The 144,179-nt window shown below is 33.8% G+C and overlaps 4 protein-coding genes across 9 annotated transcripts; 1 reads left to right on the forward strand and 3 right to left on the reverse strand.

Moving 5' to 3' along the window:
- Window positions 1-923: 923 nt before the first annotated feature.
- On the reverse strand, window positions 924-25,586 carry LOC128210018 (Fanconi anemia group M protein-like). The gene is made up of 18 exons (XM_052914316.1): window positions 25,572-25,586; window positions 23,062-23,206; window positions 22,084-22,694; window positions 21,427-21,599; window positions 21,134-21,211; window positions 20,538-20,696; window positions 19,880-20,011; window positions 17,882-18,105; window positions 17,431-17,534; window positions 16,527-16,687; window positions 15,074-15,280; window positions 14,330-14,558; window positions 13,536-13,684; window positions 12,908-13,043; window positions 12,185-12,315; window positions 6,933-11,292; window positions 5,692-5,830; window positions 924-3,136 (listed from the first exon to the last, which is right to left on the reverse strand). Exons 2-18 carry the CDS (start codon window positions 23,148-23,150, stop codon window positions 1,657-1,659), a joined length of 8,562 nt encoding a protein of 2,853 aa, XP_052770276.1. The 5' UTR covers window positions 23,151-23,206; window positions 25,572-25,586; the 3' UTR covers window positions 924-1,656.
- A 2,875-nt stretch (window positions 25,587-28,461) lies between these two features.
- LOC128207419 (microtubule-associated protein 10-like) lies at window positions 28,462-33,115 on the forward strand. The gene is made up of 4 exons (XM_052910312.1): window positions 28,462-30,590; window positions 30,970-31,113; window positions 31,594-31,723; window positions 32,180-33,115. The coding sequence occupies exons 1-4, from the start codon at window positions 28,653-28,655 to the stop codon at window positions 32,914-32,916; spliced, it is 2,949 nt and encodes a 982-aa protein (XP_052766272.1). The 5' UTR covers window positions 28,462-28,652; the 3' UTR covers window positions 32,917-33,115.
- Window positions 33,116-36,964: 3,849 nt separating this feature from the next.
- LOC128207978 (uncharacterized) lies at window positions 36,965-40,528 on the reverse strand. Of its 6 annotated transcripts, XR_008256792.1 has the most exons (4): window positions 39,313-40,506; window positions 38,919-39,007; window positions 38,308-38,375; window positions 36,965-37,803 (listed from the first exon to the last, which is right to left on the reverse strand). XR_008256792.1 is itself a non-coding variant. In XM_052911222.1 (3 exons), the coding sequence occupies exons 2-3, from the start codon at window positions 40,181-40,183 to the stop codon at window positions 38,931-38,933; spliced, it is 948 nt and encodes a 315-aa protein (XP_052767182.1). In that variant the 5' UTR covers window positions 40,184-40,301; window positions 40,437-40,528; the 3' UTR covers window positions 36,965-38,930. The 6 variants fall into 6 exon arrangements, 4 of the variants coding, with proteins under 4 accessions (XP_052767182.1, XP_052767181.1, XP_052767183.1 ...); XR_008256791.1 differs by having other exon boundaries at window positions 38,308-39,007; XM_052911222.1 differs by having other exon boundaries at window positions 36,965-39,007; window positions 39,313-40,301; window positions 40,437-40,528.
- Window positions 40,529-43,673: 3,145 nt separating this feature from the next.
- Window positions 43,674-69,855, reverse strand: LOC128207980 (glutaminyl-peptide cyclotransferase-like). The gene is made up of 7 exons (XM_052911224.1): window positions 69,688-69,855; window positions 64,617-64,778; window positions 58,134-58,418; window positions 53,955-54,119; window positions 51,712-51,811; window positions 50,228-50,365; window positions 43,674-49,082 (listed from the first exon to the last, which is right to left on the reverse strand). The coding sequence occupies exons 1-7, from the start codon at window positions 69,766-69,768 to the stop codon at window positions 48,913-48,915; spliced, it is 1,101 nt and encodes a 366-aa protein (XP_052767184.1). The 5' UTR covers window positions 69,769-69,855; the 3' UTR covers window positions 43,674-48,912.
- Between the last annotated feature and the right edge of the window lie 74,324 nt (window positions 69,856-144,179).

Below are 144,179 nucleotides of genomic sequence, written 5' to 3' on the forward strand. Positions count from 1 at the left end.
CCTGGTGATAACATGTAAAATGAGACAAAAATTCATAGTAACACTGTTAATATACACTATACATGTATATGTCAATTTCGAACTTTCAAATAATCTGCAAAAAGAGAGAGTACAATTTGATAAGAAATATTGAGCAACCTTTAGTTAACAATGAGTTTGATCCGTGCTCTCCTAAATGAACGTATATATATGCAAGCTGCGTAAATATCAGGGTTGGTCACAATATATTTTTTCTCACTGAAGTGAACGAGCAGAGACCATTATTCTGTTCTAAGTAATACCAACATCTACCCAAGCTTAGAACAAAGCTTTACGTGTTCCAAATTTGATCACAATATCCCTACTGGTGACTTTCTGTTTGCAAAGACGTACCGTACTTGATTTACAAAGCAATATTATATATATGAATAGCAAACACCACATATCTTATACGGCCATATGTTTTGTGTTTCTCAATAAATCAGATTACTGGCGTATTTCAAATATTTAGATATAGATGCTTGTGAAAAAACACATCATGGTTGACTAATATGTATCAATGAAACAGTTTTAAGTGCATACAGATACAAAGAACTACAACATGTTTTGCTTTCATCCCTCGATATGGACAACATCGAACAATTTCCCTCGAGCTCGCGTATAGATAAATAGCCGTAATCATTATCACAGTCTTGTTTTACTAAATACATCGTTACTATCCTCAGTCCACTTAATAGCTATCCCCTGTGCAGTTATTTATTTGCTTCATCTATCCCCAGTACACTGCCAGGGCATCAAAAGGTATGAATATCTACGTAACAACAAAAGATATCATATTGATATTTTAAACATTACTAGATTATGTAATTAAAATGAAATAGCTCGATTCAGTTTTTATTCTTACTTTCAATTTGTTGATTTATGTTTGAAATCGTACCACATAAATGAACATTTGTGAGCGATCATGCAACTTTCGGCGAGAATTGGACTATTATACAAAAGAGGAGACACATTTCCATCATAGTCGTATATTGCACAGTATCAAGTAATTCAAAACTCGTCGATTTTGTTAAATATATCACCATAAAATACAAAAAAATGATAGAAAACTGTCCATGTCTCAAAACCAAACGCTTATCGATTGATCACTTTTTGAGCTATATCCGGTGTCCATTCGCACACAGTGAATAAGGCAAGAGCCCAAGAGACAATTGGCAAACGCAAATGCTCTTCTGTTATTTCACTTTAACAAGGGGCATAATTCAACAATTATTTAATCCAGAGTAATGGGCATTGCTAAATATTGGGCTTTTGTCTCTGACAACACGTGATCCAAGTTTCATTAGAATACCTTCAATGTTTTTTTTTAAAATATGGCCAAGCACGAAGCAGTCACACCTACAACCAATGGCTATGACAAAACTAGGACTTTTTAACTTTGAAAAAACAGACAAGCTAAAAATGACAACACTAGTTGTCAAAGAATATTTTTAGCATTTCTATTCAACTTATTTTCACACATAACAGCGTAAAAATACAAACAAGTAGTGAAACTTGCACAATATCTATCTTTCATCAAGATTGCAAGATATTTCCGAGCATTGTCATAGTCATCATAAATACGCACATTATGACAGATAAATCGACTAGAAAGCATACAAAACTTAATAAATCCTATTACTTATAGTTGACCGGCAACATATTGACATCAAACTCTCGATGGACAAAGTTGTACACCTCAATGGCCCGATTTGTGGACATTTTACCTCGCTGTTCAATAGTGGAGGCTGTACTAGCGAGAAAGTCTGACACTGACTTATATCCATGGCATAAATTTAAGGCATGGATGTAACTAATCTTTGGAAGGGACAAGAAAAACTTAACTTTATTTGTCTGGTCCTGATTAAGATCAAGAGGTACTGATATTCTCATATTTTTCCGCATCTCAAGTCTACACAAATCCGCCAACATCTGTCCCGTTTCGCCACAATTTTCAGTAAAAAGCACTCTGACATCAGATCTATAAAGCTGAGACAAGGTTCTGTCCACATATTTTGTCCAATGAATTTGCTTGGCAGATTTTTCTTCACCCGGTTTAACCCTGTCTTTCTCAATAATCAAGCAAGGCCGATCAAATAACACACTCAGATGTTGCATTCTTTCTACGAGTTTAGCCCGGTTCGCCCCGTTGCTGAATTCCGACCACGATTTTCTTTCAATTGCCATTCTGTTGCTGACAATATAATCACATCCTTGCAACTGGGCTGCAGTCACACATGCATCATGTTTAAATCTCAAATCTGATATAATGTCTTGGGAACTGCTTATCTCTCGTGAGTCTACTAAGATCACAGGTTTATTATTCAGCCTTTGATTACTAGAAATATTCATTATCACTTCAACATCATTATTATCATTAACAGCTTTTGGTTTTGCAAATTCTGAATCACTTCTACTTGCATTGTTTTCTTCAAAACTTTGTGTACTTTGTTTATCTTTTAGCTTGGTAAGTTTACTGTCCTCCGACTGTTTCAGCTTTTTTCTAAATTCTTCTTGCTTTTCTCTTTGTTTTCTCAGTCTTTCGAGCCTAGCAGATTCAGCAGCACTCACATCTGAGTTCACATTACCATCCATTTTAAACATCTTCAATCCACCCACACCGTCATCATCATTCTCACTATCGCTGCTCAGCAGAATCCGAGCTCTCTTTACCCCTTTTCCCAGCATCTGACCTGGCCCCTTCTTTACACTGTGCTCAGATTTATCCAGAAATTCATTTTCCTCCTCACTGGAAGAATCATTAAGCCTCTGTATCCGGCTTTTCTTTCCTTCTATTTTCTTTTCTACTCTTCCTTCTAGCCTCCTATTCCTCTTCCAATGCTTATTCACCTGTTCCACTGCCTCTGTTTCTTTTACCCCTTCAACCTCCTCGACCGAATCCAACCTCATCTTTCGATCTGTTTTTCCAGCGACTTTAGCTCTGATCTTATCCAGAGCGTTCATTCGGCCGACTTGTATCTCTCTCTGCCTGCTGGTCATAAACGAAGTTACTCCCCCTGCCCTTCTCTTCCTACGACCAGTATGTAACACAGAGTTGTCTCCATGCAGTAAGGTTACCTCCCTTGGCTCCTCTCCACTACTCTCTTCCTCCTCCTCTCTGAAATGAGAAACCTCATGGTTATTTTCATGCATAGGCAAACCTCATACAACAGTAACTTCCTTTGCTGAAAAGTAATCACTGTGGTGTCGTAGTATGGTAGATCATAATCATGTAACATTCTTAAATTGTCAAAATTATCTTTCATTTGAAATAACTTCTGATCTATAAACTTAAAAAGTAGGGATGGCTACGAGTAGTGAAAACGGTACTCAAGTACTCAGACAATCTTCCGATCGAGTACTCAGGTACCCCATTACTCGGAAAACTTGAATTGGTTTTTGGAGTAGACAAGTTCATGTTTGTATATATTGGCCATTTTCATCTTTCAATGTTGTAATTAACTCTAACAGAAAAATGAAAAAAAAAGGTTGTTTCTTTTAAATTGTCCTTTTTTACATTAATTTATACATTAATAAGTGACACTACAATATAGGGATTAAGTAAATACTATATATGTCAAAATATTATCACGTTATAGAAGTAGATTATGAGCTACACTCCATTATAATCAAAAAATCAAAATTACATTGAACAAATTTAAAAACATACATTAAACTTCAAAATACAAAGTACACATTTCCAAATAATAATAAAAAGCACATACGAACAAGAGCTGTCACAGTATGTGACGAATGCCCCCGAATGTGACATTGACCTACGAACAAGGTCAGTACATGAAAAGTTTATCTTGCCTTTACGTGTCAAATACATATGGCAAGTTATTTTAAATTGCCTCTGAACATAAAAAAATACCACCCATACTTGACAACCTACACTGTTATGTCCTTATATTCAGAATTCCCTTGTGAATAAACACTTAGTGTATCTTTCACCTTAGAGGTAGGGACATGGGTCTTGCACACGACACGTTGTCTTCGTATGTGGAACACATGTAGCAAGTGATTTTAAAATCTGTCCATACAAGGGAAAGTAACAGCCCTGACACGACAACCTATACTCTATGTCCTTATATGCAGCACTCCATTGTGAATAAACACTAAGTGTGACCTTGACCTTTGAGGTAGGGACACGGGTCTTGCACGCGACACGTCGTCTTGGTATGTGGAACAACACATGTGGCAAGTTATTTTAAAATCTGTCCATACAAGGGAAAGTTACAGCCCGGACACGACAACCTGTACTCTATGTCCTTATATGCAGCACTCCATTGTGAATAAACACTATGTGTGACCTTGACCTTTGAGGTAGGGACACGGGTCTTGCACGCGACACGTCGTCTTGTTTTGTGGTACACATGTGGCAAGTTATTTTAAAATCTGTCCATACAAGAGAAAGTTACAGCCCAGACACGACAACCTATACTCTATGTCCTTATATGCAGCACTCCATTGTGAATAAACACTAAGTGTGACCTTGACCTTTGAGGTAGGGACACGAGTCTTGCACGCCACACGTCGTCTTGGTATGTGGAACACATGTGGCAAGTTGTTTTAAAATCTGTCCATACAAGGGAAAGTTACAGAGCCGGACGGACGGACGGACGGACGGACGGACGGTGCGATTTTAATATGCCCACCTTCGGGGGCATAAAAACTAGCACTACATTATATCGAACAATTTAATAAAATGAATTTAATGAAACTTTAATGAGATATCTTTTAAATGGGTGTTGAATAGCATATTTTGGAAGAATTATATATCGTAAAATCACTTTATTTTCGTACTTGGTGGCAGAGATCTTCTATGCTCATCAAGGTTAATCAATGCATCGGTAATTGGCTACAAAGAGCACTTCTAGTATTTTTAATGTATTATTGATTATCATTATAATAAAATTTATAAAAGTATATAAAATAGAGGTAGGAGAACATTCAAGAATGTTCTATTAGTAAAAAAATTCTCCCTGTGTTCTTACTAATTAAGATTGTTGTCCCAGTCCCTCTATAAAATAGATGCTTACAGTTACTGACAGGTGGCTTGTTCAAAAACCACATTAAAGCTGGAAATTCCATTTTGACAAATCATGAAATTTGACTTTGTAGCAGGATGCTTTTGTACAAAGGTCCTAAAAGTCATACTGAGAATTATTCTTACTGAGTTTCTTGAAGATAAAAAACACTGTTGATATTATGAAAGGAATAAGGAACTTAAACACAATTTTTTTTTTAATATTTGACCTTTTGACCCGAGATGACCAATAATCACACTGGTCCATAATATTCTGCTGAGAAATATACTGACTGAGTTTTCTTCTTGACAACAACTCTGACCATTTTATATGAAGATCAAACCAAAACTGTTGAACTAAAGATACTGAAAAAACAAAACTCGAAATTTTTAACAACACCAAAATGCCTGCCCACTCACCTACCACATTTTTGCTAATCTGTTACCCAAAATTTTCAATGAAAAGTCCGGCAAAACAGGTTTATGTAGTATGCCTTTTCTCTTGTTTATACCGGTAACTGTTTTGTGTTAAATCATCAGTCAGTTTTAAAATAATTTCCTACATACCAATCCACTTAGAAATGAATCAGTCACCACAAACCATTTTTTTAAATTCAGGACTTCCTTATACATGTATAACAAACCTGAGCATCCACTCATCGTCACATTCCTCGTCAACGCAGAAGGAATCCTCCATGTAGTGAGACTCTTCCTGGGGCGGAGCCTGGGAAAACACGTCTACGTTACGGTGGTTGTACTGCAGCTTGAACTTTCCTTCACCACCTGCGAAATATATGGTTATTTATTTACCGGTAATATATAACACTAAGGACGAGGCTCTGGGAAAAACCATCCACGTTATGGTGATCATACTGTAGATTGAACTTTCCACCACCACCTGGGAAATGTATGGGTATTTGTTTAAAATATAAATCTAATTGGGCTTGGGCGAGGGCTGGGGAAGATTGGGCTTAGACAAGGGCCGGGGAAGATTGGGCTTAGGCGAGGGCCGGGGAAGATTGGGCTTAGGCGAGGGCCGGGGAAGTTTGGGCTTAGGCGAGGGCCGGGGAAGATTGGGCTTAGGCGAGGGCCGGGGAAGATTGGGCTTAGGCGAGGGCCGGGGAAGATTGGGCTTAGGCGAGGGCCGGGGAAGACACCTTTATGTTGCAGTGGTAACTGCAGATTGAACTTTACACTACCACTTGGGAAATATGTGGATCTTTGTATGGAATACTTTAGTTTTATACCTATAAACAAGTATACAAACACGCTGCTCATATGCAGGGTTTTAGCTAGAGTTATAAAATGGTGCTGCACCCTGTCCTTTCTTGGTAGCATCCTTCTGCTTTCATGAAAATCAGTCATAGAATTAAATTCTTAAGATAATCAAATATTTCTTTTTTGATCAAAACTTAAAATATGATAAAAAAAATTCATACAAACTTGAGATATTTGGCAATTGAAACTTGATATTACAAAATGACTAACGTTATATTTTACAACCCAACAGAGCCCTTTTTTCCTTTAGCTGCCTGTCCCTACTCTCTAACACCCTAATATGAGTGATCAAACTGTGACAAAAACAGTTACACCTCTTCATATTCAAGGCAAATTATGCATAAAAATGGCATTCGGCCTCTATTATAAAGTTAGAGCAAGTTCTGCATGTACACAATATCCTTCTAAGGCTATATTGTGCAAGTAAGTGGCTCATATTTGCCTTCATACAGGGGCGTACTACATTAACATTCAATGAAACAAATGTTATGACTTTCTGAAAGGTTTATGGAATGTTTTCAGTGGATAGATCAACATAAATAAACATTAATGTATAAGAGTAATTTAATATTGAATAGCAAAACAAACCTTATTTAGCATCACATACCTACAGGGCTTCTCACACTCTTAAGATAGAGGGCGTGTATGTCTGTGTTGTTAGCTTGAGACACCTGAGACATCTGGGAATCGTGTATAAAGCTATTGTCATATGTATCAAGGTCACTGCCCTCCGCCTCATCACTAGACACGCCATCCATCTCCCCATCTTCTTCGCTAAGCTCTGCCTCCTCTTCAAGAAACGGGTTGGCCGCCCGACGCTTTTTGTGTTTGATAGTTGGAAGAGGCCTTCTGTTCACTTTTGTTGTCTGTTGTTGAACTCTGCTAGTTTGATTTCCTTTTAGTATTTCTTTTCCTCTCGGCTGTATAAAACTCTCTTCAAAATCATCATCATCTTCAAGCATTTCAAAAGCTGATGTGGAATTACTTTTGACTGATTTTCCATGTGATTCATTTCTAGTGATCTCAAAATCATCATCCAAATCTACCATGTGTGTATCAATGGTTTTTCTTTTCTTTGCAGGGATGTATTTATTCTGTGTCATCATGAATGAGTCATTAAAGTCATCAGCATCATCATCATCACCACTGAGGATCAGAGCTTTTCTGCTCTTTGGTCGAACAATGTCTGATGTATCATGTACGCTAAATGCTTGACTAGCAGGAGATTCCAAAATATGAACATTTTTCTTTTTCCTTACAACGATCAAACTATCATCATTATCAGATGCTTCTTTACTAACACTAGTGTCGTTCCGTGTTACACTTCCACTTTTGTTACTCGAGTGACTAGACACATTGACACTCATATCATTACTGTCATGCCTAGAAGCCTCAGTTTCATCATGAAAGCCATCAGTGACTTGTGGTACTTTATTAAGATGATCAGCTGTGAAAGGAGGAGTAACAACGAAATTATCTCCACCAGTTTTACCAATGGGTGTACCCTCATCTGGTCTGAATGGTGCGACACACTGTACCTTCCTTCGTGCTGACAACATTGGTGTACTGGTATTGTGTTTTAAAGAATGACTGTTTTTTGGGGTGGAACTTTTTGTCTTTGGTGGATCATTGGTAACAAAGACAGATGTATCAAACGAGTCATCAAAGAAGTCTGAAGAAAGGTCATCAACTTTGAAAACAGACTTTCTCACATCCTTACTTTTAACATGCTTTACTGGTACTCCCCTTACATCTGGTGATATGTCATCCATTTGGAAAACAGACTTTCGCACATCTTTACTTCTAGCATGATTCACTGGAACCCCTCTAACATCTGGTGATATATCATCCATTTGGAAAACAGATTTTCTCAAATCTTTCTTCAGTTTCTTATCATTCAAAGATTGTTTCTTGCCTTCATTATTGAACTTCTGGGAAAAGCTTATGGGGGCAATTGTTGCAACTGGTGGTTGAGATTTGTTAGCAGGATGGTCTTCAACTGTACTAACATCCCCATTCACATTGTCTTTATTTTCTTTGTTATCATGTGTTACAGGTTCTGCTCCTGAATCAATCCAGTCATCCAAATCTGTGTCTAACAAATCAAAGGATAAATTAAATTTTTGTTCAACTGGTTCAGATACCTCAATCTTGCCTTTGTTTTCTATGTCTTTTTTGGCTTTAATTTCTTTTGCAGGTATATAACTTTCATTTTCATGTCCAACATCCACAGACAATCTATTTTCTGGAATACTCTGAAGGTCAGTCTTCTTTTTGTTTTCAGATTTATTTTTCTTCGAGTTACCAATTAGTTTGCAATTTAAACTATCACTGTCAGAGAGCAGAGACTGCGATTCTTCTTCACATTCCTCAATTTTGTCCTGAACATCAATACTGGCCAGTTTTAAAGACTTTCTACTCTTTGGAAAACCTTTTACGGAACCAGGTTTTTGATTCTCAGATCCTGTTCCAAGTTTGGCTCCTGACTTCTGTATCTGTTCAATGACTGATTCACCTTTAGCTGGCCTACTCTGACTGAGCCTGCTACTCAGATTAAATGCCTGGCTCAGACGAATTGATTTCTGGGACTGCGAAACTTTCATATCAGGAGAAGGGGGTATAATATCTTCATCAAGGTCAAAGCCAAGGTCAAATTCTGGCATTTCAACACCATCTGATGATGAAGAGGAAGATTTTCTAACCAGTGATTTCGGCTTCTGAACAGGATTGTCCAGCGCACTATCCAGTTTGTTAAATTCTTTGTTCTTTTCAGCACATTGCACACTATTTTCGATCTCCTCTTGCAACTCTGAAGAGTCACTGTTTCCTTCTAGTAATGTATTGGACAATGACTTTGCACTAGCACAATTATCTGACCCCGATTTGCTACGACTTTTCTCACTTAAACAAGGTCCAGCCTTAACAATATTTTCTTGAAAATTAAATCCTTGTTCATGATCTCCCATCATATCCTCTGACATTCCAGAATACGTGTGACTGTTCAATGGCTCTCCTGGATGTGAATGCCCATCTACTAATGACTCTGATCCTGATGATGTGCTTCCAGCAACAAAGTGTAAGGCCTGGGTAAATGTTATCTGAGTGCTTGTTGTGTTAGCTTTTGAAACAGCAGGTGTTTTGATACCATCAAAGATATCATCATCAATATCATCATGAGGCCAAGAATCAAATTCAAATGATTTAGGCACAGTTTCTGTGAATGGTTTAGCTAATGGTAGTTCATCATTTTTATCCGTTTCTGACTCAAAGGTTGACTGAAGGTCATCTTTCTCACAAAAATCAAACAATGACTGAATTTTCTTATTTTCTGACAATTCATTAATGTCTTGAACTGTGTTTGTAGCACTAGCCATTCCTTGATTATTCTTACTAACACTATCAGTTGCATCTGAATTTTTGGATTTTTTCACAGAGGAAGAAAATACTGGACTGTTTTCCTCATCAAATATCTGCATCAATTCGTCTTCCTTTTCTTCCATCTCATCCATATCCAAGTCAAGAGCAAAACTTCCAGTATTCATCCACATATCTTCATCATCATTGACTTTAAGATTGTCATTATCAAGCTCATTAGATAGGGCATCTTTACGTTGGCTTTTCTTTTGATCTTTATTGATGTCTTCAGTGTTTTGTTCATTTGACCTTGAACTTTGGCTATTTATGCATTTAGTATGACTTTCGGACACTATAGCTTGTAAATCTTCATTATCGGTAACTGATAAGTTTGAGGAATCCCTACTGTTGGTCGACTCTGGAGAACTTCCATTTGGTGATTTTGTAAGATTGGTGGCTTGTGGAGATTTAAATAGTCTCCTTTTCTTCATTAAAGCACTAGCTTTCTCTGTTTTATTTGTTGCCAAATCTTCCTTAGTATTACTGTCACCTATACTTATTTTACTTTTTTTACTTTTACTACCTAATATTTCCACAGTGTTTTCATTGTTGTTGACATTTTCCAATGGTGAACTGTCTTCCATAACACCCAATGAAGTGTTTACAGACAAATCTTGATTGGGCACTGATAATTTTCTTGCATTTCTTTCAGCCGGTGGTGTTTCCTCGTGGATGCCAGAATCTCTGTGATATTTCTTACTGTACCAAACAGGGTACACAATGTATTTGCCATCAGCGTTTTCCCTGTGCCACTCCTCTACAAGGGCTAGTAGGTCCACCTTTATTTTCCCAGTTTCTTCATTCAGAGCCTTACACAATTTAATCGCTTCCTCTACTGGAGGAGGAGTTCTAATTCTTATCGAGCCCTCTATTAAATCTTCTAATGAGTTTTCTAATGCACAGTCTGTTTCTACTTCCATTATGCTATCATCATGTTCCTCTACAAGAGATATTTCCATTTTCTTTGGACTAATTGAGTGTTCATTGATTTCCTGTAGTTCATCAGCAAATGTAACATATTCCTCTGCTATATTATCAAAATCATTTGAATCACTATCTGCTATCAGTTCAACAATAGATCTATGACCACTACTATGTCTACTCTTCTTTCTTTTCCTTAACTTAGTTTCATTCATCTTTCTCTCCAGTGACTTTGCTTTGCTCTTAATTACTTTTCTTCCTGTATCATGACCTTTCTCCTTTGGCAATGGTTTTGGCTTGGATGTTATTTCACCATCAACTTCATCATTATCAGACAGCTCAACTGCTGTTTCTTCTCTTTCACCATCATTCCCTCCAATGCTGTTTTCAACACCACTGTCATTATCATCATCTAAAGCAGGTAGCTCATCTGAAGAGTCATCATTTACACTGAGAGTACCAGGTCGAGGTTTTCCAACATTTCTTCCCCCAGTGGTTTTGTTCACGTTAAACTCTGGTAACTCCATATCTGAATCTTCCTCATCTGTTTTAGCCATTTTAGGTAAGACGGCACTAAGTCTGCTCTTGAACTTTCCCTGCCCACGCTTCTTCTTTGACTTCACAGCTTTCTTCTGAAATTAAAGGTAAATCCATATATAGTCAGTGTTCACAATAAGACAAAATGGCTTGTTCAAATGAGTAGTGGCTTGTCGGTTACTTTACTATTTGATACAGTTGAACAGAAACTTATTGAAAACCCTGAATAGGAACTTACGCAAGTTGCCATTTAATAAAAATACTTCTGAAGTGAGTTCACAAATAATAATAAAGCAAGTCTTTAGCAAGTTTTATAAAAAAAAATTGATAATCAGGAAAGATTATTTTGATCAGAATATATTCAGATATTAATTTTGTTAGTAAAAGGCCTGATGCTAAATAAGCAGTGCAAAAATGACAAAGTAATACTACACTAGTGTTTTAACAACACACAGCCTAACAGGTTGTATTTCACAGAACAAGGAAAGTCATGTGTTGAATTGTTTAATAAAGTTGTTTGAAATCAGACATAATCTTAACCTGCATACATGCAGTTTTAGATATTAGGCAGTGTAACAACACAATATTAAAAGTTTAATTTACAGGACTCATTAAATAAGCACAGTTTTTATGGCAAGAAATGTACATAAAACACTATCATGGTCCCTAAAACATTAGTTCATCATTAACAATGGTGTAAGGCTTAATTTTGCTATCATTGAGAAATATATGTAATTGACTGGAAGCAGGTACTTACTAAAAAAAAAAGAGTTCTAAGTATTGCGAAAGTTTTCTTTGGCACCTAAAATTCATTGAAGTAAAAAAAAATATGAAGGGTAATCTTATTTTTTGATGAAATCTACCCCTGCACTGGGGCATTTAAAAACAGGTGTACAAAGTTGACAATTAGTGATAGATGAATGTTGTTTAAGAAAAGTCTGCATATGAAGTATGACAAACTGTTCCCCCCCAAACCCCTTTTCTAACCCCTGTGCTTGGTATGCAGTATTTCAATATGGATCCTGGGGCAACTGTCTCCCTCTCCTTTACAATGTCGTCTTCGTTGAGATAGGCAGCCATTTCCAGGCCATAGGGGTCATCATCAGGGTCCAGGGACTCTGGTGGTATAGAAGGAAGGGAAATAAGCATGTCTCTGTTGCGCAGGATAACTAAACTTGAAATAAAATGGTAAATATAGGCTGGCAAGTGGACATATGTAATATCCTTTAACAAGCATGTGTCTTGGTAAATTGTGAATATACATGTCAACAGACTGAAATCAAAACAAGAGTGCTGCAGAGTGAATGCTAATTATGTTATGGGACTTGCTTAACAAGTGCTTCTTGCCTCTGGAAACATGTGCATGTTTTATTTGATTACCTTAAAATGTTTTGGATTTATGGCCTAGGTTTTTGCACTACAACGACAACATCGGCACTGAGGAAACCAAGGCTTTCACAATACCCTAACTTTTTTCTTTATAAAACATACATACTTACAACTGTAACATACTTTATTACATTTTCAATCTGCCAATGATTACATGAAACACAATATTAATGATCAAGGTTGATAATAGTCTGACACAAATAAGTCAGCAATACTTCTGTAATGCTGTTTTCCTTAGATTCTCCTAATTTGCTACTTCAAACTTATCCGGATGGTGTTTGTAAGCACCCCAGCCACTTGTACATCACTGAAGTAACTTACGTTGAAGCTGAACAAACTCCATGAGCTGCACGAGATGTTGTGCCTGCATGCTGTGCCCCGTCCTTCCTGTCTCCTGCAGAGTTGTCTGCCAGGGGCTCCAGTCAGACAGCGACAGCAGACGGCCTCCTGATTGGGGCTGATAAGAAAACAGAACATTTTCCATCCATTCACTTTTAACCCATTTATCTCTTTAAAAGGCGCACAAAATAGGTTGATGCAAAAAAACATCTTTTTCATTTTAATGCATTTTCATGTCTCATTTTACTTAAATGATGAAAGAAACATATGATTTAGGTACAGATAAGAAAATACTAATCTTTGTAATGTTTTTTTTTCCAATCATTATCATTAGCTAGTTGACGACAAATACCCCAGTTAAAAAAATGCAAAAAAAAATCGCTTATATTTTTAAATCTGTAACTTGTCATATGCATTTTTTTGCTTTGGTCATTAAAGCAAAAAAAGTTAAACATGATAAAATAAAAAATATAAAGAACATTATTTTTTAGCATCAACCTAAATTGTGTGTTTTTTTCATGCTTTTTACATCATTTTCTTTATGGAAAATTTCTCTATTAAGCATTATAGCATAATCCTTTAATACCACCCCAAAGCTGCAGCACTTCACCTCTGTAAGCTGTTGGCTCCCAGGCAGGCACATCAAGCTGGGAGTCGGCAGTACAGGAAGTTGTGAATCTGGTACCAGCCAGGGCTCCAACTCTCGGAACTCAGCAAGGCTGATACCCCCGTCACCCTCCTGGACAACAGCCTTGCTACCTGAAGATATTGATTAACAATATCACCCCACTGTCTTTAGTAATATAAATACATGAGTAACTAAAGAAAGTTAGTGCAGTAATTGTGAAGGCCTGCAATTTTTTACCAGACCAAAACCTGGTACTTTATGTATGTTCTTTCTGCTACTTTTATTATTTGCCTGTGTGAAATCATAAATTTTAAACAATCAAAAGTTTATCACACTAGTCGATGTACATGTAGGACTAGGTAAACATAGCTAGAGTCTTACAAACTTTAAAATAATACCAGACAGAATGAGTAGACATAACAAGAGCCTCACATTGCAAATGCCTACATATGAACTTTTTCAGTTTCCAAAGAAACACTGGTCATAACTTAACATTTATAAAAAAGAGTTATGAGCCTTACCTAAAAGTGTGTAGCAGCTAGTAAAACATTAAACAAGTTTCCTTTTTTGAATGTTTATTTAGAAATGGCCAAGGTTTAAGTTGTTGCACTACAATGCTCACACCAAAGGCTACAAAAAATATGCTACCTCGACTTTTTTCTTAAAAAACAACAGACTAGTTAAAAATTTCATAAGAATTTAAAACCTTCAGAGACAAAAAATTGCATGATAAAATCACAATATCTGAGTAGTATAACATCAGCTTATCATAATACCTTCTCCTAACATTGAAGTAATCTTGCTCTGATTATGATCTGTCTTATCAGGTGCAATCTTCTTGACTGGTTTGAAAGCATCACGCACAGTGATGTGCATCTTATGACACTGAGGCACGTGGGAGTCGGGCACCATGCGGGGTGAGTGTTGGTAGAAATGGAGGGATCGTGCCCCATTCAGGATCGCCTTGTGAATGCTCCTCTTGGAGTACTGACTCTGATTGTAGATCTGTAAGATATAGGAACAAAGCAAATTACACCAATTCAGAAGTGACTACTCTGGGCATTTTCTTTTTATTCAGACTTGGCAGTGATTAAAAGCATGGTAATATGTTATTTGTAGGTTTGAAAGCTGAATGGTTTGTGGTTTAAAGAACCTGCTGAATAAGGTGGATCTACTTATTTTATTTACATTTTCACCACATTGTTAGTACTCCTATTCCGGATTTCATCTTTATCAAATACATAGTGGTTAGGTTCAACCAATTTTATTTTTCTTGTAAGAAACAGAACTTATTTTCTAATTTTGTTTGATGTTTAGTACAAAAGTGGAACTTTCATCGTATACATGGTGTTGGGGTTTTTGAAACACTAAAAATCTGTGTAATTTGATGTGCAAATTGGTCAATTCACTATATTATAAATAGGACCATTTACTAAGTATATATTCCATCAATTTACACGTCACTCAGTGTTTAACTATAATCAAGGCCTATCATATGGTGACAAAAATCAACCGCATACCTGCTCTTCTTTGCCCTGAGTGACGAGCATGAAGATCCTGCCCTCACGTTTCCTTCCTGTGCGACCCATCCTCTGTACGAGACGTATCGGGGACTTGTGTGCGTCGAAGCAGATAATGAGGTCAACGTCCCCAATATCGAGTCCCTCCTCACCGACACAAGTGGACACAAGAGTGTTGTACCCTCCCTCGCGGAACTTCTTCATAACCTGATGGAAACAGACAGTATGTAGAGAAATAGTTATTGTGTAGAATGTACAAGAGTGTCATCAAATGATCTTTAAAAATTTGACATGCCTAAAATTTGTTATACAAAATGGAATGAAAATTAAACACTAAATTGTGCATAAAACTACCATAAACAATTCTCTACCAGCATTGTCAAACAACAGAGCCATATTCATGACATTGTATGCATAAACTAGAATAGACTAGCTAGATACCCTAAACAATGTTACTTAATGCTCAAGTCGTTGGATGAAGTTGGACGCACTTGCTGGGCAACTTATATTAAGAATATGCTTTTTATGTATGGCTTCGGTTATATCTGGATATCTCAAGATGTTGGCGATATATCTATATTTATCAGTGTTTTTAAATGGAGAATTATTGATTGTTTCAACCAAAACTGGCACAATGCTATTAACAGTTCCAGTCGGTGTTTTCACTATAAAGAATACAAAACTTTGCTTAATGTGGAACAATATTTATCTTTAGACATACCTTACAAACACAAAACAGCTTTTAGCAAATTTAGATGTTCAAATCATAAATTGTTAATTGAAACTGGTAGGCATAATAATATCCCAAGAGAAGAACGCGTTTGTCGGTTTTGTCTAGATAATATTAACATTTTTGTTTTAGACTGTGAATACCATGCATTCTTTATATGTTGTAAATATAATGACATATGATCGCAATATTTATTTAATTGGTATTCTAATGGTACTGAATTAGAAGATTTTTATAGGTTATTAAACACAAATCAATCTGAAGATTTACGAAAACTAGCTTATTATGTATACCATCTCCTTCTAAACATTCATGGTTAACGGGAAATAATCATGATTTTTTTTTACACTTTGCTTGTATCGATTAATTACCCTGACACAACTCATGCCTTTCTTGTATGTTATGTATTTTGGGGCCGTGGCCTTTAATTACTCAATAAACTGTTGACTTGACTTGACTTGACTTGACTAGAATTATGCAGATGTGTCACCTGTCAGGAGAGACAATTAATTGTCTAGTAAAAGCTACCATGACGTTAATCATTCACCTACTGACCCTTTAATCAAAACAGTACATCAAATGACAAATGTGCATGATTGGAAATGAAAGGGTGACATGGACACCACTTCTGACAATGACGTTACTGAGAGCGCTGCCAGACAAATTAATCCCCTTGTGTCAGATATGCTTCGCAGGCAAACAAAAGCTTTTAAAATCCCCAACCTGGAGCTGTTCTTTCTGAGTGAATCCCTTGGTGTTTTTTCCGGTGCTGGCCTGGCCGATAAAAGACATAACCATCACCATGGGTCGATGTCGATGAAGCATTGCTGTAATCTCTTGGACACTGTCTCTGTATTGCGAGAATATCATCACTCTGGATGGAGCTAAGGATGATAGACAATAGCTTTGTTACACGTGAAAAACAAGGAAATATAAAGACAATGGTTTAGCCTTTAGCTTGTTGTCGATGAAGCATTGCCATTATCTCTTGTACACTGTCATGGTACCATGAGAATCTCATCACTTGGCCCAATGGGTCGTGCTAAGGGATAAGATAATAGCTTTGTTTAGAATGAAAAACTAGATATAAGAAAGACATAAGGTGGTTTAGCCTTTTGCTCGATGTCGATGTAGCATGGATATTATCAGCCGCACAGTTGCAGTACTGCGAGAACATCATCACTTGGGCTGAGGATGTGGGAAAGATAAAAGCACTGTTTATATGGGAAATACCGTCCCAATATAATAAGGCAGAAAGCCCAAGGTCACATCATACAGTGTAGATCATCCTGGCAGTGTACATGAAGAGAATACACACTTGAGTCCGGGATATTGGGAAAGATTCTGTGGTTATTAAAAACCGGCAAAAAATTGCAGCAGTATAGGTTTATAAATGATCTTGCTGACAATACTAATTTTCAATGGAGATTACTGATAACTATTAAAAGGTATGCACCTTAAATTATGAAATAGGACAAGCTTACTAAGACCCAAAAGAAGTTTAAATCTTAATTCATATAATAAAATTCTAATAATTTCTAGCATACTTTTTTTTACAGTTGTGATTTAATTTCTCCACCTCCCCTGCCTCCCACCCCCCAAAAAAACCCCCCTCAATGTAACAAACCATCAGTATGCTTGCTGAAGTGGTCCAGCACAATTTCCTGCAGTTTCTCCATCTTGGGATGACCAACAGTCTGTGGCCTTTTCTCCACTTGGCTTAATGTAAGGCTGTAAGCAACCAAAGAACAAACCATGATGATTCAGTTTTTAAGGTGTACTAGCATAAACTACATTTGAAACTGACATCATAAGGTTTCATTATATTATTTCTATTGTTCATAAAGCGGGTCGTTGAAATATATTTGGCAGGCTTATTTAAATCTGAATTTTATATAGCAAAGGCGTGTTTTTCGAGCCCAGTACTAATGTAAGAATTTGGGCTTGTGGGCCATTTTTTTTCATTTTAATGACCAAAAAATAACTTGTACTAATTAGCAAAAAATAGGCCACTGCAAAACTGCATATTTTTGCTATTTATCCAATTTGAAAATAGATTTAAAGAGGGTAAGTCATACCCTTCAGGAGTCTTGTATTTAGAAGCCAGCATCTCCATAAGGGAAACAAAGTCCCCGTTTCGCATCAACTCGGTACGTGTCCGTCCGTACGACTTCTCGCCAGTGAGTATCCCCTCCAGGAAATTGTACAGGGACCGAGACCCGTGGAGCTGCAGTAGCTCATACCCGTGATAAAGACTCATGGCAAGAGCAAAGTCACCCTCTACTACACCATACTGGGTGCGCTGGAAATATAAAAGTAACATACATTTACAAGGATGTAATTCATATGGCAGTAGGGCTGAAAACATTTCAGCAAGGGTATATTGAGCCATTTTAGGCCACAAATGGAGTGAACCACATTATCACGCTATTATCTATGAGGTGGGGAGGGGGGGGGGGGGGGGTGATGTAGGATCCCCTGAGCCATTTGATCTGCTGAAAAATCATATCCCTGAGTTATTGACTGATTTTTATGGACCATAGAAAGTGATAATTACTGAGACAAAGTTGAGGTGAATACCGCTTGTTGTGGTCCATAGAAGGGATATCAACTGATATCCTCAGTCAGTAAGTGTTTTATTATATTCTTTCAATAACAACCATCCAAAAACTTTATTTATTATATTTTCTATTCCTGACCTCCAAAAAACCTATATTTAAAAAATGATGTCACTGACATTAAATCTACTTCCGGGCCTTATTTTATCATAGCGTACACCAGGAATGATATCATGTCCTGTTACCTGCACAGATTTTTCACAAAATATTCATTTTCTGCAGATGAATTACTAGTATGCCTTTTTAATTTTTTTTGTGTTACAGCTTTGACCAGTCAAAAGGGAAATACAGTAAAACTGCGATCGCTCTAGGACGCCGGGTCTGAGCTGAAACCTCGAGGGAAACAATGTTTTGAACGACCCATTTTTAAATTTCCAGTCTGTTATGAAATATCTTTCAGTGTATTTTAAGTTTGAAGTCATTAAACCGACTGTTTACAACGACACCGATTATGTGTTGCGTTGTGGAAATCGGTCATATGTTCAAAGGCTATCATGTACTATTAAAATTAAAAAAAAAAAATCATAAATGAATAAATACGGTATTTATGTTTATTTTTACAAAAAGCACATTTTCTAAACAAGCAACATTTAAATCTGACAGTATATATGATGGCATTAGTCAAATTTAACTTTCGCAAAATCAAGGATTGATGATTTGTGCATTTTGTCTGTCTCGCGAAAATGTTCAAACTCAATAATCTTCTCAAATGCCCTTATCAAGTAATAGCGGTCATACATAAACAGTGTTAAACGGGTTTTCACACCTTATGAAATTTCTTTTTAACTGTTCTTGCTTTTTTGACATGTGAAAGTTTTAACACCTAAATGTTTGTTGATTTTGGAACACTCAGTCGGGAAAAAAAATTGTGAAATTATGACCTCGAGGGAGCCATAAGGTTTTGTGCATGATTTGTGTATTTGGGACCAGCTATTGTGCTTGACTCCTCGACTAACTTCGGTTTCGATGCAGCTTCAGTATATTTTATATGACAATAGAAGAAAAAATGTTCGGGACCAATCTCTGACCTTGAGGGACTGCCGGTTCTCGAACGACAACCTGTTCGAACGACAGCAGTTTTACTGTATACAATATCAATATTTCCTAAAAACCATTTAGCTCAAATACTACATGCCTTTCTTTCAGTAAGCAGTGACGCACGACATGATAGCCAAGCTATGGTTACCAGGGATGTGATTGACCTGGCAGATATAAGGCTAAAATCGTTTTGGCAATATGTTTGCGGTGTAATATAGGCCCCATATCAGATCCCCGGAAATCAACAGACAAATCATATCTCTGGTTATTTCAATTATTACTGGGAATAAATTGTATTATTTTGTCTGCACTTGAAACTACCTGAACTGTGGAAATCATGAATCTCTATGTAAAATGAGTAATAAAACACATTTGTACACTTAATTCAAACCTTCGAACAAAATACAAAGGCAGTCATACAGGTAGTCTTTCTGGTGGATCCTGTCTGAACTGTTCCCGTGCTTTAAGAATAAGGAACTTTGAAAAACTGGTGGTTTCCCGCTGGTACAAGACGCCCTGTCGCTTCAGTCGGCCCACTACCACGTCCATTATCTGTAGGGCAAAAACGTGTAACAGTTATCGAAATTATCTGTGGATGAATAAGCTTTAATACTAATATTTGGCTTTGAAAATTTTAACAAGCACGCTAATTTGATGTTTAAATTTGATCATGTTTGGCAAGCATTTATCCAGTATTGGTTGGGGAACAACTTTTAATTTCAACCATATTCATGTAAATACTTGTGCCTTAGTTGCTAGACAATATGATCAATTAGTATCAGCACTTTTTTTCTGGACAATTTGGGGGCAAATTTCTGGCTAGATAGACTGATGGCTGCAGGCGGTGTTAAGTTATCACTCGGACAAGCTTTTCACAGTCATGTGACCTTGACTTTGACCTGATGACCTCAAATTTATTTGGGGTCATCTACTGGTCACACCCAACCTAAAAGTCAAGTTTGAAGACCATAGATCCAGGCATTGTCAAGTTGTATCTCGGAAAAGCTTTGGTCTGCTGACCTACTGACTGACCGAGGGGGTAACAATTGGACACTTCAAAAGAACAAATGTACCCTACCTGTATGTACTTCCCCTTGACCTGTGTGAGTTCATCACCAAGTGGTAGAACCACTTTCTCAACCCTCCTCTCGTGGGAGTATCGCTGAATGTCCAGGCTCTCTTCTGTACGAATCTCAATGTGGGAGATCAATAAGTTCGTCAACACTTGCTGTACAGCCTGAATCAGTAAAGAATACAGTCTATCATGGGGTAGCAATAGCAGTAAATGAAAATTTCTCAATTATATTTTATTGCTGCTATTGAATTCATTTAAATGGCATGAACTGGTTTTAAAAGCTTCAATATACACATGTAACCAGGGATTCCTAGACACAGAAATCTGGGACCCTGATTCATCTTTTGTCTAAGGACGCTTGTTTCCAGCCTATTGTGCATACTGGGACCACCAAAATAAGTCCCATATAGTTAGCAGGGACCCCCAATGGCAATTCATCATCAATGAAGGTCCCAGGAACCCCAGTTGAGGTAAAACATAATATTTGCATTACCCAAAAAAGCTTTTGTATTGCTACATCTTAATAATTTTGCAAATTTTAGGGTTTGACACATTTCGTTATGCTAACTATTCATATTTAACTCTGGCAAGTACGGTACCTTGATATCACTGCCAGGGGTGGCACTGAGGGCAAGAACTCGGAACATCTGACTGTACTTGACCAACTCTCGCACCACCTGTGTGAAAAAAGCATAAAAACAGCATAAAAAAATGTATGCATGTATGTGAAAATTTGTTTGCTAACTTAATTGTTCTTTATTTAATACCAATATTTTAGAAAAACCCTTCATAACAGAAAAAAATAAAAATGTAAAACAGATGTTATCACAAACTTGCATGACATTCTTCGGTGACAAAAAAGTGCATTTAAATTTCGATTTTCAATACAGACCTGGCAGTAGGCGTGGTTTCCCAGAGCTTTGTGAGCCTCATCTATAACGAGACAGCGGACAAGATTGGCAGGGCAAGACCCCCTACTTAGGTCGTTAGTGAGCACCTGGGGAGTCAGGAAGTAGACACGCTTCTCCTGCCACGCCCTCTCACGTTTACTCGGACCCATACTACCTGTAGGTTAATATGAAATTTATGATCAGATTTAATTTTTTACCAGAAATATGTACCAGTATATGTATATGCCATTTATGTTATTTAAGTGGTTTTTTTAATGGTTAAGATAACAGTCATACTTTTATAAATTGAAAATGAGTTAATGAAAATTCAAATGATAGATGAAAATGTAAAATTCATTTAAAATGTCTTTATATAAAATCGGCCTCTACAAAAGGAGGTGAAAAAACCCCTGGAAATTTGTTTTACATCAAAACTTGATCTCAATTACTTTATTAAACCAACAACAAGCCACAGTCATCAAAATTAATCTTTTTGATGGACAAGCCCGAATTCATATACCGGTACTACTGCTTGGCATTACATTTTGAAAAAGCCTTGCTGCATAAAACCCAGAATTTGAGCAAGCACGGAAAGTATTTTACCAGTGCAAGGCTTGCAGGCTTGTGCTAATTTCGACCAGTAAAGCCACATTACATACCAGTCATTTCAGCAGTGTGGTCCTGTGGAATGCCCATGATGTTGTAACAGGCCTCTATCTGCTGGGCCACCAGGGGCTTTGTAGGGGCCATGAAGATCACCTTACCCTGTGGATACCAGCGATAGAAATTGTACATCACCACCGCTGCAATGAAAGTCTTTCCGAGGCCAGTAGGGAGGGTAACCATGGTGTTTTTGTATAGAGCTTGCTGCGAGATGTTGAACTGGTAGTCTCGCACTGGGTAGTTGGTTGGGTAGATCCACAACTTGCCCGCTGTCCTGTCATACCCTGGCAGGTCTGCAGCCTGGGTGGCGGATATCTGACTACACCCAAAACCATCAACACCCAACGAGATATTTCCATCATGTTCACCCTGTTGCCCAGCTTCATTGTGGCCACTGTCTTCCTTTTGATTGTTAATACTGATAGAACTGGATGTGCCACCAATCTTCCTCCCATTCCAAGTACTTGGTCCAGGCTCAGCGATGTGCGTTATAGCGAGTGATTCCTCAGCTTCACATAAAAGCTCATCGTCATCATCATCAAAGCTCCCACATAGATCAATCACGTCCTCAGTGCTGGCTGCAGCAGGAGTGGCCTCTCTAGCATTGCTGTTACAGAGAAAAATGGGTTTATAAATAAAAATCAACTTAGTTATAAAATAAAATTTAATAATAATAATATATAATTCTGATATAATGTAATCACAATTAACTGTTTTATTGACATTTCATTTTGCTTGAAAGGTAATACTTTGAATGGTAACTTTAAATTTTTGTTCACTACAATATATAAATAAATACATGTTCTATAATTTGTGTATATATGTACAATACTTTGATAGAATGCCGGTTTACAATGCTGTAGCTGGTTTCTGTTTTTTACAGATAAACTACTAAAGTACTAAAATATCAGTTGCAGTGTAGTAGCAAATAATTAGCCTTCATTTACTGTTTATGATGTTTAAACGATATATACCTCTTATTCAGTATATCAGGCTTATTTTGAGAATCTGTTTTTCGAGGACCCCAGCTCTGGAAAAGTGTTTTCTGTTTTGATGGTTTCATGGTCACAACTTCGCTTTTTTTCTGAGTTTTGTATCTGGTTGAAATGCCATCCTAATCTGTGAAAAAAATAGTTATGACCTTAAAATACTTAAGAACAATAGCACCACAAGCTGACTGAAGAAGAGAACATGCTTTCATGAAATGGGTTGCAACTGTCACTAGAAACCCAGTTGTGACTGTTGCAGCTATTATGTTGTTAAGCAGGGGATTTTTTTTAACATTTTGATGAAAATGGGATCATTCAGCCCAATTCTGAGAAGTATTTCACTTTGGCTAAAATTCAAAGTCTCTTAAAAAATAACAAAAATGCATTAAAATAGACAGAAGAGATAAGAGAATGAAATCAAGTTTGTTTCTTTAAGAATACATTAATTCCTCCACGAAAATGGTTTTGGGGTTCCATTAGTTTTTAGAAGAGAAATTGAGAATTTAATTTCAAATAAAATTTAGGAAAAAAGTATGTTTTAGCATTTGGAATTGGGCCAAATTTCTACCCCAAATTGGTGATAAAACAACACTGAGTTGGAATTTAGTACAGTGTAGCATACATTCCATAATTTTGAGAAGCTTCCTAGGGGATTTTGGTCTGAATTCCAGAGGATTTTGATATAAGACCTGGGGATTTTTACGCAGCAAAATTAAGCACAATATTGACATTTATTACATAAGAATAAATACAGAAATCTGAATGAGAAGTTACTTAAATTTATTTATTGCTCTAATATACAAATAATATAAGAATAATAATTAATTATAACATTTCATAGACTCATCATCATATAAATTCATAGCATAAATATATAATACATCAGCATTATATAAAGAAAAACAAGACTTTTGTGATTTTTGGGCTTAGTCAACATGGTCTTTGATGGTACAAAAAAGCTACAGATAATATGTTTATCTTATTCTACACTCATAATATTATGGATGCTTTCCACTGTCAACCTTGATCTAAGTCTTTGGAAAATATATATATATCTTAATTCCAGGGGATATTGATCCTCAGCTTGGGGACTGGGGGATGGGTATCTATGTAAACTAACGGAACCGTGCTCGTGTGGATTTAACGTACAGCCGGGAAAACTTGTTGATGTTTTCACTATTTTTACTAATCTAATCCATATTACTTTTTAATTGTATGCATGAATATAATAAGGAACAGCTTTTGTAAATACTTGTTCCAATATTTGTACCATTTTAAACTATATGGATTTTATTTCCATATCATGAGCTCATTGTTATGTTTTGATATGATATGTACCTTTGTTATTCATGTCGGAAAATAGCTCATTGAGCTAATATTTTTTGTTATCATATAACCAACTTTAGATCAAGATTCTTGTATCTCTTGTATCTTGTCGGAATTCCGGGGATATGGCATGTATGGTGTAGGGCAACTTTTGGCAAAATTGACTGCTTGTCTTATTGATAGTGGAGGGCATCATTGAAGCTGGGTGATATCTTAGCCACAATAATGCTTATATAGGGAACTTTTTGAACATTTGGATATTCATTTTGTTCCCTAAACACCACAAGTGAACTGATTCACACCAATGTAAAATATATTCTTCAGCTGTAACTCCACAATATTTAACACCGCATTGTTAAATAAAAACACAAAATTATTTTTAGCCAACACCTTTCTCTTATTACACTTAAGTGTTTTATAAAACAAAAATTTAGATCGATCTGTCAACAAAGCATCGCCATTTTGAACTATTTAGCAGGTGCTTGTTATCTTTCCGCTCGATATACTTAGCGCTGGGATCTGTCATTCTTGGCTACGAAAACAACAAGGGATATGGACGTGTAGAGTCGCCAACACAAAAATTGTCAAAGCTCTGAAGCGGCTATTTATATGGACTAGGTGATATATGTGCAATTTAAACATATGAAAAATGCAATAATTAAAAACTAATCAAGATGATGCTATCATACAAAAAGCTAACAGAAAAGATGCATGTTTCCATCTTCCCAAACTATCCTTTTATTAAACGACCCTATCCTTTTTATGGCAAGGTTATATTTTCTGACACTGTAAATTGCTTTCCTCCTTAAGTTATAGTTATAGAATAATTTTCAGTATTTTCTTGAACAGGAAAGATACCTAAATGTACCGAGACTTAATGGCGGTTATTTTGGTTTAAAGACACAAATTAACTAGATATTACAAACTGTCTATGTTTTGCTAATGAAATCGGAAACAAACAATTATCTATGTTTGCTGAATCGTACAAAATATGCACGCGAAAATGTATGACAAAAGTAACATACTCTTACTTAGATACTTAAATTGCAAATTTAACATGCAAAACATTGAAAGAAAGCAATAATTTGAGGAATTGTTTAATATGAAAAATTATGTACAACATTTCATGCAAAAAATCCTACATATTCATGATTTATTATTTTGTTTACCTTCGAAAGATCCGCTTTCCGACTGGTTTACATCGTCTGCAACGGCCACATACAACTAAATTAATGGTTAGCACCGATATTTTCAATCCCGTGCCTGTCAGTGCCGGGCTATGTGCACGTGGTACCGTGCTATATTATAACATGATAAATCCCGGTATCACATGACCCGGTATTTTTCGCCATTTGAATTGGATAACGACCGCTGTTTTTGTAACTGGTTTGTTCTGGAGCAGGACTTTTCAACCCCAAGTAATACAAACAACCAGTTTTATATTTTACATTACTTCTATACTTGAACTTACTCGAAAGATAAACAAACAACGAAAAAAAGATATCAGTATTAAATAAAGGTACTGGTACATGTGTATATTTATATATGGTAGATACTTAATACTGTTTGCGAAAACAACTGGCTGTCCCTTTAATTGTTTGCTTTAGCAGGCGACAAATTTCCACGTCTTTACCCTTTTCCCGAATTCGATAGCGACACATTGGTTATGGTACCAATTTTTGCACCGTTTCAAAAATGACCATATTGTCAATATATTCTGGCATGTGGTATAAACACCATGTCTTAATTTTCAACAATTTGGGTACACCCGAGATAGATATCGCTCTCGATTTATTTTCGACTTTTGGAAAGGCACACACTCTTAATTATTTTTCCAAACAGTTAACTAAACGCTCTCGCATTTCCTGGCTGTTTGGTTGCTGCTGTGGTTTAAGGCATCCTATACTGCAATGATGAGAGATGATTATTACTAAAAATCCTATACATTTGAGATAGTTGTAATAAGCGGTTTAATTTTAGATGTTTCACATTTGCTCCCAAACTGTCTAATACATGCTTTCATGTTGGAAACTTGTAATCTAATGACAATCAAACTGGATTTGCACTGAATGAGATGACGCGCATATTGAATCTTTTTGTCGGTATTCCAAGTTTGTGTTTCGTAAAAATTAAAGTGTATTGTTGTGGTTTATTATAGTTCTTAAAAAATGTTCGTTGTTATGTGCATATCACATGCCAAAATAGCTAGTATAATAATAAATATTATAAATGGACACTTTTTCGCAAAAGGAGACAGCATTTAGAAGACAGTAAATTGCACCAAGATAAATCACTGATCCTGAAGGTCGATAAAGATGCTTGACTATATAGGTTCTTGAATTGTACTCCTTAAAAAAAAACCATCAAGACACCTTTTTCGGCCAATGAGGGCGGACGATATATTGTATGTGATTTTGACATAAAAAGTAAATTTGGACGATTTTAGTAATCTAGTGGTAACTGCTACAGTTGTAAATTTAAACGGGATTTGGTCATTTCGTAACCTTATCATTTCGTAACCGCTGAATCTTGGTTATTTCGTAACCATTCTCTTAGTCAATTCGTAACTATCAAAAAATCAATTGGTACACTTAGCACATCGTTAAGTGTATTGTTCGAACCTGGATGTATATGGCACAGCAACCAAGACACCAATTTGGAGACATTACTCAAATTCTCGCTAATAACAAACCAATAATTTACGTTACTCAATAGTAATTATATATATATATATATATATATATATATATATATATATATATATATATATATATATATATATATATATATATATATATATATATATATATATATTTATGGTAAATTAGAAATGATTTGTTAATACTACCAAAATATGTTAATTATTTTCTTACATTTTGCTTACTTATAAACAATAATTTAAGACTGATCGCGATGTATTTTTGAGTTAAATTACTTTTACATAAATGATCAAGGGTCATTCTTGACCTATTTCATTGACTATATTTGTTTGAATTGTTTAAAACAAACAAAATTTTGTTCTGTTCTTTTCTCAATTGATCCATATTCCATTCTGCATACTTTATATCCGAAACCGACAAAAAACAGCCTAAAATTATTAGTTATGGTATTAATTTCCAATAACAAGATACAAAATTAAACATATCGGCACATTTTTAATACAATAAGCATATAAAAACCGCATACTCTCATTCGGCAAACTCACTAAATTTTACAATACTTCTAAGCAATTTAAAAAAAATGAAAGTCTAAAGTTATATGGTCTATATATTTAAAAATATTGGCTTAAGGTCACAATTCCTCTCAATGGTAAAACATCTGTGAATTAAAAAAAATATTACATTTAATACTCAGCCTAATTATAATATTTGTCATAGTTTCAGAGTTTATTGGCAAATCGCACTACACTGTTAGGAATACAGAAGGAATACAACTACTAGATTTAACTTCATAATTTTATGTTTTATACTTACAGTAAACTTATTTTGTAAACTCAAATGATATTAAATTAATTCCTCATATAGGTGTCAACGGTTACGATATGACCATTCGACTTCTTAACGGTTACGAATTAACTAACACAATGGTTACGAAATGACCAACAATGAGCGGTTACGAAATGGAAAGGTTACGAAATGACCATAATTCATTTAAACCGCCCTATATAATTCAATGTGTGATCAAGTGTTACACAATAATTATATTTATATATATATAACATATCAAGATAAACACTTTAAGCGTGTGATTTCGTTCCCACCCATTTCCATACATGTTTTGCTTCATTGTGTAACCGTCTTTCTTGATATTATATAACAAAATATTTTATAATGAGTTGACGTGTCGCAACCAAGTCCAAGGACTGTACCTCAAAGGTCAATGCCATACTTATAGGTCAAAGGCTGAAATGATGCTTGTCCGTGTTGTATCTTGACCATGCCTTATAGGATTTTCAAAAATAACTGCCATGAATGTTCACACCCTAATGAGGTAACAATTTACTATTTATCTAATTTCCTGCACGTTGACCTATCACGCAACCAGTCTGTTTTAAAAAGCACCGAAGAAAACCAAGTATTCCGAATTGCTTGGATGTGTTTAGACATGGCGGACAGGAGTTTAACTATTAAAAACATTGAACACATTGTCTGATTTCATCTTCATGCACAGTCATTTCATAGGATGCTCGAACCCTGATCAAACAACTACATAGTCTCTAACTGAAAAGTCAGTTGCAGTGACGTGAAAGAATGGGAACAGGGCAGGAATCGTTGTTTTCCCTTGAACTTGTTGTTGAGAAACTGTACCTTCCGTATGTCACATGCAGATATCCTGCTGTAGCATTTAGATTGTTGGATTTCCCAACGATTCTTATCAGTCATGTTGAGAAAGATTTGGCAGATGGCATCAAACAGAAGATCAGCATTGATCCATATTACAGAGTGCCGAATCAGTTTGCCGAGCTGCAAGACAAAAACGGAAACTTTATAGTGAAGAAAGGGAAATCTTGCCTATTTAAGATTTCTGTTGACACACTTGCAATGCATTTGACAAACACACCGTTGTACATAATGGTTATAGATGAATACCCGGAGGTTCCGAAACTGCTCGGAAATAGCTCTCTTGCTTTGAGTGAATTGGATTCGATTAAACATGATATTAAAACAAATGGACATACTGTACCATCAGTCCATGGAGATAAGGGGCTTTTCAAAATCTATAGTTTAATGGGCAAGGAGATAGGATACATGATAATGGGCTTTCGGCTGTTAAGTCTAGGTCCGGGGCTTATCAGTCATTTGCCAAATAGTGCATTTGTTAAAAGAGCATCAGAAGTACCAAAACAAAAATCAAGACAACAACATTCAAAACAGCAACAGTCTGTGGTTGAAGAAGTCATTGAAATTAAACAACAGCAAGCCACGCAAGCAGCTCCGCCAGTAAGAAAACCATTTGATTTAAACAGTACAAGGGATGTCGCTGCAATGACAGAAATGGACAAATGTGATGCTTTAATGCAAACTGACAATTTTGAACAAGATAATATTGATGTTGCTGAAAAGGCTGAGAAGATACTGAAATCAATTGAAACCCAAACTGAAAGGAGAAGAAAGGCTCCACAAAAAGCACCCGATTTCATGATAGCCAAAGATGAAAGTGAGAGTGATGATGAAATAATTCTGAATCCTAACATGGTTCGTCCTCCTCCATTGTTTTACAACAGCGAAGCACAACCAACTGTTAACATAGAAAGAGACATAAATGCCTATCTTGGATACTCAAGCGCATTTGATGATGCAACATTGGAAGACCTCTCAGAGGATGAACATTTAGATAAACAAAATCTTAACAGACTTGATGACAGGAAGGTAAAAGAAAGTCCTTTGTCTCAAATTCATAAAGAAGAGGTGCGTGTACAAGATGCAAAAACAATTGTCATCAGTAACATCAAAGGAGCAAATAAAACTGAACAGAGCAATCAGCAAGTACCTGCATTTAACCTTGGTGCATTTAGTGCAAGTGAACCTGCGTTTCCCTTACTGACAGCTTTACTAACTGAGCTGTCAAAGATACAGAATCCCCAGTTTGTAAACCAGGCTATGCAACAGGTATCACAGGCGCAAACATCTGTGGCAGCACCAGCTAAAGCAGGTAGCATTCAAAAAAGTAAATCTGAAGAAATTGTCAGAGATGCCACTGAACTAGAAGAAAGTGCTGCTCCATTAAGTCAGAAAAAACGAAGCCGTAAATCAAACAGATCTGTACAACAAACAGAAGGTGTTCCAAAAGGCAAAGGCTGGTTAAGGAAAGCGCCAGAGGCTGGTGTGAAGAAAACTAAATTAGTTTTTGGTCTTACTAACACTCAAAGGTTAAGGCTTGCTAAACAAAATCCTAACTGGTTAGAATCTGCTGAAAAGGATGAAAAAGCTATAAAACTTCAAAGACAAAAAGAGAGACAAAAACAGAAAGAGCCAGAGCCAGAATTGGAAACTGGAAATCTGTCAGATACCTACACTGAAGTGCGTAGACTAGCAGCAAAAGAATTGGAGAAAGAAACGCTTGGAAAGAGCCAGCTAATGGCGGAAGTTTCCCGCACTAAAAAGTTAAAAAAGAGAAGCTCCAGAGAAAGTTCCCCTGCTAAGACACGGAGCAAGTCTCCAAAACTGAAAAAGAATAAACAACTGAAGGTATAGAATATAACATTGTAGTTATTCATTAAAGACTAGTCTTTTTTAAGAATAAAATGTTCTATATTATAACTATTAAAAAGACACTAATTAAATGCGCAGTTAGTTTTCACATGTTGAACTGGCTTTCTCAAAAAATACCCCTAGACCAAATGATATTGAATTATAAATTTTTATATTGAATAAATTTTTACAGCTTTACTGTTATTGGGTTCAAGTTTTAAACTAGCATACTTCAATATATACATGTCTGACAGTTCATGAAATTTGATAGATTAGATATCTATTTATACTTTAAATACACCAAATATTTAACCTCATGTACTAATGGTTTTTATAGATTAGAATAAATGCATTGCTACTTGTCAACCTATTGTAGGAGACTGTGCAGGTCAGAGAGGACTCTGATGTTGACAGCCATGAGAGGAATACAGCCCATGGTGCAAGCAAGACCGAACCTTCTGATGCTGGCAAGGAACGACTTGACTCTGCTGCAGATAGTGTACCTAGCTCCAGAATAGAGGTGAGTGAAGTTTGACATCGTCATGTACCCATGTTACATATATTCTGCTTAGGCTGTATTAATCTTGGGGTAATCATAAATATGAGTGTTGGTATCTGAAGTTGGAAGATGGTTTATCAACCAGTTTTCTTACATACAATTTTTAGTTATAAAGTCTAAAGACAGAGGTTTCAAATATTGTGATATATATCAAGTATATGGGTAGAACATGTAGACCATGGCAGTTTAGATTTTGTTCTGGGTTTTGAAGTGGACTGCAAAACATTTTAATGTTTATTGATTATGAGAAATACTTAGTTAAGCCTAAATACCAGTGAGCTGAAAATGCCTTAAAGAAGTATTAATGAAGTAATGTTACACTATTGGAAGTTATAAATGAAAAAAAGAAACTCATAAATCACTGTGATTTTACAGATTGTGTTAAATAGGTAACTCATAAATGCACTTCAATTTTTCTAATTGTTTTGAAATATCATTCAGGTTCACATCCCCAGTGCTAGAGTGTATGAGAGCGATGATCATGACAACACATTCTCTGACAGCTTTGAAGAGGAGTCCATTACAGACAAGAGGGACACAGGTTCCTCCAGATTCCCCGGATTCAATAAGGGTAATCATATTGATTGTCCTTTAGTGAAATAGAGTAGCAACTGCTAAAGGGGCCTTCTGTGAATTAAATAAAGAGATCTAAATGATATCTCACTTTATCAAAAAAGGAGACCTGGGCCGGTATTCATCAACCATCTTAAGTCATTTTCCTAAGTTAAGTATCTCATACTAACTGAATAATATCTAAAATATTTTATTTTCATGTATTTTATGTAAAATACATAATTGTATGATAAAAACACTTAGTTTTCATAGTTAAACTAAATTATAAAGCACTTGACATGACAAGCCCGTTTTAAACTTAGAAGGGCATTTAGATGTTAGTCAGTATGTACACAAACTGTTGCACATGAATTTTATTTTTTTATCAATAAATGATATTTTATTATCTATAATATTATAGCTTTAAAGGGATGTCTACGCTTCACATTAAAGCTTTATGTACTCAATATTTTAGGAGATGACACCTTACCTGACTCCATCAAGCCCGATGGTGCCACTTCCCAGAACACCACGATAGATACGGATTCCCCATTAGAGTCCACCAGAATGTCCAAACAGTTTAAGCAGGCCGCCACAACTGGAGAGTCCTTGTTCAAGTCTATGGAGTACAACACCAACACCAACCAGTTTCAATCTACTGACGAGCCAGAGCTTCAGCAATTGATGAGCGAGGGAGAGAAATCTGGAACCCTTCCCACTCCTAGCACCGACCGGTCCTTTGCAGCCAAGAGCCCTGTAACTGGAGGTTACACGCCAAGTTTGACACAAGGTACTACCCAGACAAGGCTTTCAATGAAGTTTGAGGTTCTTAATCCCCAGGCTTCACAGCAGTCGCCCCTGCCTTCGATGCGCCGCTCACAACAGTTTAAAGTAGACAGCATTAATGCTCGGCCCACGCCAACTGGTACACCAAGATCTCGATCTTCCCAAGGCAGCCCTAAGAATCCCTCTCCAAGGCCAAGGAAAAATCTTCGAGAGAGGAAGATCGAGTTTAAGAAAGAGTCTATTCACACGGAGTCTGTGAGCTCCTATATGCCTTCAGAATCAGAGAATATCCTCTCACTGATAAGTGATGGAAGTTATTCAGATGATTTTCACATGAGCAGTGAAAAAGATGAAAGCAGCAAAGTATCTCTTCCAGAATTTCAAAGATTTATACCCAATTCCAAACTCGGATTCACAATTAATTAGGATTAAGAATATCTAAAATATAGTATATATCTAAGGATTGGCATATTATTTCATGCTTGAGATTTTTCAATTTTATAGGATCAATGCAATTAATTGGTAGTTTTTTATCCACATTTGCTACATGTAATATTTCATTGGTACATTCAATTTTGTTGTTGTTACCATTTAGGTTGGGTTAAAATTCTTTCATATGATAGGTACTGCTCGTAAACATAGGATTTTATAATTTTGTTACTGTCAGAATAAGAAATGTTGCATTTAATTTCTTCAACATTACAGATACCGTACCCAAATATTGAAATTTTCGAAACAAGCATTATTTATTTTTCGTTTGTTCAAGTGTTATCATAATTATGGTCCCAAATTAATTCAAATAGCTAAAAACGGACACTTAAGATCTCACACATTTAAGCAAAACCACATAAGGTTTCTTTGATGATAAAATTTAGAAATTTTTAATCCTGTGTGAAAGAAATCAGAATTGGGAGCTGTTAAATTCAGACTAACATTAGTGTTTTGTTGATTTTGCTGGACATATGCATTTAAAATAGTAAGAAGTATGTTGAAATGGCTTTAGATTACAAGACTGAATACCTCAAACTCAAGTAATTTCTAAGGATTTTCAGGATAAGGATTTTTGTCTTGTTATGCCTGTAGTTTTGACATAGCATAAATTTATATTTGCAGACATTGGGCCGATTGTTCAGAACTTTGTTAACATCATCCTTGTCAATTTTCAAATCTTTACAGCTCTGGGAGTTTCATGGGCAAACTTGTGATCTGCAGCATTTATAACTTGATTCAAGACAACTGTATCAGCTGTACTGGATTTATTTAAATATGTAAGCACATCATCATATATCACGTTGAAAAGTTAACAATGATCTTGTTATTTACATTGTTAAAGTTCTTTAAGAAATTTTGAACAATCGGCCCATTGTTTATACATGTATATTTAAAGCAGCTGTGATATTTAAGTTTCTAGAAGATATTGTAGTGACTTTGTAGTCTTTAGTTTATTTGTAGAATATTAAGTTAATATATTGCTATTAAAATTATCAACATTTTGTGTGCTAGTTTGTCTTTCAAAAGATACTGATGTTTGTAATTAAGTCCAATTGCACTAAGCTCTGCATAATTGACTTCAAACCAGACTGTTTTCGGAGTACCACTTGTAACTATTGATCCAATTGGCTTGCCATTGAAAAATCCTGATATATTCACAAATGTTAAACCAATGGAGCTTTTTACTAGCGACATGATAATCCTTGACCAAGAAATGGACATGGTCTTGGGTTCTATACATTATTTTTTCAAACTAGAGCTATCACTGTATATGATTGATATCCCCAAAGGCCGCCCTGATAGGAAATCACAGTACAATGTATTGGGGTTGGAATTTGAGAACTGCTGGTAATCATTGTGGCATTTCGAGTCTTTCATAACCTGACTAGTGTCATCGAAAATTTGATCTAGTTATGGTTTGTGAATTCAACTAATAGTTATATAATAACTGGCAAACTAGCCAAGATTTGCGTGACTTGTTACCTATAAATGCATTCCAGATTCAGGCAGCAATTTATTATTTAGTTATGGTTTGCAAATTCCACTTAATAAGTAACATAATAACGGGTTAACTAGATAAGATTTGTGTTAGGGCCTAGGTCGTGGTACCGAACTTGGATGTTTTGCAGTCAAACATTTTGACCAAGTTTCATTGTCTTAAGCCAAATAGGGGTCCTTAAGTGTTAACATGGGTTTTTATAAATTGATCTTGTGACCTGGTCGGACACTCATGCCCCATATGTGAACTTCATCTGGATTTAATGACAAAAGCATTCTTCATGTATGACATTATTGATGCAAGTATGACACTGTTGACTGCCCAAGTGTCAAAAAGATTTTTTTTTTGGGGGGGGGGGGGAGATTTTAATGTATTAAAATGTAATGAGGTCTTTAGTGTCAACATGAATTTTTTATTTAAATTGACCTAGTGACCATGGTTTTGACCGCACACGACCAGGAATCAAACTCAACACAGGAATAGTAAGCTATTTCTTTAAAATGGGGGCCATTACGCCAAACATTGGATTCTAACCAAAGTCTACCTTGCCCGGTATTTTATATTTCCAGTAGTGAAAAACATGTGTAACAACAATAATTTGAACGCATTGTACCTGTATTAAATTATCGTCCAGGCACCAAATTCTATGTTGAAAAGGGGCAATAACTCTATCAAAAGTTGGTACATTAATTTGTTAAATATGTCACACTTAGACCTGTTTTTATGTTATCGAACATGTGTATCAAAGTGTTTACATCCAGACACCTTTTTTCCATTTCAAAGTTGAACAAGGGGACATAACACTGTAAAATATTGAAGGATTGTAACGGAAGTCTTACTTGATTTATATCTTATGATGTTAAACAGGTATATAAATTGTCTAAAACAGTAAAAAAATTCATAACTGTTGGGACACCATTCTGTTTGGCAAATCCAAGACAATATGGGCCATAACTCTCAAATAATAATGGTCTGGAACCAAATTCAACCTTGACCTTATATCTTGGTACAACAGGAGTAGCAAAAATAATTAAATTAGTAATCACTTTAAAGCGTAATTGTTTGCATACCATTTTATATGGGAAATTTGAAGTTAATCAAAATTTATTGGTTTCTAACAAAACTTATTTTAGGTATTATGTTGACCAAAAATTATCTGAATGTGTCAACCCTTATTGTCTGGATACTGTTTTTTAAGGCAAGTTAGCAACTTTGCTGACCACAAAAACAATAAAGGTCATCTAGGACAATCTGTTCTAAGTGATTGTGCGGAAAAAATTCAGAAGCCGTGACCTCAAAGGGGCCTTAACTCGGTCCAAAAACAAACTTGACTGAATCCTTATTACGTAAAACATGTGTAAGTGAACATCCTTCAGTTCGCCAACCCAATCACAGGTTATTCTCCGGACTCATATTTTTGGCTCATTTAGAGTTGAAAAGGGGCCATTACTCCTTTTAAAAATAGTGAGTCAAACTTGTATTTTTGTAGCAGAATTAACTGTTACCTACCAACAATCACCACTTATGTACAACCTTGTTAAATTTAAATGTTGAATTCTTCAAGATTCACAACTTCATCCACTACTGATTCGCTAAAAGGCCAATGGGATACAGTAATGGTCGACACATGTGCATCACTGCAATCTTGTCTGTGCGCTCATGAAATCTTCTAGATATTGAATTCAAACTTCATATACAGATAGAATACTGCAATGTACAAGAACCATAACACTGCCTGCAGTATTTTTTGTTATTGCCCTTTACTTTTTTGCATTTTTTATCCAGAGCACAAGTTTTCGAGGTATTTACTTCAAACTTCATATACAGATATATCTCATGAGGAGAAGTGCTCTCTTCAGGAACCATAACTGGTTGCTGTATTTTTGAGTTATTGCCCTTTGTTAATGTTCATACTTATATTTTGTCAGGAGCAAAGCTTTAAGTCTTCAAACTTCATGTACAGATAGACCTCATTATGGGCAAGTGTAGTGCACAAGAACCATAACTAATTATGCAGTATTCTCTAGTTCTTGTCTTTTTGTCTGAAACATAAATGGAAGTCTTTGGAGTATTCACTTCAAGATGGATCTCATTCCGAAGTACAGTGCACAACAACCATAACTCTGGGTGCAGTATTGTTTCAAGTTATTGACCTTTGTTAATTTTCATACTCATATTTTAATCCAGTGCATAAAACGAATTTACATATACTTCAAACTTTATATACCGAAAGATTTCATTTAGAAGAAGTGCACAAGAACCAGAACGCTGGGTGCAGTTATTTTTGACCATTGTTTAATTGTAATCCTTCGTCTTAAGGCAAAGTTGATACGGTTCTTAATTCGGCAGGGCATACAGCAGTTTGTGACTGCTCTTGTTATTTAACAACTTAAAACATGTTAAAAGGTGTAACCAAATGAACAACTGTCATCAATCTCTTTTTTTTCAACACAGCTAAAACCAACAAAAAAAACCAGAAGAAAATACCACTTCACATATTTTATTAACAGACAACAATTTTGCACACTCTACAAACAGTATAATAATTCAAATTTTAAACAACATCTCAAATTCATATTTACATGCATTTATATGTTTGAAACACAGAATACCATGTAACATTTATACTTTTAACCTTCCAGACAGACCAATACATGACATCCTGTACATTTAATATTTTAATTGCAGTGATCAAGAAACATGAACCCTTTTCACCTTAAGGCAAAAACTCAAATCAGAGCAAGTATAAATAGAAACATATTGAGTTTTTGCATTAAGGAGACAAGTATAAAACTATATGTTAATAACTAATGATAACCTATTATACATTGTATATTATAAATCTTAATTTGCCACAGAAATATCATTTACAGGGATGACATCCAATTAGAATTATGTTGGAGCACGAGCGATTCAGATCAAGGCCAAATAAAGGGTCAATACAATCCTGTTGAATTGTTTCTTTCCCCAATTTTAATGCACTTCATACTGTTTTAGATTCAAATGTCCAGTAAAAATACAAATGCACAATTAAGTCTGAAATTAAAACTTGAAATTCATGAATTTGATCATCCCTGCATTGTATATGATTATTTGTTAATTATTATCAATATTAAATTATTAACGAAACAATTTAAATATTCCATAACAAGCTTCTGCCACTTGACCATAAGCTAGCTGTCTTAATAGTTTTACTACAATACCTAACATTATCAGGATGTCAATGTTTGATCGTGCCATACTTACAATCTACAAACCCACGAGTTAAACATGCTTGTACACTCGAGCCCCCAGGCAGGTGATATGGGGGTTTATCGCCATCACTACAACATAACCAATACAAACCATTACAATGCTCAACAGACATTCATAAAATCTATACAATGTAAAGATATGTTACAGAGATTTTACAGATCATAAGGCATTAATGTATTGAATGCAACCAATCAAATATACATGTAGTACTTAGTCTACTCTGACAGTAATAATGTACATACATGTACATTGTAACAAAAAAATTCATATAGATAATTTCAGACGACACTAATTGACAATTAAAAATTTAACCATACTTAGTAATACTTTTATATCTTAGCATTTAACTTTAAAAAAAATCAAGAAATTGAGTAACTTCATAGGCAACTAAATTGTGATGTAAGTTCTCAAAAGGGGATGGAATTAACTAAGTTATAAATGTAATTGTATCATATTAATGACAAACTTGAGTTATAATTGTATCATAATTATTGATGCTCATATAATGAAACTTCATAGGTGCATCATATTCAAAGTAGAATATTACTATTATTACAGAATAATTCAATTACCATTGAATTGCTAGTGAAAACTATAACCAATGCGCTTCCCAGTATTTCATCGCTACTCGACCCAGTCACTGAAAGAGAAAACAGAGAAAACATTGATATAGTTGTACAGATTGTTGTACCCATGCCAACCCTCTCCTAACTTTACACCCATTATGAAATTATACATTTAAATTCCCTTTAACGTTTCACGTAAAATTTAAGCAAGGATCTTGTAAGAATTTACATGTAAAATTAACTCCCCATAATTCTTCATAAAATTATTTTTATGATATTGTTAAATTCTAAATTTTGAAACTTGCAAATTTGTAATTTTGCTGAAAAAAACATGATTCAATAAACACATAGATTTTATATAAAAGGTATACATAAATAAATAAATGTAAAAAAATGAGTTCACATTCCAACCAAGCTGTCAAACACATTTCATCCTAATTGGGCAACGGTACCAACATATGGACGAGACCAAATGTCTGGACAGTACCACAGCACTTTTATAATTATTTCAAACCTTCATAACTCAGGGCCAGTAGGATTGCAGCATACTGAAATGCTTTGCAACTTGTCGTGGAATGTAAATTCACAAAGTAAGAACATGAATATTTGACACAGACCATTTAATGTGGTTATACTACACCATTTTCAGTCCTCTCATTCTCTTTAGAAACACCTTGCTTTTGCCTATTGGCAATGTCAAGTTTTACTGGAAAGTAAAGCAAAAATCTGATAAAATACAATGAAGACAGTCAAAATCATGAAGAGTAAAATATGTACAATGAACATTAAACACAAAAAGTATTTTTTACAAAAATTACTAGCTATCAATTAAGTAATGAAAGTGAAGTAAGCCAATAAATTTTAAACATGTTTTTCTATCCTAACTCTTCACATTATTTTTTACACCGCTTTCACTTCACCACAATTACAAATTAAATTCCATTCACAGAAATCACTCATTTTCATCACTTCCTTTTTTCATCTCTGAATTTTTGAAATAGCTATGATCACCTGCTTTCTCCCAACCATTTGAAGCACTTTTAGCACATGAAGAACAGAACTCAAGAGATGCCTTATTGTTGGACACATGCAGGCAAACACCACCCGTTGTTCCCTTTAGGGCTTGGAGGGAACGCTGTTGTATGTCAGGTAACGAAGAGTCTTTAGAGTTCTTGGCAGACCCAGTTGCCCGTACATAGACACCATTTGATGTTACCTTAACATTGCCATTTTCATCAGGTTTATCTTTTAATGTCTCTCGTCCTTTACCTGTGGTAACCTTCGTATTTTCTGGACCTTGTGATCCAAACATTTTGCCATCTGGGGCCAGAAAGTACATACCAGGAACTGAAGGCAAGGTCTTCAAGATATTTGCAATGCATGACTGATTAGCAAGAACAGATTTTAAATAAGCAACTTCCTGTTCTAAGCACTCAATATGATTGTCTTTTGCTTTCACTTGATGTTTCAGATGATGTTTTTCCAAACCCAACTTTTCAACGGATGCTTCCAGTACTTTTAACTTATTTTTCTGCATTTGCCTATTTTTACGAGACTGTATAGCTCCTTTGGACATGCATGGAGTTGATTCCCTACTATCATCAAAATCAGAGCCATCAGAATTGCTGACTAAACTCCGCCGCCCACTTCGACTTTTTGAATAATCTGGGACAAGACTTCGTGCATCTAATATAATCGTGCCAGGTGGATACTCATCCTTAATGTCATCAATTTTTGAAATAGAGTTTTTACTGGGATTCTCAGAATCCTCAATTTCAGAAAAAGTTCTTTTACGCGTACACATTCTAGAGGGTCCGATTTCTGTTTTTGTTTTATTCATTGAGTTCAAATAATCAAGTATTTCCAAGTCGTCGTCAGACATTTCGGATACTAAGAAATCAGATTCTTGAGTGTGTCCGTTTGGGCTGACGGTGTCCAAGACTTCGGCAAACAAGGTCCCCGGGTCGTCGAAATGTGGGACTGTTTCTATTTCCGGAACGCTGTCCAAAAAGGAAGGACAAATGGTACTCATTGTCTTAAATGGTGGTGAATGTTGTCAGTCTTAGTAAATAATGTATTGTTAACTCAAGAATCAAATGCTGACATAGACATATACCTCCACAAGTTCTTCTTACCAATTTTATTTCGTTTTCATCGAACAAAGTATTTCCTACGCAGAAATGGCGCCGATACGTATGCCGAACGGACAAGGTCACGTGGGTTAAAACAGGCACCGTATTGATTTTGGGTCAGAGTGTAGGAACTTGCCTAGATTATCACTCACTCCCAGAGACGCGTATATATCATGCGTTATTATTAAAATGCACATGTATCTAGTTTAACTTAGGCATAATACTTCAGAGAAAACATGTAAGAGTGCATAAAACACCATCCTCATATTAAGCAATGGGCTACAATGACACAGGTTGTACCAAAATTTGTGCCATGCAGGCATGTACACCACTGGCATGAGAGGCATCTTTTGAACAAACTATACATGTAGCATCTAGCATTTCTGTATGAGGCCTAAGTCATTTTCAGGATTTTATTTTATTTTAATTTTCCATTTACTTGTTTCAAGATAACTCAGTACCATCTGTCCATACCAGGGACATAATTCGAAGACTCTATTTTGCTAGTCTCAGTGGCAGGTACAGGATATGACGTGATATGGGGCGTTATACTTTGGGGTGTAAGCATTGACTTGCGCCTCTCCCTCAGAACCGAATTATTTTTTTCAAAGTGTTCACAGGGGTCTTGTTGGTACTCAACTTAGAAAATTATAACGATTTATTATCCGAAATCGTGCATTTTGGACGTAATTTATTATCTTTTCTCCTATATTGAAATAAAAAATAAACTTTATAAACAATCTTTGGGGGGGGGGGGGGGGTGCGCCCTGAAAAACGTTTTCTTCTAAATTGTCATACAGCTCTTAAAGCCTTGAATTCTTCAAGATTATGTTTAGGTATTGAAACACAAAGGCTGATTTAAATGATTTGCATATTTCAGTTAATGAGAAAATATGCACTAAATAAGGAAATCTTTTTCAATAAACTAGGACAGGGATTTCTGCTGCGCCCGCATTTACCGCTTATCCTTGATGGAAAACTCAGCTTAATGAATATGTTTTTAAGATTTTTCCTGTTATAGTTTTTTTTTTTCCCGGTAATCAATTAATACAAAGCATGTATTAACATGTATCGCGATAATGCATATTTTTACTAGGCAGAACTGTCTTTCATGCGTTTTCGTCGTTAAAACTGCTATTTATCACAACCGTATGAAACTTTATGTCATTGAACTGTTTCTATGACGTTTTCTCAATGCTGATCGCTGAGCTTTCGGTAAAAAATGTAATATTTGAGGAAATGCGTACCGGTTCACTCCATGCATTTTCGGCTCCCCGGTTCACACGAATAACAGGTAAAGCTTGATTGACTTCAATACCAATAAGAACGTATGATTTAATGTTGCAGCTGTTTAACAAAGGTACATATTGCCTTCCACTATTGTTGTTTTATAAGAAGTAATAATCATTTAATCACAATATTTATTCAAACAATCGCAAGAAACAAATCTAGTTAATTTATTTCCATTCAAAGTAGTTGGCTTTTGCTTTTCAGTGATCGTATTGAGATCAAATTAATAAGAACTAAGACTAGTCACAATAATGCGCGTTATGGGAACGTTTTCATACATTGGATATTCATTATGTTCACTTTTATGTAAGGTCGCCAATACAAAAATAGCCAAAGACTCTGAAGCGGCTGTTTATATGGACTAGATCTAAGACTATATCGAACGTAGTTTTGTCCATAGAATGAAATTAGAGATGTAAGTAAAACATATTGATTTATTATCATTCGGTTAATAATGTCAACGGTTTCCTTTGCTGGGAACTGTGTTTCAGCAAAAAAATAAAAAAAAATAAACCAACGACCAGTGTGTGGGGCTTCCAATCTTCTCAGTGTGTCCCATGTAGCGTAAACACCAAGAAACTAGACGGATGACCGTCGTCACGCCTGTTCTGTTAACCAAATATTACAGATGTGTTCGGTTTTCTTGTTCATTGTTGAATTTCTAATGCAAGCGGTTTTTTTTTTACAATACATTCATACAAAACAGGAAAGGACAGAGCCTAACGCGTTCATGCACAAAAAGCTCCTTAATTATATAAAATAATATTTGGTTGATATTACATGAAGTAAATATTTACAACAACAAACAACTGGTTTTTGCATGTAATTTTGGGCCAATTACAGGCAAAGTTTTCGAATTCTCCATCGTTTAATTTCAAGAAGATCAATTCTCAGTCAATCTGACGGAGCAAATTACTTAAATTTATTGTTTGCACAATGCATACAACTATTACTTTTAAAGTAAAAGGGTCAGAACTCTGGAGTTAAGGATGCAATTAAACACGAATTTGACTTAAAAATAATATACGCACAAACATTGTCATGAAATTTATTTTGACTTGATAAAAGCTTTTTACATGTAAGTTATTATCTGCACAAGTTTTGCTGTCATTGCCGCAAACACTAACACCGCCACCACGGACGTCTGTGGTGGTGGTGTAAGTGTTGGCGGCGGTGACAGTAGCTAAATATCGTCTTTCATGCCACAAAATAAAACCAATGATTTGAACTGATTCAAATTTTTAAGGGAGAAATAGATCTTGTTTGAGATATTTGGTACTGGCAGACAACTTCTTTATAAATTAGCACAATTTTCTTAGTGTTTGGTATCTTATTAGAGTACCCTATGTCATATCTTTATCAAATTTAGGGTGAATCGGGAATTCAAAAACTCGTGTATTGAACCAGTAGGCATTAACTAAAATATAAGTTTTTACCAAAAGTTTACCATGAATACCACGAATCAGTATTTTTTATTGACATCATTCAAAAGCCGTTTTTAAACTATCATATGAGGTTTGCGTGCTAAAGAATTGCAGAAAATAGAACCTTCAAAGACGAAAATGCTTTGAAAGACGTGTAAGCCTAGTAAAAACATGAATTGTTTTTACCAGATATTTGAATAAATTTTTTGTTAAGCTACCATCGTCAACGCCAACAAAAACTATGATTTAGTGTTCATTCAGTGCACAAGGTTGTTTGAACGAAATAAATCTTCAACATACCGGTACATGTATAAAAAAGAGAGCTGGCTGTCACAAAATATGCCCGTCCTAATTTAGTTCCAATTTATCATGTCATATATACATTCTGTCTACATTTGATGATGATTGGACAAAGGCTTGAAAAGTAATTGATTGAACAAGACCGATTTAAGATAATTTCTATAAGTAAATGGATTTTTTTAAATATAAGTGTTCCCTTAATGATAAAGGGAAAACAAACAGAGAAATTAATATAGTAGTTTATTTGTCAAACAAAAATAACACCGATGTCATTCAAATGCATGGCATATCATTCAACTTGTTTTCATCTAACAAAATTATACTTTAAAGAATGTTATATTTTGTACATTTAACATGTAGTAGTCAATGTTTCATAGCTATGTCATTATTTTGCAAATTCTATTTATTAATGATATAAAATTTAATCATGTATATTTATAGAAAATTCATTTTATACAAAAGAATTGGTAAAGACTATATCATTATATTTAAGTGTAAAAATCTAAATATGGCCTGCACATTTAGTTAAATAAGTACGTAAAGTAGAACTATATTATGTCGAAATGCTACTTAATATCTAACAACAAAAGTTTAAACTATCTGAAACATGTTTGATTTGTCTTAAACTAATGCTGAAAAAAAAAATATAAATGAAATAACTATAGCACAGTCATAACATGTGCTAATAACGTTTTTCTACATCTACAAACTATAAATTGAGATTTATGTTTCGAACCTACTACTATCCCAATAAAAACATAAATTGAAATTATTTCTAAAATCAAACTTTGCAATATTAATATTAGGCCATACCAAACAGATACTGTCATACCAGATTGACATCGACACTTTGTCATATCAGATTGACATTAGGGCATACCAGGTTGACACTAGGTCACATCAAATTGACACTTTTACATTTGCATTCCAGATTGACACTGTGTCATACAAAATAGATACTATGTCATAACAAATTGATACTATGTCATAACAAATTGACAAATTGACACTATTTTCATACCAAAATGATAATATGTTATACCAAATTGACACTATGTCATACCAGATTGATACAATGTCATACCAAACAGATATAATGTCATACCAAAATGATAATATGTCATACTAGATTGTAACTGTCATACCAGACTGACACTGTGTCATACCAAATTGACACTATGTCATACCAAATTGACACAGTGTCATATCATATTGACACTGTCATACCAAATTGATAATGTGTCATACCAAATTGACACTGTCATACCAAATTGATAATATGTCATACCAAATTAACACTGTGTCATACCAGATTGACACAATGTCATAACAAATGGATACTATGTCAAACCAAGTGGATACTATGTCATATGTCATAAAATCAATTTTGAATGACTAAAGATTCATACTGTTAAACAAATGAAACTGACACATGAAAACAACAGCTGTCGGGGAGAATTTTAATAATGGAAAAAAAGAGTTAAAAATCATAAACAACCATCAGAAAATTAGACCCAATGATTGATTATGCGATTAATTACTGATTATGCAATTACAATTAACAGTCATAATAATGTTTAAATTAAATGGTATGGAAGAACGCGATATGTTTCACCAAGTGAGCAACAAAAGCTATATTTCACGAGTGGCCTAGCCACCAGTGAAACATTTCCCTTTGGTGGACACATGTATATAGTGATCTTACTATATAACAAACATTTTTACCGTTTTATTATATGCCTTAAAAGGATAAAAATGACTTTTTATAATTATTTTTCAGAATATTGCGCCAAATTGCATCCAAACAATGCTTCATTTGTCTCAGCCCTGTGCACACTGAAGCACACTGAAGTTTGATTTGAGCATGGGTTTAAATTTCAAAGCAGTGAAATATCAATTTTATTTCACTGATAAATCTTTATAAACCACCGGAAAGCATATAATAAACAGCTGTACTTGGCAATGAATAAAGATATAAACAAAATGTTTTGTCTAACTTTTCAATGATACAAAACTGTTTCTTTGGTTTGGTCAAAAATAGCCAAAATTTGAATTGATTGGTCAATATTTATCCAATAATATCTCTCAACCAATCAAATCATTTGAATGTGACCAAAATACAACCTGTGGACAACTTATCAATGATTTACACAATTGACTGCAAGTTTATTTGGTATTAAAGTTCTAGACCAAATAACCTTATTTATTTCCCATTTTCCACTGTACAAATGATTCTGTGATTATGCAAATGATTATATTATGAATATTTTCAACAATATTCAATCATTGCTTTATCCCTGATAACAATGAATCATTTATGATAATGGCTATCAAACAATGTACAATGAAATCATTTTTGTGCTTCGTAATGCGTAGATTAAGTAACTAATTAAGTTTGCCAGCCTACCACCATAAACATCAAAGGCGCATATTATAGGTTTTTTAATTTTAATGCATTATCGTGTTTAACTCATTTGACCTTAATCATGAAAATAAATTGCAATAACAAAGCATTTTATTTTTTTTATTTAAATTCATTATTTTGTTAAACTCATTTGGCTATAATGATCAAGCATATGATAAAAAAATATTAGCAATATTTTGGCACTTTTAGCTGGTGAATTTGTGGCCATGTAGCAATTAATTATAAACCCAATTTATAAAGGCTTTTTTTTTTAACTGTACACAAATCAAATGCTATTTTGTGTTTTGATCATTCAAGTCAAGCGTAAAACAAGATAATGCATTAAAAAATGTTTTCCTCATTTCAAGTGTAATAAGAATACAACCTTCATTTTTAGCCAATGAAATTGCAGATAGAATTTCAACTTTCACGGGTGTTAAAAGATCCGCCCACTGCCTCCCAACCATTACACAATCCCTGCATCAGATTTTGCATTGACAATGTGTCAGCAAATGAGGTTGTATTCTAAGTAAGTTAGATGAGTTGAATTAAAATCTGAATGATTAAGAAGGGCTCGTTCGCTACGCTCACTTAACCCATTCTTAATCATTAAGATTTTTATTCTTGTCATCTAACTATAACATCTATATTGTGCACCTTTAAAATGTAACTTGCTTGGTAAATGTACAAGAATGGGAGAAATACACATATGCAAATGGGCAACCTTAACCACAACTTTAACAAAATAAGATGAAATAGTTCACACTATTTGAACAAGAAATAAGATACATTAGTTTGCTATATAAAATTGCTTCACCATAAAAATAAGCTTTTGATTTAGGAATAACAAGTTTGAGTTTGTAACAACAACATTACATGGCCGTAATCTTAATGCCCATATGGGGTAATTTCAATGTTTCACATAAATCATTATGCTGACTAAATTATTGATTGCAAGTACAGTCCAAACTCGCTATATCCACATCGGATATCTCGATTTTCAAATGATGTAATCATACAAGACCAATAAACAGGAGCTTGATCAAAAAATGTCTCTATAATCAAAAACATAAACAAACAACTTTTATTATTAACACTTACCAATTACCGTCCATTTATGACAGTTTAGCGACATGCTGCAAACCATCATGAATATTTTCGCACCTACAACTTCATCTACAGTTCGACATAAGGGACAAAGGAAATGTGTGAAATTCAACCACAGGGACTGAAATAGGGGCTCGACATAGCTTAAAAATCAATAGAAAAATCGACCCAAGCAGATTTATTTGTATAAAGAATAAGAAGGAATAAATTTGGGACTGGGGAAGAGTCGACACCACCGGAAAATCAAGATATCTGACGTTGACATATAGCGAGTTTGGACTGTAGCTAACAAAACCAATCTCCTACGCAGGGCTATCTCTCCTGACAAACAGAAATGATCTCTGCCACCAGAACGAGTATAGCTGGATTTCAGCTATAAAAACTTTCAATTTTTAATGTTTTCTTCTCTGGTTTTGGATAGGTTTTATCAAATTTGAGGTTAAAATACAAAAAAAAAAATTTAAAATTAAAGATAATTTACAATCTTTACCAATGATATTTTAAATACCTATGGTCACGTTGCTTGGTGGCAGTGATTACTGTACTGCAAGGGAAGAAACACTGCATGGAGTTTGTAATATCACTCATATACTGGTACCATCCATTATAAATTGACCAACTCAATGACTCCTATTTACATAAGACCACACCAAATTGATGTTTGGTAATCATTTACCATACTTATTTTTGGAAAATGAAGAAAACAGATTTTTATCTTTTTCATCCAAAATATGTCAAACAAAAGTTAAAATAGATGTGGCCTTATACTATACTGTTTTTTTTAAAGCAGTACAAAAATATAGTTGTAATTGTAAGTTGTGATGCAAAAAAATGAACGTTAATTATATCTGTAGAGAATAAAACTATGTTTAATCAGCCACTTAAAGCATACATTAATCAATGATAAAATAGATATTTTCATAACAAAAATAGGTTTAACAATACAAATGTAAAGTTTTATACTTTGTAAAAAAGTACAGCCATTTGAAGCATTAACATGCTGCATAAATTAAGTATTTGAATGACAAATAAATAGTAATGTGCAACCCAAATCAGCAGTGGTTTTAATATAATTAACAAAAACATCCCAAGTGGATGTCGCTTGTCTGACTTTTTTTTGCTTTTACAATTCACAAAAGTGAATTACTGGGCAATTTTTAAAGGCCAGATATATTGGCCTTTGAATGCAGTTGTTAATTGGCAATTTATGTAACAAGTTTCATGAAAAAATCTTGTAATAGTGAACTGCGATTTGAACATGGCCAAAGTTTTTGCACAAAGGCCACGTTGCTGACGTTGCTAACCACACCAAGGTTGTCACAATATATTGCCTTTTTTTCTGTGAAAAACTGACATGCTAAAAATGTACATCATAAGCTGCCAGGCGCATATAACTTTAACCTGTGAAAAACTTTAAATCTGCACTCTCACAGATTGTCCTGTTTGACAACTGTTTTTTTATGTTTTGTCTAGGAATGAACCAATATTTCGTACATATCTGGAAACCAGTGATACATGACTGCTTACAACAGATCAGATCACAGATTTTCATATGCAAGTTAAAAAGTGTTTTATAGCTAGAAGTTTTACTAACGCTTTTTATAAAATTGAAATTTTCCGCAGTTTTCTCAACAATACAGTTCTGTTCTATTAAGAGGTATCTTATATGACTGAATTGAAGGCACTGATGCCAAAATCAGCCGATTCTGAAACATAAACTTACAAAAATGTCAAAACTCTCAATCTGTGAGAGAGTAGCTTTAAAAGGACAACTTTACCTTTTATAGAGTCAAACATTGAAAATATTAATTTATGTGTATTACTGTAAATGAGAAGAATTATTATTTTTAAATAATATTTAAACTGAGCATGATAGTGTTGCTTTTTTTTGCCATACTTTTATTGTAAAACCATTTTTAGCTTTCATTACATTCAATTTCAACGTTGAAAAAAATCACTTCTTCTTGCATGCTTCAGTTGACAGATGGAGGTAGTTGGCAACAAATATCCGGAACACTCTGTTGAAGTTGTCCGTTACATGGTAGTCGATGGCGTTTTCATTGTCGGACATCTTGTGCCACACGCTAGGGAACGGTACTGATATAAGGTGAAGCACGGGTAAATCTGGAAAAAAGTAAATTGCTAATGTTATATAGCTCCATTCTCAAAAATATTATCATTCAAAGTCATTGTAAGCTAAACAAGAGCTGTCTTAGGACAGCACGCTTGACTATACATTACTTTGTCTTAAAATTGAATAATGATGTAATACGAGCCTGTCAAAAGCAAAAAAAAAAAAAAATCAAAATCAAAAGAAAACAAGAAATGCCCAAATGCCACAAAACCAGGTTTTCAATGATTGACAGAAGAACTTCAGCCTTCATTGTGACATTCAGTTTCACCTGTTTTTTTCTATTTTAAATAACAGTGACCTTGACCTTGACCTTAAGGGCCCCAAACACAATCCAATGAAAGGTCTCCATAAACTCATCCTATATACCAAGTTTGGTCACTATAAAGTTATCAATGTTGTCATACAGTCAAACCTTACTAAAATTATTTAATACTATAAGTGAGTTTGACACCGCCCTCCTGCCCAATCAATGAAGTATGTCTAATAACCAGATTTCACTTTGGGTCCTTAAACTTTAACCTAAGTTCCTCAGTCAATCAGGGGCCATAATTGGTATTAAGGATAATATGGAGTTATGTAACCTCATTGGGGGATGGTCCTGAAGAACTGTGTGACAGGTATTGGAGTTAAAAGTGAAAAAGCCAACTCGCCCTAAATTTTTAACAAGATGAGGACGCGTTGCCGGGGAAAGAAGTATAGTCTTCTTGTTCTTCGCAAAGTCAAGCTAAACATCATAATTAGTTTTCCAAAGAACTTTGACCATGACCTTTACCTAAGCTACTGGGCAGGAGCAACCAACTACCATAGTTTCATGGTCCAAGGTCATAAAGTTCTTGAGTTATGATTATGGAAAGCCTCATAGCATTATCAAATGTGTCGTCATCTGTGAAAATGAGTTATATTAAGATAGTAACGTTAACAATAAAAACAAATTTTAACCTAGCAAATTTAAACAACATTAAAATGACAATAAAGAACTCTTTACAAAAAAGTAAAAATAGCTTTAATTGCCTGCTAATGAATTATGAAATATCACAAAAATGTCACTTTTGGATACACCAGACTCTTTTTCACTGACAACATCACAAATAAATAATCATTTTGAAAAAGGAAAAGCAGAGACAAAGTCCCTTACCTGGACTATGGAGCAAAAATGGTCTATGATCATCTTCGATGCCCCCATATGGACGTGCATTTGTAAATATCGTCTTCTCGCGGCCATTTTGAAACCGGCCATTAGGGTTTAATAAATCTGCCTTCTTTAATGACTTCTCTGCAAAAACCAAAAATAAAACAATAATGGCCAATAGTTGATCGTATATTAAATCTTATAAGTATAAAGTATTCTAAGAAGATTATTTTTTGTCTTTGAATGAGCCAATTATTGTGTAAATATCTAACAACAAGTGGTACAAGACTGCTGACAAAAGCTCAGATCGCAGTTATTCATAGTTACTTTTGAAAATCAATGATTTATGGCTAAAAGAGTTACTAACATTTTAAGAAAAATGCATAAAACATCAATTTTTGATCATAAAAATGAAAACCTTAGATCTGATTTTTTGTCAACAGTCTCATATTACAAAAATTGGCTCGTTCCAAGACAAAAAATAAAAAAGTTGTCAAAACTTTCAGAGTGAGAGTGCAGCTTTAGTGTGAACATTTAAATACATTAGACACTCCAATTCCCGCACACCAAGATAATTCAATTGTTTAAATAAAAATAATTGACATTGTCTGCAGACACAAGTTTATAAGACAGATTATTATGTGCAGCTACAAATACTTATTATCTCTGCAAAACACTGTCACAATTTGCCGAACTAAATCAGTGAGTGAAAATTGTAATACCCTAAAATCTCCCAGACGATTCCCAGAAGACATGTTTTATGTTGTTCCTGTCACCTAATTGGTTTTGATAATAAGATTAAAACCGATCACCTGTTACTGTTTTCTTACAGGGAATACGTTATTTTCCCCAATGAGACTTATTAGTGTCATTTATTTCTTGCCTTTTCAGTGATTTATGTATTAAATAAATGTGGATTTTCGATTATAACATGATAAAGTAACTGTTTCTAAAACAAGTTTGTCAAGATAAATTCACTGTTTTGACAGTTTAACACATCCAATACCCACACTCTTGCGATGTAGAAAAATCACTGACAGCATTTCTTATATAAAATTTGGCATAGTTGTCTGATTTTAAGTATCAATAAATTATCATTTTTAATCATTTATTTTGCATGAAATATATATATAAAAAATGTTTGTTTCAGTGTAAAATTGCAAAATATATATCACCTTAGTTAACATTTCTCGCACTGGTGGGACAGCCACTTATATAGTGGTATATATACATGTATATACAGTGGTCGAAATTACCACGAGCCTACTAGCTCTGCACTGGTAAAATATGTTTAGGGCTTGCTCAAATTCTAAATTTTATATATCAGGGCTTGTTAAAAAATTTGATGCCAAGCAAAAATATAAGAATTCAGGCTTGTTCATCCAAAAGTCTAATTTCAATGACTGATATATATATTGGTACTCACTCAGTGAAATATACAGCAATCTTACATTGAAACAAACAATAATTCTTCTTTATCTTATTTATACCTATTTTTTGCAACATTTGAAAATGAGCATCTGTTTTGATGTAAAAGTTTCTAAATTCCACATCTGAAGAACCAATCAAATCCAACAGAACAAACAAACTCTGAAACAGAAAACAAACATGATTAAATCATTTCATACATTAAAAAATAACACATTTTTTGATTCCCCTCCCATAACAGACCCACAGAAATTGGCTCAACCTTAAAAACATTTTCGGCAAAATTTATAACGATTTATTAAATTTTATTTTTCTTTCTTTTTCTTTAACTTCCGGCTATACAAGTTATACATGTTACCAAGAATTTTGTTGATGCCATCAAGAAAACAAGCATCAACTGCTTTATGATACTGCTGTGGGGATCTTTTATTGCAAACAAGAAACGCCGCAATGTGACGAAACCAGGTTTTTAATAATTGACAGAAGAACTTCAGCCTGTGTCTGTTTTTCTATTTTTAGTAACAGTGACCTTGACCAAATGCAATCCATTGAAAGGTATCCATAAACTCTTCCTTTATACCAAGTTGGGTCAGGATATGGCAACCCTAACTTAAGTTATTCAGTTTCAACCATTTTTCTATTTTTAGTAACAGTGACCTTGACCTTGAATCTAGGGACCCCAAACACAATCCCATGAAAGGTATCAATAAACTCTTCCTATAGACCAAGTTTGGTCAAGATATGTAATCCCTAACTAAAGTTATTCAGTTTCAACCGTTTTTCTATTTTTAGTAACAGTGACCTTGACCCTAGGGACCCCAAACGCAATCCCATGAAAAGTACCCATAAACTCTTTCTATAGACCAAGTTTGGTCAAGGTCTGTCAACCCTTACTAAAGTTATTCAGTTTCAACTGTTTTTCTATTTTTAGTAACAGTGACCTTGACCTTGAACCTAGGGACCCCAAACGTAATCCCATGAAAGGTCTCCATAAACTCTTCCTATTGACCAAGTTTGGTCAAGATATGTAATCCCTAACTAAAGTTATTTAGTTTCAACCGTTTTTTCTATTTTTAGTAACAGTGACCTTGACCTTGACCCTAGGGACCCCAAACGCAATCCCATGAAAAGTACCCATAAACTCTTTCTATAGACCAAGTTTGGTCAAGGTCTGTCAACCCTTACTAAAGTTATTCAGTTTCAACTGTTTTTCTATTTTTAGTAACAGTGACCTTGACCTTGAACCTAGGGACCCCAAACGTAATCCCATGAAAGGTCTCCATAAACTCTTCCTATTGACCAAGTTTGGTCAAGATATGTAATCCCTAACTAAAGTTATTCAGTTTCAACCGTTTTTCTATTTTTAGTAACAGTGACCTTGACCTTGACCCTAGGGACCCCAAACGCAATCCCATAAAAGGTACCCGTAAACTCTTCCTATAGACCAAGTTTAGTCAAGATATGTCATCCCTAACTAAAGTTATTCAGTTTCAACTATTTTTCTATTTTTAGTAACAGTGACCTTGACCTTGACCCTAGGGACCCCAAACACAATCCCATGAAAGGTCTCCATAAACTCTTCCTACAGACCAAGTTTAGTCAAGATTTGTCATCCCTAACTAAATTTATTCAGTTTCAACCATTTTTCTATTTTTAGTAACAGTGACCTTGACCCTAGGGACCCCAAACGCAATTCCATGAAAGGTACCCATAAACTCCTTCTATAGACCAAGTTTGGTCAAGATATGTCAACCCTTACTAAAGTTATTCAGTTTTATAAGTGAGTTTGACGCCGCCCGGCCGCCTGCCCGCCCGAACAACGACGTTCGCCATTCTAATAACCAGGTTTCACTATGTGAAAACCTGGTTAATAGTTAAACAGCCTGTGCCTTTTTCATTTGGAAAAAATCCCAGCATGTCCCAAATTGGTACTTGTTTTAACCCTTAAAAGAAAATTAAGTTCAAATCAAATCAGCTTATACTCAGCTGTTTGAGCTGCCTTTGTAATCAAACAAAATTAAAATACAAATTTGTTCATTTGTCGATGGCCTCAAATCAACATTGTCGGAAGAAGTATAGTATGCTTGAAGACAATGGCTTTCTATGTTTAGGGGAAAGCTTCTACTAAAAGGACTTATGAGCCTCTAGATCCGATTTCTAACGGGACAATGATAAAGCACTCCTATGCACAGAGTAAAGAAGGTAAAAAATTCAGCTCACTATATAATGCTTATCAAATATTGCTCTCCCTGAGCCAATTTCTGACCACTGTGTGCATGAGTGAAAGATGGAATAAAGGGCATACTATAGTGTCCATCCTTGTCGTATCAGGATAATGAGTGTCATAGGTCTCTGCAAGCTTCTTCGCCAGATGTCGGGAACCGTACAGGGAATCAGTCGCTGTCCATTCTTCATAAGCTTCCTCCCCGTCGAAAAACATCATCTGTATCGTCACATCTTCTGCTAGACTCTGTGAAAATCAGAACTTATAATGTGAGTATAAGAAAGTATATTTGAATATCTGATGGTGTTTTTTTTCTTAAGCCAAAAATGAACTATAAGAACAGAAAACACGCAATAAAATGCTATTTTATAGACTTTGACCTAAGGCAACACCAAATAGGTGTTTCCTGCTTGGATTTACTGCACCTTTTTAATTTTTTAGAATTTTTCAACACCGCTTCCTAGTTATGCCATATTGTATCAAACAACGCGAAATTATGTTCTTGTAACATTTTTTATTTCTCATTGATTAGTTGTTATAGAATAGGGTTTCATTTTTCAAATATGTTAAGTTTGTTTGTATCTATTATCATATTAGTTTTAATCAAAACAAGAAATATCAAATAACCTTAGCCTATGCATTTTATTCTAATAAGGCAGAGTGTACAAATGCTGGCACTACAAAAAAGTGATTTTTGGGATAATATTTATACCATCTGTGCCTTGCAAATTGGAAAAAAAGTCCAGATTGGGAAAAATACAAAATCAGAACAAAATAGCAAATATAATGGACAATTTTTTGTTAATTCATTGCTTTTTTATTTATTATTTATTATTTTTGGGGACATTTTCTCGCAAGGGGAAACAACTTTTAGAAGGCAGTAAATTGCACACAAAAAATCACTGACAGGGAGCAGCACCCTTCCATTACTCATCAGCTAAAACCCTTATTAAAACTAATGCTTATTGCATTGACACATTGATACTTGAGAATCGCAAGACTTGCGCATTTCCCGTTCAACTCTGACGCACGATATTGTATGAATAACATCACAATGGCTAACTGCTGCTAACAAGCCACTAGGGCCAATGTGATTTCTAAGGCTATTTCCCTCCTGGAATGAAAACCTATTCATCACCCAACAAGAGCATTATGAAACGACTGGAAGTGAACATCACACGCTCAATTCTCTCATTAGTTTGTTGCCCAGTGGAGTAAACACATAATCCAGGGAAAATTAGCAACTTCCATCATATCTATGGCACTTAATCATCGTTGTCAATAAAAATTACGGAATAAAGAGATTGATTTAATGGGATGGCTCGACCTTCACTGACGATAAATCTTACGCCATTAGGAACCATTAACGTCATGTGACATCAGCGATGGAATAACGAATTGCATGTAGAAAATCGTTTTACGACAACACACAAAGTGAGAATCACATTTTTTCTTAAAATAGAGATTCATCAAATTGAATTTCACCCAGAATGAAACTTTTTTCGATTATTTAGCATCCACATGAACATTCTGCACATTAGCATTTTTCAACACAAGAAAAATGACAAAAAACTGGACATACGGATTTAGTCAATATAGCTTACCCGAAATAGGTTCTACAATTTATTGTATAGCAATTAAACATTTATTTCAAATATTATTTTTAAGTAGTTTTCACACAAACCAGTATCTTCAATTCAATAGTCTACAGCCATAGAATAGAACATAATTTGAATTATTTTCAGACTTAAGTTATTTAACTTGATTGCACAACACGCCCTTTGACTTTGGGGGTATTTCAAGAAGAATCCTAAATAAGTCCGTGGAGAGATTTTTGACATTAAAGTGACACTCTTATTCAAAATCAATACACACACATGTTTAACAAACATAAATTTTGAGTGATACACCCTCAAATACTTACTAAATAATGCATTTATGGAAAATATTAATTACTACAATATTATAACCGTGTATTTAATAGCTGAAAACGCAAAAATATTAAATGATTGGTGAATGCTAAAAGATTTACTGTGATCAACTATTGTCTCATAAGGTAGAATTACTGTGTTTTCTGCACCTTAATTCTTGAAAAAAAAATCACAGTATCCTTGATAAGATCCATTGTTTTTGACATTTATTAATCCTTTTTGGTCAATTAAAACAGTTGTATTAAATATAGTAAATCTTATTTGGGAGTAATAGGCCATCTTTAATACTTCACTGTTTGAAATCTCTCCTATTACTAAAAAATGCTCCTAGGATTTTTAATGAAATGGTCAATAGATTAAGTTTAAACTAAATGTCATAAATCATAGCGGTTCCAGAGATTATCCATGTCCATAAATAGATTAGCATTCATGCAAAACTAAGATGCACCCTTACTCTCAACCAAGAAGTACCACAATCAATACAATTGTTCCAATTTACTGAATGGAATGAATATTGAAAACAATGATTCTTATGAAGGATACCGTGTTTTATTTGAAAGAAAGGTGCAGAAAACAAAGTATTTCTACCTTATGAGATGATAGTTGATCACTGTAAATATTTTAGGACCCACCAGTCATTTAATATTTAAGCAGTTTCAGCTATCAAATACATGGTTACAATCTTGTTATCTGGTAATAAATATTTTCCATGAATGCATTATTTAGTAAGGATTATCCCTTAAAAATAATGTTTGTTATGAATCATTCAAAAAGGACCATCACTAGCATTAAATCCTACCAAGAGTTATGTAGCTTGCAGTCATCAAACTTCATCACACTTCTGGATGAACAAGTCCACATTCAGACACTAGCGCTTCGGATTAATTAATGTTATGGCTTATGCTATGTTCAATAAAAAAATTGAGCAAATCCCGAAAGGTGCAGGGCGTGTGGGCTTGTGCTGATTATGACCACTGGGTCTGTATTCTCTAACTTCTCACTTAATGTAGCAGTGGTCAAATTAAGAAAAAGCCTGCAAGCCCTGCACTGGTAAAATGCTTTCTGGACCTGCTCAAATTCTCCATTATATATAGCAGGGCTTGCAGACAAAAGATTATGGCAAGCACTAGTGTAAGAATTCAGGCTTGTTCATCCAAATTCTATTTTACCTGACTGAGTCATAGTCCTTTATATAATAAGAGAAATTAATTGATCAACATTGTATTTGGAACATAAATGGCCAGATTAATCACTATTGCTCTATAATTAAAGATGTTGCAATAAAATAATGGTCGTGAATATAAAACTCAGAATCGAGACGTTAAGGTGAAAATGGGCCCTGGGGTAGTATTCAATATTCTTCTTAAGTTAATTGTATGGTCATACATCATTGGCTTAATTCACTGTATAGGTCAGTTATTAATAACAAGTACAGTAAAACTGCGATCGATCGAGGTCACCGGGGACCGAGCCTAAACCTCGAGGGAACCGATGTTTTGAACGACCCGATTTTCAATTCTCCTGTCTGTTATGAAATATCTTTCAGTGTATTTTAAGTTTGAAGTCGTCTGTTTACTAAGACATCGATTATGTGTTGCATTGTGGAAATCACTCACATGTTGAAAGGCTGTCGTATACTATATGTATACTAAATATAAAATGTAAAAGAAATATCAATAAATGAATAAATAGAAATTTAAATTTTTACAAAATTGCCATATTGCAAAGCAAAGTGACAAGAAGGAATTCTTTTCAGAGATTTCGATGTTGGATCGATATGGTAGTGTTTATTAATATTTTTATTACTCATTAACATTTCTCACAATTAACTTCTCGTCATTAATTTCTCATAATTATCTTCTAAAATGCCCATATTAACTAAAATCAGTCATGCGTTAACAGTGTTAAACGGTTTTTCACAACTTATCAAATTGCCTTTCAACTGTCATTGCAATTTTTACAACTTGAGAAAATTTTAATACCTAGCAATTGTTTGTTTATTTTGGAACACCCGTTCGGGAAAAAGTGTGAAATTATGACCTCGAGGGAGCCATAAGGTTTTGTGCATGATTTGTGTACTTGGGACCGAGTATATTGCTTGACTCCTCGACAAAATTAGGTTTTGATGCAGCGTAGGTATATTTTATATGAAAATAGAAGGAAAAAGTTCGGGACCAAGCTCCGACCTCGAGGGAACGCCGGTTCTCGAACGACCGCTTGTTCGAACGACTGCAGTTTTACTGTAATCTGATTAGCTACATCGTTCTTGGATCCATTTAGACTAATATTAAATACCACCCCTAAACTTGACCGTCATAGTAAAAGTTACCTTTTTCCTTGTCTGTTGTTTGCGAAGTAAGGCACAGTTCAGTTTTGTAGCAATGTCCATGAGTATAGCACAAGGCACTGCGGAATCTGTCGCAGCGATGAAATAATTACCTCTGCTTGATATATTTTTAGAATCGTAATGGCATGACAGCACCAGCTTGTTTTTCACCTCTGGCTGGTATGTGACGATAATGTTGTTGAACTCTTTTACACCGTACGGAGTCGAGTCACTGAAGCGATCTTCTTCCACCTCCCAGTTCAAATTTGAAAAGTGACTCTTTATGTACTGGAATATATAATCAATACCACTGAATATTCATAAAATGAAAAGAATATCATCCATCCCTGAAAATAACCCCAAATTTTTTGACAATGAACTTTCAGATAAAAGTATTTTTTGCAAATTTGTAAACATGTAAGAAAATACATGTTTACATACATTAAGTATCTTGTCTCGAAACATCATATCAGGGCCAAATTTACCTGCTGCAATCAATCTAATGAACTGTAGCACGAAAAACTACAAACAAATGAATACAGCGTAATAATGAATATTTACATTCCCACTTTTCGCTAACAATCAATTTGTTGTTCAATTTGCATGAACTGGTCGACCTTTTGTGACCTATTTAGGCAGAGTTTTGCACTTAGGGCCTGGGTCATGCATATATAAAAGACAAATTAAAAAATACTTTCCTAATAAACGCAAAAATCATTAAACCAAAATCCTTATTCTCATGCCAATAATGTAATGAAAAGGGGAAATGTATATATAAGGATTCATTCATATTTATTGTGCATTCATGCAGTATGAACGCTCGGCCGCAATGCAAATAGTCTATGAAGCGCTAGCGCATTCATGAATTTGCAAAATTGTGTGAGAGCTTCAATACTGGATGAACGCACAAAAATTAAAAACAAAATATTTATGTATTTATGTGAACATTAAACTACCTTCATTGCAGTAACCCCCCCCCCCCCCACCCCAATTTATATTCATGTTTCACAATGTAATTTATATGATCAATAAACTTGTAATATAATATCACAAAACATATCAGCAGGGCCCAAAATGGCTGCAATCAACCTTGTGAAAATAACAACAAACAATTTAATACACCGTAAAGATAACTGCACGAGATGATATTATTTAGTGCACATGGCATTTGTAACAGCATCTTCAAGCATCAACAATTACTTTAAAGGAATGTCTCCAGACTGTTTATTGCATCAGGGTGATATGGAGGAGTCAGCATTCCTGCCCATCCCAAACGAATACGACGTAGGTGTTCATTTTCCTCAATTTCTCCATTTGACGACAAACAAGCCACAACTTCGCTTCACAAATAAGGCTTCTATCTAACAAACAATCATGAAGACATGAAGTGCCTTTCCATTAACAATCATAGAATAAAACGACAATTTAATACCAACTCCATTATGTAGAAGAGGTTATTAGAGAATGTGACATCATTTACGTTGGAATCTGTCTCCCATTCAATTGTACTAATAGTCTTCAGACAGAAAATTCCCATTTGTCAATTTGCCATTAAATGGAATGGAATAAAAATAAATTGTTGATGCAAAAATGTCTGAAAACTCTATTGAGCAATTTCAAATTAAGGATGTCTATTCTCAGACTCCGTAATTATAGATACATAATTTCAACGTCATGAAAATACTTTAGAAAGTTCTACATTAAGTTTAAGGAAAACCTGGTATTATAATTTAAAAGACATAACATCATGAATGTCATTAGAACAATGTTTGTTCTCATTAGTTTATATCAGTTTTACTTTCGTTTGTAGAAAGTTATTTACATCTTATTTTAAACACTCTCGAGTCCGGTTCCTGGGTCGGAGTGAGTTATACTGAGTGTCCATTGTGAGAGACCAGATAAACATTCCAGTCCAGGGATTAAAACTGATACCTCTTGTTCAGGAGATGGACACTTTACCTCTGAGCAATCAGGACCTGGTTATCAATAGAAATAAAGGGAAGCATTAAAGACACAGTCATTTCTTTTTTATCTCAAATGCTTTAAGCTCTTTAAAAAAGACAGAGTTATGGGTCATGCTAACCATGTGCCTGGTGTCTCTGGCAATGTGTGTACGGTACTAAGTTTCATGTAAATATATTGAACATTCTTGGAGATATGGCCAAGGTTAAAACTTTTAAATGAAAAGGCTGTGATACCATTGAAGACAAAACCAAAGCTAAGGAAACAATTTCTCATTTTTTTTCTCGTTGAAAAAAAGAAGAAAAAAACTAAATAGTGCAATGCAGAGGCAAATTAAAAAACAAAGTTACATTGGGCTAATTGTTCAAAACTTTTTAAAAGTTAAAAATGTTTTTAACAAAATCATTGTTATCTTTAAAAGGTGAAATAATTTATGATATGCTCATATACTTCATATATATAACATATAGAGCTGAAGTAATTGTCACCAACTTTTCGAGAAATACAGCAGATAACAAATGTGCCCATGAAAGTTCCTGAGAGCAACAGAGATTTGAAAATTGCCATGCTATCTTGCCAAAGACAGTGTTCAAATATTTAAGTTTAAATGTCAAGATTAACAAAGTTCTGATCAATTGGCCATATTGCACTTTTGACAAATAATTGAACAAATGCGCTGCAAGCAAATGTCAAGGCTTGACTGTTTTGCTCATCTAGGAGTACAGAACTCAACAATTAGTCTGGTACAGGGTTTTTTGCATAGCTTGGTGTGCCAAGATCCGAATGTGCTGCAGACTGAGATGATATTTCCGAAGGGCAAAGTCTGGTTGTTGAGCAAAAACATCTTTAAACACAGCAACATATAAGTGGTTGAAAAAAGATTTTGCAAAATTTAAGCCGACTGGATAAAAAAATGTTAAGCTTACAAATTGTGTTATTTTGTTATGTAAAGGAAGGCTCATAAACATTATTATCTTTGTCTATTTTCACTTTCAACTGTCACAGAAAGAAAGTAAATCAAAAATCACAAAAGGACCAGGGCGAGAGCATGATTCTGGGCTCAAAATTATCACTCTTTTGCCTGATATGTGTGACATGGCAGGCACGTGTTTTGTGGACAAAACAGTGTACTTTTCCAGTTATTGTCCATTCGGCCTACAGATAATGAACATTGTGAGTTTTATCATTTTCAATCCCATTAGATATACAATGTTTGAAAGGATGAATTGATAAAAACCTTTCACATCACTATCACTGAAGCATTGTGAAATCGAAGTGGAGCTGAATTTGTCATACAATAACAGTACAAATCATGGAACCTACATGTATAGTGTCCAACTTTATGCACAGAAGCCATAGGTGGCAGTATCATGTTGATATATAGATGGTAATTTCTAAAACTACCGTATGTAATTATATACATATATGTAATAATAGAAATATTTCAATGTCAAGAAAATACGCGAAAATCCCTGCTTGATTTTTAAATACTATATAATTATATACATATATGTATATAATTATATAATACTAAAAATCACCATCTCTGACTGAAACTGCCACCTATGGCTTCTGTATATAATATAAGAATATTTCCTTTAACGTTTTACAACCTCTGACTGGGTTTGCCACGTATGCAAAGAACAGAGATATTTAATTGTCTAGAATTAAAGCCATTCATTCCCCCCATTTAAAGAATCCTTAGAGAAATATCCAATTAAATAAAAGAGTGTCAGATTTCAATTTCCAAATGGAAATGAACAAAATAAGACTTATGATGTCTGAACCAAAAAAAATAAAATAAAAAATAACCGTCATCGAAATTAGTCTTTCAGATGAATAAGCCTTAATTATTTCCCTAGTTCTTGGAATCATTGTTTACCAAAAGCCTTGCAATATAATAATGAATATATATAAAATCTAGACTTTGGGCAAACCAGGAAAGCACTTCAACAGTGCAATCTTGTGTGAATTTCGACCACTCTGCAAAATTTTGCAGATCAATGTGAATTTGGTTATTTATCCTGTTGCACCAAAGTCGAGACGGGATTTTGCAACTCTCTGGTTTCTCTCGTGAGTTTGGTAAGTTGAGTCATTGAAACTAGACTTATGGATGGGCAAGCTGGAATTCTTCCACAAGTACTTGCCATTTTACCAATGCAAGGGCTCGCAGGCTTCTGCTAATTTTGACCTCTGTAAGTTTACTGAATAAACTAATATTAGAAGTATTTGAAGAATAGTCAATTCCCCTTGATGTTTTCAATAATTAAATCAAGAAATTAAAATAGAATATACGTATAGCAAAGCCACAAAGTCCTGTGTATTGACATGCCAAGCTCTATTTTCCCTTTTTCAAATGCCAGAATTCATAATTTATAATTGAATGAAGAAAATAAATTTATCCCCTCTAATAATAATAAGCTCAGCAACATTTTTCTTTTACAAATGAACAACGGTACATGAATGAAAATTCATCAAAGAAAACAAAAATGTCATGGAGGCAACGCCAAAGCATGTCAATTATTAAGTCAGAAAGGGGTATAACTCATAGCTGAAAGCCAGAGTTATGGGCCTTGCTGTACAAATGTGGATACTTGCTCTGGCAACCTGTGTACCAAAACAAAGCACCATCAGTTTCATTTGTTTTGTCCATTTCTGGAAAAATAATTGTGTTTTAATGATCCACCAGTCAGGATATGTATGAAGACCCTGATGATGAAGTTGATGACATCACTGATGAAATGTTCAAGGAAACCCCTGCATTTATATCTCAAACAGCTTTAGAGATTGGGTCAAGGTTTAAGTTTTTACACAATGGCAAGGCTGCCAATGATGACAATGCAAACAGTCAAACACCAAGGCTATGACAATACATTATTCTATTCGGAAAAAGCGCACATCATCTAAAAAAAAGACAAAATAGTCAAGAGTATAATTAAGATGATAAATGATTCCTTAATCTCATGTAACATCCCTGGAGGAGCAATAGATGGTCCCCAGACTCCTGAAAAGACCATAAATCATTCTGTTCCCCTGCTTATAAAAAACTTCCGAGAAATAGATGGCAGAGAGAATGCCACATAATGCCAAATGTGAGAGACTTGGAGTTCTAAGCTCAACGGATAACAATGCTATAGGTTGAAAACACAACGTGCAGAACTAGTTGAGCAAAATTACAATATGTTGTCTGCTTCTTAATGAATTGAAATGAATGTATGCACTTTGCAAGTGTCTCCTACGTAGAGTTCAAACAAATTTAGGACACAACCAACTAAATATGAGGCCCATCCATGACTGATTAAATTGATAATAATATTGTTAACATAGAACATTGAAGACATTATTAATGAATTGACAACATTAGAGCGTACAACTATTAATAATTTAATAGTATCCTTCAACAAAAGAATGGTTGTGGAAGTACAAATTAATGAGAAAAATAGGAAAATAATTACGCAGTCGGTGGCAAACAAATATTGTCATTTCAATTAAATCAATACTATTGTCACTTTTATTGATTGTAAATGGGCTGCTTTACCTTAAGTTTCACAGGGGCAGGTTGCGTTGTTTTGACACACCCCTTTGACCACGCCCCATCCCATAGAATAAAAATTCTTCTTTTTTTTGTAAGTTATCATTATTAATAAGCCTGGGATTTTTTTTTAAATAGGTGTGTGTGGTCAAAGGGGAGTGTCAAACCCAGCCCCTGTGATCAGTTTGCTCAAAAAATCGGCCGAGTTTTTTGGTTGTAATAATCATAATTATACTGTTTTAAAGTCTAAATTTAGCTTACTGCCACTCAAATAACTCAATTTAGTTATATCAAATGATTTATGTATGAATACTTTTAAAACTGAATTTTGTTTTATCCAGAATAAGATTAACATCAAGTGCCACCCTGATGATCACTTTAATCTAACAGCGACTTCATTTGTACACCATCAGGGCGACAAACCAGACATTCTCCAAATGTTTAATCCCATGACAAAGGGCCCAAACTGCATATGCCAACAAATATCGCCACAAGAAAAATGATTGAAAACAAATGGTTAGTACTTTCAGTTAGCTAGTATTGTAATTGTAACAGGCCTTCAATGCCAGTGCATGATGCTGCAGCAAATTAAGTTGTAGAAAAAACTTAAGTATTAATAGTTAGATGACATGAAGTAACATTTTAATGATTAAGAATGGACAGAGTGAGCGTAGCAAATGAGCCCTTCTTAATCATTTAAATATTACTTCAGGTATTCTAACTGTCTTAAGTACAACGTCATCAGCTGAAACAACGCAAAATTTGACGCAGGGAGTGTGTATCAGATGAATGGCAGTAAGCAGAACTTTAATCATCGCAAAAATTTAAATTCTTAATGATTAAGCCTACCCGGTTGTCCTTAATGATTGCCTATTTGCAATTTTATTGGCTGACGATGTAGGTTTTATTCTATTTCTAACTAGTATTACTCATTTTTGTGTTCATTACAAAAACAAGGCACTAAATAGCTGTACAAAATAACATTCACTTACATTTTGAACTATGGTGCTGTTTTCTGTGTCCGGCATACGTGGTATAAGGAGAGGTCGGACAAGGTTACGAAACACTGTGTTCTTGAAATCCTCATTGCTACTGATGTCCTGGGCAAAGATCCGCATTTCCTTGCTACTGCTCACCTTCATTCGCTGGTTCAACTGAAAATAGATGACCATGGGATTATCTTTGCACAGAGTATATGACAAAATGTTGTAAGATCAAGTATCTCAGTTAAATATTTTTTGAATGTCACAGATCAGTTCAAAAATTTCATTTAATTGAATAAAATCAAATAAACCATTAAGCTTGTAGTTTCAAAATAATACAATAACTACTAAATATTATCTATTCACAGTGATCATATTACACTTACCGGTAATACTTTTTATCACTCTTTATACTTGTGATATATTATTGGGAAAACTTGTACTCAGTTGTGTTAAGACATGCTATTAGCTCTCGGGTGCCATGAAACAGTCATAAACATACTTGAGTTACAATCCAAACCCAGTTTAAAATCCCAGCTTAATTAGGCCACTGATTTTTCACAGCAAAGTTCATGAGTAATTACATTGTACATGTAAATAGCATGTACCATGCAGTTTTGAGTACAACAAAGTATTGCGTATGACTTCAAAGCAAAATAGTCAACTTTATTCTATTAAATTTGTGAAAAAATCCATTTCTATTATTTTTTCCCTCAATTTTATTTTAATTTAATTCCCTCTTCCTGGCACTCGATCATTTTTCAAAAAAAAAAATCCCGTATATTTTTTTTGTCAAGAATGACTCGCCTCCTTATAATTCCTGGCTCAAACTCAAGCTTCACAAACAAAGAATTATAAAGTTATCATTAAATTGTAACTGTATGACAATATGACATAATGATAAATTGCTGAAGGGCATGTTTTCACATATTATGTTTTTATCAATGAAATATAACAATTTAAATCATTGTTTAAAGCCTTTTTAATTTTAAACCATGCTCTGCAACTGGAAAATAATCATAAATGATTCACATGCTCTGAGATACTCAATCGATGGAATATCGATTGATTAGACCTTGAATCTTCCTAAGAAAGAAACAACAATAAATTATTTAAGTTCTAAAACGCTTCCTTTTGTTATTCTACAATTTGAGCATCAATTGGAATATATCAGAAAAGGTTATTTTTAAGGTTGCACATGAGTTTGAAATTGAATTTTTAAAGGATTATACAATTTATAGGTTGTAGGTATTACTATTGCAACAACAAGACTTTAAAGCTGCACTCTCACAGTACATATATGACCATTTTGACAACTTTTTTATTTTTAGTTGAATGAGCGTTTACGTTCAAAAAAAGATGTTTTATCCTGATTAACTCCTTTTTCTTAAAGCGATTGTAACGCTTAAAGCCATAAAACATTAAATTTTCGACGGTAAATATGAAAAACTGCAATCTGTTTTTTTGTCAGCAGTCTTGTATCACTGATTTTCAGACATTCATGAAAAATTGGCTCATTCCAAGAAAAAACAACAAGAAAGTTGTCAAAACAGTCAATCTGTTCTCGAGAGGGCAGCTTTAATTATGTTATGCAGAAATACATGTAGCAGTAAGTATAGTTTTCAAGTTTTGTACATTTCTTTTTTGAAATAATTTCAAAAAGCAAATGTACTTCTATTGTGACTAGATGTAGCTTGTAGCCTACATACATATTGTTAATTGTGAGATCAAAATAGATTCCTGTTACATCAATATCCCATTTTCGCGCCAAGCTCATACACTGCACAACAAGTATACTTAAAATTACTACAACTTTGTGGATCATATCTTCTCAGAATAAGAAAGCCCTGAATAATGAAGACATTTGTGGAGAACTAGTTAATTATCAATATTAAAGAATTAACACAAAACAAACTACCGTAGTTTCTCCAAAATAAATTGAAACATTTCTGCACTTACCCTGGTGCGTTCATTTAGTAACTTATTCACAATGAATATAGGTAGTCCAATAAATACAATTTTCATCAGAGGCAAAGCCATGATGGAGACAAAATTCTTCTCCTTTTGTCCGAAATAGTAGCCAGTCAAATGAGTTGCTTCTAATTGAAGCACACATGCACAGATTTTGCATTCTCCCAATAAAATGACCATTCATGAGTCATATATGAAATGACAGATGATATTTACAACTTAACTTTGACAGGACAGAGTTGAAAAGTTCACCTACATTTTTATCAAAGAAACATTAATTCCAAAATGCACATTATCTGGAAATAACTTATTATACTTGTATTATAAATTTAATATATAGAGGAAAATTGTTGGTTTCAGTGTAAGATCATAATATATTTTACCAAGTGAGCACTAAAAGCTATATTTCACAACTGGGTAAGCTGAAACCAACAATTTTTCTTTTTATTATATATGCGTAAAAAGGATATACCATAAATATGTATTCAATTTTTATCATTTGTCAAATATTGGTCAAACTAGGCTTGTTCCCGTGTTGAAATTGTATTATTTATTTTTAATCTTATTCCTCCTGCCACTCCCAAATTTTCTCTCTCTAAAAATTATTCAAGCAAAATATTTAAATAGTGTGCCCTCACCATTAATTTTTTAGTATTTCAGTAAGCATGGCTGAGACACTTTCAGACCTGTAGAAAATTATAATGATCATTAAAATAACTTCAAAGTTGATAGACCATGACATTTTATAACATGTGAATAACATGTCACTTTCAGGTTGCTGATTAAGTAACTCAATTAAGACTTGTCCACCATCCATCAAATGAATGCTTGAAGCTGGCCTAGTTTAGTTTACAATAAAAAATATGCTTTCTTTAAGGCCATACAAAATTAAATGTATGTTAAGCGTCATGGGGCTATTTCAATGCTTTCTTACCAGACAGGAAGTGCACTATTTTTGTTGTCATTTTCTTATTGTAACAAAGGTATATGTACTGGTATAACGTGAGCAAATGCCCATGATGATGATAGCAGATTCTTACAAGGAAAACACATTTAAAGGAGACATCATACACATTTACATTTCTTGTACATTTGCCCTCTGTATTCAGACCTGCGAACTAAGTATTACGTTTCCTTAATCAATCATTATATTTAGTACTAACAGTCAGACTATTAGGAACCTTTCAAAATTTGTATTTAATGATATGAAAAAATGTACCAATACTCCTGGGATGCATAGTGAGTCCTTGTTTTGCAAATTGAGTCAGGGATTTTTTTGCATTTTAGTAACTCAACTTATGATTCAACTACATGATAATTTTATAACAATGTTTTTATGTAGGGTTCATATATCTGTTACAAAATTTGTTGCAAATTTATCTGTAATTATTGTCTCTGGTAAACTGACAAACGTGACAATGAAATCTCTTTAGCTATACTCTATGAAAAAATACCGTTAATTTATTATTATAATAATCACCATACACATTTATGGAAAACTTGCAAAACAATTGAAATATTAATATTCATATTTGTTCTTTTTGTATGTAATAGTTTTTTTTATTATTACTGCATGTCACCATGTTAACAGACCTAGACCAACTTTGTTTTTTAACCAGTGCGTAGGAATGTCCTTATTATGGGTCGATATGTAAATAATTTGATCTTCTCATTCAATTTATTATGGGGTGCCAAATATGTCAGACAGGCAAACAGTTTTTATTAATGCATAATGTTTAATAATTCTTAGCATGCAGCCTGCATAATATCTCACTTAATTGTGAAACCTCTTTCTTATATTTGTAATAATTCTGATAGAAATGTAGAGTATTTGCAATGTATCTCAACTTAAAATTTATTTTCAACCATGTTTAACAAATATATTGTGTCTTCACCTAATCATAAATATTTGTTTATATTGTGTTTGTCCTCATGTGCCATATGGCTTATTGGATTTGAAATAATCATTTATGATTATTATAATTACATCTTCTATGATGAGAAAAGCAGTCAGGTCATTCAGGTGGTCCTATCAATGAAACTGCCACTTGTGTTTAATAATGGTGACAAATCAGCTAACAGTTAGTCCAGGGCTTGAATTTAACTTTTTTTGATACTTGCAATTTTTTGCGAGTGCTTAAATTTTTAACTAGCTAAACCAGACACTCACTCACATTTTTAAGCCAAATCTTTGTGATTTAAGGTATAGTTTAATTGATTTAATAAATTATCATGTAATTTTACATTAAACGACATCATATATGTAACACTGACAGAACGTACTGAGGAAGTCTGATCAAGTCAGTATTGGTCTGTGCAAAATATTTTGAAAATGTTTCTCTTGTCATCTGTGTTGACGGTCAATTAAATGTACAACTCCCTCTTCCACTTCAAAACAGTTTTAACGGCCAGATTATTTCATTTGGGGTTCTTTTTGAGAACTGATTGATCATCGCCATCAGCCATCAGCGATTTTAAATCAACACGCGTAAAAAAACCTTATCTTTTTGCTTGTCATCATTATACAGACTGTGTCTCATTACTATTATCACTAAATACCGTCGCCAAAAAGGAAATGAAAGACCAGTCTACAAAACTGCATAGTAAAGAGTACCTGCCCCATAGTAACAAGTACCTGCCTGTGCGCATAACGTTAATCTACCTAATCAATTTTTGTATGTTTATCGGAAAATGAAAGTAGGTATCTCTAAAATTAGTGTTATACCTATTGTGCAGGAATTGATCACCGATTATGTTCATATTTCTTTCAAGGATTGCATATTTTCTACAAATTTTGAACTCCCAAATTTTTGTGAGTGTCTTTAAATTCAACTCGCATTTTCCAATTTTGGCTCTCATTTTGCGAGTGTGCGAGTGCTAAATTCGAGGCCTGAGTTACATCTTGACCAATGTTAATTAACTAAATGTTAATAATACAACAATATCACTTTAAATGTCAATAAGAAATGATACTTATATATTGGTGTTTACCTGATGTTTATATTAATGTGACTCACTGACTGTCAAATATTAAACAATGTATAACAGGTGTACATGTGTAGGAAAATATTTATAAATACAGTATAATAAATAAAATTTATTTACTTACTGCCGAATTTCCCAGGGGAATAACTGAACAACAAACTCCAAAGAAAAGAAAAGAATAGAAAAAGGATATCTGTTTCCACATTTTGATCGGGATTTGTTATTAATTTTACTAAAAAACTTTCGGAAAGTTACGTTGACAGCTGGGCCAAACGTCTGATAATACGGAGCAGCTGTCAAACTCTTTAATGACAATGATTTCGGACCAATCAAAATTCTTGGTACCAGACAACAGTCGCTTCTTAATGCTTAACAAATCTCAGTCAGAGTGATCTACCTTTGCGGTAACTATAAACTGTTTTACGCATTAAATGTTGATTTAAAATCAATAAACGCTAAAAATCACGAACTACATATCACATATATGGACATACAGTGCAACATAAAACAGAAATATAGTAAAAGATCAGCATCACAATTACAACATGAAATAAATTTGAATCAAGTTAGACAGTATACATGCTTGTGTTTACATATTAAAAAGAACCTTTAAAAAAAAAGAAGTGAAACAAAGATAAAGAATAGTTATAAATACTAATATATAGATATACTTGAATAAAATAGAAGTACCGAGATTGAAAGAAAAATCCATTTTCAAAGACCTTGCGGTCAAGGATAACCCATGAAATTGCAAGCATTTATTTCCGGCGGGGTCCTTTGTTTTTGCTGAAGGGCCAGAACGCTGAAGTTACAGTAGTGGGATACAAGGAAGTCCGGGTGCTATACTCCAGCTTTTTTTCGAAGAGACCCCTTAGTTCTTTAACGTGCTCGGTCTAAAGCACCGATACACGGGATACAACTTTCCTGGGTTAAACCAGTACTGAGTACACAACTTTTCCAAGCACTACCCCTTAAATGCCGAGCGCCAGGTAAGGGAGCTACTTGTACCAACTTGTAAAGTCTTTTGGTATGACGCGGCCAGGGATTGAAACCACGACCCCCTCTCCGCAGACGGACGCTTAACCACTAGGCCACGGAGACAGTAATCTAAATTAATCAATCATGCTCAAGAAAGCATATCAGTCTGACAACAGCTTGCTTTCAAATGAAAAGTTAGTTTCCATATATCTTGATGAAAAATTGTGTTCTTTTTAACACATCCAAACTTTCACAATAACCAGCAAAGCATTCCATAACTTCAGTACGACGGATGAAAAACTGCGATCACCGTACCTCACAGTTCTGCTTTTAGGAACACACAGTTGTTTTGAGATGTTCTTTAGATCTCAAATTTCTTGCTGGCTACTAAACAATTCTAGCATGTCTATCGGTGATTGGTCATGTATTTTTATATGCTTAAGCTAGAATCTTACAGTCCACTCTTTGATTAACTGGTATGCAATGCAATTCATTTAAGACCAATGTAATGTGATCATAACGTGATGTTTTTGTTATGATGCGAGCTTCACTGTTCTGAAAATAATAATAAGCCCATTCATCCCGATCTTTGGACAACCATGCAAGAGCGCATTACATTTATCCAGGGGTAACGTGATGAAATAATTAATTTACTTACGATGTTGTAACACCTCTTTTATAGACATTTGCTGATGTCGCCTATTTGACATAATTGTTCGTATCCTGGTCTACAAACTGAGTTAAATGTTATCCATGATAATGTTAGAGTCTAGAAAAACACCAAGATTCACACATGTAGTTGTTTTAATGTCCGCTCCCTTAATTTCCACAGAAACGGATTCGATATGCTTTTCGTTTCTTTGAGATGTGAATACGATGACGTCAGTTTTATCGGCATTGAATTTCAACTTATTGTTGTTTATCCAGGATACGATTTCGATGAGACAATTTTCAACACTGCGTAAGAGATCCTTCTGAGAGACCGAATTTGTTGGTTTAAAACACAAATACAGCTGTCCATTGCTTAATTGTAGGCGATTAAATGTTAATTTAATCCATGTGTCTTGCATATTGCACCAAATGGTAAAGTGAACATAAAATGATTGTGAAAACATGTGACCCAAGAATTGACCCTTGCATAACACTATATTTTATTTGCGCAGGTATTTATACTCTACTATGATCAAACTTTGATACTGATCACTCATGAAGTTAGCCATTCGATTGGTTTCCCTGCGATACCAAAGTGATGTTTGAGGTTGTGCAATATTGTCTTGTAGTTGATGGTATCGAATGCACTTGAAAAGTCGAGCATCACTTACATTGTCACATCAATTTGGTCGAGGGAGTTGTGAATTCATTTTTTAATATTAAGTAATGTAGTATCAGTGGAATGTAACTTTCAAAATACAGACTGGTGTTCTTCGTGGTGATTTTTCAAAGACAAGCGGCTTTCAGTTCATCATATGGAACTATATCCGACTTATTGAATAGCGGTCTGATCATTGAACTTTTGAAGGATTTTGGTACATATTTTTGTGAGAGCCGGTAGCAGTTCTTTTAAACATTCTTTCAAAAACCATGTCGAATTCCGTCAAGTTCACAGGATTTACCTACAGATTTTGAAATCACTTTTTTCACTACAGCCTATGCGACTGAATTTTGTTTTCCCGTTTGCGTCTTCGGAATTTTCCTCCGTGGCAACCACACAGGTTTGAATGTCTGTCTCTGAGCTAGTTTAATTTCTTTTGCCCACATGAATATATCTAGATCTTTTCAGAATAGCAGTTAACACGTGTTCGCTTCAGTAGTTTATTCACAGAAACACACTGATTTCCGTACATCTAAGACAAATACATATTCCCTTGAAGCGCTTACAGTTTCTGAGGCCGCGACGAAGAAATTCATCTCCTTTGTTGACTGCATTACGCATATGTGTGCCCTCAATGAGGGTCATTCTGAGATAGTAGGTATTTACCACTCCCACCCACCTCCCGCCCCAAATCCATTGAAACGTGGTAATCGGGGCGTCTTAAAGTGTACTCAACAGGATGGTATAATTTGTTATTGTTAGGTACGTTGATTCACACAATTGTATAATAGTTTGTTTGACATGAAATGAACCAGAGAGTAAGTGTGTGTGTGTGTGTTTGGGGGGGGGGGGGGTAAACGCTTATAAATACTGTTTGCCTATTTTATTACAATTGTAAAAAATATGGAAGTGTTGTTCTTTCCCATTTTCGCCTGTCGAGATGTTTGTCTTGCAAGATACAGTCCTAATTTGTTGGTATATATCTGAGTTTTCCTAATAGGTAACCACACATGCAATTAACTAATTGAATCTGAGAAGTGTATCTCTGATGGTTCCATATGTGGTATTAAAATGCGGTAAAAAGCAGTTAGTCCTTTAATAAAGTCAAGTTAGCTCATTTATCTTATCACAGGCCAATTCAAATATTGAAAGAGAGAAGTAGATATAAAAAGTGATAATTGCTGATAAGTTAGTACACGTCAAGCTGAGCATGGTCTGAAAATACCAGAAAATGCGACGAGTCGCCCCCCAAAAAATCCTTAAAAAGAAAACATTTCACTTCACGACGTAAGCTATACTCCCTCTACCTACCTGATAAAACGGTTGTCATATGCTATCTTTTGTATTCAAGCTGACCCACAATGACACGGTTTTGAAATAAACTGTTTTTTATAAGAAATAATTTGTAAGCATAAATAAAGAACAATAAATTTGATAACGCTTGCAATATATTTATTATCAAAAATTCTTATTGGCTTTCGAACTGATGATCCACTATATCCATGTTTCATATAAAGTGCATTATCAATTTTAATTATTTATATCATATGAATACTTTACTAAACTTCCAAGTTGAAAGAGGGGTGCATTTTTTCTTACTAACTACACATTGAAAAAATACTATCACCCATTACAGTACAATTGACTATTATTATTGCATATTATTAATATCACATGCAATCAATAAAAACTAATAGCATCATACATAGTGTTTATAATTGTTCTAAATGTCTCGGTCGCAGCTAGCAATCTATAAAATGTTAAAAACATTTTTGACGAAGTTATATCAGGCAAAATCAGTATAACGAAGAGTCTAAGTTGTCAATGTAATTCTTGTTGCAACCTCAATGGTAATCAGTATGTATTGAACTGGAATACCAATTGAATGTGTATGACTCGTCAAAATGTTATGAACATTGCATATATGAAACTGAGCATAACGTGTACATTGCAAAACACATGTATGCAACAAACGAATGAAAAAAAACTATTACCATATGTTAACAGAAACACCATGATAAATGTTCTTTATTTAAAGTATATAATGCGCAAGAATTATATTAAAAATGAAATAATAACACTCTATAACACATTACACAACTCACCTAACATGCACTTAATGGCATTAGAAACTGTATTTATTTAATTTATTGTATATGTTAACCAACACTCGATCTTTACTTTGCTTGTGTTTTTTTTGCTGAAGCATGAACTACAGCTTGGATAAACATTCTATATTAGATCTATACAAAGACATCATTCAAGTTTTATAAGTGGCAACTCTCTGCATAAGCGAACTATGGTAAGTAATTGTACAGATCATTGGTTGTTTTTTGTTTTGTTCAAAAGTCAGTCAGTGGACAAACTTCCTAAAATAATATCAAAAACGAGATTCTAGATTTCACACCTAAGATTTTGAATCAACATGACCATTTCAACTTAAAAATAATAGAAAATGATTCAAATTCAACTTAAGCAATATCTGTTTTGTCGAGTGAGACAGCAGGTGCTCTATCTTTTTTGCTGTGTTATCTACATTAGCAATTTTGATGGAAACAGCAGTGGCAGTAAAAATGAATGAATGTTGGTGTAACTATTGTAATAAATAAACAGTTTAGGACGATGTTAAAATTTTAAATGGAAAACACCTTTTTTATATAAAAATATATTTAAACGTTTCTTTGATTTTTTTGATTTTTTTTAACATATATCTATATCTTTAATTCTGTAAAAGTGAAAATTGCTTAAATGCAGCAATATTTTGGATATATTATCGTCTTATTGCAATTTAAACTGTTTTAAAATCCAAAAATAAATATATTTAAACCGAACAAAATTAATTTCTTTACATTTCAGTTTACTTTGCTGTGTTTTGTTTAATTGTGATCTCTGTGAGGTAAGTAACATTACAATGTTTTGTGAATAAGTCTATTCGATACAGAGTATATGCAAACATATTTTCTGTTCATGTATTTTCTCGGGGATGTTTTTCCATTGCCACTGGATAAACGATAAACGATTTTAACGCAATCAAATTCATTGGCTACTCTTGATTCAGTTTCAGTTTCAATAGTATCAATATCATATCCAAATTAGCTGAGACACATGTAACATGTAAACACACTGTTTTTCCTTGAGTTCGCTTCGTTTCCGTGTGAATTTCGTTTTTGTGATATGTAATGTTTTGCGTACAATAATTTCAATAGAAAACAAATGATTGAATGCATGAAATTGAGACTTTAATAGCGATAGATGTTATTTATTTAGTATGTACCATTGATGGATGGATTCATGAATATTTTGTTTTTGTATGTTTTACGAATAGTATTCATATTTCGTCGATGATGGGACGATACTTTTTTGCACACTTTTCAAAACTTTACCACTCTTATACTGTCTTCTAACACGCAATATCTATCTGATGTTATTTTCAGGCCACTTAAATGGCACATACCCACTATTAACTTTTAAATGTTTGTTCTAAAAGAAGATACTTACAGCAAAGGCTTAAATATATAGAGCTTTAGATCTTATTACTTAAAGACTTTCTCATTGCGGCTTCTCCTTCTATAACTGAAGTAACAGGTAATCTTATTCCTTTTAAGTGTCTTTACATGTGCATCAAATAGTGTTTTGAATACGGTGTATAAGGCATTTTCACTGAAGTACAAGACTAGACATTTAACACAATCTTTATAATATGTACGATGTATTTATTTTAAAATCTTAATGTTTTGTTATTAACAATACTGCATTATAAGAGGATACATAACAATACATGGACTATGTTCACACAGCATTTTATAATGATAATACTGAGATGTATTTTTGCTACAGAAATTGTCCTAATATCATATTATAGTGCCCAAAAGCTGCGGTATTGATTTAGTCAAATATAGAACATTTTCGAATTTTAATGAAATGGTTTTAAAATCTCTATTAGACAGTCGCCTGTATCGAATAACATGTCAATTACACGTAAGTCTCAAGATTTAAATATTAATAGATATGGCACAACTCTTTTTGATTTTTGCAAGAGTCTAGTCGCTTTTATTTTTAATAATGTTTTTCTTTATTTGTTCCCAGTTTTAGTATAATGATGCTTTTTATTATGAAACTCTATGATCACACAGTTTTAAACCTTTTATTTTGTAAGGCAGACTGTGTGTGATGTTTTTGGTTTCTAACGATGACTGCATTGTATCTCAAAGTATTTGCATTAGGTGCTCTGAATTGTTTCCCTCCGTCTGCAGATAGAGTTGGGATCTCTAACCATTGAAGTACCTGGGGTTTACCTTTTCGTTTTTTATTATTATTTGTTTTATTGATAAGTTTACTCAAGTTAAGGCATACTTTGATAAGATTTATCTTTTGCGTTTTATCTTTATTAAGAATTGTTGGGATAAGAGTGAGGTTTGTGCACATAAACTGGTTTAAACCCCCAGTAAATTTACATTTTACTGACCGTTCCAAGGCGGTACCAATTTTTGATAAACATACCAATTATTTATATCTATATATATAGTATTTATGCACTGTGCTGTTTGTAGAGTTGTGTGCTGTTCTATGTTTCTTGTTTGTGAATTTGTCTTCTATGTCTTTGGCGTTTGCCCATTGCCACTAAACCGGGTTTATGTTTAAACTTTTTGCTACTGAGCATGTTTCTGTAGCTTTTTGCATATATAATGAGCTTGTAAAAACAAATGGAAGATCATCTTTTGATAAAGGTATAGATTATAAGTATCTTCCATGGCCGAGGGTGTAAGATAGATTCATTCCGACCCGAGCGTAGGGTGTTTTGCGGAAACGAGGTTTACCGAGTTTCCGCAAAACACCCTGCGCGAGGGTCGGGATGAACCTATCTTATACGAGCGGCTATGATAGATGCTTTTTCTCCCACCTCAGTTAAACAAAATTAATTAAAAATGTATTTTTTGCTGGAACTCTTTTGAGCTTAGTGAAAATAATTGCGTATGGATATGCGATAGCACGTGGTTGTCATGGATATGCGCGCAGTGATCCAGTTAATGTTAATAGTCAAATCGGTCTTTTAAAATAGTTCTAAGGAAAATGAAGCATTATTTCTTGAATGGTGCGTGAAAACTGTTTTATGGTGACATTTGAAGTGAGAAATAATTAATTAGCGTTCTAAATATTACCATAAGACAAGATTTCCTTGATGCTACTGACGGTCCAGTCTTCAACAAGGGAGGTTATTACAATGTGGTGACCTTTAAAAAGGAGTTCCATACGGGCATTTTATCTTCGCCCGTGGGCAAGATTAGAATATCTAGCATGGTTAAATTATTGGATCTACTTATCTGAGGTGGGAGAAAAATAAATCCGTAGTAGGCTATACAATACAATATAAAATGCACTAGTCATGGATACTACAACTACCATCGCCAACACCACCAACACCTTTGATAATAATAATTATAATAATAATAATAATAATAATAATAATAATAATAATAATAATAATAATAATAATAATAATAATACATAAACATAAACATAATAATAATAATAATAATAATAATAATAATAATAATAATAATAATACATAATAATTATATTAATTAGAACATAAGTATACTTTTTAATGTAAATAGGATATATTTTAGTGTCTGGTGATAAGCATTTTAAGCCTTTTTTGCTTGTCAGTTATGATGATTACAGGCCACTTAACAGGCTAATCTTAATGTTTATAACTTGGTAAGCCCCCTTACTATCTTTCTAATAGGTAATTGTGATAAATTATTTTCAAGTACAGAGAGTCTTCAAAAGTAGGGCATTGTAACGTCATCAACCTCATCACTCACACACTTAAATGGTGTTCTTGTTCACCTTCTTAATACTCGTACTCATATGAGGAGGATATTTGAAATTAAACATACGTGTACACACCCTAAAGCGTATACAACACTACATGTATAAATAATTATAACTTATAACTTATTTTTTCTCAAATTTTGTGGACGTTTACTAACTAATTCACCTGCCAATACTGTCTGCCCACTCGCACAAACACCCAAAGGTAAAAGTAACTTCGAAGTACATGTTCAAAGTAACAGAAAAAGTAAATGTATGTAAACTTTTGATCGTGGACCACTGGTATAAAATTTGTATGTTAATGGGGTAACATGGTGTCTTTTGAACTTTGTTTTCAGGTATTGCATTATTTTATTTTCCCAAAATTTTGAACTTATTACTCTTTTCTTCAAAACGACACAGGCAGTTTAACAATTTGAGGAAAGAAAAACTGAACATTCTCACTGAATTAAAAGTGAGAAGTTGATATTTGGGACGATACTGCTTAAAGATGCACTCTTACTCCCAAATAAGATTTACCACAATTAAATATATTGTTATAATATTTAAAAAAAGGGTGTATTAATGTCAAAAAGAATGGTTCTAAGTAGAATACCGAGTTTTATTTGAGCATAAAATACGGTATTTCTACCTTATGAGTCAATAGTAGATCACAGTAAATCTTTTAGCATTCACCAATCATTTAATATTTTTGCGTTTTCTGCTTTTAAATACACGATTACAATCGTGTTATCAGTAGTTAATAGTTTCCATCAATGCATTATTAAGTAAGTAGTTAAAGGTTTATCAGTTAAAATTGATGTTTGTTATACGAGTACATGTTTAAGTATTGAATAAGAGTGTCACTTTGACTATAATAGGACGTGCAGACTGAGATGTGGCAATTTTTATTAAATATATATAATATGTTATACACTTGGAGTAAGATGTAAAGTATTTAAATCATGTTAAATCATAATATGCTATCTGTACCCGGTACTTAACAAAAGCAAACCGTTCAAAAACAAATTACAATAATGAACTAAATATATAAGCTTTATCTAAGATAATTTCATATATAGTAATTATTTTCTAATTATTTACAGTTATGGTAAAGTCATTGACGTTTCTTTGCAAGATGACGAATTTGACAGCCCGTACCTGGGCAAACGGTATCGGAGAGCCGTTTCTTTGCCCCCACCTAAATGTAACGAATGGTCTGATTGGATCAACAACAACCACCCAGCCAATGGAACTGACGAAGTGGAAAAACTTGATCAAACTCAGCTAGATACCATATGCCCTGGTGGAAATATTACAAAACTAAAGTGTGCAGATCAAAAGGGAGAGCCATTTCATAACGTAGTTAATGTAACGAGTGCAGCCAATTCGTTCATCTACACTTGTAACGCACCCACGGATGGAGCTTCTTGTCACATACTTATTTCAGGTGGGCTTTGTCCTGATTACAAAATAGCATTTCATTGCACGTGTCCGAAAACGACAGCACCCCACATGACCACTGCAAGATCCGTGCGGGAAATGACATCACTGCTACCAACTATAGCTGTAAAGAAAACGACAACAGAAGCACCCACCTCTACTTCTCAACCATCGCCAACTACCACTAAATTAAGCACCACTGAACTATCACCAACTTCCACAACTTCCACAACAAAGACGGCCACCTCTACTTCTCAACCACCGACAACTACCACTAAATTAAGGACCACAAAAACATCGCCAACGACCACAATGTACACAACAAAGCAGACATCGTCTTCGAAAGACACTGGTGGCGTTATCAACAACTCAGGTAAAAACCCAAACAATGTACAATTGTGTAAGTATTTATTTCAAAGAGCATGCCTTATTTACATATATCAAATTATGAATCTGTGATTAAATTCAAGTGCAATTTTTAATACACTGCAGTTACTGCTACATTACATTGCCTTTACTATTTAGGTGACAGTAAGAGCTTCTCCCTATTGAGCGGAAGCAAAATCAACAACAACACAATCGGCAACAGCAACGTGCCTTGGTGGTTAGTACCGATCCTGGTAGCTGCGGTGATGTTCATTATCAACGTCGTCATCGCCGTATGCCTGCACAAGAAGATCCGCAAACAGTTCGAACAAAGCGTTCATCCGATGTGATGCGAATACATCTTAGATGTGACAAAACTATTAAACACTGGTTGTTATAAAATATTTCTTTCTAATGGTCTTTTCATTGTATTGCTACAGTGTTGACAATGATTAAATACTTTCTTAATAATAGATATCTTTAATGTTCTTTGTATTTCATGCTATAATTTTGGCAATGGTTAAACAGTGGTTAATTTTAAATACATGTGGTAAGGTCTTTGTATTTCATGTTATAGTTTTGACAATGGTTAAACAGTGGTTAATTGAAAATACATTTGTTAATGTTCTTTGTATTTCATGCTATAGTTTTGACAATAGTTAAACAGTGGTTAATTTTAAATACATTTGTTTAGGTCTCTGTATTTCATGTTATAGTTTTGACAATGGTTAAACAGTGGTTAATTTTAAATACATTTGTTTAGGTCTCTGTATTTCATGTTATAGTTTTGACAATAGTTAAACAGTGGTTAATTTTAAATACATTTGTTTAGGTCTCTGTATTTCATGTTATAGTTTTGACAATGGTTAAACAGTGGTTAATTGAAAATACATTTGTTAATGTTCTTTGTATTTCATGCTATAGTTTTGACAATAGTTAAACAGTGGTTAATTTTAAATACATTTGTTTAGGTCTATGTATTTCATGTTATAGTTTTGACAATGGTTAAACAGTGGTTAATTTAAAATACATATGTAAATGTTCTTCGTATTTCATGTTATAGTTTTGACAATGGTTAAACAGTGGTTAATTTAAAATAAATATGTTAATGTTCTTCGTATTTCATGTTATAGTTTTGACAATGGTTAAACAGTGGTTAATTTAAAATAAATATGTTAATGTTCTTCGTATTTCATGTTATAGTTTTGACAAGGGTTAGACACTGTCAATATTAAACACATGTATTAAGTACTTTGTGTGTCATGTTGTAGTTTTGTTTGCTACACGCTGTATGTATGTTTGTTTTGTTTCTTAATAAAAACATTACGATAAAATATTTAAAAATATTGATGAGATTTCGAAAGAATGACACATCTAGAGCTTCTAGGGTAGTTCATCTTGAAAGATAGTAGTAGACAATAAAGGTGATCATTATTGATGACTTATGATACTTCAAGCTGACAGTATTGCGAAAATGCCCGAAAATCCAGCGAGTTGTCCGACATATCTCAATAAGAAGGAAAACATTATTCAAACAAGACACTTGATGACATAAGCTTTGCTGTCTTTATCTACAAATAAGATACTTAATAAGAGACTTCGTAAGCTCAACTTTTCATACCTACCTGATAAAACAGTTGTCATATCTTTTGTAATCAAGTGGACCTATTTTTATTGGCTTTCTAACTGCTGATCCACTCAATCCATATGAAGTGCATTATCAATTTTGATAAATTCTACTTGATACATACTGTACTAAACTTCCAAATTTTCAGAAAGTTGCATTTTGTAACTAAATGCATCATGAAATATTTAAAAAAAAAGAAGATGATCGGCGCATTTTAAAGAAACATGATTGACTTTGCTTTAGAAGTGACTGTTATGGACTTTTCGAGATACACGACTTAACATATTTCATTTTAATTTGGGTAACTCAATAACTTGAGTTCTATGCAGAGACTACGAAGCATTATCATAGACAACTATATATAGAACCCTTCTCGGGTCGAAAAATTGTCCGGGATATACACAGCGCCTGGCTTATTAAACTGAACTACAATGAAACATATTCCCCAAATTCTCTTTTTTTTGGTAAAACCGTACAAAGGCTTAACCACTTCACACATTTACTGCTATCAAAATTTGAAGTTCTGCACTACCCAATGTGAGTTTTGTTCTTGTTGGAAACTTCGTGCAATGTGAGTATTACACAAAAGAAATAGTTCCTAATGCAAGCTGTCAGAAAGCAGAACACATGATTATTAACTCTGTTTACAGTTAATAAATTATATAGTAGACATATATTCATGGAAATTTCACAGTTGTTTGTGCTTATAAATACAGCATATATTCTATGTTTAAACGCGTAATTATCTTCAAAATCTGCAGCAACACTCTCTTAGGTGTGTTGTCTGTTCTAGACACTTTATTTTGAATTTTGGCATCCATCACTTTATTCATTCTGACATATAATATTTTATTTAAATTGTAACCAAAGTTCAAAAGTAGTGTTATGTATTTATTAGTACTTACGGTTTCATAGAAATTCGCAATGGATCAGAAATATTCATGTTTTAGAACAAATAACTAGCAGAAATTTTGTTCCGAATGGTCATTAGATTTAATTTCGTTTGCCTTACAAGTCCAATTAACATAGGAGCTGCAAAGGCAGTTAAGGCATACAACAATTAAGTTCCATACTCAAAAAGACTAGGTCTTGGTTAAAAAAGACATACATCATTGCATTCGGCATGTGACTTTCTTATACTTTGTACAACATATTGTCGATTGTTTTCTTTAATTTTAACTTTAAGCAAAGATCACAAAATAGGAGTCATCTAAAAAACTTTGCGCAATAGAAAAATATATAACCATTGGCCATCCTTGTTTATATAAAGAATACACCACCCCCAACTTCAGTCTCAACCACTACCCACCCAAACAGAACGAAGAAGAAAACCCATAAAAATGGGGGGGGGGATTTCTACTTAAGAAAATGCCAAAATCAGTTTAAGGCAAATGCTGTTTTGTCGAGTAGAGGTGAGATGATTTAAATTTTTGATGTGTGATCTACAGTAGCAGTTTTGATGGAAACAGCAGTGGTAGTGAAAATGACTGCATGTAGGTGTTAAAATTGCATTTTACTTAACAGTTTATTTCGAAATTAAAATTGAATAGTTGTATGTTTAGTTATGTTTAAGTCAACAATGTTAAAACACAATTTGGATTAACTTAAGTCTTGATTAATAATTTAAAATGTTTTAAAAGTCGTTAAAGATCTAAAATATATTTAAACGATAAATAATTGGTTTCTAAACGTTTCAGATTATTTTGCTGCGTTTTGTTTCATTCTGCTCGCTGTGAGGTAAGAATAATTACTAAAAAGAATGTTAATAACTTTATTTCATTCAGCGCACCTACAAAGGTTGATGTATTTTCTCAGGTGTATTATTATCAATGTCATTGCGACTGGATATGGGCTTTTAACTTAATCAAATTCATTGGATATATTAATTGCAGGAACAGACTTAATATCATCAATATTATACCTGGGCTATCACATAAACATAAACGCCAGTTAGCGTTACTGAAAATAAACGAATACTAAGACCCCTTTTCCATCAGTTCGTTCCAGTTCCATGTAAAGTTCGCTTTCGTCAAGATATACTTGCACAGCAGTAACTTAAAAGGCACTCCTACATTCATATTTAAACTCATTTTGTGTTCTAATACAAGTGAAATAGAAGTAATTTGGTGATGAAGTTTTTATTGATATCGCTTATATCCATCACATGCCAATTGCAGGGAGGTCTCAATACTTGATTTTAATAGATATGGCACAGCTCTTGTTGATCTTGGTCACCTTTTTGAGGTATGAACAAATGCACACGCTGTAATGTATACAATAATATCTAAAATTGTCATTCATATATTTACATAGTTTAAAGTTTATGAATATTGTTCTTTACTTTCTGATATACATAGTGCAATTAGGTCTTAGTTATTGTTTATTTGGAAATCGTTAAATGGAAATTAAAGCGCTTTAAATTGATATTGCTTTCGAGAACGCTTTATATATAAATAGTGCCTATTGCGTCGCAATTGGTCTCATTTGATCTTAGATTTCAGTCCATGTCATCTTGGCTTCTGAAAATATGCGACAAAAATAACTCTATATTATATATCATTAACAACCTAAAATCTTCCGTCTGTCGTAGCAGTGCTCAAAATATCCATCCGTTGTAGCAAATACGATAAATTCGCTCATTTGGAAGTCAAATTCAACTATTTCAAACCAAAACTATCTGCGTTATATTCGGAAACATGGCTGTTATACATTTACGACATTTGCTTTATAAGCTCGAAAAATAAGGACTCCAATTTTCGGAGCATTGCCAATACTAGTTTTTAAGAACAGGTTTATTGTAGTATTTGAATAACCTAGTCTTATAATCAAAATCCGGTCAGAAAGCGGAGATGAGTCTCTTTGAGCGGTGTAGACTGCGTCATGTTTTAATACAATTGTTGATCATATACGAACACATAACGCGTAAACTGAATCAATAGTTTCCGACTAAACATTTTTGACAAAAAGCTGTTAATTTCCATAATGTTTCACACTGAACTATGCGGATAACACAAGTAAAGAACCCTTTATTAAATATCTCAGACTTTATTCAGTAAAATATACTGCCACGCTTCTACATACATATAAATATATAATACTGTACAATTCAGTTTACTTGATATGTCAATGAAAATACAGTTTAAACGACAAATAAACAACAATAACGTTAAGGTGAAACTACACATTCGTTACTATTCAAGTGTAAATATTCATAGCATATTTCGTTTAGTTCTTAAGTAGGAAAACGCATTTTGCAATTATTTTCTCACTAATGTAGAAAACGAAGTATATTTGACTGTTTCCACATTTTCATTTTCAGAAACCAAATTCATGATAATAATAATAATTTATAATTTTGAAATAATCTAAAGCACATAGTGTTTTGTCGAGATACAGATTAGATGATTGTGTAATAAGTGTTGATACGTTTGTTATCAACAGTATCATTTTTATGGATACGGCAGTGGCAGTAAAAGTAAACACAATATGGTATTATTTATCTTTTTGAATCCATTATATAATAACAAAAAGTATATCTTTATGTATCTGACTGTATTCATCTTAAACATTACTTGCTAAGATTATCAGTGAATCGTCAAATTTGAACTTTGGAAGGTCCTCAAATTTTCTTTATGCTAGATCATTATATGATCGTTCATTTTGAAGTAAAAATAGTTTACACGGAGCTTTTCTAAAACAACTGATGGTCAGTCAATCCTAACCTCGACGACTGCAATCCAATATTATAGTTATTTTCGTTTTTTACCACACTTTATCAAATTTAAAAATACAATCCATATGAAGTTCATCATATAAGATACAGCAGGCTGTTTCCCCTGGCAAAATGTCTACATTTTCCCCAAACAGTCCGAATTTCACACCGTCAACCGCCTCCCAAAATTAATAAAATGGAGAAAGGACATGGCGGCTTAATTTATAATGGTAAAACATTGTGTATTAATGGGTCAAAACTGTGTATTTTGATAATTTTACTTTTAATTAAGACATGCTTCCAATTATCCTAATTTGGATTTTGTCGCGCTCATTTTCCTAATCGAAAAGGCGCTTATAAAGCTTACATAAGGCCATTTCAAAATAAATAGAGGTAATTAATGATCTTTAACACTTAAAGCAGGATAAAAATTATAAACGACTCTGACAATATGTAAACTCAGTTACTCATTTACTCGTGTATCTATCACTTACCTGAAGTCGTTTTTTAAAACAATGCCGACAGTAACAAGCATGAAAAATAATATTTAAATAATTTCAAACTGCTAATTAGAAGCCGTATCTCATTACTTTTATTCTTTACAGTAATGGAAAAGACATTGATGACCACTTGAAAGACGGAGACAACACATACCTGGGTGAACGGTACAGGAGAGATGTTACTTTGCCTCCACCTAAATGCAACGATTGGTCCGATTGGATCAACAACAACCATCCGGGGAACAACACAAATGAAATTGAAAAGCTCAGTCAGGGCGAGTTAGACCAGATTTGCCCTCCAATTATTGGTGGTTATATCAGTAAAATTAGATGTATGGATTCAAAAGGAGAACCCTTCTCGGGTAAGGTTAATGCGACGAGCGGAGACAAAACATTCGTGTACACTTGCATGGAGCCTATTGATGGAGCAACGTGTTATCGTGCAACTGTGAACGCGTCATGCCCAGACTATTCCATCTCGTTTAATTGTACATGTTCACCAGAAATGGCAGCCCGAATGACTTCAGCAAAATCCACGGCAACAACACCGTCTATTGAAACAGCGACAGCAATACGGAATATTTCCTATGGCACTGGCGGTGGTAGGTGAATTTTCACAATAATCCAAAATTGTTTAATAATACAACTTAAACAAAACGTGAATTTATGTGTTATTTGTAATGGAACCATAACATATGTACTTTATTGTGGCATATAACTGACGTAAGATAACCTGATAACGGTCCCGAAATGTTTCGTGTTTACCACTTATTTTTCACGATAATTATCTAGCCATCTCGTTAATATTCGCGAAACGTTTTTGGTAAGATAAATATCATAACACTAAAACAGGCTTGAAAGTGCCCAGAACTGCCACCTATAACCCTTTTAGCTATACAACACTAACAGGATAACGAGATATGGTTTGCGACTTTTCCACTTAAGTAACATACTAATTGGTTAACTAGATAAGATTCGTGTTATCGCTTATCTATAAATGCACCTTTGGCTTCTAGCAGTTACTGGTTATCTAGTTATGGTTTGCGAATTCCACTTAATAACTAACATAATAACTACTAACTGGTTAACTAGATGAGATTCGTGTTACCAGTTATACATAAAAAATATTTTTTATACAACTAGTTATCTACTTATGATTTGCGAATTTCACTTAGTAAGTGGTAACACAATCTTAACCAGTTAGTATATCACTTACTAATGAGTGGAATTCGCAAACCATGACTAAGTAATCGTTTAGCGCCTGAATCTGGAATGCATTCATAGGTAACTGGTAACACGAATCTTTTCGAGTTAACAGGTTAGTATGTAACCTACTAAGTGGATTTCGCAAACCATAACTAGATAACGTGTTTGCGCCTGAGTCTGGAATGCATTTATAGGTCAGTGGTAACACGAATCTTATCTAGTTAGCCAGTAAGTATGTTACTTACTAAGTGAAATTCGCAAATCATAACAAATTAACCTGTAAATGTTGTACAACTAAAATGGTAACAGGTGGCAGTTCTATGCACTGTTAAGCCAGGTTTTAGTCTTATGATATTTATCTTACAGAAAACGTTTCACGAATATTAACAATATAGCTAGTTAATTATCGCGAAAATTTAGGTGGTAAACACGAAACAATTCGAGAACGTTAATAGGTTATCTTACGGCAGTTAAATGCCACCATACTACTTATATAACACTAGTGTAATATAACTTAATTTACGTCATTTCGCTCTAACAATTGATCGTCATAATGTTTCCCGAACAGTGAATAAAATTTTCTTTTTTGGCGACATTTGTGTCGAATAAAATAATTTTACATTTATTACTATTTAATGCAAAATTTCATGACACTCGAGCCAAGGCTCGCTTTATGCCGTTTCCTAAACGGGTTTTATCATCAGTATCAGTCTTCTTCTTAAATATACATGCATATATGCATATTTACTGCACTCGTTTGTCTAATCAAAATATAAAAAAATGCATCAGAATAATACTGATAACTGTTATGCAAATTAAAACTAAGTTGTATTAAAGGCTTTAGCAGTAAATTTTAAGGTGATTTCGACCTTATAGTTAACAGATTCACTTCATCTTGTATACTAATTCGAAAGACGTAAAAGAGTATAATTTTCCAATCAGTTCCTCTTTATGATATAGGTGACGGTAAAAGCAACTCATTATCGGGTGGTGGCAGCAACAACGGCACAATCGGCAACAGCAACGTGCCCTGGTGGTTAATACCTGTCCTCGTCGCGGTGGTGCTGTTTATTATCAACGTCATCCTCGCCGTGTGTCTGCACAAGAAGGCCAAAAACCAGGTCACACAAACCGTCCATCCCATGTAAAGGCGAAATGGTTCTTAGTAACATTAAATAAAGTGACGAAGATGTTAAACTGGTCGAAGGACTTGTTAACTGCAGTAAAACCTTGCATGCAACGTGCGATTTAATTTCTAAGCTTTCTATGCTTTGGTTGTGTGTGTGTGTGTTGATATAAAAGACATGTGTGTTTTGTTACTTATGTATGTTTTGATTGGCATTAAAATAGTGTTTAAATCGTAAGTAAGAAGGAAACCCCCGATTATCCATGGTTGCAATTTGTTTTCAACAAAACTCTGTTATCTTTGCGTTTATTACAATTCTATTCTGTTTTATTAAACACATATTGATATCTTAGTGTATATAAATTTGAGAAGTAGTAACTTATTACAGATAAAACCTATAATCAGCGCTACCGCTCCATTTTTTTTACAAACTAAACTTACAAGGGACAGTGTATGTATACCGTACATGATAAACACCATCTGGCATGAGTAGCCACTTCACCGAGTTACTTCACCGAGTCATTGAGGTGTGTGTGTGTGTGTGTGTGTGTGTGTGTGTGTGTGTGTGTGTGTGTGTGTGTGTGTGTGCTTGTGTTTGTGCGTGTGTGCGTGTGTGTATGTGTGTGTGTGTGGCGTTTTTGTTTTGTACCATGTAGACAAAGAAAACGTTCAATAACTTAAATGTGTTAAAGTGTATAGGGTTGTAATTTATCCGCACGATATTTATGACACGGTTAAGTTACTTTACCGTATACTTGTCACCGTTCCGAGTAGGGAGTTAAAGGAAACAAAGAATAGACACTCAAACATAGTACAATGAAATGATTTAAGTAGAATGGACTGCGGGGAATCCGTTCATTACTTTTTTATTTTTCTAAAGAATTCAGACAGCTTATTTCTTCAAAATTATTGAATAAAGCGGACGATATGAAACTAAACACATGATACAGAAGAATGTTACCTTACTTACTATATGGTTGAAATGGCCTGAAACACATATTACGGTATAGTTCAAAAGACTTGATTTGGAAATCCTTGTTAATTTTTAGTTCAAAAGACTTGATTTGGAAATCCTTGTTAATTTATAGTTCAAAAGACTTGATTTGGAAATCCTTGTTAATTTATATTTCAAAGGGCTTGATTTGGAAAACCCTCTTACTTTATAGTTTAAATGGTTTGATTTGGGAAAACCCTCTTACTCTATAATATAAATAGCTTGATATGAAAGAACACACACATCAAATATCTATTACCCTAAATATGTCACGTTCTGTATTTTCAAACTTTGCCTGTCACATATTTTTGTTCTTCTTATCTCTGTACATGCAAAGTGTCACCAATACAATCCGATCCTAACAAAAGTTATTGAGCAGTCTCATTTTTAAGATATCAGCCTCAAGCCTTTTGACTTATCTTACGGCAGTTATATGCATCATACTATTTAAGAACATTAGTGTAGTATAACTTTAAATTTACGGCATTTTGCTGTAACAGTGAAGCTTCATACTGCTTCCCGAACAAAAAATAAAATCTTCTTTTTTGGCGACATTTGTGTCAAGTAATGTGTCTATGTAAAAATAAACTTACATTCATTTCTTTATAATGTAAAAATTCATGACACTTGAAATCAGGTATCGTCATATTTATTCTTTGGCATGACATGTTAAAATATCATTGCGCCAGGGCCACAAAATGGGACTAATGATGTTATGCGGCGGTTCAAAATGGTGTGAATTTAAAGACCACTTTATTGAGTACGTCCCTAAAATTGAAACGTTAATTTGAATTTGAATGCAAGCCGAAGACTTTTAAATTTATCTTGGTGATCGAACGAGGGAATAGATAAATATAGATAATTACACACAAAGTGGAAACTAAAATGGACTTAAAGACACTGCCATACTTTACCTACGACAAATAGTCAAACCGTTCTCGGGTTACATTCAATTTACTAAACACAAACAATAAACTAGGAAGATGAAAGCAATACTTATAGATCCTTGTCATATTGGATTATTAGTATTTATAACATATTCTTAGATAATGACATGCACTTATAGGTTACAGTTTGGGACCACTCATTCGATTTTGTTTCGATTTTAATTACCTGTGGACAGAATTGTCAAAAAAGTAAGTCAGGGCCCACAGCCTTTCTACCCTTGAAGGGCTTTCATTACTAACAGCTACTATGACCTTGACCCGACTGAATCGAAATGCAATCCCAGCATACATCTGCATGTTTCTGCACATAATAAGAAGGATACGTATTCAGCAAGTGTGGATGATCGAAAGATAAAAACAAAAACATTACTTTGTTTAATAGTATTGGCGAAGAAGGTGACACACGAACGAAAAATGCTATTGTCAAAGCTAGGAATATGTTTGGGACTTGTGTAAAACGGAATCAAGCCATTAATATTTAAACGCAGAAATAAAGCATTAAAGACAAATACAATGTATGCATACAAATGAAATGGTGAATGCCAGATGAATGCATAGGAAAACAAATGGTCGATTTTGAAACGGAAAAAAATGTCAAGTCAATCGCCTAAGGAATACTTATTACACATAAAATGGTAAAATGTTGAAGTTGATTAAGAAGAGATTAACATTTGAAGACACCTGAACTCTGCAGATGATAGTTATAAAGAACCACAGGTCGATTATCTAAATATTGATAGTATTAACACCCTAGAAAATTACTGCTGAAGAAACTGAGCAATATAGAACTTATAGAACGGAAGGTATAGTGGCAAATATTGTAATTTATTTGTGGACATACGTATATATGCAATTACTTACACAATTATGAAAACGTGCAACCTACCATGAAGGTGGTTAGTATGAGCTAGAGTACCCCAATATACAAATTAAGGTGATGTAAAAAAATCTGACAAATATAGGCCTGTTACTTTACTTAGATTTTCAGGCAAATTGTTAACTGCAATTATAAATCAAAGTCAAGTCATGTTAAAACATGTTAAAAAATGAACTCCTTGATTAATATTAATGCGAAAAGCTACAGAAACAAGCTCAGTAGCAAAATGTTTATACATAAACCCGGTTTAAATGGCACTCGGCAAACGCCAAAGACATAGAACATAAAAAACAAATATTCACAAACAAGAAACATAGAAGAACAGCACAAAACTCTACAAACAGTTGAACTTCATATGTGAGCAGAATGGTGTCAAAAACTAAACTGCTTTGTGCCTTCATAGAGTTTAAGAAAGCAATTGTTAAGGTCTAGCGTGGAAGCCTCAAAACTGATAAAAAATAACTGTACTCGTGAAAAGTTGGTTCCAGTTATGAAGAATATATGTATTTAGTAATTGAATCTTGGCTAATGGTAAACGACAATACTTCTGTTTAATTGCGGACGAGGCTCATGGTGAATATATATCTTCAGTTTAGGTTTTCTTTCTTTAAATGATTTAAGTCAATATAAATTAAATCAAATCCAGTGCAAATTGTGATGATGATAACAATCTGAAATATAAAAAAAAATATTCAATATAAATTATATTTAGATATCGGCCTTTGCATATGATACCTAAAATTTAAAAAAGGTTTGTTTCAATGAGATTTATTTCATCTCGTAATCACCAACAGTTGGTATTTTAGTGAATATAACGGAGACGCTCTAAATTGTATCTAAAATACATATCTAAGTTACAATTCATGCAATTTGTCTGAGTAAAAATGTACTTCAATTTATTAAAAAAGAACTCATCATCAAAGAACTTCAATACAAATTTTATATAAAGAACAACTATTAAACGTTAAATAGCTAATTGATGGTCATAATACCTGAATACCTTATGGAAGCAGTTCTACTTTTTATCAAATACCCGATGCCCTTTATCGGAATTCAAATCATGTCAACGATTTATTTTTACAATGACGAAGGAAAATATAGAAATCCTAGTAGGATCTAGCCAGCATTATTCAGTATTATTGGTTATCCTGGCAGGGGTAACATGATTTATGAAGCATTTATATATGAATACAAATATTAAGTATCTGAGTATAAGCAGTTTAAACGTTACTTGCTTATCAGTAGATTAACACGTACATGAAGGTTACAGATCCTCGACAGGCGTATCTTTAGACTATGAACTTTGGGACGTCCTCTAATTAGTGTTAATCTAATTTTAAGTAAATACATAATAAGAATAAAAAAGTAATATTCAACACAGAACGTTTTGCAAAAAGAAAAATTATCAGAGTTAATAATCGTATATATCAATTGATTGTTTGAGGTTAACCCCTTAAACAAAAATATTGTATTTCTAATAAAGGCGTGGTCGAAATTTCCCCTAGTTTGGAACCTTTCCCAACGAAAAAAGTACAGGCCGATTAATAATTTTAAACAAAATGACTGAGCTTTCTCATTGAATTAATCCGATTTGATATTTGAGACTTTATTGGCTATTATATAGATGTGACAGCTTAATAAAGGCAATTTCAATACATAGGTATGAGCATTAATATTTTGAGTACAATAAAAGAGTATTTACATCAATTTAAAACATATATAATCATTGAAACTAGCACTAAAAAAGCTGTAATAGCAGTTCTTCAGAAAATGTGCGAAACATTAACTACATGTATAAATCGGAAATATTATATAGCATTATTTCAAATTACGATATTTGTTAATTTCGATTGCTTTAAAATTTAAAAAAAGACATTGACGACCTTTTCGATTTTGCCAATACGTACATAAGCGAGGGGTAAAGGAGTGCTATTTTGTTGCCTCTACCTGTTTGCAATGATTATTCGTATTGGATCGAGGTTATATAGATGCCATCCTTCCTGGTGGATAGATTACGAAATATTGTTGTTAAGGTCAAACGGCAGAGCAATTTCAGGTTAAGGGGTTTATTCTTTAGAAATGCAAACATGTATCGAAATAACTGTCACATAGGAGCATCAGGCGGAAACTGTCCTTACTAAATTTTCCCTTTATATGTAAATGTCCAACAACAACGCACCGTCGATGGCTACTTCTGGATCCATTCCTAAGTTACAAGTCTCTACAACTAACGCAACAAAATAGACAGCAACTTTGAAAGGTACTGTTGTTGACCTAAAGAATTATAAGCGTAAAGTTGAGCTCAATGTAACAGTTACTTATTTAAAAAATGATGACTGATAGTCATGCAATTTTTTAAGACATATAACATACATTTAAGTCATGGTTCGATATGCAAAATGATACTTTTTATAGGATTATTAAAGATGTGAATAACTTTTAGTACATAGCAACGTATATATTAATATAAAGCAGAGATATGTATTATGCCAACTTTAAAAAACGTGTGCAAAAACATTGTTTGACACACCAAATGCAAACTATGCGTCTTTCAGAGCCACTTAATCAAGCTTATTTCGAAATACATCTGAAATAAAAATACAGTTTCAACATGTTGCTTTTATTATATAGGTGGCGGCAGCAACAACTACACAGTTGGTAACAAAATCATGTCGTTGTGATTTATACTGATCATCATCTAGGCCATGTTGATAATCAAGAATCATTCAACCAATGTGATTGAACACAAATGAATGTGACTACATCGGTTAAAACATTGATGAGCATTACCTTCTTTTTCAACGTTCTTTTCGTTTCGTTTTGTTTTTGTGTTTTTTAATAAAGACATTCATATATAAAGAATATCTTCCATGGCCGAGAGTGTAAGATAGGTTCATCTCGACCCGAGCGTAGAGTGTTTTGCGGAAACGAGGTTTACCGAGTTTCCGCAAAACACCCTGTGCGAGGGTCGGGATGAACCTATCTTGCACGAGCGGCCATGGTAGATGCTTTTTCTCCCACCTCAGTTAAACAAAATTAAGTAAAAGTGTATTTTTTGCTGGAACTCTTTTGTGCGTAGTGAAAATAATGCGTATAGATATTTGATAATTCGTGGTTGTCATGGATATGCGCGCATTGATTCAGATTATGTTAATAGTCAAATCGGTCTTTAAATAGTTCTGATGGGAGTGGGGCATTATTTCTTGAAAGGTGCGTGAAAACTTTTTTATGGTGACATTTGAAGCGAGAAATAGTTAATAAGCATTCTAAATATTGCCCCAAGACAAGGTTTCTATGATGCTACAGACGACTGTCTTCAACAAGGGAGGTAACTTCAATGTGGTGACCATTAAAAAGGAGTTCCATACGGGCATTTTATCTTCGCCCGTGGGCAAGATAAGAATTTCTAGCATGGTTAAATTATTGGATCTACTTATCTGAGGTGGGAGAATAAATGTTGTAATACATGTATATAGTTTTATTTCGATTGATGGGTAAACAGTGAACAGTATAAATTGCGGTATTACTAAGCGCGCTTGGATGTGAATCAATAAATACACGTCAAAGATATTTGGACATAGGGTAAGCGGTCGAACGTCTGTCCGTGTTGTTTGTACTTTGAGTGTGTTTCGACAAAAAAGTGGTATGATTGGAACGACGCGACCAAAATATGTAGGCACGAAACTCATTTACGAAACAGTCAACGGTCGGTGTATGAAAACATTTTACTCTTAAAAAAATCAAACTCACAATTTTGCCAATACATTTTTGTTCATAGCAATTGCATTTGTAAACATTAATGCTCATTTCGTCTGTGGGATGGAACTCATTTCTTAGAGGCGCTGTTAATAAGTTGTCAAAAACATTTGACATTAAGATTAACTGCTAACACCCTTGATTTGTCACGTTCTGTGTTTTTAGATTAACTGGCAACACCCGAGGTATTGCTATGTTTCTTCCGTCTTTTTATTTACGTAAGGTTGAAATCTTATTTCAGTCGATGAGTTACAAGCTGGTGTTTGTAACGGAAGATTCTTTAAAAAGACACTAATTTTCCTTATTTAAAAATTGTACATCAAATAAAAAATGCTAGACATGCACAAATATCATTACTTACACCAGAACAAAATAATAATGATACGATTTCTTTTTTCGTCTAATGCTAGTAACGACAAACAAATCTATTTCTTGAACATATACTGATCCTTAGTATGTTCTTTTATAGGCATTTTGGTATCAAGTACTTGCACCTAAGGTTTTGCTTTATTTATTGAATTTGGAATTGAAAAATCCATGAGGAATTTGTTAAATCTGAAATATTAGCATGGTTTTGGAGACGTTTTTCATTTGTATTTCAGATAATGCCGAGGGGATTCGAAATAGGTTTGTCACAAGAAAAAAACAAGTGTCGTGTATGAGCAGCGATATGTATTTGACGCCAAGCAGGCAGCTGCTCTCTTGCTTGCTCCTACGAATGCCCATGAAAAAGGGGTCTATTTCATACTTAATAAATATGCCTAATTTATAGGACTTAAAAAATGACTAACTGCTAGCTGTTAATAAAAAAGCGTATTAAAGAAGCAATCTCGAGCTTAGTTCTGTTTATGTCCTCTGCCTTTTTGATTTGAAAATTAATAATATAAAACTTTGACTACCTTGATCATTTAATTTATTAAAAACAATATACATTTCTGACTGGAATATCAAAATATACAAAATGAATAGATTTTACAAATATGAATATTTAATTATTTATCGTTTAAGTTGAATGTCCAGATAAACCCGATAAACTACGAGAGACAATTTAACAAAATGCAAGGTGTCAGTTGTTCTGCGCATCGACAAATACGTAATTTGTATCGCAAGAAGGTCATTTTCAGATCTTGCATGATATTGCTGTGGGTTACAATATACGTACTTTCAAAGCAATATTTATTTATAGAATTAAGCCCGATGAAAATAGGGGATATATATAAGGGTTGTGTTGTTTGTTTTGTCTACTACGCGAGAAGTCAGCGAAATTCAATGCGAATTCAAGGAATGCGAAAAGCCAAAAACTCGAGGGCGAAAACATTCTTCCTAGTTAGCTTTTATTGGCATCAATCTTTATTCTTCGTAGTTTTGCCGCTAACAAAAAATGGCAGAAACGAAGATTATATAGAATAATTTGAAATAATTAACATTAACAATGAAATTGGAAGTCACGAATTTGACGGCTCTAAATCTAAGTGAAAAAGCAACAACATTGATGTGACCGTGAACAAAAATTATTGACTATAGAAGCATTTTTAAGAAATGTCTTCGCCCTGTAGTTGATGTTTTGAAATTATCGTCTTATAAATTCCACAGTTAACTTTTATTTAAACTTGATTTGAGTTACATCCCTTTCATAATGGCTGCTCTTATTTTCAATAACAATTGCACACGAATATCTGAGTTTAAGCTAGATAATGGAATTATGAGTTAATCCAGTATTAAAACACTTCCGATGCCGATTTGTAGATAGAGTTCGTCTTGTAGCGTGGCTATGCTGTGGTCGCAGTTCCTCAGTGTGCGTATACCACATAAAAAATTACGTTATATATGCTTCGTCGAAAGGCAACATTTTGCTTAAAATGAAGACTTAAACCAAAGATAACTTTTCTTTTCCTACACCATTTTAAATAAAACAAAGGGCAGTCTATGCCGCCTAAAGAGCCCCAACTTCGTTTTATTACCGAAGTTTGATAAGGTGATTAGTTTCATCAAACACTTCGACAAACCTGTTTCCAAAATAATGTTTTGACAGTGCTCCGTCAGACGGCCGTATTGTTAAAAGGTTTGTTGAAATGTTTTAAGAAATCAAACTCTGGTAATGACCGAAGGCGGGGCTCCGTAAGCGGCGTAGATTGCGCTTTGTTTCATTTCAAATGGAGAAGAAATGGGGAAGTAATCTTTGTTGAAAGTATTCATTCGAAGCAAAATATTGACTTCCGACATAGCATTTATGACGCAATTTATCACATTGTATACACACACTGGTTCCTGAAGAAAGAATAAAATCGGCTCACATTTATTTTGTTACACGTAATGTGTAAAAGGAAAAGTTAAAGGTAAAAGGAAAATTTGGATGTGTTTATTAATATTAACGCTTATACATTGAATTTCTTCTCGACCGTAAGATAAACTTATTTACCCGATGTCGTTGGCGGCCAATGAATTATGTAAACAAATACAGGAATATAGCAACAAAAAATGTCATAGATAAAGAGAAATAACTGAATAACACTCGATATTGCACGCACAAAATGTATAATACCGGTTCTAGGTCAAAATACTTCATCATTGGACTCACGGTACCGGTATTGATTTTAGTAGATCTTGATTATCTGTGAGAACTATCACGTATTAATTAAAACGTGGATTATGAGCGGTTTTTTTTTTTCAAAAACATTGAGAATATACACAGCGACAAAAGCAAAACAACAGCAGCCAAAAATATGAATTGTACAATAAGTGCTTCTGTATTATTGTTGTTGACTGCAAACAATATTATTTATCTATAAGTAAACAACACTCCAGCTAACGACGTATTTTAACTATGTTTTATGTCAAAATTGCAAAGAAGATGAACTTCATACCGCTATTGCATAGCTTTGTAAAAACTAAAATATGCGAGGATTCAAAGTGCATGAACAATAGCAATCATGTGCTTGTGTTAAAACCGTATAAAGTTCGTTTTTGTATACAAAGGAAATTTGAATTCATTCGCAATAAAACAATCTGCAATTTAGCTTGCTTTGCAACCGTTGGTCAAACAGAATACTAAAGGCAAAGATAACTTTCAAGCTCACAACATTTCCATCTTTCACAGTAAAGTGGTAGTACTTTGTATGTTGCCAAAGTATTTGCTGACATAACCTATAAACTGAAACTGAAACTGAACTGGCAATATATATAGACTAATCATACACTCTTCCTAATCTGACATGTCAGCTTTTTACAATGACAACCTTAAATTAGAAAACGAAATCTTAGTAGGATCTATCTAGTATTATGTCGCATCGTGAGTTATCTTGCTGAGATCAAAATGGTTCGTGAAGCCTTAACTTTTAAATACATGTTTTATATTCAGTAGTTATGAGCACATGAAGGTTTAAAACCAATCAAAAGACATTAATCTTCAGATTTTGAGGTTTGGAAAGGCCCCTGATAATGTTTGTTAATAAGGCGGCAAACAGTTTTAATTTTTCACTGAATTCAGGAAAAAATATTTATATGTTATTGTTATGGTGTATTCTTTTTAAGCCGCCCTGTCTCTATCTTCACGACGGCAATCCGCTAACTACACGCCTTTTTATGCTTGCCATCGGGCCTCTTTATTCACACCGCAAGGTCTCACTAACTTCGCACTGCTAAGCTTTTAAGCTCAGGCAACGACTATTTAATGAATGTATTCGAATCTACAAACCTCTGGTAGAGCTTTGAACTGCGAATCGGACAACCCGGGTTCGATTCCCGGGCGGACCAGTTCACTTTTGTTGTGATTGGTTATGAAATCCTTTCTACGACCATTCGCATTGTACCACTGCCCCGGCATGTACAGAAGTTGTCAGTTCATTACAGAGGTGAAGGCATCTAGTACTGGTTAACCGCCCAGGATAGGTGTGCGGTGGTTGAACTGTCACGCTGGGACCCTTCAATGTGCTCACGCCGGGACACGGAATATAAACTACTAACACCTCCAGACACCTACAGACACTTCTTGGACGAACCCAATAAAGCAGAAATCGCGTTGGAGTTACTAAGACGAATGCTACAGGTAAATTAAAAAAATATTGTAAAACATGGTGTCTTTTTTCAACTCATTGTTATTGCGCAATAAGCCGATTCTATGGACTGCTAGGCGCCGTACAAATAGTTTAAGTGTAAAGGCATTGTCCGCAGACCTTGATTTTTGAAAAGTAGGGCATCTGAACCATGTTTATAGATACAATTTTCAAACAAAGTGTTACTAAGATTTGAATTAAGATTTAGAAGACTTGTACAGTTTCAAGAAGTTGCTGTTATCATAAGTTGGCGGCGAGAGGTACTCCTCTTCCTGTGGTTGTTGTAACAGCAGGAACTCGACGATTAGCATCAACAACGTGCTGTAGAGGTTTATTTCGGTCCTCGTATTGTCGGTACTGTTCATCATCAACGTCATCATCGCCTTGTGTCATCGAAAGAAGGTCCGAAAACAGATCGAAAAAGCTATACATTAGATGCAATAGGAACATATATGAACGCAAGGAAGATAACCAAAGCAGGACCGAATTACACCAAATACAATAAATTCGGAAAACAATATGTACACTATTTTAAGCGTTTTACTTGTTGTGTTTACTGTTTTCGCTTAAAAGACAATTTGTTTTAATTCCTAGAGAACTCAATGGCGGGAAAATAAACTTTTTAACTTTAAAACAATCAGAAATCTAAAGAGCTCATTTCCGAAATTCCTTTATTTTATTTAACTAATTATACAATGACCAATATGATTTCTAGTTTAAGTGTATATTAACAAATAAATATCTAAATTTTAATCAGTTCATTTCTTGGAATTTCACACGAATTCGCGGTGCCTCAGAAGGCCTAACGGCAAAAAATGTGTCACTTATTGATAATTTATGACACCTCAAGTACCACAAGTTGTCAAACACATCTCCATAAGAAGAAAACTCTTCTCTAACAAAGCTCCTATGAAATAAGCTGTAATTTTCTTAACTACACTCAAAAAACTTAAATCACTTTAATACTATCCTTAATTAGCTTATATATCTCTTTTAAATTCATATTTATCCCAAGGGACATGGAGTTTTGAAATGAAAAATTAATATTGATTACAAAATTATTGAAAACATAAAAGATAAACATTGACCTACTTGTTGGCTTTCTTAAATGTGATCCATTATATCCATGATATTTATGTTTTGCACAAGCGACTTACAAACGGCCTCGTACAGATTACACACCATGGGTGCTTTCTTTACGATTTGTTCGAACGTCGCCTAATGAATTAAATTTTACCAATTACTTATCAAAAGTTATCCCATCAATACAAAAAATGAAGAACAATATGTGGGAAACGCACCATTTAAACTTAAACAATATTAAAATTAAGTCTAAGGCCAATACTGTGTTGTCGAGTCTGGAGGATATAATTTGATTTGATGATGTGTTATCTTCAGTTGTAATTTTGATGGTAACAGCAGTTGCAGTGAAAATGACTTTATGTAGGTTCACATTGTATTTAAAAATAGGAATAATTTTGTGGAAGTAAACATTGTTTAAATGCAGTATTATATTGGATATTCTTATTTCTTTAAAGTGACACTCTTATTTAAAATCAGTACATACCCATGTCTAACAAACAAGCAAACTTGAGTGATAAACCTTTATTAAACTACTTATTAAATATGCATTTATGCAATATTAATTACTGATAACAAAATTATAACCGTGTATTTAATGATGAAAATAATATAAAAAATGACTGGTGAGTGCTAAAAGATTTACAGTGATCAAATATTATCTCATACGGTAGAAAAACCGTGTTTTCAGCACATTTGTTTTCGAATAAAACACAGTATCCTCCTAAACAACACTGTTTGCGATATGTATTCATCCCTTTGGGTAAAATAAAACAATTGTATTAATTGTGATACATCTTATGCGGGAGTAAGAGAGCATCTTTAATAATGGTTAAAATGTTTTAAAGCTGCTAAACCTTAAGTCATAGATTTAAACGGTACATAGTTTATGTTTTACATTTCAGATTATTTTGCTGTGTTTTGTTTTATTCTGGTCGCTGTGCGGTAAGTATAATACGTTTTTAATAAGTGTAATACATACAGCACATATACATTGTATACATTTTGATGTATTTTCTCGGGTGTGATTTTCATTTTCACCGGAAACACGATTTTAACACTATCAAAATATATATCCGGAATATCATTGAAACATTTTTCTTTTCTAGAAAACGTACAAATCTCGTAATTTTACAGTGTCCTTCTCATATCCATATTTATACAAAAAAATCATTTATAAAATCATATTAATTTTTGTCGAATTTTGGATAATCAAGCTTAGTTGTTGTATTTTGCTTTATTTTCTTATTTGCACGTAAAATACTGAGGCATAACAAAAATTGTTTGTTTAGGGTAACAACCTCGAAATTGTTAGAAAGGGAATTTTCATAGTGTGCTTTTTAAATATTTTAATGTTAAGATATTTTTTTTTTGCAAATAGCACTTTCTAAAAAATGTCACTCGTATATAACTGCTATGGAGCTGTATTTGTCAAAAAATAATGACTGTTTATGTTTATAAAAAATATGTTTACGGTGGGAAGACGTTTTTTTTTATACTTTTTTTTTTTTTTGAAAAAAAAAACTAGGGTTGGAGGCTTTTATCAGTCAGGGTCAGGTTCTCGAATCAAACATTTTCTTTTGTTAGGCTGGGATATTTTCAATACATGCGCGAACTATCCAAAAGTGGAAACAGATGCTGATTGCACACAACGTCTTCCTTATAGTTCTCATTGTTAATGCAGTGCATAAACTATATTTAAGATGAAATGTTGATTTATATATGTAATAAAAGGATATGTCGGTTAGACAGATGCTGTAAATTATTATTTTTATACAATTATAAAATCAGATATAAGAAAATAGAAATGACCGTTTTAACTCCTTGCCGAAAAAAACCTGTAACGGTCAAACAATAAAAACAAAATCAATTGGTACATACCTGCATCGGCATTGAACATTCTCGAAAATTATGATGATGTTTATTTTTATAACCAGGATATACTTGTATATAAAATCCGCCCTGTATTCAAAACAAATAATGCTGAAAATGAACCAAACAAACAGGCAATATATTATCTACAAAAACTTAGTTTAAAATTACGAGTCATATTATACTTTGCCAGAAATGGAAACGCCGCAACAGCAGAACCGTCGACGAGTGGATCCAGCTTCACTACAACACCTACCAACAGCTCAAATCAAACACTATCAACATTTTTAACGGTTACAACAACATCGATAAATACAGCAAAGACAACAACAACCACCACTTTTAATCCATCGAGCACCACAACAATAATTAACATGTCTAGTAAACAGTCGTCCACTTTAGCACAGTCAACGGCAAATTCGACAACGCCTTCAACTCAAAAACCTTTTCAAACTAACACAACAAAACACGCACCGTCCTCAAATGTTACAACAACATCGACAAACACAACACAGGCAACAACATCAAAAACAACAGCAACAACAGCAACCACCTCTTCTCCCAATTCAACGGCTAATTCGATAACGCCATCACCTCAAAAAACTTTAACAACTAACGCAACAAAACAGACACCATCCTCAAACGGCATTTCCGGCGTTACCAGAAATTATAAAGGTAAATGTCTACTTAATATAAACATGTGACACATTGTTATAGCTGGTTCATAGTTCAAAGATTATGACTTTCAAGAAAGCATTTTAAAGACGTGTTACAAACGTATACATATATGTAATACACTCTCAGATGTGAAATTCCCAATTGATTATCAGTACATTTATGCAAATATATACATTTTGCCCATCCTTCAAATAACGTTAACAAGACACCAATTTATAGCATGCAAACATAGTTGCCCAATACAAGCGCTGTTCTAAAGGTTTAAGCCGATTTTTAACATAAATTTACGAAAAATGTGTTGAAAATGATGGGAAATTTGCACGAATTATGTTCAATGCAAACTTCCGAAAGTTCCCGCAAAACCATCGTCTGGGTATTTTCGATGTGATGAAGCACAACTCATTTCAAAATAATTCTAATTAATAAAGTTCTAACTTATTGCTTTTATAATATAGGTGGCGACAGCGACAGCAACAACTACCTAATTGGCAATAGCAACGTGCCTTGGTGGTTAATACCGGTCCTCGCCGCGGCAGTGCTGTTAATCATCAATGTCATCATCGTAGTTTGCCTGCATAAGAAGGTGTCCAAAAAGATCGGCCAAACAGTCCATCCGTTGTGAACGGAAAGAATCGAGGATTGAAAATGAAATTGTTCCAAGTGCGAGGAAAATGGTAGCAGATGGATCCGCTTATGTCGAGGTTTAAAAATGTTTGAAGCTCGGGATAAACACTGTTTAAACTTTTGCATGGTAATAACAGCATTGCTTGCTCCATTCTGGCTGATTAATTGTATGTTTTAATAAAGTACATACGTGTTTTAACCAGTTATTGTTATTTTTGTATTGCCATTTCTTTAGTGTTAGGCGCTTGTAAGATTCAGACCCTTGATAATCCATGAATGCAGACTGTTTTCTACACATTTGCCTCATGTTCTGATTTTTCAACGCGTATGGTTTGTAATAATGTATATGTTCAAAAGTTATAATTTATTTTAATATTTCAAGACAAAAGTAACATCAGCGTATTTCAACTAACATGAGGGAATTCAAGTTTACTAAACTTACAAGAAGCACCTAATTCAAGCATACGTGATCCACGTTACATATAAAGTATAAATAAAGCTTATTTAAAAAAATAACTCTTCAAAGCAAACAATCAGAAACATAATATACTACTAGCAAGAAAATCTAACGTTAGTTCTTCTTACGTTTGATCAAATGACATGATACGACAAACACCCTCTTACTTTATAGTTGGCTTGGTGGCTTGATAAACACACATATTTTTATATAGTATACGTGCACTGTGTTGTTTGTCGAGTTGTGTGCTGTTGTTCCATGTTTCTTGGTGGAGATGTTTTGTTAATGTTTTCTATGTCTTTGGCGTTTACCCTGTGCCATTAAACGGGGACTATGTTTAAACCTTTGGCTACTGAGCTTGTTTCTGTAGTTTTCATATAAAAATTGATTTGAAAAACCAACAACACCCGCATCACCTCAGATCACTTGTACCATAGATGCGTTCATCTGTATTTTTCAATCATCTTTCACATACACCATACAATTTGTTTTGTCGTGGGATTTTAGTTGGTCTACGACGTAGTAGCACTCACACATTCAATATGTACGACTGTCGTTTTAATATATGTCAAGGCTGTTGAAGCAAAAAGTAAAACTATCGACACAGGATTAACCCACAACAATCGCAGAACATACGATGATGGACTATCGTAGAATGATCCTACGCATATGTGGGTCTAAGATGACTAAAAATGTTTACGAAGTTCGTAGTTCTATCAGAAGTATATAGTTCCTTTACTAAGCTAAACGGTAAAAAATAATTGAAACTTCAAAGACGAGGTATACTTCTGCTTTTGCTACTGCTACTTCTACTACTACTACTACTACTACTACTACTACTACTACTACTACTACTACTACTACTAATAATAATAATAATAATAATTCTACTACTACCACTACCACTACTACTACTAATAATAATAATAATTCTACTTCTACTACAACAACAACAACAATACTACTACTACTACTACTACTACTACTACTACTACTACTACTACTAATAATAATAATAATAATAATAATAATAAAAATAATTCTACTTCTACTACTACAACTACTACTACGAGGTATACTACTACTACTACCACTACTACTACTACTACTACTACTACTACTACTACTACTACTACTACTACTACTACTACTACTACTACTACTACTACTACTACTACTACTACTACTACTACTACTACTGCTGCTACTACTACTTTTACTACTACTACTACTACTACTACTACTACTACTACTACTACTACTACTACTACTACTACTACTACTACTACTACTACTACTACTACTACTACTACTACTACTACTACTACTACTACTACTACTACTTACAATATGTTTCATGAATGAATTAGATATAGTAATATATATAATGAATAGTTAAGACAATTATTTCTGAAATGACTTGAGTTGTATTGTTTTAATTCAAAATTGCTAATGCACATTTACACCTGTATAAATATGCATAATTCATGTTTCTAGATCATACTTTTAGTGATTACTCTTTTTTCGTTTAACCTTCAACATTATTTGATTTATTCGTTTGAATTATGTTTGCCCAATTACCCAATGCTCTTTATCGGAATTTAAATAAGTCATCCAAGTTTTTACAATGACAAAGAGCAAATATAAAAATCCAAGTAGGATCAATTCTGTATTATTCAGTATTATTGGTAATCGTGCAGGGGTTAAAATGATATCTAGGCATTGACATATAAATACAAATTTTATATCATTTAAGTATTTGCGTTCCAGCAGTTTGAACGTTACTTGCTTATCAGTTTAATAATAGGTATATGAAGGTTACAGAACACTCGCTGGCTAATCTGTTGACTTTGAACTTTGGGACGTCCCCTAATTAGAAATTACTTGATTTGGAGTAACTAGATAATTATAATCATATTGAAATAGAAAACTGTTTATTCAGAGACTTTTCTTAAAAACAACAACTTCAATCTAATGCCCTCAATGTTGTTGTGTTGATCATTGGTTCATCAAACTTTCTTATCGTATACACATGAATAAGATTATTAAGATTAAACAAACATTCCCTTAAAGATGCACTCTTACTCCCAAATGAGTCTAACACAATTAATACAATTGTTTAAATATACCAAACAGGATGAATAAATGTCAAAAACAATGGTTCTTATGAATGATACCGAGTTTAATTTGGAAGAAAGGTGTAGAAAAAACGGTATTTCTATCTTATAAGACAACAATTAATCGCAGTAAATCTTTTAGCACTCACTACTCATTTATTAGTTGTGCGTTGCAATGGATATACTCCAAAAATGATATCAATGATTTTTCCAGAGAAGATGACTGCCATTTACTGGATGTTCTCCTTGGCATGAAAAAACTCAAATCATGATATAATTATCATAATATTGTAATACACTCATACCATTTTAAAACATAACAACTAGTGTATCATTACAATGCAGAAATAGATATAACACAAACTTTAAGGTATATATGCAAGACATTGTTTGATTTCATATCTAAACCAAATTATTGACGGGTATAAAATGAACAGTTTAAATTGCAGTATTACAAAGAATATTATAGAAATATACCCGTCAAATGATTAAAATGGTCAAGAACATACAAGGTCAATTTGGTCAATAATTCATGGGTAACCCGGCGCAGTGTAGTTTCTAATAGTATACGTTTTATTGTCTAATGCATAATTTCATTAAAAAAAATAAAAATAAGATTGAAACGAAAACAGTTGATCAACGATTTTCTTAAACAAACTCTTCCATACTACCACGGTATGTCAAGCCTTAGTTTTTATTTCTCATTAACTGAAATACTTTTTATTGAAGAATTAAACCGAACGGCAGGAGACAAAATTTCATAAAACATCAAAAAAATATAGATGAAGCCTTGATTAATCACGTTCTTCGTTTTTAAGATTAACTGACAAAAAAAGAATTATGGAATAATCTTTCTTAATTCCCCTAGTATGACTGTGTTGATTCTGTCTAAATTTCTGTTTACGTTCGGTTCACATTCCATTTCAGACGACGAGTGTCTAACTTAATGTGTATGGGAAATTAAAACATACAAAAACCTTCATGAGATAGAAACAAAGTTCTTTTCTTTGAAGAAAAAATTATACAGATTAAGCATCTTATGGATAACCATATACAGATTATATTTATAAATTCAAATACAATAAGAATACATTGGGAATACAAATGAATGGAAGAACGTCTGAGAATAAATATTTTGAAAAATAATCAACCCGAACAGATTTTTGTTAGCCATGCCTTGCTATACATGAGTGTACTCTGTTTCGATTTGTCATTGATCAGCGAGCCATTTAACAAAAAAAGCTTGAAAGTATATTTATAATGCTAATGATCACATTGTATATTTGCATATATTTATCATTTCGTTCACATATATCCATTTGACAATAGTTTATATTCATCATATCTCTCTCTCTCTCTCTCTCTCTCTCTCTCTCTCTCTCTCTCTATATATATATATATATATATATATATATATATATATATGCATGTTTATTCACCAAATCCCTTTGTATGTGTTTCGTGTATTACATATGTATTTTCCTATCTTCATTATTGGAGGCAATAAAATATTGAATTGAATTGAATGCATGGCAACTAAACATTTATAACAGCAAATACAAACAGCAATAAACTGATTTATCTTGACTTCTTCGAATGCTAGTAACAACAGAGCAATCACTCTCTTTAGCTCGTGAATACATGATGGTCACAAGCGAGAACAATCACATTTTATGGCAATTAGGTATGAGGTGTTTGTACCAACATTTTGCAAATGTATCGCTTAATTCATTAAACTTAAAATTAGAAAATCCAAGAGTAATTTGCCAAATTTGAAATATTGGCATGTTTTTGTTTAAAATTGATCAGATAGTCCCCAGTGGAATCCTAAACAAATGGAACAAATGGGTTTGTCAGAGAACATAACTTGGGATACAGGGTGTCGAGCAGTTGCAGCGGTATAAATTTGGAAGAGTGGGTGCTACGGACCGATGCCAAGAAAACTCATCCACAAAGAAACCTCTTATGAATACTTGATGAATAGGAATATTTCTAAGACTGAAGAGCTGTTAGCAGCGGCTAGGTGGCTTCGTCTAAAGCATTAACGTTAAAAGAGGAGCAATTACGCTGAGCTCAGCTTTGTTTATGTCGCATTGGAAAACTGGCGAAATGTTAAACCGCGACCTTTGTTGTTTAATCTGATTATTATACATTAAGACATTTGTCTACATTAGATATTAGAAAATAAAAACATTTCTTACTGGACTTTTATAATACGCTATAAAATCCGATTTGTTTTTGGAAAATCTAAATCTTTATTTTTGACGTCGAATGTTCTGCGCATTGAAAAATATGCATTTTTATCGCATATAGGTCGTTTTGGCATCATGAGTGATAATGCTTTGATTAACATTATACGTACTTTCAAATTAATGTTTATTTATTTTAAACCAAACTTGTAGCCTAAATAAAGCTTCATGTGATACTTATGTTTGTAGAGAGGGTTTTGGAGAAAAGCCTAGATATGATCTTCTTTGCTTCCCTTTTGGTGGACGTTTTTGCACACATTGTCTTTAATATTTGTGCGTGCTGGTTGTAATCGAAAGACAAAGAAATGCAATGTAAGTTGAACAATTATGTATTTATTTATTTTTATTTATTTTACAAAAATTAAGCTTCAGTGTATGTAGAACTATAACAGAAAACATGTTTCAAACAATGCCTAAATTATATTACCACAATGTTTAAAGTTTCATTCTTAGGGATATTATTAGCATATCTACAAGACTTATGCTTATGCAACTTATAAAAATGCTTTATTATGCTAATTAAGCTGTATTTTTAAACAAAGCCAGATCAGGGTTTTTTGTATGATGGATGATATCTGGTATTTCGTGTGTTGGCATTTTCCGGGCAAATGTAAAAGTCCGTACAAAGAAACAATTTGGTGTGTTTTCGCGTCATCAGTGTTCGACCTTCCAAACAACAGTGCGCGAAACAAAATGCGATCTGAAGGCGAAAAGCCACCAACTGAAGGGCGAAAAACGAGTAATAATGGTGTTGCGTTTTCGTCCGACTTCCTTATTTGGCACCTTAAGTGTTTTTGAGTTTTCGAACAAGAAATGGAAAAAAAACAGCCACCATCGAAATTGTTGACGTCTACATACAACGAAAGAAATCTTTGAATAATCGAAAATCATGCAATGGATTCCGTCTTGTGGGTAGGTTCCAATGAAATTGGAAGACACGAATTTGCCGACTCTTAATTTAAAGACAAAAATTCATAGAAGTGACAGTGAACAATCATTTTTAAACTAAAGATGACTTTTAGAGAAAGGACGTCGTTTTTTATGTATTCATGTTTTGTAACAATCGTTATGCATTCCACAGTAAAAAGAGTTTACTTTTATTTAAACTTGATTTGAGTTGCGTCCCTTTGATATAATCTGCTCTAATTTCAATTAAATTCAAAAAATGTTGCTATTTGCGGCTTCACAAAAAACGATAAGTTTGGGAAATACACCAGTTTAACAAGACAATAATACGAAAATAAGTTTTATTAGCAAAACTATATCTTCGAGTACAGTGCGGATTATTTAATTCGTTGGCGTATTATCTAAGGATGCATTTTACATGTGAATATGACTGCTTGCATGTGTTGAATTATATCATACAAAACATGTAAGGTTAAATTAAATAATAATTTTTTTTTTTTTTTATTCTGCGAAAGTAAACATTATTTTCAAAGCAGCCAAATTATTGATACTATAGCCTTTATTAATAATTAAAAGGCCGTTCAATTAGTTTTGAAGACTTGTACCGTACAATTGTAATTTCTATTCATTTCAGTTTATTTTGCTGTGCAAAAGGCACAATTGTATTTTTATAGACTTGTACCGTACACTTGTAATTGCAATTTCTATACATTTCAGATAAATTTGCAGTGTACAGTTGTATCTTATAGACTTGCACTGTACAAGTGTAATTCATATACATTTCATATTATTTTGCTGTGCACAATTGTAATTTTATTGAATTGTACCGTACACTTGTAATTTATATACACTTCAGATTATTTTGCTGTGCACAATTGTTTTTTAATAGATTTGTACCGTATACTTGCAATATATATATATATATACACATTTCAGATTATTTTGCTGTGTTTTGTACCATTCTGCTCGTTGTGAGGTAAATTATTTTTATGGATTAAATATTGCATTGTAAATACGTTTGTTTTCATACAGAGCGTATTAATCCCTTTCTGTTGATGCTTCACGCCTCTAGACCCCTTACTTCACACACAAAGGCCTCTAACTTCACGCCGCTTAGACGCTATCTTCACGCCGCTTTGCCTCTAACTTCACGTCTCTTAGTCGGTAACTTCACGCCGCTAGGTAGCATTTTTTGACACTGCAATGCTTTAAACTTCGCACCGCTAAGTCGCTAACATCACGCCGCTAGGTTACTGACTTCACGCCTCAGGCATCTTATTTCGCGCCGCTAGTCGTATTACTTCACGCCGCTAAATCGCTAACATGAACCCGCAATGCCGCTAAGCCGCTAATATTACAACAACATGCTAGACCGCATACATCACGCTGCTAGGTAGCTCACATCAAGCTGCCATGAAGCTAATCTGCTTACTTTATAACATCAAATGGTGTCTTTTTGAAAATTTCATGATTTATAAAGTTTCAGAAAAATCGAATTTTGAAACACTTGTAGCGCTCATTTTCCAAATATAAAAGCTAAGTGCAACACTTTCCAATATATGTAATAATAAAAATTGTTAAAGCGAAATCAGTACATACACATGCATAACAAACATCAATTTTGACTGATAAACCTTAAACTTCTTTCTAAAAGATGCATTTATGGAAAATATTAATTACTGATAACAAGATTGTAACCGTGTATTTAATAGCAGAAAGCGCAATATTATTAAATGATTGGTGAATGCTAAAAGATTTACTGTGAACAACTATAGTCCCATTAAGTGGAAATAGCGTGTTTTATGCGCATTTCTTGCAAATTAAACTCAGTATCTGTCATAAAAACCATTGTTTTCGACATTTATTCATCCTTTTTTGAATATTAAAACAATAGTATTAATTGTGATAAATCTTATCTGGGAGTAAGAGTGCATCTTTAAAATCAGTTATCAATGTTACTTGCACTTCACTAAGGCAATTCTTGAAAGTTATTTCAAAGTACGAGCAAGGAGCCGTGTCCCATATTAATTCTATTGTATATAGTAATGGAAATGTCATCGACGACCCCTTGCAAGACAGAGACAAAGCGTACCCGGTCGAAAGGAACAGGAGGGGTGGTGGCGCGTCGTTCTTTGATATGTCGAAATGCAACGACTGGTCGGATTGGATCAACGATTATTATCCAGATGAGGTGGAGAGGCTGAGTCAGGAGGAATTAGACATGTTTTGCCCACCAGATGGTAACGTAACTGAACTTAAGTGTGTGGACTCAAAGGGAGAACCATTTTCAAACAAGTTGAATGAAACGAGCGGGGACGGAAACTACATGTATTCGTGCATGAATCCTATAGATGGAGCTTCTTGCTATCCTATTAAAGCCAACGCATCATGTCCGGACTATTCGATATCATTCTATTGTACATGTCCTACAACAACAACAGTTACCTCTACAACATTATCGCAAACGTTTGCAATGTTAACGAGTAGTTCAGCAATGCCTTCTAATCTACAAACTTCCACGACGAATTCAACAAAGCAGCCATCACATTTTAACAGCACTGTAGGAGGTACCAAGAGGAATGTTACAGGTAAATTAAAAAACATTGTAAAACATGGTGACAGTTTGAAAGCATCGTTCTAGACTAAGCATTTGACAAGTTGGAAATATAAACGACGTTAATAAATATCATTCCAAAAGTTATTATTTATAACATTGTATTCAAAATTAAGTAGCGACAATTATTTAAACAGTTTCTTCATATTGCTGTTATCACAAAGGTGTCGGCGAGAGGAACTTCTCTTCCTGTAAGTGTAGTAAGAGCAACAACTCTACGATGAGCATCAACAACGTGCTGTGGTGGTTGATATCGGTCCATGTCTTGGCGGTGCTGTTCACCATCAACGTCATCATCGTCGTGTGTCAACAAAAGAAGGTCCGAAAACAGATTGAACAAACTATACAGCCAGTGTGATCGAACAGACACTAATATGTCGGCAGTAGTGAAACCCTGGTTACCATAAACAACTTAAAAAAAATCTAAAGTTCATTATATGGCAGTATATGAATAGCTTTGACAAGGATTAACATTGATTGCTTAACATTAAATACTTTTCTCGGCTCCATTTATTGCGGTTCATAGATTTGACAATGATTAAACAATGGTTTATATTAGAAACTTTTCTAACTTCCTTGGTATTGCAATTGTTTGTTCTGTTTTCTTAACCCTATTTTCATGTTAGTTTTTTATTAATAAAGACATATATGTTCGTCTTATTTTTTAGCTACTATCGATATTGACGTTTGTGTTTAAAAAAGAGATTCGAACACACTGTTTAATATCTTACGGAATAAGAAGGGCGAAGCGAGCTTAGCATGTTGCTTTTTGGACGCCAAAGGGCGAAATTAAGGTCGACATGAGAAATAAACAGGTAGAGCAATGATGGGATAGTGTATGGAATTATCTTGAAGACCTAACTAAAGACAGACCTAACTCCATATAAAATGTGTTCACCATACGAGTAAATGATGAGTATAAAATAGAAAGTAAAACAACTGAAATAAGGACTTTCTGTTTATGTCAGGTTATACTTTTTAATTCACGAACTATTTATTGTAATTTATTTTTAAGTATCTAATCGAACGGATGAAACAAAGTACCATCAAGCACCTTATATCATACTAGTTGAATTTAATTGATATTAAAACAATCTAAAATATATTTCACCCTTACTTTGTTACGTTTTGTGTTTTGAATATAACTGGCAACAATGGAATTACGGAACGATCTTTCGTATCTCCGAGTATGACTATATATATAGCAAATGGCCGAAACTTTTATTTAACATTCGTTCAAATATGTATATGTAGGTAGTATTTTTAGTAAGAATTTGTATAGAAAGGTTCGTAGCGGTGTATCATTTTTTCCAACCAATATTTTTTTTTACCTTTTAAATGCCATTTTGTTTCTGATGATAAGTTGATATTGTTTATTTGTTGTATCGAATATAGAAATTTGTTTGTCTGCCTCGGTTCTTTTTTCTTATCTGTATTTTTTTTGGGGGCCAGTGTTGTTTGATATTTTCGGATTTATTATTCGTTTTCCAATGGATTGGCTACAGATAACTAGTGTCAAGAAATCGTTTTTATTTATGTCGTATAAGGGTTTTATATCTTCAAAACTGTAAACCTCATTTACTCTGTAGGCGAATATGTGTTCAAATAATTGTATGCCTTTATGATACTATTCTTAAAGATACAGTGTGTGCTCTTTTTGTTTAATCGCTTTATTATTCTAAATTATTGTTTTACTTCCAATTGTATTCGACTTGTTTTCATAATATGTGGTTATTATTTTTATACAAGACTTGAGAACATCATCTAGGAAAGTTCCTTCTGGTGTAATACAATTTATAACTGTTTGATCTAAATCCGATTCCAGTAATAGTTCCTGGCCGTAGTTTTCTATGAAAGAATACTTTCCAGTCTCCATTATTTGATGGGTCTATATATATTTTAATCCACAGTGCTTTAATTGAATTTAAAAATGAATCCATATCTAGTAGCTTTAGTCCACCGTATTTGAAGTTTTGGTTTAAAACATTTCCTTTTTTATCATCCTGTTTTCCAACCACATTAAATCAAAAATGTATTTTTTTTTTCATATTATCTATCATTTGTTTAGTTGGATTAGCTAGTACAGTGCACTTTTTGTCGTGTGTTTGTGACATGATGTAAATGAATGACCTTGAAACTTGATAGAAAAAACGTTGACGCCTTGAGCGCACAGTGCACTAGGACTTATTTGAAAAATAAAACGTTAAAAATGTTAGACATCATCCTTAATTTAAAATCAACCTGAAAAAAGGAAAACGATAGCTCACTCTTCATCCACAACGATTTCTGATAATACACGAGTTGTTTCTCGTGGACCATATCAATCTCTCTCTTTTTTTGGAAGAAGGGATAAAAACCTAAACAACGATTGCAACTCTTTTCGCTTTTTAATAAATATCACATGCAGTTACCTTCCCCTCAAAACACATCATAGCATCAAGAGGTAAATCGTAGGCTTAGGGGAGCGGGGGGGGGATTTGACCTTTAAGTTAAGTATCAGTGACAAGTCATGTATTGCTGGAATTTTACTAATCAATCAAATATGTTATTTTCCAATTAAATACTACAATGAAAACTTCAGGGACAAGCCGTGTAGTATAGCGTTAGAAATTACTCCCTGTGTAGAAGCGTCTCGACAAATTATGAATTGCTGAAATGTTATTAATTAAGCAAATATTTTGAGACAAGCACAGTAGTCTAACGTTAGAAATTAAACCCAGTTTAGAGGCACAAAGTAACTGCCATAACGGCATTGAGCTGGATACACAAATGTATAACACCACATATATAAGTTATGACACAACAAACATACCACAAACGAATCAAAATAGCTTCACTTATACAGGATGGGATAACTGCATTGTAACGGTCAGTAAATCACAAGTTCACTGCAACACTAGCCTACATGGGTGTAAACTACATGTAGTTTGTATGGCCATAACCTCAAACTTTATTATTACAATATAAGAAATGTAAGCCTCATCATGTGTTTACAAATATGCGGAGCGATACATTTTCTGTCTTAAGGGCCTGTCACACACTACCGGTGTGCTTTGCATGGGCTAAACCGGAGCATAGTTAACAACGGTGAGAAAATCGGATAAAACATGTGGCCCACGAAAACCTGGTGTTTTAGTCCCATAGTTTCTTTCTAGTAGATATGGTGGCATATTACTGCCGTAAGATAACATGTTAACGTTCGCGAATTGTTTCGTGTTAACCACTTAATTTTCGCGATAGTTATCTTACTATCTAGTTAATATTTGCGAAATTTATTCGGTAAGATAAATATCATAATACTAAAAACAGGCTTAGTGCCGAGAACTGCCACCTGTGACCTTTTTTAGCTGTACAACTTTTACAGTAAAACTAGTTATGGTTTGCGAATTCCACTTAATAAGAAACATGATAACTGGTTAACTAGACAAGATTCGTGTCACCACTTATCTATAAATTCACTTTTGGCTTCAAGCAGTAACTGGTTATCTAGTAATTGTTTGCGAATTCCACTTAGTAAGTAACATTATAACTGGTTAACTTGATAAGATTCGTGTAACCAGTTATCTATAAATAGATTTATACAACTGATTATCTACTTATGATTGGGAATTTCACTTAGTAAATGGTAACACGAATCTTATCTAGTTCACCAGTTTGTATGTTACTTACTGTAATTCGAAAACCATAACTAGATAACCTGTTTGTGCCTGAATCTGAAGGGCAGTTACAGGTAACTGGTAACACGAATCACATTGAGAAAAATCTTAGAAGGACCAGTCGAGTATTATTCATTATCAGTTATATAATTGATATTTTATGGATGAGAAACGCTATGTTACATTAAAATAAATCATCTTTCCGTTTAGTTAAAACTCTATCTGAAGTTATTGCTTTAAATATGAATATTATATCGTTAAGTGGCTGATCATCAGCATTTTAAACACTACTTGTTCATCAGTTTATTATTAAAGAGGTACATGAAGGTTACAGACCACTTAGCAGGCTCAAGTTTGGATTTTGATCTTTCGGAAGTCCCTAAATTATCTTTTTGCTAGATAACTAAAACAAATGTTGAATTAAGTTAACACGGACCCCAGGGCAGTGAAACTTTAAATCATATCCTACCTGAGGAAGATTGTCACAAACTCACAAATCTAATATTCTCAATGTAGTCATTGAAGGCAATACTTGATCAAACTTAATAATCTTATAAATAGGAATAGGCTGTTTGAGATTTAACAAATATGCATTAAAACGTATTCTTTATAGTGGTTTAATTTTAAGACGTGAAGGCTATGATAAGGCAGTTTTCATTAAAAAGACAAAGTATGATTATTACCGTTCAGGGTAAATAAGATAAAAGTATAGAAACCAGCTTAATATAAATATAATCAGTGTACCTATCAACTAAAGCAATCCTTGAAAAATGCCAATAATCAACTTGATACACATGCAGGAAAAATATTCAATATCATTTCAAATAACGAGTAAACACGTCCCTGTTTAGACAGTTTTTATTTTTGATTATGAAAACGAAATTCGATCGACGACGATGACGACAACGACGACGACGATGATGATGATGATGATGATGATGATGATGATGATGATGCTTACGTAAAAACATATATATACAATGGAAAAACTTCTTTCATTCTTAACAGTAATGGTAATGTCATCGATAACGTCATCCAAGACGATGACTCTTACATGGGCGAAAGATTGTGTGTCGTTTATTGGCATATATAAATGCAACGGCTGATCGGGTTGGATCAACAGAAATGATACAGTGAACCATACAAACGAAGTAGAAAAACTGAGTCAGGAAGAGTTAGACACTTTTTGCCCATCTAGCGGTAACGTTTCTACACTTCAGTGTAAAGATACAAAGGGAGAACCATTTTCTAATATTATGATCAAACGACCAAAATTGCCAAAAATTTGTTCATTCTTGCATGAAGCCTATAGATGGAGCTTCTTGCTATCTTATTAATACGATCACAGCATGCCCAGACTATTTCATATCATTTTATTGTACATGTCCTCCAACAATATTTACCTCAGTGACTTCTGTAGGACCCGACCGGAACAGAACATCAGAATTACTTACATCAACAGTTACGAAAATAAAAACGTCTTCTACTAAATAATCGACGACGTCCACTAACCGAACGGTTATCTCTACAACAATATCATCAACGTCAGCAAGACCCAATTACTGATTCTACAAAACCCTCTCATATACAAGCTCCAACAACGAACGCCACAAAGCAGACATACACATTTGGGGTAGCTTTTATTTATACAGGTAAATTCACAAACAATACAAACTAACTTTTATTTCAAAGAATATGACTGGTAAGTAAGTAGGGATATTTCTTACATACATGTATTTCAAATTATATTAATCTTGGATTACGTTCTGGTGCGATTATATAAAGCCGTACACTGTAGTAAAACACATATGAATATAAATAATATACTTTATACAAGAGGCCAATGAAAGCGTGTGCTCTAATGGCTTGCCTAGATTGGTCACTTTCTGCATCAAGATCATAAGACATTTGTTATTTTGTGCAACATGAAAAGACCGTCTCGCGCAGCCGGGAATCTTATCCAGGTCTCTTGATTGATGGTAAAGTATGCTAGCTGGTATACTTCCGCGACAATGCCATTTTCGTGCCAATTTAACTCTAAGCTACTATAGTATTAACTGTTTCACCTCAACAGCAGAATTACGAAACTCTAGCAAATTATATATCCCTGATATGTAACTATAGAGGCATGTTGATTTCAGAATCAACTAGCTATCAGTCAGAATATGTCTACAACACATGAATCAACCAATTTTAAGTAAAAGGCTTCTTGACCTCCAAATCAATATGGGTCATCTACTAGTCATGATCAATATATTTCAACCTACAAACAAAGGTTTAGGATTCCAAGAAGTTTTCTTCCTACATGTAACTGCATCTACACAGTCTAAGAAAGTGACTATTTTAGATTTCATATCAGCTAGATGATGGTGGCTATTTTTTTCGGCGATAGCTGTTTAACCTCAGTTATATGGCCTAGATGGTAAGACAATTGACTTGGATTGTAGACCAATCAAATATTGTGTTTAATGTATTATGTAGAGCATATAAATAATTCGGCGAGCCTACGCGAGGCACTAGTAAGATGTAGTTTTTAAATGAAGTTTTCTTGATACTGACTGTATGATATATGCTGTTCCTTAAGCAATACATTTCTGTGAAAACACATTAAATATTATATTGGTGTGCAAACTTATAAATCATTTTTAAAGCATGATGAGTGGGGCCGTATTCAATAAGCATCTTTGTGAACATTTTTAACTTAGTGAAAATTTCGTAATTTTTGACAACGATTATTTTAAATACACGCTACTTTTCATCAGATTTATTCATATGCATATATTGTTTAGACCATTTTATTGCTTATTTTCATATTTTTGTTGTACAAACATTGATTCTTTTCTAAAAATTCAAATTAGAAAATTGGCAATTGTTCACTTAGTTGAAAATTATCACTAAGATGCTTATTGAATACCCAGTAATCTATCGCCAATAGAGACTTATTATCACCTTGCGATTCTCTCCCAATCTCAGTTATGTGATATGTGACGTATGCCTTAAACTAGTAAAGCTTAAAACAGTACACCATTATAATTTGCTTTTTAAAGACTTATCAGAAAAGCCTTAAGCATCAAATCAGAAAAATCTATGGATAACAACGTCCATTATAGTTTGTATATCATCTAACACACCAATAAAACCCGCGTTATATATTATCTTGTAGTAATATGCATAAAAGGTATACTCAATATGATTCCAACAAATAAAAGGAACATCTAAATAAAATAGTTTATTGAATATCAAAACATCTACCCTTCGATTAAGGGAATAGCAGAGGCGCAGAACTATCACACGGGTACGAAACAGTGGCTCCAGCTCTTTTAGGAGCTGTGTATAAAAAGGAGCCAATGACACTTCCGAGCTAGAGCAAAAGAACGGATATCATCGTAAAACGTAAGTATGACTCGTTATTTTATATAATATCACAATTATGAGGGCTTATTTGAGAAATCGGGGAATGCAGTGCCATATAAATATGTTTAATCTTCACACGTATTTGGGTTATTTTGTAAACATATTGTTTATGGAGTTATAAAACGATTCTCCCATCAAACACATCAATGTTTACAAACGAAAGTAGAACATTTTCACCAATTTTCAGCTGAATTTCACTCAAGAAGCTTACATTTAAGATAAAGCCAGTATTATCGAGTGCTTTTATTTTGTCGGGAATAAAAATGACCGCCCGATTACCGAAATAAGCATGTTTATACTCCTTTTCTGGGTTGAGCTGGAGCCAAAGCCAGGGAGCTGGAGCCAAAGCGTGGAGGCTGAGCCAATACGCTGTATGATAATGCCTGTTTTGATCGGCCAAATTCCGAACGCTAAATTCTTTATTAATAACGATTATTGCATAAAATGTGTGTTTTCGATCCACTATCGTGGTGTGTTAAAACGCAATTACCCGGGCGTTATCGGTAAAAAAACGTGCATTATTCAGTAAATTCACGTGCCGTTAATTCCCGGCTTTTTTGGAGGCTGAGCCAATACGCTGTATAATAATGCATTCAACTGGTCATATTTGAAATAGTTGCAGTTTTTTTTATTTATAACTAGTATTAAGATAGTGTTGTATTTTTTTAAATATATAATTATTTTTTATTATTTAATGCAATTCATCTGATAATGCGCGTTGAAATCTCAGAAATGTCAATGGAGCTAAACAATCCTTTCACAACATTTGTATAATTATATGGTTACTGTTTCTTGAACAGTCTTCTAACTCCAATCAGATTCCAAAATAAATGAATAGTAGTGGATGAAAGAAAAGTGTGTCATTTAACAAAGATTAGATAGGCGAAAAACTGGTAAACTATGTGCTAAATTACATTAACTGACCGCTAGTACATCAATCGGATTGAATACGTGCAAGTGTTTCTTTTTTTTCTGTACATTTGATTCATATTTGCTATATAAAAAATGAGGTACCCTTTTTACCGACATTAAACGCGAGCTTGGCTTAGATTAAGAGAAAACTAGTGTGAATTCTTACAATAATTCATTGTTTCCTGGACCTGCAAGGTGTCTATACAGCATAAGTAAGCACACGATATTAAAGCTGCACTCTCACAGATAAACCGTTTTTACAACTTTTTTTATTTTTTTGTCATAATATAACACAACACAGGTTTGCTTTATTATTACGATAACATATTAACATTTTTTTAATAATTAATATAGGGTAATTACACCTTTTTGAGGTCGTTACCATCTGCAAAGGCCCGCAAAATGGTTAACAGCCCGACGAGTAGCGCGAGGGTTGTAAACCATTTGAAGGGCCTTTGCAGGTGGTAACAACCGCAAGAAGGTATATTTTACCATTATTGCATAAAATTACACACCATGAGTAACTTTTTTGTTGAAAAGCTGTTTAATGTCACGAAAATACAGAAACAGTCAGTTCAAAATAACCTCAATAACATGTACTTGTGTGACGTCACGAGTGATGTCACTGAAAAAGTTTTACATTAAGCCCAAATAGGGCTGCAAAAAATACTCGACGGTTTCATTTTTGTTTCAACGCCTTTTTTTCAGTGTTCAGTCGATTGGAAGGTGTTTTCTTTTTTAGTAATTTACTGGGTTACCTGGATTATTTACACCCAATACTTATCGGGTAATCGAATAATTACCGATATATTCCTACTTTAACATTTATATGTTTTGGCAACTAATTTAAACCGGGAAAAATTGTCAAAATGTTCTGGACAAAATGTTCAGCATCTTCAGCATCTAACAGAAAAAATATATTTGAAAACTATTTGTTCATTGCAAGTAATGGAATCATGTCCATATAAGTCGTTTGTTCTGAATGAAATCAACAGAAATGACGGGAGGAGTTAAACGTTTTAGACTTAATTTAGTCATGTTAGTGCTTTTAGAGCAAACAAATAGTCAAAACAACTGCAGAAAGTACTATCTAGTAAACACACATCAGCTTGCCAGGAAAAGATATTTCAGAAGGAAATATGTAAGTAATATGTGGTTTATTTCATTTCTTTAAAGTTTGTATAAAGCTATATATGCTGAAATATGTTTTAGTGCACTATTTGCATCTTTGACCCACTTTCGGTAAGAATTCAGGTCGCTCAGTCTCCATTCTTGGAATGACATTCTTATGATGCGGGCCTTGATGGAGCTTGTGTTAAAACAAAAAAGCCGGGAATTAACGGCACGTGAATTTACTGAATAATGCACGTTTTTTTTACCGATAACGCCCGGGTAATTGCGTTTAAACACACCACGATAGTGGATCGAAAACACACATTTTATGCAATAATCGTTATTAATAAAGAATTTAGCGTTCGGAATTTGGCCGATCAAAACAGGCATTATCATACAGCGTATTGGCTCAGCCTCCACGCTTTGGCTCCAGCTCCCTGGCTTTGGCTCCAGCTCAACCCAGAAAAGGAGTATAAACATGCTTATTTCGGTAATCGGGCGGTCATTTTTATTCCCGACAAAATAAAAGCACTCGATAATACTGGCTTTATCTTAAATGTAAGCTTCTTGAGTGAAATTCAGCTGAAAATTGGTGAAAATGTTCTACTTTCGTTTGTAAACATTGATGTGTTTGATGGGAGAATCGTTTTATAACTCCATAAACAATATGTTTACAAAATAACCCAAATACGTGTGAAGAATAAACATATTTATATGGCACTGCATTCCCCGATTTCTCAAATAAGCCCTCATAATTGTGATATTAGATAAAATAACGAGTCATACTTACGTTTTACGATGATATCCGTTCTTTTGCTCTAGCTCGGAAGTGTCATTGGCTCCTTTTTATACACAGCTCCTAAAAGAGCTGGAGCCACTGTTTCGCATCCGTGTATCATTTGCGCATTTAGAAAGACGTCGCAACTAGTACATGTTGCGTTTACTATAGGTGACGAAGGTAAGAGCTACTCGTTATCGGGCGGGAGCAACAATAACAACTACACAATCGGCAACAGCAACTTGACGTGGTGGGGTTGGTACCGGTCCTCGCCGCGGCGTTGTTGTTCATCATCAACGTCATCATCGCCATCTGTCTGCATATCGAACAAACCGTTCATCCGATGTGACGGAAATATATGATTAGTAGTAAAAGGTTAAACACAGGTTGAAATTTATTTATTTCCGTATTTCTTAGCTATATTTGAAGTTGACGATGGTAAAACACTGGTTATGATTGAATACTTTTCTCAGTTTCTTGGGATTACAAGTTATTGTTTTGTTTGCTAGACGTTGTCGATGTATTGGTTTCGCTTATTAACAAAGGCATATTAAGTGTTATGTTTTTTTAATTCTGACATACATATATGTTTTGAGCATTCGTTATTGTTGGAAAATAATGTTTAGAGTCCTAATTTATTTTATTAAAAAGGACGAAACGAGCTTAACGCTGCGCTTATTGGAGAACAACAGGAGATTCCACTGTCTAAAAAACGATGGTTGACATTAGCAAATACTGGTAGGGCTTCGAATGCATACTGATGGGGATATTTCCTACAAGAGACAGCATTAGTTGATAAACGGAGTAAAGAAGAAGTGTAAATGCAGTCTTGATCACGTAAACATTATAATGGGAACGATGACAATAGGAAACAAAGTCGAAATAAGCTCTAACATTAGCATGTCGGGTTTATTTGTTTGATTTAACAAATTTATTCACCACATCATTTCGATAAGTAATACAGCGAACGCATTGAAAGAGGGTTTCATAAAATAGTTCAAATATCTTGAAATGAAATCTCTTGCAGCTTTGATTTGTCATGTACTGGGTTTTCAGATTAACTGGTAATAATGGAATTACGGAAATCAAAGTATGAGTTTGTTGCTTACGTCTTAAATCTATGTACGGTCTATGTACACTGCACTTTGAGGGATTTCAGGCCACGAGTGGCAAACGAAATATTTGGAACGACAATAAATACTGACATTCTTTAAAGCCTTTATCAAATAGAAAAGTATGCTAGATATAACTAATTATATTTTCTGTACACAAATAGTCCTATTGGTATATTTACAGATACTTAACGAAGCATAGAAATACGACGAAATGAATAAATAACAACGGTTATGTCAAATAGTGCATTTTTACAACTGTTTTTTGTTAGATTTTGCCTTTGGTCATCACTTATACAAAGAAAACTGAAGAGATAAAATATTATAAATATATATATAAGCTCTGTTTAGGGGATCCGGAGCAACACTGAACGATAGACACAGAAGTACAAATAGCACAAAACAGTATACGAGTATATTAATAGTTGAAGGGATTTACGTCTTGGAACGGTCAGTGAAACACAAGTTCAGTGGAACTCGTCCATATATATTATTCTTCCATATTTTGTACGTCATGGTTCTCATTGGAAGTCTAAGAAATGCAAAGTTAATCGAACATTTTTTCACTAATTTTCTTAAACTATAACAAAAAAACCTTTTTTCGAATTTTCGACGAAAATATTATTATAAGTAGTTTTTATAATTTAAATATAATCTTGTGAGGGGGGGGGGCTATTATCATTCTAAAGGCCTATTCATTCAAAACACCATTATTAGATCAATTTCAAAAAGTCGCTGGTATTGCTTTTCACCATTGAATTGGCGTTACGGCAACCAATGTATTTAATCAAAAAACGTTCAATGATGTTCGCGTTTTATACAAGCAAAAACCAGAGGAGTCCACTTAACTGGTTTTCGCAATCTAAAAATCACACTTATTAATAAAAGCAATATTTAATACTATAAACCCTTCGTATAAAAGTATCAACATAAAAAAAACGAAAGAGCACAAAATCAATTCATTATAATGTATATATAGCTTGAATATTACTAAATCGGCAAACATTATCCATTTTAGATTCTTTACAAATATGCGAAGCGATACATCATCTGACAAAAATTATTAGAACAATATAATATTTCCCATGTGTAATACACAACATAGTTAATGGCTGTATTCAAACGGAACCTTTAAAGAATAAAGTCAAGGAGGACAATATCGTAGCTTATTTATTTTAACATAAAACATTTCAACATTTGGATGAGATTTTGTATTAAATGATACATGAAGAGCCCATGGTTCTCCTTGAACGATAGAAGAAGACTCACTCTATGTTATGACTTTTTATATTTTAATAATAGACACACAAAATTCCTTCAACGTCTGTCACCGCATGTGTGATTAAGCGTCGTTACCTTTTATTTCAAAGGTGGGCCTTTCTAGACCGAGCATGCTGAACCGGACTAATTGATTTTGTTAATTGGGCCGTTTTGACCTGATACAGTAGCTCTATTCAGATATCTTGAAAATATTGACATTCATTTTCTATGTTATTACATGATCGAAGCTATTGAACATTATGGAACGCTTTCTTTAACTACTACGCAAAAAAGTCCTCTATCGATCTATAATGTTGGCTGAAGTGCCACTTAAATGGTGGCCACCAGGTGGTGTAGAAAATATGTATCCCAGTTGCAATATATCGTCCAGCTCGGCGCTATATAAAAAAGTGATCATTATTGATAACTTAGGACACGTGAAACTAACAACCTGACAATATTGTTAAAATGCTTGAAACAAACATGGCTTGTCAGGCAAATATCCATTAGAAGGAAAACACTTCAAAAACAAGACATCTAATGACATAAACTATACTTTTCATCCCTACACTTGTCATATCTTTTGTCTTCAAGTGGTACTATTCTTATTGGCTTTCTAACCCATTTTATCGTAATTTATTTGAAGTGCATTATCAATTTTGATTATTTATATTAGATAAATACTGTATCAAACTTCCAAATTACCATATGGGTGCATTGTGTTTACACATGGTTGGTTAAAAACAAAACGCACAACGCAAGCGGTCATTTACGATTTATTGCCCAATAAAAAAGGATATTTGTTGTAATTCCAAAACCATACGACCATCAAATAAAACATTACTTTTCATAACTATCAAGCTATCATTGTTTTACTTAGGTTGCAGCACTTGGCATACGCGAAAAATGCATACGCTTGTACATGTTGCAGAGTTCGAGTGTCATTACACAATCATTGACATATTTAAGGTAAATGTAAATATGTAGTCGTTAACAATTTTTAAGCTTATTGGTTGCTAGCCATTTTTTTGTATTAGAGATTAATAAACAATATTTTACACAGTAATCAAATATATCAAAATATACACATCTCACTGTATAGCTTTAACGTTCTACCGAACATACAAGAGCCTTAAGTGAGGGCATGACCCGAACGAGGCCTTCTATTTTCTTTAGAACGGTAAACATCTCCTACGGTACCATGGTAAGTGCGATATTTTGTGGACCGATAGGAATCGAGTCATGTATATGTCACAAAATGCACCTCGGCTAATGGAGTCAGAAAGACATTTGTGAAAACTTTCCATTAGCGGATTATGTAGTGCTTGAAAGCTCAGACGCGAGCGCTTCGGAACACTCGAGCAACCAATCGCTTGATGTTTGTCAAATACATTTACCTAAAAATCTTAAAATCGAAATGTTTTCAGTCAGTTCGTTTTACAAAACAAAATTCAGCGAATTAAGGTTTAATGGAATTTGAATCGTACTCAATTTACACTGGTCCATAAATAAGTGAATAGACTAGATATCATTTGTGTTATCTTTTTGATTTGTTTTTAAGTTGCTCAGTCAACACAATTGTATACAAGTATATATTTTAAAACAGTAGTTCGTTTCTTACAACATTTGTCGTAGTGTACTTCATAAGACAAACACAAGCTCAACTCAAATGATTATAATTCATCATTTAAAAGCGTATACTGTTTTGTCGAGTAGACAGGAGATGGTTTAATTTTGTTTTGGGTGTATTATCTAAAGTAGCATTTGTTGATGGAAACCTCAGTGGCAATAAACATGACTGCATGTAAGTGTAAAATCCTTATATAAAACACATTTTGACGTTATTTAAATTAAATGTTTATTTAATTCGGTGAAAGTGAAAATTGTTTAAATGGAGTTACTGGATCTACTATCGTAAAAATTAATATTGAAAAAAATATTAAAGCCGTTAACACGTTAAAATAGATTTAAACTGAACAAAGTTCATTTCTTTACATTTCAGATTATTTCGCTGCGTTTTGTTTTATTCTGCTCGGTGTGAGGTAAGTTTAATTAAACAACAATGTCAGTAAGTTTATTTCCTACAACGCACATGCAAATATGTTATGTTGATGTATTGTCTCAGTTGTGATTTTCATTGTCACGGAAGAAACGATTTTAACGCAGTCAAAACTTTCTGTATTTAAGCACCAGTTTCAAAACTATATCCGAAGTTTCACGGAAACACTTATATGATTGTTAATGTTTATGGACAAATTGAAAAACACGACCTTTTTCAAGAAGTCCTTTCCTTTTTTAAACCGTGTTTAAAAATAGTATACGGAAATATCACTTTTTATACCATTTTATCGTAAACAATTTTAATTATATTGTCAAAGAACGTCATCGGATTCAATGGATAAGATAAAAAATATTTTTAAATGTCTTTTATCGTGTGATATTCTCTTAAAAAGCACAACCCTACCTTATGTTTTGAACTTTATTGGTGTTCTAAAACAAGAAGTTCATAGTATAAATCGTTTTTATTCTGTTCTTTATAAAGTTCGAAAATGCTATTTCTCATCCGTGAATGAACATACTATATCATTTTTTCGTTTAAAGTGTTTTCATTTAAAACAGATATAACTAAAAATGGAGAAAAACTTGGATTTCGCGAAAAATGTTAAGGCTTATTTTTGTAGAAGTGTTTGTACATCAAAGCTCTCCAAATCAAATGTTGGAATGTGCATACTGATGCTGCTACCTACATCATGTATGCATAAAGAGACTAGACTTAACACAATCGTTTTAATATTAATGATGTGTGAAGTTTAAAATATTAATGTGTTTTTTTTCATTAAAAACAATACATTATAAGAAGCTCAATAAAATATGGAATTTGTTCATAAAACATTCAATTATGAAAATGTTTAAATGTATATCAATCACATAAATCGTCATAATCTCATATTTTAAAGGGCTCAAATGCTGCTTTATAAGTAATTAAATGAAAATAATTTTTCAATAATTTGAAGTGATAATTCTGCTAACTCTATAAGACAGTCGCTTAAATTGAGTAGCATGTCAATTGCACGAAAGTCTCAAGATTTAGATATAAATAGGTATGTGACAACACAGAAAAGCAGTTATATATTTACAAAAAAATAATAGTTAAACGACCTCAGATAAAACATGTTTGACAGCTAGAGCTGATGTTTATTGCTGTTAACGGATATATGTTAAACCCAAGAAAAACACGAATAAAACGAAATATTAAATGTATGTTGAATGTATTAGAAAACAATTGTAATATAAATGATCTTTTAAAAGGAAAATTAGGAATATGGGAAGTTTATCGCCTAGGAATAGTGAAAAAATATAAAACAGCTCAATGCTAAATCAAAGAATGTGAAGTTGATGAAAATTGTATCAAATCTTTAAAGCCCTGAAATTTGCGGATATAAATAGTGATGAGGTAAGCACACTGTATTAAATGTGTCATCAATTATGAACGTAAACTTAATAAAACTTGTGTTTCACTGACCGCTCCATTTCATTAATCCCAACATTTGCTAAACAAGCATTTTCGATGCATGTGTGTTATGATTTTAGTGTTTTGTATGTGCTATGTCTGTGCTGTGTTATACGTTCTGTGTTATGATTGTGGTGTGTTGAACCTGCTATTTATGTGCTGTGTTATATAAGTATCTATCATGTGTTTCCGGTACGGATAGAAAAATCCGACCCGAGGGCACGTGCGTAAGACGGTAACGAGGCTTGCCGAGTAACCGGCCACGCAGCGTGCCCGAATGTCGGATTTTTCGATCCGGACCGGAAAACATGATTGATATTTTTTCTTGCATATCTAAACTTATCAACTTGTGGAAAAAATGACGTTGAAAACGAACTTTTGTACAATTACACCAAAAAGCGCGTGCGACGTTGTTTACCTACGTCATATGGCGCAGTAATTTTAAATAACTAAAAATAGCGTTTTTTACGATTATTTATTTTAAATTTTAATTGAAAGTCTTGCAAACATATATATTTGATTGCGCTTTATTGAAATGGCATAACATATTTTTCATAAATCATACAATATATGAAATAAGAAGTGGCGTGTTGTTTCGCGTGACTCATCTTGCATGGGGTATGTAAGATGGTTTTTTCCAGCACTGGTGACATGACCGGAAACACACGTCCGGTATGCAAGAATACGTTCCGTGTTATGACTGTGGTGTTTTGTATCTGCTATATATGTGCTGTGTTATACGTTCTGTGTTATGACTGTGGTGTTTAGTATGTGCTATGTCAGTGCTGTGTTATACGTTTTGTGTTATGACTGTGGTGTTTTGTATCTGCTATGTCTGTACCGTGTTAAACGTTCTGTGTTATGACTGTGGTATTTTGATTGGTTTATTTCTGTGATGTGTTATACGTTGTGTGACTCTCATTTCGTGTGTATTTGGCTCTTGTCTACCAGGCTCACGGTAAATGATTTGCCCACTGCATTTGTTCATTAGCTAACAATTTATGGGAGACTATAAATAATTGCCAGAGTTTCATCCCTGCCCGCCCCTCTTTTCCCCCCGCTCCTTAAATTTGTTGACTCAAATTAAAATGTTGAACTAAGTTCTGTATTTGCGTTTCGGTCCGGTACTGTCCGGAAACATTGTTTATTCATAAGGTGTTTATGTAAAACATTCACATTAAAAACAGAATTGTAAATATCGTGTTCGTGGTTCGTTTAGAAACACATGTATATGGTTCCTTATGCATTAAGAGAGATCACGAACACAAATTCAACGGTGAAGAAGGCATCTAAGAAAGATAAAAAAAATCTCACTCTAGCCCCAAATTAAAAAAAAAAGTTTGTTGGATACTTCAAGTTACTTAATAATATTTAATGATAGCTTTCTTCCAATTGTTTCTTATTATTTTCATTCTCTATGTTTGACCCAATCACCCAATATTCTTTATCTGAATGCAAATCATGTCAACGAATTACATACAGTGGTAATTGAAAAATGCTAGTAAAATCAATCTGGTATTTTTTAGTATTATTGGTAATCTTGTAAAGGTCAAAATGTTATCTGAAACATTCACGCTTTATAACAAATATTTTATCTTTAAAGAACTGATTATAAGCTTTTTGGGATCCACTTGCTGATCTGTATATTAAGAGGTGCATGAATTTTACAGAGTACTTAAGAAGCTCAATTTTGGATATATTTTTTTAATTCCCTTTATTTATTTTTCTGCTACATCATACATGATTTATATAAATAATGAAGTAGGTAATTTAACGCAGAGCCTTTCGAAAACAATTGCAGGGCAGTTGCACACGAAATCATTACCTCCCTAGCGAAGATACATAATTCGATGCTTGTTGACCATAATACCGTTAACATCCCTGTCAAAAAGAGTTCAAATGACATAATTTATCCCAAACAAATAAGTAAAATTTTCTCCAAATGACATGATCTAAGGAACATACAAAATACTAAATTTAAGTTTTTAACAGTTTGAATGAAAATTCACTGAACTTTTTTTTATTGAAGTATTAAAAGTTGATTTTTGAAAAAACCCAATTGTTAACTATTTTTTGACGAGAATGAGATCAAATTTCATTTAAAAGATATAAAAAGAGAGTGCAGGAAAGACACATAAAAATGTTTTCAATATATAAATAAATGTAACTAATATACATAGCACAAACGTAAGTAGTTCTTGAAAGAAAACCAATAATGAACTACATAGGAAGTACTTAAGCAACATTAACATGATTTCAAATTATGAGTAAGACGTCGTATCTCGTAGTATCCTTTTTCAGTAATGGAAAAGTCATTGATGACCCCTTACAAGACGATGAGTTTGACAACAAATTCCTGGGCGAACGGTATCGCAGACAAAGTTCGTTGCCTCCACCTAAATGCAACGATTGGTCGGAATGGATCAACAACAACCATCCAGCGAACCACACAAATGAAATAGAAAAGCTGAGTCAGGACGAGTTAGACCAGATTTGCCCTCGAAATAATGGAAATTACATAAGTGATATTATGTATACGGACACTAATACAGAACTCTTACCTAAAATTGTTAATGCAACTAGCGGAGACAAGACGTACGTTTATTCTTGCATGAAGCCTATAGATGGAGCATCGTGTTATCTAATCAATGTGAACGCGTCATGCCCAGACTACTCCATCGCATTTTATTGTACATGTCCTACTACAGCAGAACCCCAAGTGTCTCTTGCACCATCTGCCCCGGCAGCAACAATACTAGCAACCACTAAAATTGCAAAACCAACAAGTACTGACACCAAGCCATTGTCAACTACCAATAAACTTGAGTCCGTCTCAACTGTACTGTCGTCCACTGCAGCAAAGCCAACAACGGATTCGATAACGACCTCGAATAAACAATTTCCCCCAGCGTACACAACAAAGCAAACATCGTCTTCAGACGGAACTGGTGGTACAAAAAGTTCTACCGGTAAATTCAAGAACATTGAAAATCTATGTAAGTATACACTTAAAGAAAATGTCTGACAACACTTTGAAAGGTTTACTCCTTACATGTCTACCTCATAATATATATCAATGATTAAATTATAATGGAATTGCAAATACACGGTAGACAGGCAAATAAAAATAATAGCTTAATTGCAATACTTTTGTAAATTATCATTTATGAAAGTTTATTCTTCATTCAACATTTTACAACAATCAAATCACCAGGTTGAATTCAGTGTTTTTACCAAAAAGGGGAATACCTGAACAGGACTCACTTTTGCAGAGGACTTCAAATACAATCCGATTCTATCGTTTAAAAAAATATAGTTTAATTCAACATTTTTAAATATATCAAAGTGATAAAAAATATATATCAATACAATGAGGATAGGTCCTACACAAAGTTAACTGTCAGTTACGATAATTTATAAAACATCTGCAAACACGTCCGTCTTGTAACAGAGGTGCATGTCCTCAATATTTTAGAAAAACGTAAAGCCAAGTACTATTCCAACTTATAGTTTTTTACTCTAAAGCTGGCGGTAAGAGCAACTCCTTATCTGGTGGCAGCAACAGCAACAACTACAACATTGGCAACAGTAGCGTTCCGTGGTGGTTAATACCGGTCCTCGTCGCGGCGATGCTGTTCATCATCAACGTCATCATAGCCGTGTGCCTGCACAAGAAGGCCCGCAAACATATAAAACAAGCTGTTCATCCAATGTGACGACAACCTTCCAAGTGATTGGCGCAGAATATAGAGTACAGTTAAGAAGAAAACAATATCTTGTATATAACTTTGGGCCCGGTTGAAGCATTGGTAAAATATTGTTAAAACTTTGTTTTTGCCATGTGCGTTTTGCGTTTTTGTCATTGCTTTTCATGGTATTTTTCTGTGGTGTTTTAATAAAAGATAACTGAATTAAGTGTATGTGACATCGTCTGCGATTATGAGTCCTGATAGTACAAAGGAAATAAGTAAAATAAAATATTGTTTCGAAAATGTTTGAAACTAGCTATGATTGCCTGCAATAAAGCACGGAAAGTCACAAAAAATGAAGTCACTTTTTCCTTCACACGACTCATTTTAGCTGGCGACGTCACAGATATTATGTGCGATGCAACTAAAATACTATAAGCCTTGCCCTATTAGACATTATGTTGATAATGTGTACCAAGTAAAATTTTCATAACTCGTAAATGGTTGAAGATGTTCACTTCACAAGGACACGAAACTCGAGTGACGAGTGTACTGTTGTAAGCAACAGGCACTACTACTCGTTTTTTGATAATGTGTACAAAGTATTAGATAATATCTCTTGAATTTGTAGGAGTAGTTCGCTACACAAAAGTTTGCCAACAGTCCAAACTTCTAGCCACTACAATAAACATATCCATTTCAAACAATGTTTACTGAGGTATAAACTGTGATAATATAAGGATTTTCTGAAATCCCCAAATAATATGATTGACAAAGCAATCACTTTGTGCAATTCTACAGTACATACTTGCCCACGCTATTACTATGTATTTTATAGGCATTTTGATTTAAACATTTTCGCTGAAATCATTTTTTAATTAATGATTGGAAAGTCGAAAAGTAAAATTTCAAAGTTTTGAAAATCTTCATCTTTTGGAAACTCTTGTCATCTGGACATGACCTGATCGTTCCCATGTGGTCACGAATAGGTCTGTTGGTCATACAGTTTGCACATTGCGTTGAAATATTTGGATGCTACCAGTCGGACTTCAAGAATGTTAATCCACAAAGAAGCTATCGATGATGCCCATGAAAAAATGATCTCATCGTATTTGATAAATATGAATTTCTAAGACTGACAAAAAAATCCTAGCTGTTTGGGCTATTTAAGCGTATTCAACGGCAAAAAAACAACAACCTCAGCTGTGTTTGTACCGCAATTATTAAAACCTTTGTCTACATTATTTATTACACTAGAAAATATATAAGATAGAATACTAAACAGTAGTTGAAAACAAAGCGAGATAAATATAGGGGTTTTGTAACATGGCTGGTCTTTGCAATTTCCTGTTTTCGACTTTTGGAAGCATATATATGAACACCTGTAATCCGAAAACACGACAGGAACACTCTTTACAGCTCTTAGAATATTATTCAAGTTAAAAATATAAAGCTCGATGATGGGATAAGGTGTTTACAAAGAACCACTTAATTTGCCTTTTTTGTCGTCTGGGCATCCGACGCCGTTTTTAAAAGAAAAGGAATTTCGTATAGCTAGGCTCTACTATGTGGTGGCTTAACCGAAGAAAGTTCAAATTTGTGTCACGCACCATTTAGTTTTGTACGGTAAATTTTTCCCAAGCGTACTCCTGTTTCGCTCAGCTTTCCAATGGTTATTACAAGGACAAGCCCAGTAACCAAGGATTAGCATATATCATGTTTTACGGCACAAGTATGATGCTTAACACTTAACGAGAGTCACACAGCGCCCAAACAACAAATGCAGCCCAATCATTATCTGTAATGTTTTTGGTCACAGCCTTGGAAATGTGTGTGCAATGTTAAGGCATATATTCTTATTAAGTAATTATGGATAAATGCTTGGACAATTACGAAGTTATGAATATGCAAACTAATTTAAGACAACCCCCGACCCCGGAGGAGACATGGGTTCCAGTGAACTCGTGTTTAATTGACCGTTCCAAGGCGGGACTCTAAGCTACGTTGATAACATGTGTTCTGTTTGTGGTGTTTGTATTTGTGTACGTGGCGTTTATATGTATGCGACTAGTTCATTGTTATAATGGCACTCGCCTTGTGCCCTAAGTAGAGTTTATATTTGAATTACTACTTGTCCCTGTAGTTTTCATTGTATTATTGATAATTTTTCTCAATTCACCGATTTGCAGTATGCAATTTTCACACTAACTGATGTTTAATTGTCTTCCGCAAAGTTCACCTCTTGCTCCATACTGTATATACCTTTTGGGGGTTAGCCAGATATATCCATGCATCCACGATCAAGCCTCACTGGCTGGGCTTGCTACCGCCTGAAAAAAAGAAAATACAAATATTTGATTAAAGTTGACGAAAAATAAAGATTCATAACTCTACCTCTATTACATTTTCCTTCTAAAACATATAAAACAAAATAAAACAACTTGTTTTTCATTCCAGTTTGTACAACGTTCACTTTAAAATTATTATTTCTTTTCAAATCGCTGTGACCTTCACATCAGCATAGGCAGCCTCAATGATTGGCAGAAGACAGCGACATAGCATAAGCTCCAAGGCTTTTTTAGGCTATTATGTTTTCTGTATAATCCACATGTTTTATTTTCATGCATAACATATTTTGTCTTCTGTATTTGATTATGCTCAAAATTTGTAGAACTGAATTTAGGAACAAAACTCACATGGCCTACCTCGATCGAGGTCAAATAGTGTTCACTATTGGCTGACAAGCTTTTCAGTAAGTATTTCAAAACATGACTAAAGCAAACTATTTCAAAGCATTTACAAAAGTAAACGATCACGAAACAGTCATGGTGAAGCTTAAAATGTACCGTGCACCAACATTTAGTTCCCCGTTCTTTACATGTCGCTGACTTCCATTATTAAAAGGCAAATTTTAAATAAATGCGAATTGTAACAAAAACCTGTTTCATAACGAAAAGTACATACTGCGTAACTTTGAAACACAGTTCGATTTAAAACAGTAATGTAAAAGTCGATTCATGTTTTTTTTATCATATTCTTTAATAAATAATTGAAACTCAATTTAGTTTTTTCTGAAATTTTCTTTGATATATTTAAACTAGATATAGTACTGAATATACAATAAACCAAAAGTGTCACCACAAGGACATTTGAGCTATTGACCACCTACCGAACATACCTTAACAAAGATATGTGTAAACTTTAGCATTTGCAGTAAATCCGACGAATCAAATAAAGACTATTGTCCAAACCTGCCTCGTATCAAGGTTCTTGTCAAATGTCAAATCTTTTGTATTTCAATGGACCTATTCTTATTGCCTTTCTTACCAGTGATCCATTATAGCCATGTGTTATATGAAGAGCATTAACAATTTTGATTACTTTTACTAGATATGTTCTGTACTAAACTTTCAATTTTTCAAAGGGATACAATTGTTCTGACTACTTACACATTACACAAATACAAAGTGTCAATACCAGCGTTGCATCGTTCAACAAAAAGCAAATCTAAAATAGTTCACACGTGTTGAAGTATAAAATAGAATAGTCTTTTATAGACTAGGAATAGTTTCATTTATTTTCTGTCAAAAAAAACGATTTTTAAATTTACAATGTACTTGAAATTTATTCCCGCTTTACAAAAATGCATATATCTTTTTTTTAGATAGCTGCAATCAACACAAAGCCCTAAGACATTGTTGAGCATAATGATGTAATATCATGTTTTACAATCATTGTTAAATAAATTAGTTTAAAATAAACATCTGAAAGATATCCTTTTAGTATAAAATATATAACCAAACGGAAACAAATTACCCCAAAAAACTTAACGTTATAATTTAAATGTTTTGATATACTAGTAAGTGAAATAGCTGAACGCGTTGAAAGGCTGTAGGCGCGACAAGCGTGTTCTTACTTTTTTCAATTCTCTTTACATGCAATATTAGACGAATCCAAAGAATATTTTGAGAAGCCCCAAACAAAAAACGATAAGGGCCTGTAATTAAATAAGAATATGAAATGATAACTGATTTTTTAAAACAGTTTCATTAACGTTACTCATAAACCTATATGTACTAGGATATATAAACACTGATATCATATCGCAAGTTTATTGTTAATGTAAATTAATTAAATGAAACCGATATTGGCTGTGGACATTTTGACTATTTATAGTTGTTAAGTGAGGCAGAGTCCTTTAGTCACCACATTTCCATTGTTATCTTTAATTAGTTTTTTTTCTTTTCAGTTCCTCTGAACGCTTTATATAAGATTCTTTGGCTTGATTACAATTTCACATTTACGTTGCAATAAACGTATTGATATAATTCGTTTTTTTTAATTCGCACTATTTTAAACCGCATAACACCATAAGTCCCATTTGTAACCCTGGCGCATTAGTTCTTTTAACATGTCTCGTAAAAAAGTAAATCTAACGATACCTGATTTCGATTTGCGGTACTAATTTTTGTATGCGTACTGTGGCCTACAGCCTAACATGATTTATACTGATAAAGATATAAATTGGTATAACAACATAATCAAGCTCAAATCTCTCGATATATCATGTTCTGTGTATTCAGATTAACAAAGAAATAATATCCTAATGTTTATTACAGAAAACATTTCATTTGAGCCACCCATGAATGCCAGATGCATTCAACTCCAGAATAGATGCTGCCCCTTACGACATCCGTTTGTGAACGATCATACATTTCGTCTAAACGTTTTGGTAGCAACGAAATTCAGATTTATAAATTCCAAGGGTAATTTGTCATAATTCTTAAATATCATCTTATTTTTTTTTTTTAAATTGGGATTCCTAAAATGTTACAACTAATGGTTACTAAAAAGAGACTACATGGGTAGTTATCGTGCCGTGCCGATGCAGTGGTTTTATTTAAAGTATGGCATTCATTCCACCGACGTCACGCAGGCAAATGTAAGCCACATTCCCCAAAGAAATAAGCTGTTTACTGAATGCCAATGCATATTGTGAAGCAACAAACTGACAAGACAAAAATGCACGGCGAATTGGTCCGCATACCGACCAATACTTCACAAATAATTCGTTTACGGGACCTCGCCATATGTTTTCAAAATGACAATGCTTAGATTAACAGTTTACGTACTTCCAAATATTGTTTTATTGAGCTTAAAAATGAAAACTTACAGCCAATGTTAAGCGCCTGTACTTGCATTTGATGATAAGATTTGACATTATTCAACCAATTTTAAGGCGATATATAGCCTAGATAATTTAAACGCTTTTTTGTGGGCATTTTGCTGGAATAGAGCAAGTTGTGATCGAAAGGGAAAAATGCAATGTATGTTGAACAATTTCTTCTTTTATTTTTCTAAGAATCTTAAAGTATTTCAAGTACTATAATTGAACACTTTTTTCGTTTTTGATTCTAGACAATAATTGAAGTTGGGGCTATAATTAGCATATTTGAAATGTTTCAAATCAATGCCACTGATTGAAATACTGCATTATACTTCTCCACAAAGCCAAATCAAAATGAGGGTTTGTATGAGGGCTGATTTCTAAAATTTCGTGTTTTCGCCTTTTCGGGGCAATAATATAAAAACCCATATAAGATAGAAACATATAGTAATAAAAGTATCGTTTCGTTTCAATGATTTCGCTTATTTTTGTATTCATATCCAAATGGCTTCTTTTAACCTTTTTCATTTTTTTAACCACCGGAATTATAAAAAATATGCATTTTTTCGCAATGACAAAATGCAGCGCAACCGAAAATATGAAATAATTTTTTGCTCGCACATTTTTTCCTTTTCAAAGCGCGCACAACGTCATAACGGAATTTGCATATCATGTAGCTTTCTTAATAACAAAAAATGACGATGCTTTAGATTTTGTCTTTTAACTAAAATAATTTGGTTTAACTGTAACGTTCATGAAATATTTCACTTGAAAGATGAATTATTTTCAACTTAAAAAGGGAGGTTATAAGACAATAAATATTTACATATTAAATCTGTAATTTTCACTGAACAACATTGATAATATTTAATTCGAAAATGCTTGCAGCACATGTATTTAACTTGCATATTATTGTTTTGTTATTATTGCATATGTTTTTGGTGAGTATTTGCAATATGTGTTGCACGCTGGTCCTAGTCGAAACAGAGTTGAAAGACAATATGTTAATAAGGGCGTGTGCAATGAAGCGGGAAAAGGGGAAAAGGGCATTATTAACCAATTAATCACTCTCATAAATATAGACAAACTCGCACAACCAGTATTTACGCTCTGACGCCCTCGGAAATAGACGGACATTGACGGACAGTAACGCCAAGAGGACAATAACCATGTAGCCCGACACTAAACACGACGAGACAACAAATACACAAACAATAAAAAACAATTTACGATATAGAACAATACCGAACAAATAAACGGATAAAATACTTAATTGAAAAGTAAATGTTATAGTATATAGAAATTAATTTTTATTCGCCACATGGTCAATGCAAAAAAAACATAAAATAATCTTTGGAAACTTTTGTCATTTGGGGTTGATCTGATCGTTCCCATTTGATCACGAATAGGTTTGTCGGGCATACAGGTTGTCTTACAGAAGCGGCGACGTATTAGGATTAGGATGCTGCCCGACGGACGTCAAGAAAGGTAATCCCTTAATTAAGCAGCCAGTTGTTCTATCGCATACACCTGAATACCCATAAAAATGATATTATCATACTCGATGAATATGCCTAATATCTAAAATCGACAAACTGATAAACTGCTAGCTGCTTGGACTGTTTGAGCGTATTAAACGGAAGCAATCTCGGCAAGCTCAGCTGTGTTTGTGCTGCATAGCGAAATTGTCATAGTGAGACTTTTGTTCTGGATTAACCCATAGTTTAATGAAAAGTAATAATTAAGACCTTAGTCTTCATTCTTTATTGAACAAGAAACAATACTCTGACTGGGTAGTCAAAATATGCAATAGAAATCGGGTTATTTATCCAAAACTTTAATTGTTGCTTTTACCTTCAAATGCCCCGATGAAAACAAACGACTAAATCAAATGCAAAGAGCGAACTATCTCGCGCATCGACTTATACGGATTTTGCATCGCAAATGGTTTCGTTTTCAGGACCTAGCTTTATGTTTTCAAAATGATAATGCTTTGATTTACATTTCATTTACGTTCAAATTACATTTGACTTAAAAACCAAACTTATAGTTTAAATTAAGCGTGTCTTAATACTTGTGCTTGTAGATAAAATTTCGGATAATCTTGGTCATCTTAAAACAAAAGCCAACATTTTATTTGTATACGCCTGTAATGGGCATTTTGCTCAAATTATCTCACATATTTGCTGCTTTATTTTCTCGATGATGCTGACTAAAATGGCAGAAAGCAGCATTCACAGTTTTGCAAGCGTTTTTAAACGAATCTCATAGAAAAATCTTGGAATAATTTGAAATAATAAACATGGCGTGTAGATTCAAATGGGAAGTCACGAAAATGTCTATTTTAAAACATAAAAAATAAGAGTTATCCTTTTTACTATACTTGTTATTCAAATTGAAAAAGGCCTTCAATTTCTATGTATTCGCTTTTTTGTAACAATGGGACCCTCTTATCAACAATCGTATCGTACGCTTGGTTTTTGTAAGAGGTTATATATTCTATTATGGAACAATTATGTAGTTGGACACGTAAGGAACAGCTTGTTTGAATGTGAAAATGAAACTATTAATGCTTACAGTGACTTAAACCCAAGCTGGAACTTAAATTCTTGATCAGACGATATTTGGTCGTACCCGCATCGATAAGATGGCCACAATCGGCTTATACATTCTAAAATTAAAAAGAGTTCACATTTACATAACTTGATTATAGTAACGTCCTTTTATATACTAATTGAATATAGTATATCTGAGCTTTTCCTAATAGTATTCTGCAGTTCTTCGTCTTCAAGAATTATCAAAAGATAGCTAGTTGATGGAACTGAGTCAAGTATAAAAGACTTGAATTAATTGATCCTCAAAATCCTCGTTTTTTGCGGCTCAGTTTTCTCACAATTTAATTTTTAATGTTCTTCAATAGCTGAATTTGAATTGTTGTTCCTTCGATCATAGGTTTCCAAAAAAGTTCATCGTTTGCCCCATGCTGTATAGTCCGTTATTTTCTGGCAATTATTTTCTGGCCATCCAAATATATCCATGCATTTATGATCCAGCCACACACTACCTGGTCTCCATGCCACCTAAAAACATATATAAAACTTACAAATGTATTTTATAAATTGACGAAAACTATGATTTGTTTTTAGTTATCGGTTTTTTACTAAATGATTTCGTCGATAAAAGCGAAGCCGGGTTCTTTATGTGTAGACCACGTGCCTCAAAGAAAATATTAACAGTACGGCATGTAAACGTACAAACATGGTAAAACACACGCATTGTATGTATATTGGCATGGTGTGCGTGAATGATCTCTAAAGCAGAGAAATGGAATGCAAATTATGTCAAGAGGATGTTATTTAAACCGTCTGATGCGACCTTCAAATTTTCATAAAAGCAGTTCTTCACCCTTTTTAAACAATTTAAATAGCAAACTCTCATGATCCACAAATTTATACGTACCATAACAACCATCTCGTTGAACCGGTGAAAACTGATAAGCCTTTTTTTCGAATAAGATATTCAAATGTGTTTTATTTTGACAGCTGTTACTCTTGAACAGTTAATACATATTCTTTTTTTGAAATCCAATGTTGTTTTTATTCATTCTTCCCTATGTCTAAACAAAACTCAGAGAAAAACAATATCATTTATTTATCTCATGTATCTAAGCAAACGTTTAAAAACTGAAATAAAGTTTGAATGTAACAAGTAGAGCCATGGTTCATCTTGAAAGATTAATGTAGATATAAAAAGTGATTCTTATTGATAACTTATGACCATTCAAAAGGACTATATTGCATACATGCCCGAAAATATCATGAGTTGTCAAGAAGGAAACATGTGTCATACAAATCACTAGATATGACATAAGACCAACGCATTTAATCTATATTTCTGAAACTGCAACGAACATAAATAAGCAGGTCTTTTGTTGTTTGATGCAACAAGACTTCGTAAGAAAGCGTTATTTGGCATTTTAGGTTTAAGCAGTCGCTTAACAAAACTATTTGTACTATACTTTTGCATTTGCAGTAAATCCGACGAACAAAAAAGAGCTATACCTGTACATATACCGGTAGTCTCATGTCAGATGTGACATCTTTTGTATTTCAGTGGACCTTTTGAATTGCCTTTCTTGTCAGTGATCCTCTATAATAGTCATTTTTATATGAAGTGCGTGATCAATTTGTAATTACTTTCCCTATATGATAACTGTACTAAACTTTTTATTTGTCAGAGGGATGCATTTTTCTGCTTGCATAACCAAATTTACTGTTTCTGTTTAATCACGCTACAAATAGTAAAGTCGAATTATTCTCGTCAGATAAAAAATCCCAATGTCATCTTTATTTGATCCTTACATATAGCACCTGTTGCTCTGTTTATTACCACAAAAACAAACAGTAAATATAAAAAAAATATAATAATCATTTTTATGCTGTGACCAATTTCAATATATGATGTATATAACGGAACGTTTCCAAATGAAGCCATTATTTACAACGTGAACATTTCATTTTAAAAGTCATAAGGAAAATAATTAAATGAAGCAAAGACACCTATTATAGATAGAGAAAAATTATGGCAAAGACGAACAATATTGCTTGCATAATATTGAAAATATAGTTTGACCATAAAAATATATATAAGATCAGTGTCGTTCATCTTGATATTGTATTTTTATTTATAGGTATTATTTGAACCTTAAATATAAATGTTCTATGTCTGGTTTGCATGTGATTAATATTACTGAAAACAACAAAAACAATAACATTATATAATAAACAACAGAGACTGTAAAATTGAATCTGTTTTGCTGTTGGCGATTGCAAACACATATCATGTTATTGATTTATAAGTAAACACACTTTTAGTAGTCCTTATCATAGTCAAAACCAAATATTGTACCAAAAGTTAATGTCAAAAGTAGATAATATATTTGGTAATTGAAAACTATCTTTATAATATCTCAAAAAATAAGTCAGTCAATTGTGTGTTAATGGATTTAGGGGAAAAACACTGGTGTAATAGGGTCATTTTTTTTCTTAAAACTTGACCGAGACATAATGTGACATTAACAGTAACCAAGTTTCATCATAATTTGGGTAATAACTATTTCAGTTTATGTCTGCACACGTTATACATGCTGCGTAAGTCGTTAACTCGTCATGCCTCGTCACCAGCTTTCGCGTGTGCCCTCGGGTCGGATTTTCCCATCAGCATCGGAAAAAGACATAATATATAAGAAAATGTCCGTACATTTGGTAAATGTTTGGACGCAAGAGGTGCCATAGTAATACCCATATGTCACGATCATTTAAAATAAGATTTGGCATAAAACAGATACCAGTTCAACAAGACAATGAAAACGTTAAAACAAATACTGTTTTGTCGAGTATAGAGCATATAAGTTAATTCGTTGGTGCGTTATCTGTAGTAGCATTTTGATGTGAACATGACTGCATGTAGGTTTATAATTATTTCATTAAAATTGTTAAGGAAGGAGTTTAAATTTTATCATTTTTAATATCTAATTCTGAGTTGGAAAACATTGTTTTGAATGCAACAATACTTTTGGATACTGTAGAATTTGTTAATTTAAATAAAAACGTGTATCTTTTTAGACTTCTACCGAACACTTGTTATAATTTACATTTCAGATTATTTTCCTGCGTTGTGTTTCATTCTCCTCACTGTGAGGTAACGTATCAATTGTTTATATTATGATTACAGTGGTTACCTTTATTACATACAGAGTCAATTAAACTATTTTTCTGTTGATGTATTGCTCAGGTGGAATCACTGTCCTTAGATAAACTTCTTAAACTCAATGAACTTCATTGTTATACGTTATTAGTTTTATAACATTCACATTATTCGTTTAAGGGAACACGAGTTGTAAGTTGTAACATTACTTTTTACAATAAGGCCATCATCGCAAATGCAACAACAATGCTTAAATTGATAAGATATTTATTTATTCACGACAAATGCATCACGCTAACACTAAACACATATTTAAATATAATGCTTTCTGATGAACAGAATATCACAATTGTAAACAGATACTTAATGTAAGTAAACTACATGAAAACTTCACACGAAGGTTTCAGATTTTGCCCAATCACCCACAAGTCTTAATCTGATCAACTGTTTAAAATAACAATGGGAAAATAGAAGAGAATCTTATTAGGATGTGGTATTGAGAGATATCTTGCAGAAGTTCAAATGGTGTGTGAATCCTTTACATTTAGATTCAAGTTTTTTGTCTGATTATAAGCATTTAAAAAACCGATACTTAAAGATTGCAGACCACTCAACAGGCTTATCCTTACATTTTGAACTTTGGGAAATTCCCAAATTATGCTTTTTGGATAACATTATATTTTAAAAGGGAAATCGGAATATCCATGCGGAAGCATATATATTCTATGCCTTAAAAAAAAGACCACCGGGCGCGGTAACACTTTAAATCAAAAAAATTCCTGAGAAACAATCTTAAGTTTTATGTGTTTTTGTGTGATGACTATTCTTTGTTCAAACTCAATAAATTTATACAAATGAGTTCGATCTTCGGGATTAACAAATATATAGCGAAATGTAATTAAGTACCGGATTTTTTAAAACATATCGTAATGGTATCGTATCGACATAAAAATTTGGTGAAATGTCCTCCATATTACATGATCAAAGAAATGCGGCCGAGCGGCATGGCGACCTAAAAGCTTACTTCTATATCCTTTGGAAAGAAAGGTGCTTATGTATCCTTAATAAACTCATTAGGCGCGTAAACCACGAAGATCATATACTTTAGTAAGTTTGGGGCAACGTTCCTCTCTATTGTTGTTGTTTTCAGTCCAAATGGAGCATAATTTAACTATTGCTTTTGGGAAACATATGAGCCGTGCTGCCCATGTGTATATTGTCAGAGTACCACGTTACTTTCAGCTAGTTGGACCAGATATAAGTTATTGGCCAAGGTTTACGTGTTGTGTTCTTCACGCGTTTCCGCGTAAAGTACGACAAAAAATTGATCTTTTTCAAATTTGAGCATAGAAGAAGCAGAAAATATGTTGCAGATCCAATTATTTCTCTAATGATAAAAAAAGGAAGGTATTTTCAGTCGTGTCTGCGAACACTCGCTGAAATAACTTTAGACCAAAGTGTAACAAATTTAATCTTTATTTAATACTAAAAACGTATATGAATCTTTATTTTATAAAACAAAATTAGGCCGCCAACTAGAACGATATTTACAAGAGAAATATAATACGACGTTCATATAAGCAAAATGGGAATATCATGGCAATTTCTTTTACAATTTGTGAAGTATAACAGTTTAAATTAGCAAAAAAATGGTAATTATCATAACGTTTATTAAACTGCACAAGGCATTTTGCACTGTATTCAGTAAAAACGTAAATATTTCTGCCTCAGTTTTTATAAAAGTGATCTAGGACTCACGGTCGCCAAAGCGCTGACTTCACGCCGTTAGGCTAAGATGTACAAACTATAAATTAGTTAAAATCAACGAAAAAATAGTAAACCTACCGTGGTTAGATCGCAAATAAGACAAACGCTATTATTTAGCACAAAATAAAAAAAAAAACGTTTATTAATTGCTATAGTTTTTTTTAAATGGCCGCTAGGCTGCTTGGCCGATAAATTATCACGCAATCATGCCGCCAACTTCACAAGCCTTGGCGGTCGCCAAGCTGCTTACTTTGCGTACAAATAAGTCAACAGTTAAATGACTATAGTCATAATGTTTGATCGTGCTCTAACAAACCGCTATTAAAAAGGTGTATTCTTGTAAACATTAATTTTAATTAAGATCTACATTGTTTTCAAATTCAGAACACTTTTAACGATCATTTTCAAACAAAACACCAAAGGTAAAGGCAGTGTAATAACTTGAAAGATAGAAAGTATATAAATCATTTTTAAACCTATAGAGTCAGCAAACCTTTGCACATACCTTTATCTTCTTTATAATCTTTCGAGTAAAAAGTCGTGTCTCACATTAGTTTTATTCGAAACAGTAATGGAAAAGTCATCGACGACCCTTTAGAAGATGAAGACAACACGTACCAAAGCAGAAGGTATAGGAGGGGTGGCCCGTCGTATAATAGTATATGCGACGACTGGTCGGATTGGATCAACGACTATTATGCAGATGCGGTGGAAAGTCTGAGTCAGGACGACTTAGATTGGTTTTGTCCACCACCTGGTAACGTAACTGCACTTAAGTGTAAGGATATAAACGGACAACCATTTTCAAACAAGATTAATGAAACGAGCAGAGACGGAAACTACATGTATTCGTGCATGAAGCCTATAGACGGGGCGTCATGCTATCCTATTAAAGTCAATGCATCATGTCCAGACTTTTCGATATCATTTTTTTGTACATGTACTGCAACGACCATCTCAACGGGTTCGAATCTGCAGGTATTCACGACAAATGCAACACCGCAGACATTGTCTTCTAATGGTACTGAAGTAGGTAACAACAAGAACGCAGCAGGTAAAAATTTAGACTGCTAAGCACCGCATAAAATATGAAAGCATTGTTCAAATTCTATGCATTTTGACAAGTAGGACATTTGAACGACAACAATAAATACATTTACTAAAATAAGAATTAATAAGTTTGAATTAAAAGTTAGAAGACATGAACAGTTCAAACCTATTGCT

The sequence above is a fragment of the Mya arenaria genome, chromosome 11 (genome assembly GCF_026914265.1).
Source record: "Mya arenaria isolate MELC-2E11 chromosome 11, ASM2691426v1".
Classification (NCBI taxonomy): Eukaryota; Metazoa; Mollusca; class Bivalvia; order Myida; family Myidae; genus Mya; species Mya arenaria.

Bases quoted from the DNA above. Each gene is read 5' to 3' on its own strand.
- LOC128207980 (XM_052911224.1), bottom strand. From the start codon at position 69,768: ATGTGGAAACAGATATCCTTTTTCTATTCTTTTCTTTTCTTTGGAGTT. The intron at 58,419-64,616 runs GTAAGTGAATGT...TATATATTCCAG, and splicing joins ACAGCACCATAGTTCAAAAT to TACATAAAGAGTCACTTTTC. The intron at 54,120-58,133 runs GTAACTTTTACT...TGATTTTCACAG, and splicing joins AACAACAGACAAGGAAAAAG to AGTCTAGCAGAAGATGTGAC.
- LOC128207978 (XM_052911221.1), bottom strand. From the start codon at position 40,333: ATGAGTACCATTTGTCCTTCCTTTTTGGACAGCGTTCCGGAAATAGAA. The intron at 39,008-39,312 runs GTGATCATAGCT...TTTACTTTCCAG, and splicing joins AAATGGTTGGGAGAAAGCAG to TAAAACTTGACATTGCCAAT.
- LOC128210018 (XM_052914316.1), bottom strand. From the start codon at position 23,150: ATGAAACCATCAAAACAGAAAACACTTTTCCAGAGCTGGGGTCCTCGA. The intron at 20,697-21,133 runs GTACCGTACTTG...TTACTGATTCAG, and splicing joins CCCCTGGCAGTGATATCAAG to GCTGTACAGCAAGTGTTGAC. The intron at 12,316-12,907 runs GTAAGTTACTTC...CTATACCACCAG, and splicing joins GGAGTTTGTTCAGCTTCAAC to AGTCCCTGGACCCTGATGAT.
- LOC128207419 (XM_052910312.1), top strand. From the start codon at position 28,653: ATGGGAACAGGGCAGGAATCGTTGTTTTCCCTTGAACTTGTTGTTGAG. The intron at 30,591-30,969 runs GTATAGAATATA...AACCTATTGTAG, and splicing joins AAAAGAATAAACAACTGAAG to GAGACTGTGCAGGTCAGAGA. The intron at 31,724-32,179 runs GTAATCATATTG...TCAATATTTTAG, and splicing joins ATTCCCCGGATTCAATAAGG to GAGATGACACCTTACCTGAC.